The sequence below is a fragment of the Hydra vulgaris genome, chromosome 02 (assembly GCF_038396675.1).
Source record: "Hydra vulgaris chromosome 02, alternate assembly HydraT2T_AEP".
In the NCBI taxonomy this organism is placed as follows: domain Eukaryota; kingdom Metazoa; phylum Cnidaria; class Hydrozoa; order Anthoathecata; family Hydridae; genus Hydra; species Hydra vulgaris.
In genome coordinates, this window is record NC_088921.1 from 68,930,651 (window position 1) to 69,072,500 (window position 141,850).

Genomic DNA, 141,850 nt, shown 5'->3' on the forward strand with positions numbered 1-141,850 from the left:
ATGTTGTTGATGTTACCTTTTAAAAATATAATGATGTTGTTATGCAAAATTTAAGCTGATGGAATTAGCTTACTTTAAAGTAAGCTAATTCCATCAGATTATATTTTTAAAAGCATTAAAAACATAAATATGCTTTTAATGCTCTAAACTTGATTTACAGATATTTTACTATTATGCATTTTCTCAAAGTGAGATTCGATATTGTGTTGTATCAGCATCAGGCATCTATCGCTTGTTTGTATTTTTTGATATCAGATGAAAATTACAAAATTACCATTCCTTGTTCTCTAAAATTAAAGAGTTATCTTATATATCTATATCTTATATATTTAGCTACAGTTTTTTATTCTTTTTTATGAATAAAATTATCATTACAACTCATTAAGTTAAAAATAAAGAGAAACAAAAAAAATACATTAAAACTACAGAAAAAAAAGAGTCAAGCAATTAAGTATGTAATATATATATCAAAGATTTACAATGAATACACAAATAAAATATAGAGAAATCTACAATAGTGCCGTTCAACCGCATCGTAGTACTCATTACGGATACGTAAGACTACGGCGTTGAATGAGTTTTACTAAATATTTTTCTGTGTAAATGTCTCAGCCTAATAAAAATCATGCTTGATCGATAACTTGGTTATGCATTTTAGTTAAATAAATATAGTACTCCAAAAATATTTAGGCAAAAAAACAATTCTTACTGTTTAAGACGCTTTGAAAAGCAAGTGAAATTTCCAAGGTAAAAGAATATAATTTTTTTTTTTTTAATATTAAAAAAAAACTACTAACATAAAGTAAAAATTAATAGCTATTCGTAAATATAATTTTGGTTAATTTACTTGTCTAATTGCAAAAAAAAATTAAAAAAAATACAAATATAAAATTATAGTAAATTATAATGGAGATAAAATCGGAGATAAAAAAGAGATAAAATTGTAGGTAAAATGGATGTAAAATTGAAGATAAAATGGATATAAAATTAAAACGGAACAGTCTTATTTTAACTTAATTTTTCTGTTTCAAATCACCCTATAAATATTCATCACATCAAATCACCTCATTACTGTCAATTTTTTCAAACCACCCCATCACTGTCCATTAGATCAAACCACTCCATCATTGTCCATCACATCAAACCACCCAATCACTAAAATAGTGTCTCGTCGCAAGTATTTTTATTAAGTCTTTGCTTTGCATAGTTGTTTTAACAAAACTAACAAAAAACTATACAGATAAAAAATGTATACAATAAATAAACATTTAATGTTAATGAGCAATATAGTGGTCTTTATAGTTTAGAAAACATGTTTTTTTTTTTATATTTATATAACATAATGGTTTTATATTTAAAAATATTTTTGTTAAAAATATTTCTGAAACTCAAAAGCACAATAATTTGTAATAGTAAAGCTAATACAGTTAAGATTACTATTACAAACTATTATAAAAAATCTTCTTTAAAAAAATTAGCTGTTAATTAAAATTAACTATATTTTTACGGTGGTTCCTACATAATCCAAAGTCAAAATTTTTTCAAAAATTGATTTTTTGGCAAATTAAATATTCTAATGTAAAGTTTAACGCTTTTTCTCGTGGTATAATTTTTTTTTAAGTTTGTTTATACTTTTTACAATATTTAAAATTTTATACAGGTAGGTATACTTTTAGTGCTTAGCAACGGCCATAGCAAGAGTTTTATTTTTTTTGTTATTATCTTAAATGTACTTAAAAAACTTAGAGTAGTACATCTCTTTTGCTATTCTAATGTTGCCTTGTGCGTCCAAGTTGTTAAATATTTAATAATTATAAGTTACGCTGTTGCTAAGTGCAAACAGCAGGCAGGTTTTTTTAAATAGTTTTTTTACTGTTTTCTAATGTGTTTGTTAAAATTAATTAACATTTTAGTTAGGTTCTAGTTAAATAATAAAGATTTAATATGGCAAACCTTCGAAATAACAAAAGAAAGTCATCAAGAAAGGGTGTGTGTGGTCGTGGTTGTAGAAAATCTTTACATATTGTAAATAATAAATGCGATATCAATGGAAATAAAAAAAATGTAAACATTGAAAATATCACCCAAAAAAATTACCATTAAACCAGCTGAACATTCTGAAAGTAGTGATGATTAATTTTTTTTTATAAATTTTAAAATACTTATGGAAATGATAGCAGTTGGAAACAAGTGTCAAGAATGTTTGGAAGCCAATGTCACAATATCTAATAATTTAGATGATAAAAAAGGGATTTTCTCATAAAATTTTTTACTTTTGTATAAAATGTAAAAATAAAAGTAACAAGTATACTTCACCTTTTAGTGCTTCTGAAAAAATGTATTGTTGTAAGCCAAGTGAAATTAATGTTCAATTAAGTATGGCATTTCGAGAAATTGGTAAAGGGCGCGAATTGATTAAAACATTTGCACGGTGTATGAATATGCACTCGATATCTGATACTGCCTTTAGAAATATTAATAATAAGCTTTTTTCTGCATACGAAAATTCTGAAATAGAAAGAATGCAAAGTGCTGCAAATGAAGCAAAAATGGAAGAAATTGTCCCAGGTATACATTTTTGTTATGTATCGATTGATGGAACTTGGCAAGAAAGAGGACACTCCTCGTTGAACGGTGTAGTGAGCAGTAAGCAAAGGAAAGTGTTGGGATGTTTTTGTTTGGCAAAACATTAGAGACAGTGTATAATATGGGGTGGAAAAAAAGGGACAACAGAATACACAAATTGAAAAGTTGCACATAATTGTAAAATTAACTATCAAAAGTCATCAGGAGCAATCGAATCCTTAGGTGCTATTGATATATTTCAGCAATCTGTAAGTCGAAATTAACTAGTTTATAATGAGTATCTTGGAGATGAAGACACAGCATCTTACAAAAAAGTCGTTAACTCCAAACCCTACGAAGCGCAGTTTGGTATTACACTTGTTAAACTTTAATGTATTGAACATGTAAATAAACGAATAGGTTCTCGACTTATGGCACTAGTACAAGAATATAAAAATTCCTCTACAACATTTGGTGCAAAAGAAAAATTGATAAACAAATTCATCAACTCAATAACAAATTATTATGGTATTGTCATTTGAAGAAGTCTAAAATTAAATTGCATTAACGATGAAAAAATGTATACAATGAAAAATTGGATAGGTGTTATCTTTCATCATTGTACCAACTTTTCTAACTTAGATAAGCGCCGCATGTTTTGTCCACCAGGAGAAGAATCGTGGTGTAGTTATAAGAAAAATAAACTAATTTACCAGAGTGGATGTTTCCTATCTTGTTCAAAGATCTTTTAAATGATGACCTATCAAAACATCAGATAAGACAAAAGCAAAAAGAAAAACTCTAAAAGCCATCACGAAGGGTTTATTGGACAAAGACTTACATAAAGAGGGTAGAAAAACTTATTTAAAAGGAGGATTTTAGTTTTAAAAACAAATTTTTTTCTTGTTTTTTGATTTTCTACTATATCTTTTTTCTAGAAAATTGTCTCACAAAAAACATCATAACTTTGAATCGATAGTTGTTTTTTTTTGAATTATTAGTTATTTTTTTTTTTTTTTTTTTTTTTGTTCTTTTATCTTTACAATGTTGTGGTTCTATATAACTAATACAAGTTTGCAATGTTTATAAAATATATAATGGTAAAAGAAAAAAAAGAAAAATCTCACAATTTTATAGAATACAAAAAAATATAACTGCAGGGTATCAGGAAACTTGCGGAAGACCAGATGATCTTGCCATCAAGAAACCGCTTATACTAGTAACATTTTTTGTATTTTTGTTTTACATGTTTCTAGTTTCACAAAATATACTGGTAGTTCATTTTATATTGGATTCACATATAATAAAATTTAAGATAATAAATACTTGATAAATGCTAGATTTTGGTTTTTGTTTCAGTATTAGTTTAGTTTAAGTTCATATAATTGTTTATATTAAAACGAATTTTTTTAGTAAGATTTTCAAACAATTTAGGTTATCTAATTTTGTAATTATGGCATTTCTGGATATCAGTTTATTATATAGATAAGGACTAAGCTCAAAGGAATTTTGAATTCGATTTGAAAAAATTCGACTTAATTCGGAATTTGGGGTCAAATTTGAATTCAAATTTTTTCAAATTTAAGATCTGAATTTGAATTCGATTTTTAATTTCGAATTCTGATTAATTGATAAAAATTTGAAAACATTTGAAGTTCGAATTTGTGTTTCGAACTTGATCTAATTTGGAATTGAATTTATAATTATGTCAAAAGACACAGTTTTTTAAGCAGTTATAAAATAGTTCCAAGCACTGCAAAAAAATTAAGCTTTATAATTAATTTAAACTTCACGATTCTATTCTATTTTTGCGCGCTAAACTATGCTTTTATTTGTTGGTATTAAAAAATTGAACATTTTCAAACAAAAACAATAGAATATAACAATTAAAAACTCAAAACTTAATGAAAAAATTGCGTGAATTCAAAGCTCATTCAAAACAATTTCCTTTGCGCGTAAATAATGTCCAATGGAATTGTAACGTTGAAATCATCTCCAAAAACATCTCCAAAAAGAAAATCGTATATAAATGTCCATTGGGAATTGCATATGTAGCAATCATTACAATATAAATAAAAATGCTTATAATTTTACAACTTCATGAAAAAACTAGTTCATTTTTAAATTAAAATTAAGCTAAAATCAAGTCTATATGGTTAAAAAAACTTACCAATTGTGGTCTTATTTTGAAAAAATCCAACCTCTTAACGAAAAGGACAAAAGTAATTCCAAAGTAACTTGTCAAATTAAAGTGCCCGCAGGAACAGGACCAATATGTGGAAATATTCTGTCTACACCTAGCGCAAATACTTCCTCCCTGAGAACTCATATTAGACTTTTACATCCTGAACAGGCTTAAGGTAGCATGAAATACTAGATACTAAGATGCTTGATAAGGTGCAACCAAGTTAAGAAGAAAACTTCTAATAAAACGGACCAATCTGGTCTTTCAGATTTAACTCTCTCTGATTCCGGAACTGGTGTTGATGCTTCACAAGTAAGATAACATTTTATTTTGATTAAATTCGATTTTAAAGTAAAATAGCAATTTTTACCAAATTTTGTAATTTAAAATGAAATGATTTTGATTTTTCATTGTAATATAAATCGTTATCAAATTTAACCATTTAATATACCCATTTTTTATCATTAAATCATTTAATGTACGTCTAGTTCACCCTAATAATAGGCAAACCAGAAAGAAACTTTTTTCTGAAGTCTCCATTTCGTGGTAGGGCATCATTTGTCATATTTTCAGAGGGTTGTCAAACACAATGTGAGGTCACCAGCTAAGATTTGATTTGGCTGTGATGAAGTATTTAACAGGCAGTAATGACAACTTTTTGAAACTCGTAGGGCCCTAGGCCGCGGCCTAGTCATACTATAGGTAAATAGCGGCCTTTTGATTAACATAGAACGACAATTTAGGGAAAAAATTTGATATAAAAGAAAATTTATTTTCTTGTTTAGAAACTTTGATCCATTCCTTGGTGGGACACTTCACTATATCTCAAAAAACTGGACCCTAGAGAAGCTTCTGGTGTATTGTGGAAGTGCAGAGGGTAGACATACATCTCAAAACATTGCTGAACTTCTTTACAAGACAATTAGTGAGATTGATGACCTTCGATCAAATATCCACAAGACCTGCACAAGTGATAATGCAGCTAATATGCTTGCAGCCATCCTAAAACTAATAAAGGAAATTCAGGAAGGCCTTGGGTGTGTTGACCATATACTTAACCTTGTAGTGACTGAGTGTCTCAGCATCCCTGAAGTGAAGAATGCTCTAGATGCATTCAGGAAAATATCATCTAGAACTCACGAAAGCAGCATTGATGAACAGAGGAAAGAGTGTGTCAGGATAAACAATCAATGTAAGGACGATTCAAACACTGAAACTGGTAATAAATTTCTTTGAAATTGAAAATTGAAAACTTTTTTAATTTTCAATTGAAAAGGTTTTCAATTTTAAGTTTGGATTGTACATTCATTATATGTATATATTTTATATTATGTATATATTATGTATTTTATGTTTATATTTATATTTAGTTATTATATACAAATTTGGTTATTACATCCCAAAATGAGACGTTTGTTGTTGGCCCGGAGCCGTTTCTAAAAATGTCTATAAAAAAAGCTCCGCTAAAAAAAGAACTTCGAAAAAAGAAATTAAAAGAAAACAAAATAACGATAGTAAAGTAAACAAATAAGATAAAAATTAAAAGTAAAAAGTTAACAAAAGAAGAAAAAAAAGAATTAAGTAAACTAAGAAAAAAGAAAGAAAAATTAAGAAAAAGCAATAGTAGAACTACAAGATTGTAATGAAAGAAGAATATGGTTTGTTTATTTTAAAATTTTAATGTTAATTTAATGTAGTTATTCTTACTTTACTACTTCTTTATTTCGAGCTTTGTTTTATTTATTTTTCATCAATTTTTTCTTTTTTTATTTCGTGTTTATTATTATAAATACTTATTACTATTGTTATTATTATTAATATTATTGTTAATATTCCTATTCTTTTTATTATTATTTTTACTGCAATTACAAAAATATTTTTATTATAGCGTAAGCTCTCTAATTGGAATCTCCTTAATTCGAAAACCTTCATATTTCGAATAAACGCTAAAACACACTAAACTAAGACCATAAAAAGTCATAATTTACATTCCGAGCGAATCCGGTTAAAGAGTTTGACTTACTTGAAAGTAAAATATATAACTCAAATAATAAAAATCTTATTTACAGAAAAAGAGAACAAAATGTTGGAAATTTTTTTTTAAAAGCTATTCAAAAAAAACTTGTAAAACAGACAGAATGTGTTGCAGTATTAATCGAACCGGGGCAAATAGGTTTAGCGGAAGATTATAGGGCCAGTTAGAAGTTTGATTTTTAAAGCAGCTTACTCTTTATTTCCGACGGCTATTGAATCGTAAACAACTGCAATTACTGCAAATCTTTTTGAAAAAATCAAAAGGTCGATATTTTGCATCAAGAAAGAGAAACTCTTTTTTAATAAGCAAACATAACATAGCAAACATTATCATGCTTAAGCTTATTGTAAACAGTTTTTTATTTCTTATAAATTTTTTGTCATTTTTTTTTAAAGTTAGAAGGAAGTAAAAAAGCTAAAAGTTATTATTAACGAAATGAATTTTCTTATCTTTTATTTTTAAAATAGAATCCATTTTACAATCTATTGAAATTAGACCAATACTTTCCATTATTTAATTAAAGCAGTTTTTATATTTTGTATTTCAATTTATAATAAAAGTAATCTTATTTAAATGGTTAACAATATGTATTTCCCTGACATACATAGCTGTTTTTGATAGTCTTCTAGCAAAATAATTGTCTTTATTGTTATGATTGGTAGCTAGTTAGTAGCTAGCTATCTGCGTAGCCAAATCGCGGTCTTTATTGTTACGGGTTATCGCTAGCTTATATGCTTGCTAGTAGCTAACTTATCTGACAAGCGATCCTCGTAACAAAGTCGCTGTATTTATTATTACGAGTTGTCGTTAGCTATTCACTAGCTTTTATAGCTAGCTAGTTGCTATATAATCTGGCTAGCGATCCTCGAGACTAAATCGCTGTCTTTATTGTAACGAATGTCGCTAGCTAGTCGCTAACCAGTTTCCCACTGGGAAATGATGCAACTTTAAAAAAATTCTTTAGAAGCATTTTCAACATACTAGCCACTGTACTGATTCTATATATGTTGTTATAATACAATAAAAATATTATTTAAAAACACAAACTGTTTAAAATATAGTTTCTTTGGCATAGAAAAAGGTTTTTCGCAAGCAGCAAATAGAATAAGTTAATTTGGTAAATGCCCAAAATTTAATGCTAATAATCAACAACGTTACTAGTTAATTTTTGGAATTAACTCATTGGTAAACGCAGAAAAGACCAAAGAGAAAGAAGAAAATAGTGGAGTTATAATGAATATTTCAAAAAGTTGCAAGTGAGTGCTAATCTTCCAAATTTTATGAAACTGTCAGAGGCGGATCTTGGGTGTCGCCACTAATGCGCGTGCATCAGTCTTTTTGCACCGCTAAATATAAGTGTCTCCTTCACTTTTTTTTTCATAATAAAAATTTTAAAATTAAAAAAAAAAATTTTTTTGCGGCAAGCAAACGTGTTTTGTAATATCTTTAAGCTTATCAGTGGCAACCAGTGGTAACCAGTGGTAATCAGTGGTAACCTAAAAATAAGTTACGATGAAATAAATGAGCTACTTAATGTAATACATAAATCAAAACAAATTTGCGACTCTTTAAAAAAAGAAAACGAAAAGGTAAACACTAAACTTAAAGAAATTACCGAGAGAGTAAGAATCCTAAAAAAGAAAAAGAAAGATATCGAAGAAAGCTTAACAGTTACTCAAGACATCCAAGAAAAAAAAGCGAATTAGAAAAGAAAATTAAAAACAAAAGCAGTATAGGTGAAAAGGAAAAGAATAAATTACGACAGCTAGAAGATAGACTCAGAAGGAATAATCTTCGCATCGACGGGGTTCCGGAAAACGATCAAGAAACCTGGGATGAAACTGAAAAAATAATTTTAATTTTATTTGAAAACGAATTAAATATTAAGAACGTTGATATCGAGAGGGCTCACAGAGTTGGAAAAAAAGAAGAAAATAAAACTAGAACAATTGTTGTTAAAATTCTACATTATGAAGACAAAATAAAAGTACTACATTCATGTAATCGACTTAAAAGACCAGGAATATACATCAACGAAGACTTTTCTTTTGAAACATTGGTCATAAGGAAAAAAACTCGTAAAAGAAATGAAGATACATAGAAAAAATGGTAAACATTCTTCTGTAAAATATGATAAACTTATAGTTAGAGAATTTAGGAAAAAAAAAGCGAGTGCTTAATTGCATTATCATTTATATTTAAAATTTTTTTTTTTTTTGTCATTATTATTATTATTATTATTTTTCTTGTCATTATTATTACTATTTTTTTTTTTTCAGAAAAATAATAATTTAACAGTTTATAAAAAATACCCTACTTATGAATGAAGATAATGTTTCACTTAACTCAAATTTAATCCATTACAAAATAAAAATGAAATAAACAAAAGTGCGAGGTATGATAGTAGTAATGGAATTAAAAAATACTTAACAATCCCTCTTTTACATATTCTTAATCTATCTTTAAAACTAGGTATTTATCCGGAGAAACTTAAAATTGCGAAGGTCATACCTATTTTCAAATCAGGAGACATTTCTAATCCTGAAAATTACAGACCAATTTCAATTCTTCCTTGCTTTTAGAAAATTTTAGAGCGAATTAAATATAACCGAATTTTAACTTTTCTAACTATAAGTAATATTCTATATAATAAACAGTTTGGATTTTAGCCAGGGTATTCAACTGACCATGCCATTATTAATATTGTTCACGATATATTTAAAGCATTTGACGAAAGTAAGTTCACCCTTGGAGTTTTTATCGATCTTAGCAAAGCTTTTGATACAGTAGACCATAGCATTCTTATAAAAAAATTTGAAAGTTATTGAATTAAAAGCACATATTTAGAATGATAAAAAGTTATTTAAGCAATAAAAACAATACATAGCCCACAAAGAAGGAAAAACTGATTACTTCACTATAACTTGCGGTGTTCCCCAAGGCTCAATTCTGGGTCCACTTTTATTTCTTATTTATGTAAACGACTCCCATAAGTTTCCAAACATTTTAAATTCAGTTTTATTTGCAGATGACACGAATTTATTTTATTCTAAGGGAGATGTCAATATTTTATTTAAAATAGTAAACAAGGAATTTTTAAATCTAGCGGAAAGGTTTAAGGCAAACAAATTGTCCTTAAATTTAAATAAAACTAAGTATACTTTTTCAAAGAATTCACAATAAAGAAAATATTCCATTAAAACTTTCTGATCTTTATATTAGCAACTCTAAAATAATTAGAGTCATCATTAAAGTTTTTAGGAGTGATACTTGACGAAAACTTGACATGAGAGAACACATAAGAAAGTTAGAAGATAAAATTTAAAAAAATATTGGCATTCTATACAAAGCTAAGCAATTATTAAACCAAAACTGTTTAAAAATCTTATACTTATCCCTCATACATTGTTATATAACTATGCAAATTATGCATGGTGCAGCTCTAATGTAAGTAAAGTTATAAAATGTAAATAAAGTAAGTAATGTAAGTAAATTTAAGTAATGTAATTAAAGTAAACTCTAATGTAAGTAAAGTTATAAAAGTTGCTTAGTAGACAAAATCACGCTGTCAGAATTATTTCAGGTGCAGGTCGTTTCACACAATCTGAAGAACTATTTAAAAAACATCACATACTTAGTGCTTTTCAGTTAAACTTTTATCAAGTTCTTATACTTATGTACAAACTTCATAATAAAGTAACTCCTATAATATTTAATACGCTTTTCAATAAATTTAATCACGAGTATTCTACAAGATTTTCAAGTTACATTTATGACCAACCTAAAATGCACTATTTGGTTACTAAATTTTCTATTGCCATCAGAGATCCTAAATTATGGAACACTTTAGTAAATAACCAGCTGAAAAATTGTTTTTCACTTTCTCTATTCAAAGAAAAACTCAAATAAAAACTTGTTAACGATGCTAATGTAATAAATTCTTTTTAAGATTCTTTTTTTCGTCTTTTTTTTTTAACTTTTTTTTTAATTTTTAATTTTTTTTTTTAAACAACTATCTTATTAACTGGTCTTTAATTTAAATTTTCCTTAAATTTATTCTCTTATTTACTTACTTTACTCTCTTATTAACTTATTTTTAGTTTTTAAGTGTAATTATTATTAGGGGAACCTTTTGTACATTTGATCACGTTGTACCTTTGGTCACTCTTCCCTGTCGGCTTACTATTAGTTTTTAAAAAATAATAGTAAGCCGACAGGGTATCTTATTCTGATTTTATTGGGTCAGGGTAGAGTGACCAAAAAATATTAAGCCGACACGGTATCTTATTCTGATTTTAAAATTGTGGTAAATTGTTGTTTGATTCATCTACTGCATTATAACCATTACCCTACATCATTTTTTTTGTTATGGGAAAGTTTGGATGGTTATGTCTGACCGTGAATGGGGATTAAGAAGATAATTATTAAAGAAACCCGTCTCGGTACGTTTGACCAGACTAGGATGTTGTACCTTTGACCAACAAAAACTAAAGAAAATATGTGACTTTATCTAAATAGTTATAATGATTTTATTTAAAAAAATTAGTAATACTATTAGTAATACTGACTGAGTATTGTAACTTTGATAGACAAGTCCTTGCAAGATTGTAAGGATTGATTTTTCTAATTTTTTTCAGACAATCAGCATTGCTTACAAAATAGTTAGATTTGTTTTTTTATTGACATTAGGTATACCAGAAGATGCTATATAATACATAACAAGTTAAAATATTAAAGAGGTTCAAATATTGCATGATTTTTTAAAAATAACATTTTGGTTAAAGGAGCAACGCGCATCGGTCAAAGGTACAACGTACGTGTTGAACCTTTGACCAATTGACTTCTTTTTTTAAAACACGGGAAAATGATACTTCTTGGTCGAATGAAAAAAAAGTCCTAAGTATAATTTTTGAGCAAAATAAGAGAGAATATTATATAGTTAGAATGGTTTGAATTTACTCAATAGACTACGCAAAAAACGCAAAAAGTGGTCAAAGGTACAACAGGTTCCCCTATTTGTTACGATTTTTTTTTAATTACAGATTAGTTACTGATCTTAACATACTTGTAAAATTTGTATTTATTTTTTATATGGTACAAAGTAATTTTATGTTTACATTTTAATGATTGTATACGCTGGCTAATGAAAGCACGTCGAGGCGTAGTGATAAGGCAAATATTGCCTGCTTTTAGCCCCGGTCATGTAAGTTTTATTTCTATAAAACGGCATTGTATTCATTTTTTAATGAGGAAATAAATAATAAATAAATAATAAATAAATAAAAAGTTAAAGTAGAAATTAGGATCTTATATTCTCAAAAAATGTAATAATTGTTTTTAAGTGGTTCTTATGTAATCAAAAAAAGTTACTTTTTATTTGTTAAGCATTAATTTTTTCAAAAGCAGCCTCAGAATGTGTAAAAAAATATATATTTTTAAACTCCAAAAATATATTGATGATCATATAGAGGCCTATAATAGTCGAAATAGCCCCAAAATATAGAGTTTACTAGAAACAATTACTCATGAGTAAAAGCTCATTTTACTTTCAAACTTGGATTACTTGTGCGTGCTACCTGTATCTAGTGCTTGAGTTTTTTTTTTAATTAAAAGATCTTGTTTTTACTAAAAGTTATATTTCAAAACAACTGTACTTTCGAAAAATCTGCTACTAGGCTTCCGAACTTAGTTCCCTAACCACGACTTTCAAGTAATAAATTTATATGAAAAAAACTCAGGCACAAGCAGTACAGTGGATGAATAAGCCCTGAAAAACTCAAGTAGTTATCACTATTCAAGTAGTTATCACAAGCAAGTAAGCTTGAGGAACACAAAAAAAGTATTCTCAAAGAAAAGGAACTTTTAATAAAAGACCAGGAAAAGTCTTTTACCAATAATCAGTGCAAATCTCAAAATTATTACAGATAGATTAGACCTGCTAGAGAAAGACATTAATAACAACAAATGTAAAATATCAAATATAGAAAAAGACTTAAGTGACATTTAAGACTAATTTTCAAGAAAATAACATCTCGGAAAAAATATCACAAATAAAAAAATACTATGACAAAGAAATCAATTCATTATATAAAACATCGATAGATCTATAAAATCGATCGAGAAAAAACAACTTAAGAATAGATAGACAACAAAAAAAACTAAAAGCGAAAGTTGGGAAGACTGCAAAAAAGTTGTTAAAGAAATTTTCAAAACAAAACTGAAAATACAAAGCGAAGTGGTGGTTAAACGAGCTCATCGTATTGGATAATTCAAGGACATCAAACCAAGAAAATTAGTCTTAAAACTCTTAAACTTCCAAAACAAAAACAAAATTCTCAATGCTGTAAAGTATCTGAAAAGGAACTGGCTTATAAATAAATAAAGGCTTCGCTCAAGAAACAATATATCATTGAAGAATGCTTTGGGAAGAAGTTAAAAAACTAGGAAGCTAAGGTAAATACGCCATTTTAAAATACGATAAAATACTTACACGAGATTTTAAAAAATAGCGCTATCCACTTTTGTTTTACTAAGTAAACGCGTTTTCAATTTTACTATTTAAAATAATGGCAGAAAAAAATAAAACAATAGATTTTGAAATGATGCGCTTTAATGTCTTTAAAACTGCGAATTATATCAACTCCAATTTTAAAAATATTATAGTCTTTACCTGTTATAGACCACCTGAAGGTGATATTAAAAAATGTTCTAATTATCTAGAGGAAATTTTTCTCAAAATCAATATCTGTATCGGGGACTTAAACATAGATTGTTTAAAATACAAAGAGTATCCGATCACTAAAATATTTTTTATAACATATTTCAACATTGTATTTTACCAATTATTAATAAACCCACATGGGTAACCTCGAATTCTATTTCTGCTATAGCTAACATACTAACAAACTCATTTTTAGATACCTCCTTAAAAGCAGGAATAATTAAAATTCATATAACAGATCATTTTCCAATATACTTTACAATAAAACATGATGCAAAAATAAATTATAAATCAAAAAAAAATTTTCTGAAAGAAAAAAAAAATTCTATTCAATGGTTTAAATACACACTATCGGCAGTAGATTGGGATAAAGTGTATCAAGAATGTACTCTCGGAAACACAAACTCTGCATATAATACTTTCACAGATATTTTTCTAAAACACTATAATAATTATTTTCCAATCAAAAAAAAAGAAATCAAAGTAAATCATTTGAGCTTTCCATGGATGACCAGCGGAATCAAAATATCTTCCAAAACAAAACAAAAGCTATATGTTAAATATTTGAAAAACAGAAATGAAGATAGCCTATCTACTTATAAACAGTATAAAAATCTTTTCGAAAAAATCAGAAAACATTCTAAAAAAATTTATTAATCTAAATTACTTCAAAAAACAAATGGAGATACCAAAAAAAAATGTACTATCATGAAAGAAATAATTGGAAAAAAATATATAAAAACAAACAGCTTAACAGATAGAACTAATATAAATGAAACAAAACACAACGATAAGAACTCTATAGCCGAACAATTCAACAATTTCTACGCAAATATTGGCCTTAACATGTCGTCTAAAATATTAACCCCAAATAACTCCTTTGAAAATTAATTTACTGATCTAAATAGCGAACTAACTTTCAACGAATTAAGCTATAAAGATCTTGAAAATGCAAAAAACTCTCTCAAAATTAACAAACACCAGGAATTGATGAAATTTGTATCAATGTAGCAATAAGTATCAATGTAGTAATAAGTATCAATGTAGTAATAAGTATCTTTCCAATAATAAAGAAACCCCTCTTCGAAATATTTAATTCTTCAATTACAACAGGAATCGTTCCAGAGAGATTAAAAGAAAAATTGTACCAATTGATAAAACTGGAGAACTATACATATTGAACAATTATTGACCAATCAAAATTCTTCCTGCATTCTCAAAACTCCTCGAACGAATAATTTATTATAAATTATACAAATATGTAACAAACAACAACATCTTAAATACAAAACAGTTCGGCTTTTTAAAGCAACATGAAACCAAACATGCAATCGTAGATCTTGTAAATTGTACCAATTACTCATTTGTTAGTAAAGAATTCATTCTAGGAACCTTTATAGATCTATCGAAAGCACTCGATACTGATGATCATGCTATCTTGCTTAAAAAATTGGAAAAATATGGCGTAAAAAATGATGCATTACTCTGGTTTAAAACTTTTTTGCTAAACAGACAGCAATGCGTTAATACTGATAAAAATATCTGTTCAAAAATGTTTAAATGTGGCGCTCCCCAAGGTTTCATTCTAGCTCCCTTATTGTTCTTTCTATAAATTAATGATCTTCCAAAAGTCTTGAACAAACTTGATGTCATAATGTTTGCAGATGATACTAATTTTATTTATTCATCTCAGTCTAATAAAAACTCTTTGAAACAACGAATATTGAACTTGAAAAATCTAATATCCGGCCAAAATCTAATAAATTATTTTCAAACACAGAAAAAACCAAAAACATATTACTCCATTTCAACCAAAAATAAAAAAAGTACCAAATGTTTTACCATTGCTAAAAATAAAAACCAAAAATATTGAAAGAACCTCAACAAACTAAATTTCTAGGTTTACTAATTGACGAAAATATTTTATGGAAAGCACACATTGACTATTTAAATACTAAAATAACCAAAAACATTGGCGTACTATACAAAGCTAGACCAATGTTATCGCAAGAAAATCTAAAACATCTTTATTTCTCATTTAAACAGACCTATTATACATATGGTAATATATTATGGGTAAGTACCAATAAATCCAATTTGAAATCACTTTATCGACATCAAAAACATGCCGTTAGAATTGTTTATAAAAAAGATAAATTCACTCATGCTGAACCTTTGTTAAAACTCCTTAATGCACTAAACGTCTATAGAATAAACATTTATCAAAACTTATTATTTATGCTGAAATGCGGAGCAACGACTATCTTCCTGACTACCACATGTACGCGAGGTAAATTTATTTACCTAACAATACCTACAAAGAAGATTACCTACAATATTAACAAACACATACTGCACATACACCTCACATCCTGAATTAACACTTTACTTTTCTCTTTTTTTAATTTGTTTTGATTTTCTTCTACAATTATTTCCTATATTCTTATTATTATATATTCACTGTATACGACACAAATTCAGCCATGCTATACATACAGTCTGTTCAACTGACTAGAGGTTACCTGCTAACTATTTTAGAAAACGAATAATTCTACTACACTTCGGATACTTTTAGTTACATTACAGTCACGTGACATATGCACAGAGAGAGAGAGAGAGAGAGAGAGAGAGAGAGAGAGAGAGAGAGAGAGAGAGAGAGAGAGAGTATTTTTAATTTAGTAGCACAATAATTAATGACTCTGCTAAACTCTTTTTATCTTGTTATGCATCTTTAAGGCGCTCACTGTTAAGTGTAGTTTACTAGAATGCTTTGCATTCAACACAAAAGTGCTTATATTTACAATTATAGTACTTATAAAACGAATATATCTGTTCCTCTTTTTCTAAGTGTCTTGTGTGGTAGACACTAACAATAACAACCTTACAAACAGTTTTGATTTTTGCGTTATGCCATTTATTTGTTATGGATCCTCTAATGTTAACATCACAAATTCTTCTGCAGAATAAAAATCTGGCTCATCTAGACTTTATAAACTACCGCGAAATTATTACCGGCGTTTTTTGACTCGCTTGCCTCGTTTTCCTTGATTTAGCATAAAAGCCATTTCTAGAACTGCATGGTAATATATTTGAGCTCTGCAACAGAGCGGTAAGTTTAAAATTACTTAAATTTGTTTATATTCACGTGGTCTTGATATATAAACGTTATAATATTCTTATCAGTCTTTACATTCTCTACATACCATTGATTGTTTGCTATCTTATATTGTGTTCTATTGAAATTTTATAACAACAATAAAAGGTTTTCTGGAATCTATGTTTTCTGGTTATATGTTAATGGTTATATGTTTATTTATGTGTTCATGATTACATCTATGTGTTTATAACATATAATTCTTTTTATGTTCGAATTGCAGTTAAAAATTATAAATATGTTTTGACTTGAATACCAATTTATGGTGTATTTCTGTGCAACATAATATTTGTTATATGATATCTAGCTGAATGTTTACATTTTTGTTTGAACCTAAGAGAATAAGCACAATTATCTTTATTACTTGACTTTGTTTTATTCACAATTATATTTACAAACTATGTTTATGTATCAAAATATTTATCTATATTTATATATTTACATATTTTGCTTTTTTTACTAAGATACTTATTACTGTGTTCCTAACTGTGGTTAGATATTTTAAATATGAATCAATGTGACTAGCAACTCATGTTGTATGTATTATATTCTTAGTGCTCTAAGAATATAATACACTCATTCTGCGGAATAGCATTTAACCAACATTATCACACCCCCTTCTTTATGAATGATAGCAAATAAACTATATTTATTTGTTTATATAGATACTTACATTAAAATTTGTATTATAGTTTTTGATGAATTTTTTAAATAAGCTGAAAAAAATATTTTTGCCAACAATTTGTAAAAAGCTCAAATTAACATAATTACTTTCAATCAAAAATATTATTGAATAAAAACGCTATCAGTAATCAATACTTTTTTACAAATTTTATTGTTATTGCCACAACAATTACCAAAATTATATATATATATATTTTTTATTTCATTTCTTTCACAAGGATGTATTTTTTAAAGAACAATATACATTGCGTGTACAATCCATATTCTCATCGTATATACAATGACAATAACGGGTGATAACTAAAAAATGAGAATAATTAAATAACACTCTGAAATCAAACCGCAAAAGTCGAAGAAAGAAAAGTACTCTAATGTGAAACTATAATTTACCATAAGTACCATAAAACCGCAATCCGACAAACTTGCCTTAATGTCGCTCAATTGAAGAATTCTTTGGATATTTGAGTTCGTTAGTAAACAAAAACAACTGGAGAACTAAGAATTGCAAACAATTGATTACCCGAATCAAAAGATGCATTCGTCAAAATGATATAAATGCTATACAATGATCCTGTTCCAACATCATGACAAAACTACGTCAAACTGCTGATGATGGACCATATTCAAATGTTCATTAATTTTTTTCTTAAAGATAAGTGATGTACCTTCAAATAAAATAAATATAATTTTTATTTTCTAAACAGTTGTTTTTATTATAGCCCGATATGAAAATTCTCATTTTTTAGTTATCACCCGTTATACTTTGTATAAACAAAGACACAAAATGTTATACAACTTTTATTTTTATATTATGTTATGCAAGGACAATAGCATTGTCTGTATATTTTACGGCAATAAAAGTTATAATAAAGAAAGATAATAAGATATAGTAAAAATAGCAATTTCAAAGTTAATATTAACTAGTCAAATTCTAAGTGCTATATTTAAAATGTTTTGTCATTGCTATTATTTTTTATTTAAACTAAATTACAGTTGAACATCACAATTTATAAAATAAAATAAAGATTATTATTATTATTCTAAATTGCCGTTTAACCGCCAAGTCCTCTTGACGGTTCTTTGCTTTTTTAACCGTTGGTTCTTCTTTCACTGCTTCAGTAGTATATGCCGATGTCATACAAAATAGACATATTAGGAGTTAGCTTTATTAAAAATGTTGGCTCTGATAATATCGAAGCCTTTGCTTCCATGACGGTTCTTTGCTTTTTTAATTATAAAGTTTGAGTCTTCACTTACAAAATAAGCATGACCATTTTTGTTCAATAAACGACTCTTCTCTTTTCTAATGTATCAAGTTTAGTTCGTTTAAAAGGGGAGCAGAATGGGTGTTCCTAGGCTTGTGACAGACAATTCGAACACGCTGCCTTTGTATCGCCGTTTTATAAATCTCTCAGATAACTATAGCTGTCATAGAGATGAGATATATATATATATATATATATAAACTGAACTTCTAATAGTTGCGCATCAACAAAAATTGATGTCTCTTTCGCCTATTTTACGGACAAAAAATTTTAATAAGTCTAACATTTAAATAGTTAATAGATTTCAGTATATATAACGTACGAATAACTCAAATTTTGAAGTTATGATCTTTTTTATCAAATTATGATCTTTAAATGATAAGGTTGATTATAATCTTAAAAAAAAAAGGTTATTCTATTTTTAAAAATCTGACTAATTTTTTTGATTTATTGGTTTCACGTTTAAAACCAATCCAGGAAAAAAACTTTTATAGAATTTTTATTAACTTTTGGAACATATGATCTATAGAAATTCTATAGATTTCTATAAAATTCCTATAGAATCTCTGTTAATTTTTATAGAAATTCCAAAAGAACATTTTTTTCTACGTTTTATTTCATAGAAAATAAAAAATAGAAAAAAATTTTTATAGAATTCTATAGAATTTCTATAGACCATATGTTCCAAAAGTGTATAGAAATTCTATAGAACTTTTTTTCTTGGGAAACATTTTATGCATAAGAATAAGTTGTCTTTTTTTTTTTAGTATATAAGGATTTATTTTACAATAATAAAAGTTTAGTTAGCCTTTATACACGTAAAAGCTAACTTGATTGAATGTTATATTCTTTATTATATTTTCAATAAATCGTATTTATATTTTTTTTTTGTATTTTGTAGCGGACATGCTTAAGTATGCGGAGAATAAATCAGAGAAATGCGTTTGAAATTTCCTGGTGACTGTCTAAAACTAAATCACAATGACGGTTTTTATAATATTTTTTAGATCTGTTATTTGAAATCAGAGTTCTTAACAAGACAATAATTAGGAAGGCCAAGGCCGCACGTTTTTTTTTACTGAATGTTTCTTGAACTTTCTAAATATGTTCAGAAAGTCTTTTAAATGTTTAAAAGACGACTTTTCTACAAGTCTTTTTACAACCTATTTAGAACTTCCTAAAAAGACTTATTTAAGCGTCTAATCTAGAATCAGTTAAGAACGCGTCCGAGAAGTTCAGTGTGAACGTTCATTTACGTTTTTAGTACGTTCCCATGCCTGCTACGTATAAACTATACGTTTTTCGCGCTTGCAAACGCGTAAAAGTATTGATATTAAAACTTTTATGCATTTATTTTATGCATAACAATTTGATAAACAGTTACTATAACTGTTATTAATATCATATATATATATTTTGTATTTGTTTTAAGTTCTTAAATATTATTTTGTATCAACTTAAGATGGTATATATGTTTTATGCGGTTAACATGGATAAAAATTTTAAATCTGTTTTTATATAATAAATCATGACTTACTGAGATGATTACTGATTATTATCTATATGTAATATGTAATGTATTGTATTTACAAATACATAATATTACGCATAATGTGATTTTAATGTTATAGAAATATTTACTTTACGAAAATATTTTTTAATTTATATTTATTCAAATTGAAAATGGGGATGGTATGGGGTGGGTGGGTAAAAAGAAGACATCAGCTATAAAAGCAAGTAAAAGAAAAGAGTTAACACCGAAGCCTGATCTAAACTTTAAGATGTAATAAGAAGTTATATTTATTTAGTCTGTATGTACTAAAGGTATTATATGTTTACGTAAAAGGATTTATATATTTATGTAAAACCTGATTATTTTTACTTTAACTATTAATAAAACGGTTTTTTTGATTAAAATGTGTTTTAATAACATACCTTGACATTACCAGCCCCGAATAAGCATTTTTCGTTGTTTGAGATAACTTACAGACATGGAATACTCCAAACATTTATAAGCTTATGCTTATGTCAAACAAGTAACTTTTGCAATAAATTAAAAGGACTGGAGCCTAGGAATAAATAAAGCTCTAAACCTTTCTCCTCCCTTCCTCTCCGGCACTTCCTTTAACTTGAGAGAAACGAGTTAAATTTTTTTTTTACTTTTAATAAATAAATTTATATTCGTCGACAAATTTCAAACAATAATCGTTAAGTCTTCCTTTATTATGACGTTGCAAAGTTTATTCCTCCTCAAATTGAGAGGGGCTCAAACTTTTTATGATCATAATTTTCGAACACTAAGAATTTATTTTATGAAATTTAAATTTTGTTGGTGAATATATATAAAACAAAAAAATAGCTTACTACAGGCCTAATTACAAACTTCAAATATTCAGCAAACATCTCCAATTCACATGCTATCGTAAGACCATTAATGAAATTGAATAGACCTTCAAAATTATATCACAAATCAAAAAAAAACTATTGTGAAAAATATAAATGCTCTTTTAAAGTCTTTGCAAGCTAATATGTAAGTTCCTATTCTATATTTGTCATACATTATCTGTAAACTTATTAAATTTTTTTTAATTTTTCATATATATAATCATACTAATCATATGAACATAGTTAAGACCTTACTATCTTAACTATATCCATACGATTTGATTAGTTTTTCAGTGTCACAAAAACCACCCATAAGGAATACAAAAATTGCTATTTCTCAATTAAAGCGTTGAAATCCTACAAGAATTAAATATGTAAATATATAAACGATTTTGTTTGAAAATACATTACGAATTTCAACGATGTTTCCCGTAACCTTTTTTAAATTAATTTTAAAAATTTTAATAAAAAGTGCTCCACCCATAAACAAAAAATGTGACAAAATGGAGGACATTAAAAATATATCAAAAGCAGAAGTTTCATCATTAGTTGTATCACAGGATATATAAGGAGAGTTTAACGAATTTGATTCTTCTTTATCAGATAAAGATGCAGAAAAGAATATAGTAAGAAATAATACTCTCCACCTTGCATATCAAAAAACTAAAACAAGAAATGGTGATTAAATCATGCATTAACATGGGTTTTCATTATTTTAAGAAGTCAATTACTAAAGGTTAGTGGTAATTCAAGTTATGACACTGTGAAACCGATGCTTGTTAAATATGTGTTTACTTTTTGCATTTTGCTTTAGTATGAAATTTTGTTGCTAATATTTACACTTTTTTTCCTTCTGCTAATATTTCAAGCTTTTTTGACAAAAACCTTATATAAAATTGACATAATTGCAGTTTTTAATCAAATTGAAAGTTACAAAAATTTTAAAGTCAACTGTGAAATCATTTAATCTGTTACACAAATTCAACTTTAACATTTAAGATATTATAACTCATTTCTTAGACACTTAACGCTTTATCAGATAATAAAATTCAGTTGGCCGTTTGCAACATTCTTAAACGAGCTCGTGATTAAAAAAATGCTGGCGGTAAAAAATATTCTTCCGCATCGCTTTCGTTTAATAATTTTTTTTTTTTTTAAATTTAAATTTTCACAACTATATATTAGTTACAATTTTTTTACATCGTAATATAAGCAAATTATACTGCCCTAACAAAATATTATATTTAACCAAATACTGCTAAAATACATTTAACAGAAAAAAACACTCAGTTAAAAAAGAAGAAACAATTGAAAAAAAATAAATTTAGGAAGCATCCCAGTGGGCACGTTTTTAAAACGTTCTTTGGACGTTTTTATTGGGTTTAAACCTTATGAAAACGTCTAAAAAACGTTTTAAAACGTTTTAAAAACGTACCGTGCCCACTGGGATTAGTTGAATATATTATGAAGGACTTTTTAAGATTGAAGACTGAATAAGTCTTCTCATCGAGAACTATTGGTATTACGCAAGACACACATAAACATTGTGATTCTTATGCGCAAATGTTTTAAATACTATTTTGATAAAAATTTGTTTTGTTTTTTTAGTTGCAATATGATTTGTGTGTGTATTTTATTCTATTTTTTTGTTTGTTTTTTTATTTTGTTCTTTTATTGTTTTTTAGATATATATATAAATCCGACTTTTCTCACGTTTCAGATGGTTTCAGTTCAAATTTTTTTCAAATTTTTATTTATCATGTAAACTAGAGCAATTCTATGTAATTATCTATATTAAGAACAAGATTTTTAAGTTTTGACTTGAAGGAAAATATAATGTCAGGAAGAGTAATAACTCTTTTAATTAAAATGTATTTCGGAATTAATTTGTTAATCCTGAAAGCTGATACTTTCCTTCATATGGTTAACATCTTTTTCAATCATTACAATCTTTGCTTTGTTTTTATTTAATTCGTTTTCCAGTTTGTCAATCGATCTGTTATTATTTTTAAATTCGCGTCCATTATATCATTAAATATTTTTTCTTGATTTTTAAAAAGTGTTACAGCTTCATTTAGAATACTTTTTTTTTTTGTTCGTCTAGCTTGGTCGTTATGAGTTTTTCTATATTTTATATCGTAAGTTCCATATTTGTTTAGAAAATTATAAGTAGCGTGATAAACACGTCTTGCTCGTTTAATGCCGCAAACCAAAAAAAAAGTGAAAGGTGATGATAGTGTTAATGACAAACCGAATTTGTAAATTATTTTTAGTAATTAAATACAATTTATTAAGTTTTGTGTTCTTTAACAAATATTCCCAATTTATTCAAAACTATTATTTTTGAATAACTAAATTTATTTCATTTAATAAATTTAATTATTCTTTATTTTAAAGTTAATATTTAGAAAATAAAACTTCTTTTTTGCCTCCCGTCCTAAACATTTTTTCTGTTATTCAAAACTAAACCAATATTGTGTATTTCCAAACTAAACCAATATATATCCTCATCCAATTTAGGACGTCTTTAAGACGTCCTAAAGTTGTCCGAGTGTCCACTGGGTTACTTTACAAAGTAAAATAAAAATACATCATAAAAACAAATTTGTTTTACGTGTAAAAGTAACTAATTAGTAAAAACAGCTTACTTAAAAGTAATTTGAAAAAAATTTTTGTTTACAATTACAAATAAAAGTAGATTTTTTCTTTGAAATTTTATAAGTACTTTGTAAGTAAGTAAAATGTAAGTTATATTGTTTACTTCCTCAAAGAACATTCACTTCATGCTGATTTAACATAACTTTTGAGATAGGTAGCATATTCAAATCCATTGCCTGTTTGAGGGTACTTCCGGATAATACTTCAGGTAATACTCTGATATACGTGGGCAGTGTTTGTGGGTATCGGGAAGGGATTTTTTTAACGTATATTACTAAGGGTATTTTTATTATAATTAGGGGCAAATATAGTCAACATGCGGGTATACCATTAGTGTAGAGTCGGGAAACCTGCAGCATGAATGCTAATAGGGGTTGCTAAATAATCGTTGATTTTATATTTCATTTTTTTGTTGAGCAGAAATAGGTTAGCAGCCATTACGAAACTTTGGCGGAGGGGGAGGGGACATAAATTCAAAGGTATGGGAAATTCATGGGTGTGTAAACCTTGACTAAGCCAATGTTCCTTAGAGCGAGTTTTTTTTCCAGTTTTTTTTCTTTGTGTTTGCCTTTTCAATCAAGTAATTTGTTATTGTAATATGACCCAATATAACATTTTTGCTATCCACAAGGACATCGACTGCTAAAACAGTTTTCAAAAAGCTATAAGTCATTTAAACTATCCGATATAATTCATATTTTTTGATATAAATTATATCGGATATAGTTTTCTCTAATTTTTTGCCTTTTTAAAACTTTTTTTCAAAAATTATTTCTAAATAAAGCGATCTAACCACTACACATATAAAGGCTGTCCCATGCACCCAATAAGGGGAGAGGTCCTAAACCAAATTTGAGGAGCTAATAACCTAATACCTAATAATCAAATATTTTTTAAAATTATGGTGTTCTAATGACAGGTTTTGGGAAAAATGCATTTTTTATATATCCAGTTGTACCTATGAAAAATAGGTGAGCTTTAAGAAAGTCACACAGTATAACCCCTGATTACACGCTAGGTCCCAAATATAATTTCATTGTTATCAGAGGTTCTATAAAAAATTCTAATATTTGAATAATATTCTTAGAGGTTCTATAAAAAGCATCATAGGTACTTGTTTACATTGTAACAAAAGTAAAACAAATAAAAAAAAACAAGTCTGCACAATAAAACTTTTTTATTTATTATTTTAACAATAATTTTCTCAATTCACTGATCAATATTTTATGCCATTTAATGTTTTTAAAAAGATTTGTGGCTATGAAAATAGCCGTTTATTTGTTTTCAGCAGTACATGGAGACATAAGAGAGTTTTTTTTATTAAATCACTTGAAAAGTCAACTTTTTTTATCAACAGATTTTTTAGAGTAAGTCAATTTTCTGTGTGGTATACTTGTCATACTCTCCTCCTTTGATATTTTTTTTGATTCATTAAGATTCAGACAGTTACTTGCAATTGGGTGAAATATATGTTGTTTTTGAATAGTATTACCATTAAATCCAAATCTATCTATTTCTTATGACTATGCTTTAATTAAGTTGATCACTCGTCTGAAAATCGATTTCCGTTCCTCATTCAAAAGTTTGGAGCGAAAGTTAATTTAACTCTTTTTCGTGAATTAGTAATAAAGGACGCGGACTTCATTGTTAAAATTTGTTGAAGAATAAAGAAGAAAATTAAGTTTTTATAAGTGACTTTAGTCTAAAAAATTATTTGTATTTTCCAAATAATAATATTAAACTAATTTTTTTTTTTTTTTTTCAAATTGTATTTGGTCATTGATTATTGCTTTTTTATAACATAAAGGCATTCTTTAATGTAGCGGCTTAAGTTTGATTTTTATAATTTTTAATTTTTTCAAGTCTGCCATTACAATTAATTAATTTTCTTTTGTAAAATACACAATTGGCGGGTCAAGAAGAACTTTTTTCAGATAGTTCCTCAAAATCTTCAACGCGGAACAATTGACGGCTGAACTAATGAATAGCCCACGAGTAAGAAATGAATGAACAGATTTTATGCAACCTGATCCGGGTTTCTGGCATCAGAATAAACGCAAGAACGGCTAGAATGGCACGAGAATTCCAGCGTGCATTGCTGATGTTTTGGATCTGTTTGAAATTTACAAAGGGTATCTCATTCCTTTCAGTTAAGTGACGATTCCTTTCAGTTAAGTGACCATTCCTTTCAGTTAAGTGACACGAGTGAAGTGGTTGAGAAATTTCACATCATCTCTCCAGTTTTAAAATTCCTTATTCTCAGTTTTACCGTTGTTGAAGGCTGCTTTCAATTTATTGTAATTGGTTATCAAATTCTGCGCAAAGAAATAATCGATGTTTGGTGATTTAGTCGGCCCATGGAGGTCATCGCCCATTACAACGTGATCTAGCACATGGTGCTCGTAACTGATGAACTTGGGTTTGGGATGACTTTTCTCTTCGAACATTTGCTGCAGCCGAACAACAACGGTATTTTTATTCTTTCTTTCTTCTTGCCGGTATTCACGTTTGTTGTGTCGGCAACAATCATCACAACTTATCCCCACAGGTTGAACTCCTCTAAAACATCCTGGAGTCTTTCTGCAATTGTTTGAGCTTTCCCATCTTTCAATTTTAGCGCAGTAAACTTAATTTCTTTTAATTCATTCTTAAGGACCACGGCCTGATATTTAATGATTACAATCAGGTAGCGCTTAGCTCTTTCTCTTAGATGGGTGGATGGTATTGGTACTAGCAGGCTTGCCAGTCGAATAACCAACGTGACCTTTGGTCTCAATTTTCAGTTTTTAGAGGTTTTCATCCTTTTTTCACAACCATTCACCTTTCATCTTGGTCATGTCAGTTCATTCAATAAATCAAAGTTTTGTTTTTTTCTGCAACGCTCGTAGTCTTTTAAAAGTTTTGCAAGTTTTACAATAATGGCTTGATCAGATACATGCGAGAAGTTCAACGTTTTGCTCCATAGGTCTTTAAGCTCTTCAGCAATTAAACTGATTTTTTCTCTCCGTTCGTTAGCAGTGGATTCAAGAAATTTGACGCGTCCAATGACGTGGTTTTTCAGGGGCATGCGATTACGTTTGCTCAAGGGGGCTTCATAAATTGCCACGTTGCCTCTTCTTGATGGGCCTTGAAACTGGACAAGATTCTTTGTCCAGGTTTTTTTTTTTTTCTCCGTGTTAGACGAACTCTTTTTGAACGACATGTTGTCTTCTTCGCAGCAACTGAAATAGGAAAGACCTTAACGTCAATAATAATTACGTAACAAATTAAAGATACTGTTTTTAAGTTTTCAATTGAACTGTTATTGTTAATATAAATTATTTCAATAGAAGGAAATAACGATTATAGAAAATGAAAAAGGCAGACACTAATAAAGTATTATATGATAAATTATAATTTGCGAAAGAGTTGAATGTAACTTACCAAATAATACAATGATCTCTTTATACTTAAACTATAGAGAGCGCGCAATGAATAAAATAAGGCAATAATAATGTTGACACCAAATTAAGATAACTAAAAATCAACTACTCGCTTTGAATAACTTGATTATATACAAGTTTATAGCAGACTGCAAAACAGCTGAAGAAATTCTACAGAAGCTTCCCGAACAATTACGTCACCGTGACATCACTATCCTGGCTGACGGCAAACAGCGTTATACGTAGACGATGTTTCGTCTGACTTTTTTTTTCCCGTTAACTTTGGGAAGTCAGACGAGAGAAAACTTTGGTTTTTGCGCTAATGCAATTTATCATCTACCGGAACAAATATGTTCCTGCGGCTTTGCTTTGATCTTTATGAAACATCGTTATGTTTCGGGGGGTTTTATTTTAAAAATGCGCTAAAATTTATTTTATTAACTTATCAGTGCTATTCAGAAGCTGTATGACGAGCGAAAAGGATAATTCTGAGTATGCTTTTAAATAGTTTGTGAGTTATTTTGTATTAAATCTTTGAAGGATTACCAAAAATAATCTTTAATAGTTCTCAGCAATTGCGAAGATTGTTTTGTTTGCCAACCAAGAGGCAGTGAAAAATCAATTGTCTTTCAATGACTACCTTTTTTACCTTGACTTTAAACTTGTTAAGAGAATTACAAGCACCTGATAGTATTCGATATGAATATGTATTAAGATGTGCAATAATAAAGTTTTAGTTGTTTCTCCGCTTTTGAGTTGAATGAAAGATCAAGAAAACATTCTTAGTAAAAAGGGAATCAACGTAGCTTCTATAAAGCATAATCAACAAAGAAAAAATATTGAAGATGATCAAACAGAGGTAATAATTATCACTGTTATACATTATTTTAGTTACCAAATAAAAATTTTCATTTCTCTAGAGAAGGTTTAGTTTTTGTTTTACCCTGAGAAATTATACATTTTTTTCTGAATTATTGTTCATAAATTTTCGAATTTTGATTTCATATTTCTGTAGAAAACATGTAAAATATTTTTTAGTGAATGCAAAATAGTTAATCATTTATTGAGAAATTTTTAATGCTAAATGCATTTATATTGAAACTGCATTGAAGATTAGAAATGCATTATTATATTTCATTAATTCTAAATGTGTTAAGCATTTATTATAAAATACTATTCTGATTATTATAAAATATTATTCTGATATTGAATTTAGACATGCTTCAAGTAAATTTTTTTTTGAAATATGGAGTGTTGTTTATTGTTTAAAAGTATACTGTTTGTTTTAGATAAATTACAATTACAACTTTGGTTATTTAAAAAAATTAATAATGGCGAAAAATATTTTCGCTTAGCAGGTTTAAGGACGGGGGTAATAAATTTTTTAAAAACCGATTATCAACCATTTTCAACAAATTATCAACAATTTTACCAAATTTAAGATACGTCAAATATATCTTGTTAACCCGTATTTTTAACTTTCAAACTAAAAAAAGACACATTAAAGTTTTTTTTGATTGCAGATTTATAAAAATAATAATAAATTCATTTCTTTTTTCTTACTCATGAGCAGTGGCCAAATAAAGTCAGATTAACTTCAAACTTAATTTATTAAATTCAAAAATTTTTTTTTGCTTTTTATATACTCATAAGTTTTGGTGAACTCTTTTATTGCAACATGGTATCCAATTTTTAATAAATGGATGATAAGTTGTTTGATTTTAAATGCAATGATCACGATGTTTTATTGCTTAAAAAAAAACAAAAAATATTATACCATTAACAAAAAAAGGTCACAACCTTCTGAGGTTTTCTAACCTCCTTCATTAAACGTGTGGATTTTATATATTCATGATATCACACAAGTATTCATCCTATGATGATGATTCTATGAAAATTAATCTATGGGATAATAAGGGAAAAATAACAGAGGCTGACCTAAAGATAGAAAAAATCATAAATGAAAAGCTAACTTATTCAAATAACTATCATTGTGTTTGTAAAACATGCTATACAAATGTAAAAAAAATATTAGCCAAATACAAAAATATATAAATGCCATATCAAAAGGTCGTGAAATTCTTAAAGAAAACTCACAAAGAATATTGATTCACTACAACAATTACTACACCAAAAGCAGAAGAAACGGATTGTAGAATATTTTCGAACAACTTAATGAAGCTTGATCAAAAAATATTTTTTAACAAATAAATGGAAGCTTGATCTTTGTATTATTATATTTTTCATCATTAAAATCATCATCTGTTTTGGAATGAAATTGACCATATGGTCCATCAGCTTTTATATTTTTCTCCTAGTTCTTTGTAAAAATACCAATAAGTTGTGAGATCAACTTATTGGTATTTTCACAAAGAACTAGGAGAAAAATATAAAGTCATAGTTGTAGGAAATTAGTCATAGTTGTAGAAAAGATTTTAGCTGAATAAGTATTTAAAAGAATATGTTGAACAACTGGGTAGAAAAATTTCTCTGGATCTCTAGAGTCAATATGTATTAGGCTGTATTAAATATTTCTTCTTTCTGGTGTAGATGATATAATAACCAAATTATGCATACAAAGATTATCAATAATAAAGTCAGCAGTACTTTTAGCTGCAGTTGCTGTCGATGCCAATACTGGAATTCTTTTAGGGACAAGTGATAGCAATTCGAGAGTCTATTATAATGAGACCAAAATGCACCTGATTGTGTACTTGAACATCCCCTATAACAATCACAGACAAATAAGGTATAAATAAATTCATGTAAATTACAAGATTTTACTTATATAATGCTATAAGTAATGCATTTATCTTTTCTTTCAATGAGTAAAGTTTTTTTAATTTTTATTTAATTCAATGTATTACAACAAGGTCTGACATTAAAGTTGTAAATATCAATATTTACTTTACGTAGAAAATTTATCTATATAACAAAATCACTTACCACTTTTTTGCACAATGTCTTTCATCAATTGCAACTGCAAAAAGTTTTTGATTAAAGGCAGAGTCATTGACAATTGACCTATAAGTTGTTAGAATGGCTTCAGGTGAACAAAATATTACATTTGCCTCATTGCAATTTATCTAAAACAAACAGTATACTTTTAAACAATAAACAACACTCCATATTTCAAAAAAAAATTTACTTGAAGCATGTCTAAATTCAATATCAGAATAATATAGTATTTTATAATAAATGCTTAACACATTTAGAATTAATGAAATATAATAATGCATTTCTAATCTTCAATGCAGTTTCAATATAAATGCATTTAGCATTAAAAATTTCTCAATAAATGATTAACTATTTTGCATTCACTAAAAAATATTTTACATGTTTTCTACAGAAAAATGAAATCAAAGTTCGAAAATTTATGAACAATAATTCAGAAAAAAATGTATAATTTCTAGGGTAAAACAAAAACTAAACCTTCTCTAGAGAAATGAAAATTTTTATTTGGTAACTAAAATAATGTATAACAGTGGTAATTATTACCTCTGTTTGATCATCTTCAATATTTTTTCTTTGTTGATTATGCTTTATAGAAGCTACGTTGATTCCCTTTTTACTAAGAATGTTTTCTTGATCTTTCATTCAACTCAAAAGCGGAGAAACAACTAAAACTTTATTATTGCACATCTTAATACATATTCATATCGAATACTATCAGGTGCTTGTAATTCTCTTAACAAGTTTAAAGTCAAGGTAAAAAAGGTAGTCATTGAAAGACAATTGATTTTTCACTGCCTCTTGGTTGGCAAACAAAACAATCTTCGCAATTGCTGAGAACTATTAAAGATTATTTTTGGTAATCCTTCAAAGATTTAATACAAAATAACTCACAAACTATTTAAAAGCATACTCAGAATTATCCTTTTCGCTCGTCATACAGCTTCTGAATAGCACTGATAAGTTAATAAAATAAATTTTAGCGCATTTTTAAAATAAAACCCCCCGAAACATAACGATGTTTCATAAAGATCAAAGCAAAGCCGCAGGAACATATTTGTTCCGGTAGATGATAAATTGCATTAGCGCAAAAACCAAAGTTTTCTCTCGTCTGACTTCTCAAAGTTCACGGGAAAAAAAAAGTCAGACGAAACATCGTCTAGAAAATTCTATACGTTTCTCTGCTATTTTATGATTTATGTTATATACAGTATATATATATATATATATATATATATATATATATATATATATATATATATATATATATATATATATATATATATATGTATATATATATATATATATATATATATATATATATATATATATATATATATATATATATATATATATATATATATACATATATATATATATATATTGTTAATACAATTAAAAATTTTACAATTAAAGTGGTTTGTGCGTGACATTTTTCAATATTTTAATTGAATAAACATCATTTTAGTCATTAATAGGCAAAAGTTATTCATGAAATAATGTTCGAGAAAAAAAATCAAAAAGTCATCACCCTAATATGGATGCAGAGTGATAAGCTTCACACATTTATTTTTTGGCTATTTTGACAGGTTATTCTTTGGAAGGCTGCCTTCACTATATCTATCTATATCAATTGATTTTATGTCAGAGGGACATTGAGAAAGAACTTTCTTAAAATTGTCGTATGTTACACTCACTGTATGTTTGTTAAACGCCAAAGAGCGAGGCAAACTAGTAGCTTCAGGCTTTCTTAATGACAATTTGTTTTGGTATCGCTTCCTAAATAATTGCAGCTAATAATCTCTAGCCATTTTGTTTATATTCCAGCCCTTAGGGTACTTTTTTCCATTCGCTTTTGCAAAATGGTAAGCAAGTACTTTCACGTCTTTTAAAGTCAATCCAAATTGCAAGTGTGCTGCATCTTTAATAAAGTCAACCTGACTTTGCTCTGCGGCGCGATCAAAAACTTGATTAACTGCAAGGTTTCCGTCTAACTTGCTTACATCCTTACCTATTTCCAAACGGTGCTTTAAATGACAACGCAACGTTGTTCTTTGTAAACGGTGCTTTAAATAACAACGCAAAGTTGTTCTTGGTAATTCAAAATGTTTGGAAAAAAAGGGTTTTTTCTGCTTAATCATTTTAATGTCGTCAAATCGTTTACGTTAATAAGTGTCCTTTTCTTCTTTTCTTTATTTCTAGGTATGATTTCTAAAATAATAAAGATAATTGATTACGAATATATTATACTAGCCATATAAAATATCGAAAGCAACGACATTAAAACACCAACATAAAAACAACAACAAATTAAGTTTTCTAAAATAAAAGTTTACTGTACTTTTTACTTAATATCATTTTGTATTTATAAATGTTTATTTATTGTAATTTATAATAAATATTTTTGATGCAAAAAAATTACACTAAATACGCTAAAGAAGAAACGTACAGGAAAAAAAACATGCCACAAAGAATAACTCTATAAAGAATAAATTATCGTGCATTTAACAATTGTCTATTTGAAGGTTCTGTAACCCAGCAACATAACAGACAGTTGACTACAAAATAATAATATTATTATAGACATATACTTAAAAAAACTTAAGGCAGTATGTTGATAAAAAGGACAGCTTATGAAACTTACTATAATATATTATTTACTTTATTTTAGTAAGTATGTACTAACCTGATTGTATTTTACATTATGTGATTAGAAATTTTTCAAACAGAGATTTAGTCTATATTAAACAACACTCTAAAATGTAGCAAATCACAACAAAGTAACAAAATGCAAAGTAAAAAATAAAACATTCTCTTAAAAAATATAAAATCATATAGTGTAAAATACACACAGGTAATAAATGACCGAAGTTAGAGTATTTCAAAATTTCACTAATTTTGATAAAAAAAGTAGTTAATTGCCATAAATTAATTTTTTTTTTTGTAAATATAATTGATTTTGTGATTCTTAATAATGCTAAGATTAAATTTGATCATTTATTTTAATAATTTGCTTATTTTAGATTTTAATAGAATACATTTTTTCAAATTATTGTTTTGCTAAAGAATTATTTCAACAGGTTGCATATAAACATTATAATTTTTTTTACAGATTCATATTTACGAACTAATTAAAAATATTATTTGAGAAAAAAAATTTTTTTTTAAATTTGAGTTTTGCATGTTTTTTTAATATTTTTTTCTTAAATGACCGAAGTTATATGGTAACCGAACTTATGCGATTTTACGGTAAACTAAAACTAAACATAAATCACATGGTTAAAGAAAATCTTAGAAATAATCTATTAATGTTATAATAATAAAAATAATAACTTACGATCTAATTTATTTCAAACAACTTTTTATGAAACCATTAGATATTATAGTTAGATTTCAATGTTATTTCGAGATAACATATAAAAAGGTGTTTGTTGGGACCAAAAATATAAATATAAAATATAAGCCACGATCTAGCTAATATTGTTCTATGGCTCCGTTGAAAAAACGTTTGCTAAAAAAACAGAAATTATTGTATTTAAACCTTTTCAAACAAAAATTAATAGGCAATTAAATTTCAGATAATGCTGGCAGTGGAAAATCCAGTTAACTCTATTAAATATTTTGAAATTAAAATAAACGCTTATTTATCTATTGCATTACATTTTCAAGATTGAGCATTGAAGTTAAGCAGATCGAACGGCAGGTTAGCTAAAATCCTTCATTATATTAATAATGAAACTTTATTTAACATATATTATGCTATTTTTCACTCTCATCTCAGATATGCTTGTCAAGTTTGGGTATAATCTAAGCATCTTGCAAGTCTCCAAAATAAAGCTCTAATAATAATTTAATAAAATACAAGAAAATAAATTTAATTTTTTTCCAACATACTAATTCAAACCGCAGCATACTTTTTATCTACTTTTTATCTAAAGTCCTTAAGTTGTGTTATCTTATTCAGCTATCAAATTGCCTCTTTGTTTGAAACTAAAATCACATTAACCTACCTGTTACATTTATCAACTTTTTTAATTATAGAGAAATTTGTGACTATACTCTACAATCTGCTTGCAACTTTAAGTTATATGTATCTAAATATCGAACTGTTTATTACGGCTATGAATCCATACAACATAAAACCATACAAACATGGAACCATTTTCCTTCCCAACTAAAATCTCTCATGGCCGACGACACGGGTTTCGAAGTTGAGGGGCATAATGGTCTATTCCTAAATAAATTTGTTTATATCTAAAATTTTCTCTAAAAAAAAAATAAAAAAAATAGGTCCCTTAGAAAAAAAGTATAGGGGGGCACATGCCTCCGACATCGTTGGCCCTGCGCATTGCATTAAATGAGCAATGGCGTTTTGAGCTTACTTTAGAAGTTCTTTTACAAATCTTATAAAATTTATAAAGAAATTCGGCACTAGAATAATTTGGTGCTTGAACTTTTGGTTATGAGCCTTTTTAACGAATTTGAGTTTCAAAATCTTTCTTGACTTTCGGTTGTAAAATTCACGTGAAATGTTTTCGACGCTTTGATTTTTTCGATTCTAATTTTTTTCATGAACATTTTCAGTTTTGTTATAAATTTCTTATATTCTGATCTAAAATGAAATTCAGGATTCGGTCGAATTTTTTGACTTCGCTTTATATGTCAATAAACTTAACTATTTCCCGAGTGATACTCTTTATGTTTAAAGTGAAACGTGGATTCTATTATTACTTAAACGAAACTTCTCATAACTATGGCAACTATAATATGCTACCAATTTTTTCAAAGAATAACTTTGTCATTTCCTTAAATTATCTTAAGATTGTACCAAATTCATTATCTTGGACCTCTGGTTGGAAAGAAGTTTCTTTATTTTTTAATGAAAAACAGGACTTTGTCTTAAACTGCAATTCGGAAAGTTTTAAGGTTTATTCTAAACAGCATTTAATAAATATAGAATTTGATATACTGCATTTTATATATACTTTTTGAAAATAATTTAAACGATTTAAATTCTTTTTTAAAAAATAAGTTATTGATACTGTTATTACTTTAATTTTTATTGCTTATTTTTTTGTTCAGTTGTTTTTGTTTTTGTTGTTAAAAATCTGTTCAACACTTATTTATATTTCATTATTTATAATAACACATCGTGCAAATTTGGTGGATTAACTTTCATGGTTATCTCTTTTTTGTTTTTTCCTATTTCTAAAACTGTTCAATTAAAATATTGTGTATAAAGTTTCTTTTATTTCAAAAGTCTTAAATTCCAATTCGGGATGCTCTGTGATAAGTCCATTAGGACGTCTCAGGGCACTTTAATAACTAGATTTAAAGAAAATTCTAATTTAAATAAATATATAGATTTATCTAAAACAAACAACTTAACAACAAACAACTTAACAACAAACAACTTAACAACAAACAACTTAACAACAAACAACTTAAGATTATTTTAAAAAACACTTGTAATCATTACATTAAAATTTTAAAATTTCTGGTTATAACAACATAATAAAATAATAATATACAATAATGGCTGCTTAACCATAGAGTCGAGCTAATTTGAAAAAAAAATTACAAATATATATATATATTAACTCCTTTAAACACTTGACGCGTGTACTATCTTTTTTTTCTTTTTTTTGTTTTCTTTATTTAAGTTTTTTTAAATCACTTATCTTACATATAAAATTCTTTGAAATCATAGTTCTTAATTGAAGTTCCTCTCAAATTACTTTTTCCTCATATTACATCTTTACGAATCAAGTTTCTTTAGAATCTCATTTAAACATTTTAAAAAATTGTAAAAAAACGAGTACGAACCCAAGTAAACACAAGCACGAACCAAAGTAGGTTAAGGAAGCCCTCTCTAATATTTTTTTTCCTAAAATTAAAATATTGAACCACGCAAATTTGATAACATTTTTCTACATTTTTAAAATATTGATGCTAAATATTGGTTGTCAACTGGATTAGATATTGTTCCATTTGGTAAAGTAACAGCCAATGAAAATGAAGAACCATAACCATTACCATAAACTGCTGTTGGAATAGCAATCAACATTTCCAGAAATTTTGCTTTGTTTTTTTCTATATATATTCCCGGACTTTTAATAGATCTAAATTATACAGTTTCATAAAGTTTTATATTTTTTACATAAATAAGATATATTTTATAATACGACATATTTATTATAAAACTAGTTTTTTGATGTTTTTATTTAATTATTAAGAGGGGAAAAAAATTTACTCACGGAGCGCTAAGATACATCCGCCTGTCTTGCTTCCCAACCGTCGAGATGTATAACACGCAGTAGTAAGTGCAAGATATAGTAAAATAATAGGTTCCAGTTTCCGGTGGTACAAAGTAAGCAAACACTTGACCACCCAGATTGTTACTTATTGAACTTCCATCGTAAAATGTTAACAAACACGAAGCGCTTGAAAACCCTGATTTCTGTTTAAAATTTGCTTCTTGGATAAAGGCTTGAACTGGGACTCCATAGTTATACTGTCTAGAATATCTTAGCAACACAACTTTAAGTTCTAAACAACAAAAAACTTAGAAGATTCAAAACGAAAATCATTGAATCTCCCTCTGTAACACTAAAATTAATTTGTTTTGAAAATTTTAAAAAATAAATTTTTTAATACATTTTTTTAATAGTCAATAACAGTTTAATGATAGATTTTTATTAAAAATTAAAATAGCCCATAACTCAACCTTATTTTTAACTCTCAGAAATTGTGAAGTTTTGATATTTAACCAACTAATTTTAGATTTTTATGTTTACATCGAATTGTAACATGAATTTCTAATTTTTTAATATACTGAGATTTCAATCTACAGGAAATTAAAACAACTTTATACCCGACCGACTGATTTTTTAATCCGCTTAAGTAATATAATGCCTAATAATAATATTCATTAAATATTCAGGCACTTCATATCAAGGGCTAAAAATATGGAATCCCTTCAAAAAGGATTCAAAATTATTAAGTTAGTTCAAGTTTACAACAAAATAAGAAATTTTTAAAACTTGAGAAACACTTTTTGGTTAAAGTTACTCTGAATAATTGTCGATCTGTTCTTGTTTTATATTTACTTTTTTTTTGTTGCATAGTAATCTTATTAGCGCACAACGACATTTTGTAACGTTATTTTATTACGACATTTTAAAACGTTATTTTATTAAATTTTTATTACGTATATTAATAACATATTACGATATTCTTTTGAAATTTTGTTAAAGGGGCTCTATGATAAGATTGCAATGATGTATGGCCAGCATAATTTTCTTTGAGCCCCTGTCTGTTTTACTGATATTTTTTTAATTTTATATTATGTTGTTGTAAAAGTTTATTTTATGTTGACACGGAAAAAAATGTAGCAATGTCAAACTCAAAATGTGTTTTGTATACAATTTTAATACAAAAGTCGGAAATTTAAAACTTAAGAACGAGTTTTCTTTTTTCTTAAAAAAGTCCCTCCTCAAATCAAAATTTTAGTCGATATAAATAAACACTAAACTGTGCCTATGGCTGCCGATAAATGTACACTCCGCTGTATCAAAATCTGGATATTTGGTCGAAAACTAAATGATTTGACGTCGGTAAAGTATAACATCTCAAAAATCGATTAAAAAAAATGATCAAAAAAAATTGACTATAATCAACTGATAAAAGTTTAGATCTCAGTGAGACATCTGAAAATCACTTCCACTGGTTTGCAGATGTTATTATTTGTCAATCAAATTATTAGCTTCAGGTATTTGAATATATAACTGTGTGACACAAAAATTATGGCCATTTCAATTTGTTCGAATTTTAATATATACGCCTTATATGCATGTTTTTGTTTTTAAATATGGTTACTCTTTCAAGAAACATATTTTGTTGTTATATCCTGTAATTACTAAAGATGCATAAAGAAAAACGTCTTTAAAACCTTCCATAAAAATTGTTGAAACGTTTAGTATGAAGGAAACATTGATTGTTAGTTTTTATTACAACTTAGGGTGTCATGTTCTATCTTTATAATCATGTTCTATCTTTATAATCATGCTCTATCTTTACATTATGTTCTATCTTTATAATATGGTTGGCTACTATATTATTAAGTTAATTTTATTTAAAACTTAGAACATAACTGCAGCATTTTAAAATTTTAACATGAAATGTTTATCACTATTACCAAAAATATGTTAAGGTATGAGTAATAATTTTTTTACGGTTTTAGTTTTTCAAACATGTTTTTGTGACATTTAAATTTTTTTTGGTTTTAAAAAAGTGAAGTATTTTTCATAAAGTTTTTGTTTTTTTCTTAGATGATTTAATAAGACCTTTTGAAACCCATGAACTTTATAAACTTTTGAGATTGATTTCGGTTTACTTCATAGGATACAATGAAGTAAATTAAAATCAAACTCAAGCGATTTATTTGCAACTTTACAATCTTCGTGTTGTTTTCAGTTTACTTTAAGTAAATAATTTCTTGGTGGTACTTGCCCATAAAATATTAAAATTTTCAAGTTTTTTTTTTCTTAAAATTTAAAATTAGGATTCAAAAATGTTGATTTCAAAAATGTATATTTTCGCTATGTTTAAGTGTAATATATACATTTGTGTATATATTACTCTTAAACATAAAATGATATAAAATGTTAATTTATAATTACAATCTCAAAAAGAAACCCTTAGCTACTGCATAGCAACTAGAAACAATGCTTTCTTTTGGGCTATTTTTTAATAAATTTTATGTAACACTTACTTATTATAACTATTTATTTATACTCTCTTTATTTATTATATCTTTTAAAATGTATTAGGTCGTGAGGAAGTAGAGAATTTTATCAGTGTTATTTTGACTATTTTATTGAATTGTTTAAATAACTTTTTATATCTTTTTTTTTTTTTGTTATTCACCTCCTCAAGGCCAAGAAGGCCACTACAGATGAGGAGGCTACTTAATAGTAGTTATAACCCTCTCTCAACTCTATAACTCCGAAACACGAACCTTGACGAACAAGGCCGCTGCGCGGAGAAACAAGTTGAGCGCGGTACTACCAGGGACGTGGTGGGGATCGAACTCGGAGCCTCTTTCTTATAAAGCAAGCGCTTTACCACTACACCACTACCGCATATATGCAATATTCTTAGATTATTAAAATAGATATAGATAAATTAAAATAATTACAAGAGATTAAAAAGAAAGTATTTTCATGGAAACCATAACTACAAAATTATTTAAAAACTCCAATTTTTCCATTTTTTAAAAATTCCATTAAATCAACAAACAAATTAGCAACAAGGATATTATTTAAATTTATATTTTAAGTAAAGTATTCTGTTGTTGGCTTATGCAATTGTTCAATGAGACCAGATGGTAGACTTTTTTTTTTCATATACATCTTCTTTCTAAAGGTGCAAATTAAAGAATCAGGTGCACATAAAAGAAGGTGAAAAAGATCTAAGTTGCTTGTTTTTTCCGATCGCATCTTTTTGTAAAATTTTTACGATAGATCTTAAAAACCTTATTGATAGCCTCTTGAGCCACTTCAGAAAACATACCTAATGTAAAAGTAAATAATTAAATGACTTCATAGCCATGAATAAAAATCTTATAAAGTGTTTGGGTCATAGGATACCAAGGGTACAGGTCTACATATAGCGAAGCAGTTTCTAAACAGAATGTTTTAAGTTTTGATGAGTTAATTTCATAATCACATGACATTGTGGCCAGAATAAAATGAAGCTTTTTCATAAGGTTTGCATCTATATTAATTATACTTGCTGAGACATCGTATTACTGAAAAAATCTCCTAGCTGTGTTACCATTGTTTGATATACCTGTCCCACCTTCTCTTCTATAGTCTATGAAAAGACCCATCCTTTCCGAAATTCAGCTTGAATTTGAAACTTTTTCAGTTTAACAATACTTTTTTCTTCTTCAGTCCTAGCCTGCTACTTCATAATTGGAATCTTGTATTATGGAGCACACATTCTAAAAACATTATCCAAGAATGCAAAGTGAAAACACCATGTCTGATATTGTCTTCTGATGTTTTTTTTGAGCTATTAAAAATAGGTTGTTCATTTTGGTTGGAGATCACGCACTGAACAGCATTAGTAAGAGTTGTTAGCTGCGGAAAAAATAGTTTGAATTTTTCCATCTATTGACGATGGTTTCGGATTTCTCTTAACAACCTGTTTTTTCCTATCTTTGAAACAATATAGATCTAGAGAAACAAAGCAAGTTATAAAAAGCAATTAGTCAGTATTAAGTTCACTCGTATCATCGAACTGTTGTTTATAAACAGATTGCACTGTTGCACCATCAAAGCCAGCTTTGTATATTCGAATTAGTCTAGTACAATCTTTAAACACAGGCGAATTTAACACTACTATAAGCTGAACATAATCTTAATGCAGTATAAAAAAGAAGATCTTGTAATGAAACCTCTGCAGAGTAGTCACTGACCTTAATGTTTTCAAGTTAGCATTTAATTTTAGCCTTTTGACTAAATGATATGATAGGTATAGAGAGTTAAATTGAAGAGCATTATTTCTTAAACGTTGATAAGTTTCTTTGGATAAATTAGCATCTAAGGCTAACGCTAAGGCGTGTTCTGACGTAAGCGATCCTGTCGATAATTCTTTGTTGCATATTTTTTTAAACAGCTTTCGCTTCTACAAATTTTTTATCTTTTTCCAAACTTTTACTCGCTGCATATAAAAGTTTGTTCAAATTGTATTTATCCAAAAGGTTCGAAACTATGCGATCTTTTGTTCGGACAGACGCTCTTCAAACAAAACTGAAGGGCGTCCACCATAAATTATAACAATAATTTAACTATCATAATAGCAATAGAAATAAGTTGTATAAACAATGATAAATTATTATATAATAACTTCTTGTCTTTTTTTTTTTTTTTTTTTCCGTTTTATAATATATACAGTTTCGAAGCATTTAAATAAAAATAAATATTGGCGGGGCAAGAAGAAGACTTATTTAGCCTTATCAGCGAGCCTTATTCTCACGTATTTGCAAAAACCGTTATATTTAAATATCTATACACAGCAAAATCCAAGATTTTAAGAACTTTATTCTTATTTAAGGATATTTCAATAAAAAACATTATTCCTAATTTTATAATATCATAATGGTATTATAAAATTAGGAATAATAATAAGTCCTGCGCAATGGGGGTGGGAGGGAGGAAGGGTGTGACACCCCTCTATCAATGATTTATTCGTTCATTAGTTATTAGTCGGCGAATTTAACCATTTTTGACAAGTCAGTCGGCAAATGCAGACCTTTCAGACAAGTTAGTTGGTATATTTTGACAGTCAGTCGGCAAGTGTCGATAAGGCAATCGGCAAATTCTAAAAAATGAGGACATTATTATTATTATTTTTTTCAGTCAGCAAAAGCTGTAATAGACCCCCCCCCCCCACACACACACACACACACGTGACACCTACTATATACCTATATATATATATATATATATATATATATATATATATATATATATATATATATATATACCTATATATATATATATATATATATATATATATATATATATATATATATATATATATATATATATATTCATTCTAAATTCATTCAAAATTTAATGATTGAAATTTAATGAATCAAAATTTAATGATTGAAATTAATATATATATATATATATATATATATATATATATATATATATATATATATATATATATATATATATATATATATATATATATATATATATATATATATATATATATATATATATATTCATTCTAAATTCATTCAAAATTTAATGATTGAAATTAATATATATATATATATATATATATATATATATATATATATATATATATATATATATATATATATATATATTTATATATATACATATATATATACATATATATATACATATATATATACATATATATATGCATATATATATATATATATATATATATATATATATATATATATATATATATATTAGAATGAATATATATATATATATATATATATATATATATATTCATTCTAAATTCATTCAAAATTTAATGATTATTTTAAGTATGCCTGTAAAAAAGGAAGGGCCTTTGATATATATGTATATATATATATATATATATATATATATATATATATATATATATATATATATATATATATATACATATATATATATATATATATATATATATATATATATATACATATATATATAAATATATATATATATATATATATATATATATATATATTATATATATATATATATGTATTTATATATATATAAAATATAGCTCATTCAAAATTTAATGATTTTTTTAAGTATGCCTGTAAAAAAGGAAGGGCCTTTGATATATATATATATATATATATATATATATATATATATATATATATATATATATATATATATATATATATATATATATATATATATATATATATATATATATATATATATATATATATGTATATATATATATATATATATATATATATATATATATATAATATATAGCTCATTCAAAATTTAATGATTTTTTTAAGTATGCCTGTAAAAAAGGAAGGGCGTTTGATATATATGTATATATATATATATATATATATATATATATATATATATATATATATATATATATATATATATATATATACATATATATATATATATATATATATATATATATATATATATATATATATATATATATATATATATATGTATATATATATATATTATATATATATATATGTATATATATATATATATATATATATATATATATATATATATATATATATATATATATATATATATATATATATATATATATATATATCAAAGGCCCTTCTTATTTTACAGGCATACTTAAAAAAATCATTAAATTTTGAATGAGACCCCTAAATTCAGTGAAATTAAAGTCACTAAAATTCTCCTCCTGTTCCCCCTCCTCCACTATTTGATAGACTCTGCGTTCATGATTTTATGTAGTCAAATAGTCTAATTCATTTGATCGCCATTAAGACTAAAATACCAAACAGAAGGGAGTCATATAATACAAGAATTCTATAGAATTTGCGTTCAATAAGTGCGATTTTTATATCTGTGAATCTGCATAAATCTAATCTAGTATAAATGTGAATCTTTTTTAAGGGCGAAGTAGTTGCAAAATAATATAAGTAATATAAGCAAAAATGAATATACTGCCAAGCGACGTATCAAGGAATTTTTGTAGGACAGTGCGTGGCTAAAAGGTCTGCCCCCTCTCCCAAACTATTAGGGCCCAAAAATCTCCAAAACTTTTAATTAGGCACGGTTGATGCGTTATTGTGCGCATATGCCAGAAGTTATTAGAAATATCAGAGATTTTAAAATGGCTGCGTTTCTGAGCTACATAATCTTTTTTTATATGGCAACTCTTTTTTTAGTTTATTTTTGTGAAAATTTATGTTGCAACCATATTATTGATCTGACTCAATAAGTAAATGTCTTTTTTTTATTAGTAAATAAATAAAATTGAGGTATAAGAGAGTGAACATTCCAAAATGTGGACTGTACATATGTTTTTTTTAATTTAAAAACATGGCATGTTATACATAACCATGTTTTAGAAGAGCATTATACAAGATTTTTTACATAAGCGTGTTACATGCTTATGTAAAACATCTATATTTCTGGTAAAACATCTATATTTCTTGTTTTTGGATGTATGTAAAACATCTATATTTCTTGCTTTTGGTCCAAAAGCAATATTACAACAACAACATCCAAAATTTGGATGTTGTTGTTGTAATATTGAGTGATTTTTTTTATTTTTTTGAAATTAACTTTGAGAATTTTTAACTGCACAAATTAAATTTTTTTTTTTTTCATTATTACTATTTTTTTATACTTGACTATTTTTTAGTTGTTGCTTTAATTTAATTTTGCTGTAAAGATGTATTTTAAAATTGGGTGTATATAAATGTAATAAAGATCAAAAGAGCTTTCTGTTTATATGGTTAGGTTTTGATGGCTAATGTTATTTTTTTGATTTAGGAATACTTTTTAAGCCCTTTTTATGCAGAAAGAATCGAAATATGGTAAATAATTTATTAAACTCATTATGAATGGATTTGCCTCCTTGCTTGTAGTATGCCTTGTTGTTTGTACCTTGTTTGTATTTATATATATATATATATATATATATATATATATATATATATATATATATATATATATATATATATATATATATATATATATATATATATAATTTCAGTGAAATACCCTATAAACTACTTATCAACCAGTTATTTTTTAAGAATATCTTATCTAAAAACAAGATATTTAAAATAATATACCTTCAAGAATATCGTAAAGAATTATAATATCCTTTACTTTCTATTCAAAATTATCAAAATATTAAATTGTCTATTTGTCTGGAGTCATACGCAAGTTACCATACCTCTCTCAATATGTAATTTTTTTTACTTCTATAAAAAGTTCTCGTTATTATCTTCCATCTTTTAGTAACCTTAAATTATATATCCTTAATCGTTGTTTAGTTAGTGTGACCATAAATCACAAACTAATGCATAAAATCATGGAATAATTTACCATATTTTATTCATGGAACAATTTTTTATATATTAAATTTAAATCACTAAACTATATTAAAACTTGTCTTTATGCGTTTTTTTGGAGAGACTGTTTGTAAAATGTTGGGCTCATTGTGGGTTATTATTATTATTGCTTTTGATATGATTATATGTAATATAAATATTATTATAACATTCTTTTACTATTACTCATATCATTATTGCTTATTGTTATTGTTTATAATATTATTACTATTTTAATACTGTTAATGCTAAATTTTTTTAGATTAGTACTAGGATTATTTCTAAATATTGATGTTTTCTTTTTAGCAATTGCAAGTTTCCAAAAATAAGCTATGTAAAGTAAGTAAAGAAAACATTACTTTTCAATTAGCAAATTTAATATTAATAACTAATTTTGTTTGTTTTTTACATTTTATAATATGATCTAATTAAATGCTCCAAAACAAAGTTATTAGAAATTGGATGCTAAATTTACTCAAAAAAGGACCTGGGTAAATAAATGTTCAGTTGACAGAGTTGATAGAAATTGCAAATTCTTTCTAAAGTGAGTAGTTATTTTTTCAAAATTGCAATGTCCTAATGGGTTATTCTATAAGTATCCTCTGCTTTTTAAAATTGTTTGTATGCTTTTTTTATTATTGTTTAATTCAGATTGTTGGCAAGATAGCTTGTGTATTAAAGTCTTCTGTCACAGTTGACTCAGTGAGAGTAAGCTTGGCTTGAGAAATTGACACACTTATATTCTGGAATACTCAAGTTGGTAGTTAATTAAGAAATTAAGAAATTTTCAGAATTCAGAAAACTAAAATGGGCAATAAATTGTCAACCTTAAACTGTTGCAGATCGACATCAGATTACAATTGGCAAACATAAAACCATTTTCACAAAGGTTTCACCACAAAAAATGAAAACGAGGTCAGGGTTATTCCCAAATGAAATTCTGAGAAAAAAAAGACTAAAACTGGACATATTTTTTAGAAAGTGCTGTAAGTATATACATATAAATATATATATATATATATATATATATATATATATATATATATATATATATATATATATACTGTGCTGTGCAAAAGTCATTATAGCAGCGTCGAAAACAAGCTTACAGTGCATTTAAAACGCCATAGGGTCCTGCCATCTGGCAAATACTTCATAACTATTTATTTAAATGGTTGCTTCAGCAGCTGACTTTGTTTTTAAACACATTTTGTGTTATTTTATTAATATTTATCCATTTTTATCGGGTTTTCTCGTGGCGATCGGTGAATTTTCAATTTTTGGCGATTTAGCAGGTATGTTAAAATTTATTTCTTAACTATTGTTTATTTTAGTAATTGTAATTTAATGACATTTTATGCAGTTTTATAGTATTTTACTTATGGATTTATGTGGAAAGCATGAGATTTTGTTTTTTTTAGCCCATAAAATTGTTTTTTAATATCATGTAACAAAATTGGAATTTTTGGTCAATAAAATTTAAAAATTGTCATATTCTGTAGAAATAACAATTGTAATAACATGATTTATTATGTATTTTATATTTATACTATTGCACTTTTAATATTTATTACTTCTTTTTATTATTTTATATTATTTAAAAATTTTGTTTACATTTTTCAGACATGACTCCGTATAGAAAGTTGACGATGGAACAGAGATGTGAGGTGTTGGCGAAGGTTAAGGAGGGATATTCGTATCGGAAGGTGGCACAAATAATGAAAATCCACTACCTGACTGTATTTAGAATTGTGAGGAAGCATGCCGCAACCAACTCCGTACGCGATCTTCCCAGGAACGGCCGGCCAAAGAAGACCACGGTCAGAGAGGATCGGATGTTAGTTCGTATGAGTATGAAAAATCGTCGAATGACATCATCGGACATCAGGAAACAGTCGGCAGTGGACATATCTACAAGCACAGTCAGAAGACTCCTGAAGGCCGGTCTACAAGGTTGTGTAGCGGCCAAGAAACCTCTTTTGACTGTTGCCCACAAGAAAGCTCGATTGGATTTTGCGCGACGACATAAGGACTGGGGTGTTGAGGAGTGGAAAAGGGTGTTGTGGAGCGATGAAAACTCATTCCAGATGTTTTGTGGGGCTAAAAGGGCTTATGTAAGAAGGAAAGCCGGGGAAAAGTTCATCCCACAGTGCATTGTTCCAACAGTTAGGCACGGGGGAGGTTCCATAATGGTTTGGGGTTGCATGTCCTGGGCAGGGGTTGGCCAGTTGTACAGGTGTGAGGATACCATGAATCAACTGGTGTTGATTGATGTCAGGGTCCTCGAGAACTGTATGATGTCATCAGCCAATTTGCTTTTTGGCAATGGAGAAGAGTTCCTGTTCCAACAGGACAATGCTCCTTGTCATAAAGCAAGGCTTGTGACTGCATATCTGGAGGATCATGATATACGGGTACTGAACTGGCCAGCCCAGAGTCCTGACCTCAACCCCATAGAGCACCTGTGGGAAATAATGTTTAAACACTTGCAAGGAGCAAACCCTAGCAATAAGGATGCACTTTGGGCCCATTTACAGAACATATGGAATGATATTTCACCAGCTACTGTTCAGAACTTGATTAGCTCTATGCCCCGTTGGATCAAGTCTGTCATCAAATCAAGGGGTGGGCAGACAAAGTATTAATAAACTGTGTAATTTTAAGTTGTATGAACAGTTGCAATAAAAAAAATAATCCAAATCAATTGTTTTCAGTCGTTTTTATTCGTAACGCTACAAGAAAATAGAAAAAAACCTTAAAAATATTACTGTTATAATGACTTTTGCACAGCACTGTATATATATATGTGTGTGTGTGTGTGTGTGTGTGTGTGTGTGTGTGTGTGTGTGTGTGTGTGTGTGTGTGTGTGTGTGTGTGTGTGTGTGTGTGTATACATATATGCATATATATGTATATGTATATATTTATAAATATTTATATATATATACACATGTGTGTATATATATATATATATATATATATATATATATATATATATCAAAGTAAGGATTTCTAAAATTTTAACATGAAAAGATTTTAATGATAAATTTTAGATTTGAGTTTGTTAAATTTATTTTTAGATAAAATAAATCCTTATCATAACAGACGATGGAGACGAGGCAATCGTTATGGATGGTGAAAAAATTATTTTACGAAGTATTTCATTTTTCGACGCCGTGATTGGACTTATTGGAATACACTATGTAATGGACATGGATTATGACGTCCATCTCATGACGGCATACACAATTTACATTATATTTTACACTTAAATTATATTTTATTTAAAGATAAAAGCTCAACAGAAACTCATTTGAGTCAGATGAGTAGCCTATGGGAGGAGTATTGCCGCCACAAGCATTACCAATAACTAGACATTCCAAAGAACAACAAGTTTTATTTCAACGATGAGATTAATTTAAATGTATAATACTTTTTGAATATTCTTATTTTATATCATCCTAATTTCAAAATGTTTCATTTTTTCCATAGAAAAAATACTCTTGTAATATTGTTTAACCGTTCAAGAAAAATATTATTTAAACAAGATAATAGAATCTTATTTTAAGCAAAAATGTCCTTGAAATAAGAAAAAAAATTCTTATTGATAAAAATAAATCTTAAAACAAGAAAAAAACATCTTTATTTGAGAAAAAATATTCTTGAAACAAGAAAAAAAATTCTTATTTTAAGAATAAAAATTCTTGAAACAAAAAAAAAATTCTTGTTTTAAGAATAAAAATTCTTAAAACAAGAAAAAAAAAATCTTAAAACAAGAAAAAAAAATCTTATTTTAAGAATAAACATTCTTAAAACAAGAAAAAAAATCCTTATGTGGCGGACAAGTCTTTTTTTTCTCGTTTTAAGACTTTTTTTGCTTAAGACAAGAATCATCGATATTGCTGTGTAGTTAACAAACTATTTATCAAAAAAAAAAAAAAAGTAAAATAGATAACAATTCGTTGTCTTAAAAAGAAAAATTTAGATAATCAAACTTTAAGGAAAGAGTAAGATAAAGTGGATAAGAAAAAATAAAAAAATTTGAACTAAGAATTAAAAATAAAAAGGAAATAAATTAATATACACCATAGAAATAACATAAATAGATTAGTATACTTTATAGAAACAACGTAAATAAATTAGCAAACGCCATAAAGGTAATACCATAGTTAAGGTAATAAAAAAGTGTTGATGCACTCAGTGACATAATTTTTGTATTATTTTTTTGTAACGGGTGACAACTAAAAAACGAGACTGGATTTAAAGACACATATCTCTTTAATGGAATAAGATTTTAAAAATAGGTAAACTGTTTTAGAAGGTATTTTTATTCTAGTTTTCAAATATTTTATGTGTTTTTATTTTTTATAGAAAAATGAATAAAAAAATAAATTCAAAACAAGAAGAGATTAGAAAACGTGTGTATAAATTTTATTTAAATTACAAAAATGCAGGTAAAAAGTTTACTTATGACCACTTTAAAGTTGAGAATATACCTAAAAGTACTATCTACAAGATAATTAAACGTGCTGAAAGTGAATCTGGGTACCAAAGAGTCTGGGTACCAAGGAGTTTAAGGAAGTGGAGTAAAAGCTAAAAAAATGACCAAGACAAACATTGAAAGGCTCAAACATGAGTTTGAGCCTTTCAATGTTTTTTTTTTCAAATTTTTGGAGTATTTTGAAAGGCCTTTACACGATATTTTTAAAACTATATACACAAGAACAATTAGCATGTAGAAAATCTTAAAAATTACGTTCTAGAATCAAGTATTGCCTTAATAAAATTGATATTAAGCTCATACGGAGCCTAGTTCAGTCTATACCAGGCCTAGTTGATAAAGTCAGAAGAAATGGTTTAATTGAGAAAAATTATATAATTAAAAACTAGAATAAAAATACTTTCTAGAACATTTTTCTTTTTTGTTTTATCTTACTTCTTTAAAGAGATATGTGTCTTTAAATCCAGTCTCGTTTTTTAGTTGTCACCCGTTATTTGAGTTTTAATTTAAAAAAACATTTGATATATTAAAAAAAATTGGATATATAAAAATCCATAATAGAGAATGCCTGTTTTGATTCATTTTTAAACTGCTCTATACTAGTTTGATGTGTATTTACAATTTTGGAAACATTTTCCACAAGTAAGGTCTGGGTTAGGGTTACGATAAAGAACTGAATATGAAGTTGGTTTTGAATTATATTTTGGGTCAACAAAGTTGTTATTTGAAAATTTTGTTGGATATTTATGAGCTATTTTGTCAAAATAGGATTGAAATATTTTAAGAGATAATCCTATATTTGTTTTATACATGAACATTAAAACTTGGTGTATGTTGATTTTATATATATTTAATGCTCTAAGTATACGCAGAAAAAGCTCACAAGTTATGTTAATATATAATAATTTTGTATAACCAAATTTTGTTTCTTTTTTCAAATACTGCACTCGTTCTATTTGATTTTTCCACTTTTTTTTTGGCTCGATAAATGAATTTCGAAATAATTGACAAATTATTATTAGATTCTTCAAAATTGCTTTTAGAAACAAAATTTAAAATTTTCGCAAGTATATCATCCTTTTGCAACAAATTATTTCCCATTATATAATTCATAAAACAACTTTTATACATTTTCAAATGAACTTCTATCAATTTTATAATTTTTAGTTATTTTTTTACATAGTAAATTAAAATATTTTGTAATAAGCTAGCTAATGCTTTTTATGGTTTCTTTATCAGTCGTAACTAAGTAATTCACTGCCTTTCCTTTATTTCTTTTTGATCGTTGTCGCGTTTTTTATCGAATACGTATATATTTATTGTTTTCGGAAATTTTAATATAAATAATAAATAAATAATATTGGTAATGTCTCAAACTTGTAAAAGGTACAAGTTCTTAATTTCGTATTTAATTTTGTTTTTATTACTTTAAAATGATACAGGTACCGAAAAAAGTTTAGGACCACTTAACAATTTTGCGTAATTTCATTATTTTTTAATGTATGAAACTAATATTGAACTTTGATGATAAATTATATATATATGACATGCTTTAATAAATAACCTAAAGAAATTTACACCGCATTCAATTGCATACACTTTTGAGGAATTAGGATCACGTCGGACATATTGTTGTCGGCAATCTTGTTGCAAAAAGGTTGACTCGTCTGAAAACATGACTTTCATTCAATCTTTGACTGTCCAATGAGTATGCTCTGTGCAAAAGCTAATTCTATCCTTTCGCATCTTTGTTGTTAACAACGGCTTTTTAATTGGTTACCTTGCTGGCGTTTTAAATTTATTTCGTAACCGACTTTGAATGGTTCCTTCACTAACTTGATCAAATGTTGGAGTCAACCTTTCCTTAATCTCTCTTGCGCTTTTAAAAGGGGACTTTAATACTTTAATACCTCTAGTCGTATTCTTAAGTTTGTTCTCGAGGAAGTAACCTTCGGCCTACCGCTTCGAGATCTTGAATAAATTCCCCTGTTTCTTTATAAAGTCTAATAATCTTGGTCACAGAGCTATGGGAAACTCCAATAACTGTCGCTAATTTGCCTATGCGATTTGGAAGTATGGTTATATAAAGCAATAATTTGGGAACGAACTTCAATTGGTATTTCTTTACTTTTACACATTGGAAAATACTAGAATATTGAAATAAAATTGTAATTCGATATAATAAAATGACAAACCTGCGTACGGTATATATATTTATTTGTTTATGTGATGGTATTGTTAAATATCTTTTGAAAAAAAATTGCTCAATTTGTGTGTGTTTGTTTATTGATCGCTTAATGTGTATGCAACTGAATGCGTAAATTCCTTTAGGTTTTAATTAAAGCATGTCATATATATATATATATATATATATATATATATATATATATATATATATATATATATATATATATATATATATATATATATATATATATATATATATATATATATATATATATATATAATTTATCATCAAAGTTCAATATTAGTTTCATACATTGAAAAAATAATGAAATTACGCAAAATTGTTAAATGCTTCTAAACTTTTTTTGGTACTTGTAGCATAAAAAAAAGACAAATATAAGTTTGAATGTGATCTAAATATTTATTGAGCGAATGCTATGCAGTTAATAGAAATCGAATTAAATAAAAAATATCTTTTATTAAACTTAAGTCTATAAAAAAATTATTATGAAGTCAAACTTCAGTTTTTTTGTTTTAATTCCATAAATTTATTATTATCGATAAAAAACGCAATAACGAGAAACGTGGACGTAGTTATTTAAATTTAAAGGTATATTCGTTTAGGCAGCTATAAGCAGACAGTTTATGAACTACGAGATCAATGCCATAGGGGTGTTTAATTATATATAACTTTAAGAGGTTGATACAGGTTCATCCGTTGTTTTAGATGATATGCTTGAAAGTTTTTTTTTATTTTTTTACTCAAAAAGAACAATATTTTCTTTGTTAAAAATATTTATATAAAGTGCAAACAAAATAACTTTTTATCTTATTTAAATATTAACGTAATAATATATAAGCTATTTATATGGTTAAAAAATAAACTTAAAGTTCTTTAAAATAAGAAATCAAAGTTTTAAAAAATGTAAATAAAGAAAAACTTCGCACAATTTTTTTTAGGCGGTATTTAAATAACATAATAAACTTCGCACAATGTTAAGTTTTTTAGGCGGTATTTAAATAACAAATATGATATTTTATTGCAAAAATATTTCTAATAAAATATAATTTCTGGCTTAGTAATATGTTGAACAATTCTTGCCATTTTATAAATTTCAAAATTTTTTTGTTTGGTTTGCCACACTTTGACCCACTGTTGTTGTTTTTTTTATTTTAGCTTGATATAAGTTTTCTTGGGAGTAAATTTGTTTAATACAAAACTTTCAATATACGAAACTCAGGCATTAAATTTCAGCAAAGATGCAAATGCAATTAACGTAAGCAATTTAAAGAAATTTAGAAAAATAATTTACCTCGTTCACAAAAACTTCCATCAAAATTTGAAGAAAGACATTTGCAAGTGCTGCTATCGTCATTATAGTTTGGTACACATGTTGAATTGTTCAAACATAAATTTTTCTCGCACCCTGCGTTCTATAAAAAAGTATTATGTTTATACAATTTAAGATTAAAACTAGTAGGCAGTACAAAAAATGAATTTTGTTTATTCCGCAACAAACAGGGTTTAATAAGATCAACCTTATATTTGTATTTAAATCTATATGTGTATATTTATGTGTATATATAAATATATATATATATATATATATATATATATATATATATATATATATATATATATATATATATATATATATATATATATATATATATATATATATATATATACTTCCTGATGAGCCTACTGATGGTAAAACAACTTGCAAAAGACCACTAAAAATTAGAGAAGTGTTTTTACTCATTTATTATTGTTCTGCTCTTTAAGAACATTGAGCACTTTCTTTGTAGAATACACTAACCTAATTATAAACATTTTACTAATTTATATATATATGTATATATATATATATATATATATATATATATATATATATATATATATATATAAATTAGTAAAACGTTTTTACTAATTTATATATATATATATATATATATATATATATATATATATAAATTAGTAAAACGTTTTTACTAATTTATATATATATATATATAAATATATATATATATATAAATATATAAATATATATATATGTATATAAATATATATATATATATATATAAATTAGTAAAAACATTTATCTAGATTTTTCTTCAACAATTTGTTTCTCTATCAGTAGGTTCATTATGAAGCTTCATGATGAACCTACTGATGGAGAAACAAATTATTAAAGAAAAATCTAGATAAGTGTTCTTACTTATTTAATATTGCTCTGTTTTTTTAAGAACATTGAGCAGGCTATTTGCAGAATACACTAACATAACTTTTATATATATATATATATGTATATATATGTATGTATATATATATATATATATATATATATATATATATATATATATATGTATATACATATATATATATATATATTTATATATATATTTATATATATATATATATATATATATATATATATATATATATATATATATATATATATATATTTAAACAACTTTAAAAAGTATTCTACACAATAGAGTGCTCAATGTTCTTAAAAGAACAGAGCAATTATATATTAGTAGAAAATCACTTAACAAAAATTTTTTCCATTTAACATCAACAAAGATTCATCAGAAATCTTTCTGATGAATCTTTGTTGATGAAACACAGTGTTAAATGGAAAAAATTTTTGTTAAGTGATTTTCTACTAATATATATATATATATATATATATATATATATATATATATATATATATATATATATATATATATATATATATATATATATATATATATATATATATATATATATATATATATATATATATATATATATAGTATTTCTTAGTTTGTGGATGCAATCCAACAAAAAAATGATCTTAATGCTGTTGAAACTTCTAGTCCAAGAATACAATCTCCTTATTAAAATAAGTAATAAACAATCTGAAAAAAAATTAATCAAGAACGAAAATAGAAAGTTCAAATAAGGTTTCGTGATGAAGTTGCACTGGTAATTGATGATGCTAATAAATGAGTAAATGGTGACACTTAGTCATCAAATATTGGAAACGCTGTTAGAAGTTTTTTTTTAGAACGCAGAAAAGTCTGCTCAAATTCTTGAGCTTAATGTCAGGATAATAAAGATGTTGCATGGTATTGTGTGTACTTTTTTACCTAACTTTCTAATTGGCTCTTCATTATTTAGAGAATACTGCTACATAACAGCTGAGAAGTATGTAACTCTATATCCCTGTTATCATATTCCACAGAGTCTGCATTTTATTCTTATTTATGGTTGACAAGTTGTAGATTGAATGGCTTTGCCTTTTGACATGCTTAGTAAAGTGACACAAGAAGCTCAAAATAAAAACTTTATAAAGTTTTGTGAATCATTTCCCAAAAAGCGTTTCAAAACAAATAAAGATATATTAAGACGGGTAATATGTTTTTCTGACCCTTTGATAAGTAGTTTGAGACAACCCCATCAATCTAAAAAATACGCACTTCCAAATCGTGTTATTGATCAACTTAAAGAGGTTCCAATTTTTGACTAATTGTAAGTTACAATTGTACAGTTTTGTATTTTGGTTGATATTCAAGATAATGTTTACACTATTAGTATTTTTTATTTATATAATAAAAAATACTAATAATGTAATGTTTTTATTTGGTTGCTTAACACAATTGAACTTCACAGATATAGTTAATAAAAACTTAATTACCAATAACCCTTAGAGTTAAGTTTGTTTTCAAAGTTTTTATTTCATTTTTAATGAAATTTTGAACTAAAAAATAGTTTCAAAAAAAATTTATTAACTAATTTCTAAGAGCCCAAAACTGCATAGCAACACCAAAAATTAGTAATATTTTGTTTTTGTTTATATTCAAATACATAAAATAGGATTAAAGCATTATTATAAGTTTATAAATTTGACGTATAAAGAAAGTCTCTTAATTTAGTTAACTATACAAAATACACTTTCAACACACATTTTATTTGGTTGCAATGGAATATAGGTATCCATAGCAACCAAATAAAATGGTAAACGAATTTAATTTTACCGTTCAATTCGTAATATGAAATATACTGAACCTGTTAGTTATGGGAAAAATCTGATAAATATTTGATTTACTTTTGTCCAGCAAATAATTATTTTGGCCCATTGTACAATTTAAAGAGTTTTAGAAGGCGTGTAAATGGTGTATATAAATAGTGTATATGAATGGTGTATATAAATGGTGTATATAAATGGTGCATATAAATGGTGTATATAAATGGTGTATATAAATGAGGTATATAAAGATATGGTAAACAAAGTTTACACACCAATTAAGCTAAAATGGGTGACAAACAATTGTTCATAAACCTAGTGAGGTACAGAAAAAACACAACTGCAGCCTTAAATATTAGGAAAGTGTACAGAAGAGCTCAAAAGAAAGGTGGTTAAGCTTTGTGAATTCTCTGCTGCTGATACCATTGAAGCAATTCAAACGATTTGAAGTTAATCTGTTACCTAAAGTAAATTTAAGTTTTTACAGGATCAAATATCAACTAGACAGATTTACTTGAAAGCTGGAATTGCTTTGTAGTATTACAAAGTAAATATAGAAAAATAGTAAATAATTAATAACTATAAATTCAAAAAAACCAAGAGCAAAAAGAAAAAGATTAAAAGAAAGAGCATTAAAAATTTATAGAAAGCAAAAAAACTTCATTAAAAAAACAAAAATATGTAATGTAACAAAAATAGAATAACAAGGCTTTCTTCCAACTCCCACCATTGTACTAAACAAGGAAATCTATATTGGAATTTTTAAATCTTCTAAGAAAAAACTTTAGGATCAGTTTGATACTGGTAACAGTTAATCTATTAAGTCTTGTACATTTATTCGGATGCCCTGTAGAACTTGCTTTTCGTTACAATTTTGGGTTAATTTTTACAGGCAAAAAACATTGCGGTTCAAACAAGTGATACTGGTGGGTTTTTTTTGTTCTTTGCGTACATTTTTCATTAACGTACTCAGACTCAAGGTACTTCTTTTATAGCACTTTGGCCACCTAGAACTGAAATCCAAAAAGTCTTAACTTTTCATTTTTAGTACAGTAAACTTTTAAAAAATTTTTTGAAGTATTCTTTTTTTTTTTAAAGTCCATCAATTACTTTATCAAGAGTGCAATACCTCTTTAAATCTCGAACATTTGTCTTTTTTATGTCAACTCTATAACGAAACAAATGAGTTTTTTTAATTTTGTTTAGAACAATTATCTCTAAAAATTTGGAGATTTTCAATATCCTTTTTGATTATGTTATCAATACACCATTACTCATTGTGTAAACACTATTTCACCTTTTCCCACAATTTCCATCATGGTAGAAAAAAGTAGAGGTGTCATGTATAAATTATACGGCCGGAGATCCGGGTCAGATTTGTAAATTATCCGCTATCCGGCCAGATGTTAAATTAATCCGGTTGGCAACGCCGGATAATTTTGCAGTCTTAAAGATACACAGTTTAGACTTGATCACTTGGAAATTAACAGAGTAAGAGAAGCTAAAACACAAATTCAAAAAAAATTTTTAAAATAATCTAATGTTCAAATAAAATAAAACAAGCTGTGCACAAGAAAGTTTATCTATGAATATTTATATTTTTATGTATAAACAATAGCATTTCTCCGCGTTGAAATAACAGCCTTAATCGATTTTATTTTACTCATAATTATTTCCATATTCAGAAAACAATCTCTCTGAAAATGCAGAATAGAGTGGAGCGATTTTCATAACAAAAAAAAACAATTTTAATCAATGTTTCTGAGACACGAATCGATGTCTATTAAATATAAGATAAAAGTAAAAAAATATTTTTTGATTTTGGTGATATTTTGCGGTTCCTCTTTGGATTCTAAATTCTTGACGAGTCCTAATGTTTTCGATTTTTTTTTTTTTCTAAACCATATCAACCTTGGACTCAAAAAAAGCAAAAAAAATGCTCATTTTATAAGTAATAATTTATTAAAAAATATTTTTTAGTGAAAAAAAATATTTGCAAAACTATACCTTAAAATCCCCGATTTGTTAAAGACATTTTTATTTGAAAAAAACGACACATTTGAAGAAAAAAATTTCAACAATATTAGGACCCGTCAAAAATTTAGAATCCAAAGAGGATCCTCAAGAATTCATCTAAATTTAAAAAAAAAAAAATTAAGGCTCAGAAAAACCAAAAGACATCGATTCGCAGCTCAGGCAAATCAAATTTCAAAAAAAATTTTCAATCGCTCCACCCTAATGCAGAAGTTGCTGGTAGTGTTAATAATGTAAAGGCTAGTTCTTTTTAACAGTATGATAACCAACAATTACTAATACTAGTTGATTGGTTATCTAAAGCAATCATCTTAGCTATTTATTTATTAGCTTTGAATTTTTATCATTAATATGCTATATCATTTTGATGAATACTTTAATTGAAATTAACTTTAAATAAGAAATGAAAAAGCAAATGTCTAACTTTGACAGACATTTGCTTTTTCATTTTACACATTTTCTTTACAGTTAACATGCTAACTTAAGAACAATTTTGTGGAGTTGAAGAAGTCAAAGATTATATTTTATTTTTTCTTTCTTTTTCATATCATTTTGATTATAATTTTTCGACTTGATTGTGCAGTCGAGTTGTAAAAAATTTCTACAAAGAATTCAAGCTGTTGTCAATTTAGAAGGATTTTATTTTAAAATTTATTTTAAAAAGTTTTCAAACAAAACTTTTCATTTTAGAATGTTTACTGTGACGAATTTTTAAAATATTTAACATCAAAATACGCAATTGAAAAAGCTGTCATTTTGTGAGTGCCGATACAACGTATTCCAAAATCAATGATGTTTGCTGTCGAAAGTAGTAAATATCTTGTACTGGAATGCATAGTAAAGAAGCATTCTAAAAGTCATAAAGTCAATAGATATGCAGACAGTTTTAATGATCATCCGCACAAATTTATTTAACACATTTTACCAACTCATAAAATATTATTTCTTTTTTTTTTATGTACGATAAGTTCAGCTACGGTAACCCCTAATTTTTTTTGTGATTTTTTTATAGTATATGAAAAATGCCAAAAAAGTTTAATTTTTTTTGTAACTCTTTGCATGTAACACAAGCGTCAACAACTGGTCTTTCAAATCCTAGATTTGAAAGTTTAATTAGATATTGACAGCTTTATCGTTATTGGCTCCAACTCTATCAAAGACTAAAAGTATTTATTGGAGGTGGTTAAAAACCTCAAGCGTTTTATAACACTTACAATGCATTATTGTGATCCTATGCGCATGCGCATTAAAATTTTTTCAGTAGTTTGATGTTAGGCAAATTGGATTACGTTAGGTAAGATTGAACTAGATTAAGTTAGAACAAAAAAAGCAATGCCTCATGCCAAATACTATTGCTCGCTAAAACTGATAAGTAATCTTCTTTATAAGTAATCTTGTAGACCTACTCTACAAAAATGTATAGTCTATTAGGCTATTGATTAAAACACTTCACTTTGTTCCAAAAAAAATTTTATCTTCTCTTTAAAAAAACATGCTGTTTTATGCAAGTTTTATAGTAGTATAGTATTAGCAAACCCGCTGAAAAACATAATGGACCAATGTATTAAACTCCTCAAACTTTTTCAAAATTCTGATGACAAAACAAAAATAACCTCCTAAGGTGTTTCATACATTCTCAGGTAAATCCACATGTAGGAATGTAGTTCTTAAAAATCCTGGGAAAGTAACATACAGTGCAGAAAACACCAAAATTATTTAAGAAAAATTACTATAAACTGAACTTGAAGCGCGTTCCAACTTTAATGATAATGACAATTATCTGTTTCCCAAACCTAGACTTGCATTTCAAAACTAGTTTCTTGAGACTAGTAAAAATACAAAAAAAAAAGCATTCCGTGAACAAAACATTCATAAACCCGGAAATGACACTTGTCGAAAGGCTAATCAATTTTCAATTTAGATAAGAAAGAAACAAAACAATTAGCAACTTCTAAAAAGTGATTCAAACTCACACTTTTGATGGTGTATGAGGCGCAACGAAACAACTCAACTTTAGTGAACAAAAAATATATTAAAACTAAAATAAATTGCATTAATTGACAAACCATTCAAAAAAATACTAAAATAATATCCGTAAAAGCTATTTACACAAACATTAACTTTCAAATAAAAAAACATGAGCTCAAACAAATTGTAGGCAATTAAAAATCTTAGATTTTTTTTATAAGAGAAATTCAATTTAAAAAGAAAAAACTTGAAATCAATGATCTAGAGCTTGATATTTAAAATTAGTTATTGTACACAAAACACAGTTACAACTCATGTTCTAAAGATTTGATAAACCTATTAGTATTTCCATTTGAATCACTTTGTTATAATTGTTAATTATAAAAAAAACTTTTAAGTTAATATTAGGTTTATAACAAAAACCACCGAATAGTAACGATGAAAACACCGAATAGTAATGATGAAAACACCGAATAGTAACAATGAAAACACCGAATAGTAACAATGGAATCACCGAACAGTAACGATGAAAACACCGAATAGTAACAATGAAAACACCGAATAGTAACGATGAAAATACCGAATAGTAACGATGAAAACACCGAATAGTAACGATGAAACCACCGAATAGTAACGATGAAACCACCGAATAGTAACAATGACAACACTGAATAGTAACAATAAAAACACCATAAATTTGCACATCGCCAAATTTTCTGAAAAATATCAAAACACTCTTATTTGGAGGTTTTAACAAACTAGATATTAGCTGGATCAGGCTAATTTAAAACAATCTATTCCAAATGCCTCTAAATCAATAGAGTTTTCGAAACTCTTTGAGATCTTTTTTAACTCAACATATTTCAGAAGCAACAAAACATTAGGCAAAATTAAAATCCTTCTACAGTTGACGTCTTATAAACATCTGATGAAAACATGATTTCCTTTTTAACACATCCCAGCTAACATAAAAAAGTTCAAGTACGTTCGACGAACGTTGCGAAGTTTGAGCACGTTTTATGAACGTTCATAGAACGTTCGCAACGTTTTATGTTAGCTGGGATCATCATCTACTATAATTTACTCTATCAATTAAATCTGTTGAAAATTTACAAATAATTCACACACAAAAGAGAAATACGATAAAATTAATGAAGATCTTGCAACTATTAAACTCTGTTCAGCATCCAACTTAGACCAACTATTTAGTATCTTTTTCTATAAACTTAAAACTATTACCAACAAAAACATACCAAAACTTAACTTTAAAAACATAAAACACCCCAAATGGATGGACTCTCAAATGAGGAATAAACCAAAACTTAATCAGACAAAACATCGCGAATATATACTGAACAGAGATGATGAAGTTCATTATGAGTATCGCATTTAAATAAACAAAATCAAAGCAGTATATTGAAAAGTAATTACTGAACTCGAAAAAAAACTTGCCAAAAACATTGGCTAAATTCCAAGAGGATTTTACTCATATGTCAAATCAAAAAGAGAAAATAAAGAAACATTGCAAGTTATCCCCAACAATAATATTTTTTCAATTTCTAATCTAGATAAACCTCAACTATTCTACAGTTATTTTGTAAATACTTTAACAAGCAAAAAAAAACATGGATAGCACCACTCGATCTAACATATAAAAACGAACACCTATTTCCAAACAATATTAGAAAATACCAAAACATACATTAAATCCGTTAGCTTGTAATAAATATATATATATATATATATATATATATATATATATATATATATATATATATATATATATATATATATATATATATACAACCAATTTAATATTGAACAATATGAAGAAAAAAGAAGCCAAGCAAAACTAGCTAGAAATCCTTTCCAGTTTTGATTGAAACTCAATGCATTGAAACATTTAGTTTTGACTTAATTTAAAGATGTCATTTTTGTGTACTATGAGTAAGCTCAAATTACGAAGTGTTTTTCATTGAAATTGCCATGTTTAAAGTCCTAAAATCCAAGTGGTTTGAATTGATTTTTAAAAAACAAAAGATACTAAAAAGTTTTAATATTTTAACAGTATTAAATATTTTTCAGTTAATTCAGTTAATTCAGTTATTTAAATTCAAAAAATTTGAATTTATATTGTTCAAAGGTTTGAATAAATAAAATTGAAAAAAGAACGAACTAATTAATTTTTGTTTTTTGTTTTGCAGTAAACAAAGTAGTATTGTTTCAATAAAAAGTGGCTTAAAACTTGATATTTTAATGATAAGCTTTGTTAATAAGGAATCATTATATTTCAAAAATTAATTTTAATTGGTTGGTTTTTTTTTTACTTTATAAATGTTATTTTTTTGAGCTAATTTAATGTGCTCATATTACCAAGTGGTCTGGATAATATGAGCACTTTTGCTACTTTTTTAAAACCTCTATGTTTTTTAGAAAAAATTTAAGGTGCCAAAATATTTAAGCGGACCATGAGTAGTGATCCCTAAAAATTGTTTGTTCCCAAAATTTTGGATTCAGCATAATTATATATGAAGATTTTCCAATTTTCGCTTAAGGTGCTCTTTTTACTATATATATATATATATATATATATATATATATATATATATATATATATATATATATATATATATATATATATATATATATATATATATATATATATATATGTATATATATATATATATTTTTTTTTTTTTTTTTAGTTGCCACGCTAACGGGTAATGTCAAATATAGCATAAATGCTACAATATGTTATTTTTATTAATTTGAGCACACCCAAAATACTATCCACATCTTTAATCTCCGTTTTGAAAGTTTTTTTAAACAAATTTATTTGATTTAGAAAAGCATCGGATATATCCATCGGATATTTATTTTGCAAATTTGTGGCATGTTTAAATATTTTTTCAGAATCAGATAATACTATAGTTTTGGGATTTAAAAATGATAAATAGCTGTTTACTCTTTTCAGGGACGTAAAACGAAAATCTATCTAATTTATAACTATAAATATAACTGTGTTAAAATACATCAATTTTAAATTAATGTTCAGCTGTTTCAAAACAAAAATCTACACAACTACCATCAAACAGTTTTTTTTGTTCGTTTCATTCGTGTTTGTTTAAAAGTTGGAACTATATTCCACTTTATATCAAGAGCTTTTACAAGAATATTATTAAAATTATTACGCAGAGTTTTTATTTCTTTTATTCCAGTTTCTAATAATGACCTAACTTCTTTCTTAAACCGGTCGCTTATGCTATTTCTAAAGCTTTTTTCCATTTGAATATTTTTAAGTAACATAGTATCTATTGTTTTTGCTCGTTCCATTGTTTCAAAATAAAACAAGTATTAATGTGAACCTCAGAAATTTCATGTTTCTTTACTATTTTTGAAAGCCCCTGCCAGTCAATAAAACCTCCTATCCAACCACTGTTTTTTTTTCCGCTCGAAAATAACCAGCAATTTTCTTAAGTATTTAAAAAAAAATCAGTAAAACATAAAAGTAACTATATAGGGGAGAGTTGGGTAATGGCGAACGCAGGGTAACTCCAAACATGATCAAAACGGCATGATAGAAAAAGATAGTTGACTACTTCTTTTTGCTTGCTGAGAGGGGGTCTAATACTTAGTTCCAGACATGCAGTAGTGTAGTGAAGCTAAGCTCGTTGTTCCCAATAAATTGATCCTAACTTTCTCTGATAATCTCATTTAATTTTTTGCTCGAGAAACCTTCCTGTTGTTACTATGGATATAAAACAACTCCTTTTGTTGTTGTTATTGCATAATACCATAATCAAAGAGTTTTTTAACACGTATTATATTTTGGCTGCATCAATACAACCCCAATAGATTAATCTTATTTCATTTATTTGTGTCCGCGGGAAATAAAGAATGATCTTTGTGGGGTAATTTCGAACGTCTAAAGTAACATTGATAACACAGGGACGTCAGTCGGCCAGAACTTTAATGTTTCTTATTTTTGCCATATTTAATTTTAATAGATAAATTGTTAGATACGTTATTTCATTTAAGAGAGTGAAAACCAGTGTTTAAGAAAGAAACATTCCACTATTATTACTAGTTTGCCAATAAGGAATAGTTTAGAGCAAAAGAAATGACAGAAGAATTAAAAAATACTACTGGTAAAATTAAAAAGAGAAAGAAGAACTTTTATGTATTGGAGGATCAAGTACAAATAAAAATGAGAGCCAGAGGGGAGAACTTTTTTGTTTAATTTGCACAGAAAAGTATAAGGCTCCACCCATAGAAGACTCGATAGTGTGTCATAAATGCCAGCCCTGTTTGCACAAAAGTGCACAATTGGTGAAAGCTCATTCTGGGGTTTAGTTTGTGATTTTTGTTTGTATTAATTTTTTTAAATTTTAATAATTAAAAAATTAAATATTAATTTTAAAAGAGTGTTGTATTAAGTTAAAAAGTTTCATGATCTGCCCATGGAAGACTGGATTATCTATTACAATTGTAAGGACCTGGTGGAGATAGGTATACCCTGAGGTTTTGTCTGTGATTTCTGTATTTAGTTATTATATTTAGAATTTTATTCTTTATTACACAGCAGTTTTTTTGATAACCCAAAGGTGTGTTCGGAATTATCCTACGTACATAGGGTAACTCCTAACACGAATTGTTTAATTTTTGCCCTTAAATTTTATTGATAATAAGATACATAAAATTCCTTTTTTCGGCTTTGTGATTGAGTAGTTAGACTAAATAATAAGCAATAAATATGATCAACATTGTATAACTGGTATCAATTCGCATTCCCGCTTAGGTGCTCGCCATTACCCCACTCTCCCCTCACCTATTAAACTTTATTTTAAAAACTTCGCAAAAATGCAAAAAGTTATTACTACTCTTAATTGATAAATAAACATAAGAATAATTCTAAACAAATTTGAAAAATAATGAAAAAATTACAGGAAAACTTAAAACAAATACAAATTCTCTGCCTTAAGAAACAATAATTGAAAACAAAATTATAAACGTCTCAAACTATATTGCAGCTGAATTTAACAAATTTTTTACAACAACTAGAACAAAACTATTCAATAGTATTCTGTATACCAACGATAAGTCAGCTCAATTCAAAATATAAACTTCCTCAAATTTTAACTTTACTGAGCTAATTTGCGATGAATTTGAAATCGCCTTTAGTTCCTTAAAAAGAAATAAAGCAACTGGATATGATGATATTATTGGGAAAATTATAATAGACTTTTGTGATGTTATAAAACCCATTCTTTTCAAAATCTTTTGAGCATCCAGTAGTCCAGTAATCCAGGAATATTTCCAGATAGTCTAAAAAGCTAAAGTAATTCCTATCTACAAACAGGAGATAACAGACATAAATGATTATCGCCCTTTATATACCGCCCCAGTTCTTTCAGTTTTTTCAAACATTTTAGAAAACATGTTTAATCGAATTTACGCCTATCTAATTAATAATAAAATCTTATACGAAAACCAATTTGGTTTTAAAAAAAACAATTCGACAGAATATGCTATTCTCCAACTTACGCGCAACATCTCAGAATCTTTTAAAAAATCTCATTTCACATTAGGAGTATTTATTGACTTATATAAAGCTTTTGATACCGTAAGCCATCAAATACTAATAGAAAAATCATCATCATATGGAATAAAATATAACACTCTGAGTTGGTTAAAAACCTATCTTACAAACCGTAAGCAATATGTTTATAATAAAGTCTCAAGTATTAATGAGTATTACGATTAGTATTAATGAATATAACTTAAGTATTAATGAATATTTAAACAATCTCCACAAAACTTCAACCCTAACCAAAATAACCTTTGCAGACAACACAAATTTATTTCTATCTCACGGAAATAATAATATTCTTTTTATTAATACGACAAATGAGTTAAAAAAAATTTCAGATTGGTTCAAAATAAAACGGTTCTCTTAACACTGCTAAAAACTAGTTAGACACTTTTTTATCCAATTTATAAAAAGCATAGAATACCACAATTGTTACCTGAACTCTACATTGACAATGTAATCATAAAAAGAGACGAAATAAAAAAATTTCTAGGAATCTATATTGATGAAAATTTAATTTGGAAACATCACATTAAAAATATATCTTCTAGAGATGGATTCAAAATCCATCAGTATTATATATAAAGCTAGAAGCATATTAAATAAACGGCAGTTGACACAATTATACTAATCATTTGTTCACTGTCATATAAACTATGCAAATACTATATAGGGAAGCACTTAAAAGACAAAACTTATAACTCTTTTTAATCATCAGAAACACGCTGCTCGCGTTGAAAACTTTAGAATCGTCTTACACACTCTCCGCCACTTCTCAAAGATATGAAAGCTTTGAATGTTTATCAACATAATATTTTTAATATTTTATTCTTTATGTTCAAGTGTGAAAAAAATATAACCCCACTGGTATTTCAATATCTTTATTCTAGCACCTTTAAAACCGAAAAGCAAATATAACTTACGAATTAACAACAATCTCAACGCTCTTTTAAGTATAAAGAGTTTTGTATGTCCTATCGCGGACCTTAGTTATCTTTTACTGAAAGTTTTGTTTACTTAGATTAATTAATAAAAAAGTTATCCAAAAATGAAGCCGACTACATTAATTGAACAAATGTAAAACTACTGTAATTTGCATCCTAATGCTAAAACGAGGAGCATCGTAGAGTATTTTGTTGCCTCTAATCACCCCAAAGGAACCATCAAACGTTATATAGTAAAGTGGAATAACAATGAGCTAAAGTCTTGTAAGCTTGGATCAGGCAGAAAACCAAAAGTTATGACTGCTAGGAACATCAATCGCCTGAAAGGTCTTTTGAACAACCGGTCTGGAACTTCAACAAAAAAAATTGCAAAAAAATTCAATTGCAATTATTCCTACATAGTAAAAACATTAAAAAACAAAGCAAAAATTTGTTATTTTTTAGAAAAAACAAATCTCTGATTGCACTGATAAACAGTTAAAGCAGTTGCAACTAGAGTGTGATAGAGTTTGACGCAAAGTCAGAAACCGTGACTTTTTATATTTAAACTTACAAATAAAAACTCTAATGCTGGATTTTACTCAGATGTAGCAAAAAATGCACCAAAAAATGTAAAATATAAGCGCAAAAGCAAATTTGATAAAAAAAATTCTTGTGTGGATTACCATCCCAGCTTACACAAAACGTTTAAGTGCGTTCGACAAACGTTGAGAGCGGTTGAGCACGTTCTATGAACATTCATAGAACGTTCTTGAACGTTCACAACATTTGTTGAACGTTTTGTGTTAGCTGGGATATCCCCTTGTGGAATCGCAAAACTATTTATTGTTCCTGCGAGACTGGCAATTAACCAAACAGTGTACAAGTATGATTGCATCATCAAACGATTGATTCTTTTTTATCAAAAAACATTACAGTAATGGTTATTATGTATTCTGGCCTGACTTGGCCTCTTCACATTATGCTAGAAGTGTGACGAATTACCTCGATAAGAAAAATATCCGTTATGTAACAAAAGTTGATAATCTGGCATGTGTCCCAGAATTACGACCAATAGATCAATCCTTAAGTGCTACGTGTATGAAAACAATTGGGAAACTGAAAATGAAGATCAGCTGCGAAAAAAAATCCAATCTTGTTTAAAAGTTGATAAACATTTTGTAAGGCATGTGCGAACATGTATACAAAAAGGTTGACGCAGTACGTCATTATGGCAAGAAAGCATTATTTCAGTTCCGAAAGTAAAAAACTAATATATTGCTTGATATTTTCTACTAAACTTTTGTTCATTAAACATTTTGTTGTACTATTACTGCTTGCGTTTGTTTAGTGACAAAAACTATAGTATTTATACTATATTATACTCGATACTAAAAAGCATTGTAAAGGGCCTCATGATAAAAATCTTCAAGATCTTCTAGAAGTCCTGCTACAAAATTTGTAATTTTTTAAAACTTGTGTTATTAATTGTATATATAGAACTAATATGATATAATAGTGTATATACAATTTGTTAGCAAAAAAAAAAACAATTGTTTTATTAAATGAAATTTTCAAGAAGTTGTCTTATGAAGTAAATTGGTTGAATTTTAGTTAAGAAATTTAAAAAAAACATTTGCTTTTCGAATGTTTAGAATGCAGAAATGATTTGATATTAAAAATGTTTGCACCCTATTAAAGGATAATTAAAAAAGACCAATTTAAGTTAGAGTTAAAATAACAAACCATAATGTTGGACAGTATTTAATAAATAAAAGCAAAACCTTTTAAAACCAGATATAAAAAAGTATAAAAAAAGATATAAAAAAAAGATATAAAAAAAAGATATAAAAAAAAGATATAAAAAAGTATAAAAAAATTTAAAAACAACTTCTAAAAACATTTATTATGTGACGCCAATAAATTCAATATTTGATTTTAAGAACTACCAATGTGATTTTATTATCAATTAATGAACAAATGAAACAAAGAAATGTCACAATGTATTTAAATTGTCACTGATGACTTTATTAAAAGAAATAACTTCCCTTTTGAGTTTTTGACTAGCTTAACTGCTTTATGTATGCCTCCTCCTTGTTTTAAATTGAAAATTGGTTATGTAACTATGTCTATGAAATATCACTAGAGTGAAAGTTTTTGTAGGTGTTTCTAGTGGTTTCTCAAATTCAGTTAGCTCCATTAGATTCTAATTTAAATTTTTTAAAACGTTATCAGTTATTTGTATTATATTCAAAGTTGCACTAAAAAGTACCCTGAACGAAATTAGGCATCGAAATGATATCGCAGTAAGCTGTTTAAAGAAGCAAGTTGAGCATCTAAGTAGAACGGCAAGCGTTACGACGGACCAACTACAACAGCAACACCAACAACTAGATCAAAACAATAGCAACAACCACAACCGATTAGCTAGACCAGCAACAACAATAACAACCAGAAACATTTGAGAACATATGCTTCTACACGAAAAAGTCAAAAATATGATAGAAATTTTAAATCAAGCTGTTGCAGAATTAAAGACTAAAAAAGAGAGAAAATCAAATTTAGCAATTTTGGGGCTTCAAGAGTCAAAAACAAAAAAGGATAAGGAACTAGTTTTATTAAAACCATGTTGCCCAAAATGATATTGTACATGTGTGCCGATATCAAAAGAAAGATAATCAAATAATAAAAAATGAATTTATAAAACAAAAACCAATCGGAATAATTCAGGTAGTTTTCAATTGAGTTGATGCTCAACAAATTGTGTAAATGAAAAGCAACTTTTATGCACAAGAAGCGTATTCAGGAGTTTACACTCGTGAAGATTGAACTCAAGCAATACAAGATAAATTTAACAAATTAGCTGCTAAAAAGAAGAGAAGAAATAAGGATCTATAGAAAAAATTATTAGAAACGCCCTTTCGGTGGATCATCCATCAACAAGCTGGAACTGTTAGATGTATCGGTACTGTTAAATCTAGTAACAAGAAGAAATATATCTGGATCTCATAAGAACCTTCTAAAGTCAATACAGCCAAATAAAACAACTGCAATACCCATGCGCCACCTGAATTCACCGCTTTTGAAACATAAACATTCTAATCACCAGTCAATTTTAACACACTTAAAGTCAAACATATGCAACAAAAAAACTAAAATTTTGGGCAAACACCCCATGCTCCCTTTACGGCGCGAAGAGAGACTAGCTAATAGCTAGAATTAAAGATAAATCAATAGAAAATGCCTTTTTTTGCTGAGACGTGGTTAATTAAGACATCTTACACCAAACTACCAGGCTATCAACTTTAATAAAAGATAGAGATGGACGAGCAGGTGGCGTGGTAATATACATAATGGAAACTATGGAAACAACTATTCAACAACTTAACTTAGCAAGTATGGAAAAAATATGGCGTATCTTAAATCTAGGATATGTATCTATCATTGTAGGATGCATTTATTGACCAGACGACAATAATAATATTTTTTCCAAACAAATAACCTACTCAATAAAAGTAGCCAAAGACAATTTAATTTTTTAGGCTGTTCAGTAATGTTATTCTACTCAGATTTTAAATTTAGCTATATTTTAGTCATTTTTAGATTTTAGTCATCTCACTCAAGTGTTGACCTTCTTAACATATCGTAACTCCGTGATGTGTTTTTTCTTTTATTTTATGTCATAACTGCATTACATTTTTATTTTAAATTAGCCATATATGTAATAGTAGACTGGAATAGAAATTTTAAATTCCGGCTGTATCCGGATTTGCCGAAAGTGTTTTTAAAATTCCCGCCAGATTTGCCAATAAGAACTATATTTATGTTATTTTTTACCGCCGGATTTGCCATAAGAATTATATTTATGCTATTTTTTACCTTTAAGATTAAATTGAGAGCCTGAACCTCAGCATCGTGGCTATATGATATTTATTTATAACCAATAATCTGGGTCGTGCAGAGGGTGAGTTCTCCGAGCAAGTTGCTCGGGGCCCCAGCCTCTAAGGGGCCTCAAACAGTGGTTGACCAAAGAAATTTTATACAATAAACTTCCGGGCTTTTTTTTCTTCCATCCTTTTATCATTACGTCTCAAAGCTCAAAGCAAACATGTTACTTGGCAAAACAAACTTTAAAAATGGCCTCTTTTGAAGAGGTTCTTTTACTGACGATTTGCTTGATTGTACAGTTTAATTTAATTTACAAATTATTAATAATAATTTTTATTTATCAATTTAATTTTTATATTTAACTTTTATTTAGGCATATATATATATACAGTTTAAAATTTATTTAGGCATATATATATACAGTGGTGGATAAAATAATAAATACACTAAACATTTAGAAAAATACTTTTTATTGACAGCAATTGATGTTAACTGATATTAATTTTTATGTTTTTATAAACTTTATTGTTAAAAATTATATTTTTTCAAAAATTACGAAGCTTTTTAATTCAATTTTACGAACAATTTTGTTTAAAGTAGGAGAAAATTTACTGAAAAAATAATAAATATAGAAATGGTTAATTTGATCGTATCTTTGAAAAAATCAAGAAAGTTCAATGTTTATAAAACAAATATTTAACAAAAATAATTAAAAACAATTAAGAACAAAAACAAACTTTTCTTTGTTTCTGAAAAAGGTTTATCAATCACGTAATATAACATTTACAAAATACGCCTAATATTTTTTTGTATGTAATTTTTATTATTTTATTATTGCTTGTTATTTTTTTTTAACTTCGATTAGACTTTAAGGCATGCTGTTGACCAATTTATAGCATGTTGATAGTGGAATAGTGTACCATGATGTTTTTACAGCCTCCCACAGATCCCTTTTGTTCCGAGGCTTTTGTTTAGCTACCTCGTACTTTACAATTTTCCATAAATTTTCTATTGCATTTAAATCTTGCGATTGTGCTGGCCAGTCCAATTGTTTTATACCATTATTTTGAAACCATCTCTTTGTAATAGAAGCTGTATTTTTAGATAGTTATCTTTTTGAAATGTCCAGAGCAGTGGCATGTTATCCTCAGCATAAGGAAGCATAATTTCTTCAAGTATATTAGTATAAACATCAGCTGTCATAGTGTCTGTTATTAAATAGATCGGACGAATACCAGATAACGAGAAACATCCCCACACCGTAATGCTTCCACCACCAAGTTTAAGAGTTTTTTTAGTGTAATGTGGGTCAAACTCTTTATTTGGTGGTCTGCGGACCAACTGCTTAACACCTGATCCAAAGATATTAAATTTAGATTCATTTTACCACAAAACTGTGCCCCATTTCTTATTTGTCCATGGATAATATAATGACAAAACTCTTTACTGGCTTTTATTTGTCGTTTTTTCAATAAAGGCTTCTACTTCTAGGCGATCTTGAAAACAAATTAGCTTCAACTAAATTTCCTCTAATTGCCCGTGCTGTTACATTTAACTCTATGTTTTTTTAATAGTGTTGCTGGAGATAAATGGATTTTTTTTAGCTTCACGAATAATTAATTTATCTTCTCTGTAATTTGTTTTTCTTTTGCGATCTCTAGTTTCCACACATATTTTCATTTTAAAAGCAATTTGAACCATTCCAACAGAACGCTTAGTTAATTTTGAAATCTCTCTATAAGACTTTTCACTGCTTTTAAGCCGTTGCATTACTAAGAGCTCAGCTGAGGTGCAATATGACTTTCTACCCATGATATCTTAGTTAAAACTGTTGTATGAAATAATTTACTTATATACATACTTATATCATATTTTTAAATATTGAAAATACTTACTGAATAAAAGTAAGAGGCAATACCTTCAACTTCAGCAATGTTTTTTACTCTAATTGTAATTAATTAACTGAAATGGTATTGGTATAATATATTAGTAAACTGTAAATAATTAACTGAACATACATAAAAAACTTACATCAAAATTTAAAGTAAAATATTATTCAGTAGCGTAGGAAGATCGTATCAGTTTAAGGGGGAATGACTAAAACAAGCAAGGTTGGAGATTTGAAGGGGAAGGGTGAGGGAAGTGACCCTCCTCTTAAATAAATATAGGGGAAGAGGCTATTACCCCCTCCAAAGCCTCTTCTTACGAGGTATTAAGAATAAACGGAGCCAAACACATATTTGAAAAGTAATAACAGTTGAACACTAAAAAAATCAAAAAGATCAATCATTACCGTTTTATTATTTTTTTAAGTAAATTTCCGGCTACTTTAAACAAAATTGTTAGAAACATGAGAAAAATTGAAAAAGTTCCCAATTTTTAAAAAAATATAGTTTTTAACAATAAGGTTTATAAAAATATAAAAGTTAATATCAATTAACATCAATTTCTGTGAATAAAACGCATTTTTATAAATGTTTAGTAAATTTATTATTTTTTCCACCATTGTGTATAAATATATTTGTATAATATATATATATATATATATATATATATATATATATATATATATATATATATAAATATATATATATATATATATATATATATATATATATATATATATATATATATATATATATATGGCATTGTTTGCTGATGGTACTGCCATTTATTATTGTCGTGATAAGAAACCAACACTCTCTGATTGCTTGGAGGGGATATTTGAGCTTGAAAAGGATCTCACTTCTGCTACAGCATGGGGCTCACAGTGGCTGGTGAACTTCAATACAGATAAAACTCTATTTTTTCAGCCAATCATTTTCGCAATAATTTAGATCTTCCTATATTTATGAACGGTGATGTACTCAATGAGTCATCTACTCTTCATCTTCTAGGATTAACTCTTACTTCCAATTTTTCTTGGAAACCATATATCAAATCAGTTACAAAATTAGCATCTTCTAAGGTTGCATCTCTTTATCGAGCTCGTCACTTCGGATTCTATTCTCTATCTCTATAAATCTCAAATCCGGCCTTGTATAGAATACTGTTGCCATATTTGTGGCGGATCTTCTAACGATGCCCTTTCTCTTTTAGACAAGGTGCAAAAACGCATTGTAAACATAGTTGGACCTGCTCTTGCAGCCAACCTCCAACCATTATCACATCGTCGTAATATTGCTTCTCTTTCTCTTTTCTACAAATACTTTAATGAGCACTGCTCTAAAAAGCTAGCATCTCTTGTGCCATCTACTGAAATTCATTCTCGTGTCACTTGTCATTCAATTAAGTCTCATCCTTTTTCTGTGACTGTTCCTAAGTGCTCCTAAAACGCTTATTCGTCTAGTTTTTTTCCTCGAACATCAGCTCTTTGGAATTCACTTCCTTTATCTTGTTTTCCTAATTCATATAATTTGCAATCCTTTAAAGTCGTCCGTCAATCGTTATCTTGTTCTACAATCTTCATCTTTTCTCTTTCCGTAACTTCCAACTTTAATTAGTGGCTGCCTGCAGCCTTGTTGGAAGTGAAGATGTTTAAAAAATATATATATATAAATACAAAAAAAATCCATCCATTATAAGCATGAAAGTTAATAATCAGCAAAACAAAAGAAGCGGCTCTACAAAAAGAGATGCAAATATATTTTGATGAGAAAATTACAGCAGGCATCAAATGCCTTTTCCTCTAGCTCAACGAAACAAAAAGATAGCAATAGCATGCCAACTTCTGTTACTGGTAATTGTGCTGACAATGGCAGTACTTTGGAAAACAGTCGAATTGGTGATAGTGATAATACTTTAGTAAGTTAATTTATTTATTTTCTCAACATAAAAAGAATTTAATACCGTGTTATATGAAGAACATAACCGGGTCTAAAAGCAGGTTTGTCTGATCACTACGCCTTATACACTACTTCTACAAGGACCACTAGCACTGACATAGGTGATTTCAAAACTGAAAATTTTTCCTCAACTCAGCTGGAAAGGTTTGTTGGTCACATACTCTTGCCACTGGATATGTCAAAAAATAATGGAAATTACATATTTCCAATGTCTTTTTCAAAATGCAGAAAGCCAAATGGAAAATCTCTCTCGTAAGATTGAACTGTATTTAGCCCAGCAAAGACAGCAGTATTTTGTTTTCCCATGTTGATTATTGTTTTCACCTTAAAATAAAGTTCTACACTTGACTTCATCCCTTACAATTATTGGATGATGAGGATATGGAAAGAAAATGAAGAATCTAATCAATTGAATTCCTGAGCATGAACACTCAAAAGTCCATAAACACGGCTACATTTAATGGCGTGAATTGAAACTTCAAATGAAAACCAATAAGTCAATTGAAGATTTTGTAAACTGCCAAATCCTCAATAAAGCAGCCACCTGGAGAAAAATCCTAGAATGATTCTTGGATATAATTCTGTTTTTTGTTGAACGTGGATTAGCTTTTCGTGGAAAACCTTACCTAATTAGAGATTCTCAAAATGAAATTTCTTAAGCTGGAACTGATATTGCATTATGACCAAATTCTCAAGGAACATGTGATAAAAGTTAATCACAGGACATGGGTCAATGGCTTCAAGCGCATTACCTGTCAAAGTGTTCTCAAAAGATTTTTTTTATGAAACATGAAATGATATAAACCTTATATCATTTCATGTTTCATAAAAAAAACCTCTTTTTATTCGCTCTTGCTAACGCTGCGTAAAATATATAACAAAATGAATACAATGCCGACCTATTTTATTAAAAAAAAGCTTCAAATGCAAGAATAAAAATAAGAAAAAGAAACATCTCCTCGCGAAGGTACCGATAAAACAGACCTTTCTACCTTGATTAAAAAATATGATTTACTTTCTTCGCTCATCAATGCCAATCAAACTACAGCTGAAAATCAAATTGAAGGTGAAATGCGGGTTCCAGCAAGAATAAAATAAAATGTTACTCGTTAAAACTATGCTCGACGGAGATTTGGCAACATGCGCCATTACAAATCAAGAAAAATGGAAAACCTATTTTGACATGGGAGGAGAGGCATACGCTTTTAGTTGAAATTATCGGTCCAAATCGCCTTCAAGTTGATAAAAGAAACATCAACAAAACTTCTATTAAAAAAGGAGATACAATAAATTTTTTTAATCCTACTCCTCCTTCAACAATGCAAGCAAGTTTAAATCTTCAAGGTCTTAGTGCAGCTGAGGTTCGCAGGTAAATTATAGAAGAATGCAATTCTGAGAAGTATTTATCAATTACGTTTGATGCCACTCCTAATGTGAATCATACTTAACAAACTAAGTTTGTTATTCGATATGTACATGAAGATGAACATGGACTATTTTTATTTGAAAAGCAATTTTTGATGTTTGCAGAGTATGCTAAAAAGACAAGATCTGATATTGCAGGATTAATTCTGGAAACTTTCAAAAGTTTAAAAGTTTGCTTGGCCAAGGCTATGACTATGGAGCCAACATGTCATGAAAATACGATAATGTTTAAGCAATCCTCCAAAGGTGGCACCTATTGTCTATATTCTTACTCTGTTGTTAATTTCCTGAATTTGTGTGAACAAAATGCTGCCTCAAGTTGTACAGTTGCGGAGGCTTTCTTTGGAACCGTTCAAACTGAGTTACAATCTTCTCTGCTAGTCCACAACTCTGGGAAATATTGCAAAAGAGGCTGGTGTGTCTTTGCATGGAAATTCTAAAACACAATGGACTGAGAGACTTGACAGCATTTGCCCTTTCTCTAATCAACCAATTCATTAAATCTTTGAAAGACGTTTAGAGCTTGAAATCTTACGCTTAAAAAAAACTGAGACTAGAGGTTAAAATTTATCAGCCCCTTCAAATGTGTTCTCATGACTGAAATTTAGATAAAAATCCTCACCTTGATTGATAGCAGGGCAACTATTAATATTGAGGTGAAAATGTTAAAAGTGAGGTGAAAAATATTAAAGCATTGATTAGTTAAATCGAATCTGTACGAGAAAAATTGTCCTAAAGTTTTGCGTGAAGCGCAAAGATTTTGCTGAGGAGGAAATTAAAGGCAATGAACAGCTCACCTAATCAACAGAAACATAATCAGGAGAGGAGGCAATATTTTCGAAAATATTTTTTTATTACATTCCTGATTTTTGATTGGTGGACTCACTGCTTTTTTCACAGCAATTTAAAAAGTCTTTGTTATATTCTTTTTTTTGTGGGAATATCAAAAACTAGAGGAGAGAATGGGCCCCTCAAATTGAAGGATGCTTAGGGCCCACAAATTCTGTGCACGGCCCTGCGTATAATATATATATGTATATATATTATATACATATATATATTATAGGCTATTTCATAAGTTTCATTCTTTTTCATTTCAATGTAATTTTTTTTTTTATTTGTTTTTATAACTTTATGTATTGAAAGCTTAAACCTATTTTACCATTTACTAAAACTTATTGAAATGATTGGTTTGGAATAGATCTACCAAGACTCGTATTTTGGTTCACTGCTTTTTTAAATTACATATTTTGAACTAATAATCGAATCACGTATTTTTAAGATAAAAGTGTACAAAATTTATAATTGTTGTATTTTCTTAATTTGTAAAATGTGTAAAAATGTTTGTTGTTTTTTTTAAATACATTTACTTATACAAGTAAATTTCAAAAAATTTGAAAAATGTCACGGCAGGAGTTTTAAACCAATACCGCTAGTTTTTTATTATTTTCAAAATCGCATCTGCAACTATTGTTTGTAAGGAAAATGCGTATCAGATATTAATATAACTCGCATAAGTCGAAAACTTTTTTTCTATTGCGGTGGCAAGAAAAATGTTCAAACCTACAAGAAAAGGTAAAAAAAACGTCCTTAAGTTCATTGAGCAGTACAATTGCTAATAGTAAATGTTGCAACTTGTTATTTTTTTGAATTAACCCATCGGTAAACGAAAAAAAGAGCAAAGAGAAAGAAAATAATTTTATTCGGATGATAAAATTGAAACTAATGTCTTAGATTTAGAAGTAACCGAAAGTAACTTGCGAATATGTAAGGTAGAACATCATCCACCTCTAGCATCAATTAAAAACGATCATCACATTTTTACATATATTTAAAATTACAATTTATCTGTAGCAATTGCTGTGGATTTTACTAAAAAAAAATTACATCTATGATAAAGGAAACTACGATCAAATTTAAAAGAACTTTGACCAGTATTGTCAAAGTTCTTTTTAATGTATTGGAGGTTAAAGGTATTTTAAAGTTTTAACGCTAAAATGTTAGCGTTTTAACGCAACATATTAACATAAAAAGTTTTAACGCAACATGTTAACATAAAAAGTTTTAACGCAACATATTAACATTAAAAGTTTTAACGCAACATATTAACATAAAAAGTTTTAACGCAACATATTAGCATAAAAAGTGGTCCAAACATTATAAAGTTGCTTGTAATAATATCGTTACCTAAATCAAATAAAAGAAAAAAAGCACCATGGTTTAAAAAAAGTCAATCGAGAATATTTAAGGCAAAAAAAGTTTTATGGATAAAGAGTAGAAATGTAAAATTCAAGGATCAAAAACTTGAGATTAAACACAAAAATATTGAAAACACGACGAAAAAGGCTACTAAAAACGCAATTGTTAAATATGAGACCAAAATAGCAAAAAGTGCCAAAAAGAATCTAAAAATAGCTTATCAAATATGAATAATAAAACTCAAATTAAAGATTATATTCGAGTTCTCCAGAACAAAATAGGAATAGTTACTATCAACTTATCTGAGATAACAAACTAAACAATTTTCTCAGCAGAGTTTTTACAATTAAAGATCAAAACTTTCCAGAGTTTCCTTAACGATGCGATGTTTTATGCTTTTAACCGACAATTGATATTGAAAAAATTAATTGGAAGCTTCGCAATTCTGAGTGTTTTTAAATTAACCAATGGATACAATCAAGGTGGATACAATCAACCAGTTGATACAATCAACGAGTGGATACACATTAGAGTTAGGGCTGCCATTGTCCTGATCTTTTCGCTGGAGAACGCGATAAAAGTTTTAATTTTAATTAGTTTAGCGCTGGGCTCTCCTCCGTAAAAATCTATGGTAGCCCTACTTAGAGTACTAAAAGAATGTTGCAGAAGTTTGTTTAAAACCAAATATTTCTGCTCGCTCATTCTTATACGATCAAAAAAATTTTTTTTTTGTGGCATCGCTCCAGGTTTATTGTCATGTGCAAATACCCCATTTGTACCATTTGTATCACAAAGAGTATTTCTTGCAATCATCTCTGAATTGAAAATAATAACAAGTGGAATATCACAAAGATCAGTTGTTGTATCTCTTTTAATCATCATCTATATAAATGATTTAACAGGGAGATCTTTACAGAAAATCATGGAAAACTATACGCAGACGACACAAATTATTACATTCATTAATACAGTCAAAGATAATTAAATGCTATAGCAAGACTTAAATAAGCTGGTTGCATAGAGAAAAAAATAGCTACTCAACTTCGATAAAAAAAATTGTAAATTTATGCATATCGGCAAAACAAATTTAAACTGTAATTATTTTATTTGTCGTACATTCGATATAATAATATCGAATGTAAGGCAAAGGGATAAAAAACATCAAGACAATAGCATCAAGAGCTTATAGAAAACTGGTTTAGATAAAAATTTTAAAAGTTAACATCTTTGATAAGTTTTTATGTAATTCAATTAAATTAAAACATCTGTTATAGTATGTAAACTTATCCTTATAAAATTTTTTATATTAAAATACAATACTTCTAGGGGTTATATATACCCTCGTTATCCAAGTAATATAAAAAACCGTTAAAAAACAAATAAATAACAAAACTTCAATGTAACGTGTTCTTGCGTCTTAAATAAGAAAAATAAGGTTTCCAAAACGACAATATGACGTAATCACCTTCGTCTTCATTTAAACCACCCTCATTTGGAGATCACTGGTGATACTGTATTTCTAAAGACTCTCTCGCTTTTTTCTTAAAATACTCAAAATATTTTATTTAAATTACGTGACAAATTACATCCGATATTATTTACGAAAACTAGCATTCAATTTACAACAAGTTCACTCATATTTAAAAAAGGAGATAGAAAAGCAATTAACTAGACCTATTAGTATAACATGTACCTAATAGTATTACATAAACCTCAATTTAATTCAAACCTCAATAGTATTACATAAACCTCAATAAAATTTTTAAAAAATTGTTCAAAAACATATTATGACACACCTAATTACCAACAACTTTTTAAGTATTCACCAACATGGAATTTGCCCAGGTGATTCCTGCTTAACTAAACTTCTAACTGTAGTTAACTAATTGACACTTTCACCTAATAATAACATTCCGATTGCCAACATTTACTTCAATTTTTAAAAAGCCTTTGACAAAGTTCCACACGATTTTCTTATTTCTAAGCTTGTTGTTTATGATATGACTGGATCAATACAATAAAAAAGTCATTGTTAAAATATATATACAACTAGGTTGACAGCCAATTTTTGCTTATACAATTTGTTGTAAACCTTAATGATAAATATTATAGGTCTATTTGTCCATTTGATCAAATAAAATAATAATCATGTTAGAAGTATTTAACGTGCTTAACTACATGATTTAAAAGAATTACAAAATTGGACAAAATGGGGAAAAACTCCATTTTCCCCCATCAAAACTACCCTATTTTACCCCATTCTAGTGTAGCATATTAAAATCCGTTATAATGGAAACTAGGTTGACTTTATTTACAAACTAAAGACCCTATTTGTTAACGAAAAGATATCATTCAGATGCAGTTGAAGCTTTAGTTTAAAGCTTTAATTATTTCGTACCAGTTCCTTAAGTCTAAGGTTAAAAAAATTAGATGAAAGAGATACAAAAACTTGTATTTATCTTGTTACAATAATAATACTATCATAATCAATATTGAACTATAGGTTAAGATAACATAGTTTCATATTGCGTTACTTGAAATTCAATCATTTTCGATATTTTTATATTTTTTACCCAAAGGAAAGCAGCAATTTACTTTATTGTCGAGTCCCATTCAAAACTTTACAAAACTTACCCTTACTAACAGTAGTTGCGATCGTCGTTAATAATTAATTTAAATATCATGCGCTTATATAGCACAACGTCTATTTACACCAACCAAATATTCATCATTTTTTGCTTGTGGTTATCTTATTTTCATTTTGGTTATTTGGTAGTTATATTTAAAACATTTATGTTGATAGCTACAAAGCTATGGTTTGATATACTATACCAAACAGATACAAACTTGTAGTTATGTTATAGTTTGCTACAATAATGTAATGATAATAATAATAGCGTAATAATCAAGATGTTCTACCTATAGACTAATATTTTTTAGCAAACTGAAAAGGTGTGATATGCAGTTGTGTACCAACATATTGTTTTAAAAACGCTGACTAAAATCTCCCCATATGTATACAGTTGCGGATCCATGTCATTGTCCTAGGATTGGGGGGGGGGGTAATTTGACTAACAAAATAAATCCGCCTTTTTTTTTTTCAGATAAACCACTTTTTTATTTCATTATTTAGAATATTTTTAGAAAAGTTTGCTAATAAATATATTGAATGTATCTGTATATAATTATCTTGAAAAAACCAAACGTTGAAAATAAATATTTAGTCTCTTATAAGCGACGGATTGATATCCTTGAATTTTATGACTGCTCCGTTGTTTCACCTAACATAAGGCTGCATCCATCAGTACCTGTACCAACACAATCCTTTAAATTGAAGCCAAATTTTGTCAATATGTTTGCAACTGTGTTTGCTAGCAAGTCTCAATTTAATACAGGTACATAAGTAAAATCAGAATAATTTTCAGTATGGTAGTTTACAAAACCAATAAAATCTTCACGGATTTCACAGGTATTAACATCAATATATCTTAATACGACTGTCACTTGAGAACTATGACTGGTATCCGTTGTTTCATCAAATATAACGCAATAAAATTTTCCTTTAAAAATTCTTGTTTTAATTAAGTCCTGAATTTGTTGAGTGCATAGTTCAATTATTTCATTTTGAATACTTTTACTTATGTATGTTGCCTTAGAATTACAGTTATTTAAATGGTTTTTTAAAATATTGTCCCCAGCGCTCACTCGAAAGCGAATCAATTCCTGAAGATTGAGATCATTAATAACTAAAGAGTTTTGATTTATTTCAAAGATCTGCCTATCATCGCGATGACCTCGCAGAGCAATATTCTGTCGACCTAGAAATATTATAGATTCAATTATAGGCTTTAATCGTTCTCGATTTTTTTTAGCCTGTTTAAGTCTTTCTTCGTTAAATAAATTACGTACATCTGTAGACGGACATTTATATGTTCTGATGAAATCTGATGCTGCCAACATAGCAACTTTATGATACACATTGCAATCATGTAATTGTAAGTCTCCATCCTTGCTTAAAAGCTTTGAATAACTTTTAAGGGGTAAAGTAACTAGCTTGAGTAATTGCACTTGACCGTGTATTCCCCCAACTTTTGCAGAAAGTAAGCAATACTTGCGAAAAAAGGTTTTGGAGAAAAAAGACAAAGTTTCATTGTAATTTGATTATTTTCAGCCCCGCCAATAAATGTACAATTAAACCGTTCGGACAATGATAAGCTTGATGACCGAAGATAAAGGCAAAACGATAGGACCAGCATGGTCCTGTATTGGTAGAATTTGAATTTTTTTGACAAAATAGTCATCTAAATAAGAAACTAATTTATAAGAAATTTATTTATTTACTATTTAAAAAAACTCTTCGTGTCTCACTTAAATACAACTTGAAGTGTATATAAGTGTAATATAAATTGAAGTGTTGCAACTTGTAGAAAAATAAATACTTTTTTATTGAAATTTTAACAACCAAAAACGGCATCGCGTATATAAATTATTCTAAAAATTAAAATTAAATTAATAAAAAAAATTTTTACCATTAAAACCAATTCTATATTTTTTTTTGTTAGCTTATAAAAACAGTTTTAGAAATTTTTCAAAATAGAGCGATATAGATGTTTTTTATTGTTATCTAATTATATAATAGTATGAATTAATGATGATAACATTAAAATGTTTCGAAACTTTCATCGTTTTCCTTCGATTTCGTAAAAATGTTAAAAATGCAACTATAGATTTTTTTGTAATGTTATGAAATAGTTTTAGTTTTGCTTTGGTTTTAGTTTTTGTTTTAGTTTTAAAAAAGTAAATAGTTAGTTGCAGAATAATTTTTTGTATTTTGTTTTTTCTTTTACAAATTTTAATAATATTTTGAAGTTTTAATAATATTTTGAAGTTTGACATTTCTTAACCCCTTTACCATTTCTCACCCCCCCCCCTCCTCCTCCTTTGTATCCGCTACTGTATGTATATATATTGCTAAATCGATAGGCGGCTATAGTTACATTGCAGCCGTAGAATCGTCGTATCGTAACAACAGCTAAAAAGCTACAGTATGTACCCATCGGCTAGCTGAGTCGATGCTACAGTATGTAGAATCGATTAGATTTCTCATTACGTTTTAATGCGAGAAAAAAAATACCACTCTATAATTCGCTATAAAACTATCTATTCCCTAGTTAGTCATTAAATCATTTTCTTCTGGGAATATAGTTGACAAGTAACTCATGTTTCAATGTAATCAAGTAACTTATATGTTAATAATCCCAAAGGTAAATTAACATAAATGACAAGTAACTCATATTTCAAATTAAAAAAAAGGAGTGAAATGCAAGATTAAATGTATACATGAAAACATAGTGCGTAACTCCTTTTGCATCTCTAATTTAATTTTTTCACCTTTTAAGTTTATTTTAAACTTTTAAAAAATAATTAAATTTATGTTGATATTAATTAAATTTAAAAAAATTGATTAAATTTATGTTAATATATTCAGCCTAAATTTTTTTATGAAACAATAATAATGTTTCATGAAAAGCTCCAATGATTGTCAATTACAAATAAACGTTAAAAATCAAATTTAAAATCAATTAATGCTTGCAAAAATGAAAACAAATTTTCATCAATGATTACGAATATCTTGAATTTATCACTGTCTTTTTACGTCGTATTATTTTTTTAATTAAGTATAAATAATACTTCAGTCTGTCTGTCTGCGGACATTTTCGTATTCCGAGGTAAACTCGAAAACTATGTTATATAATTAAAAAGGAAAAAATGAACTTTGTTAATAATCAATCTGAAAGTGATCTTAGCAAAAAAAACAAATTTCTTAAAATAATTCATTAAAGTTCTATCGTCTTTTTAGTGAAAAAAGTTGATTCTTCCCGTGATTGCGCGGGCTTTTTTGCTACTATAATAAATAATGATGATAAAAACACAATCGTTTCAGCCATTTTATATGCGTCACTTTGAATGTTGAATTATTAACGCTTAAAGACTTAGTACTTAGTCAGCATTTTTGCATAAGCCATTTTGAATTTTTCAATTTCGATATCGAATTCAGATTTAGCAACCCAAAAATATTTTATTCCTAAATAATTTTTCATAGTTTTTAAGCTTTTTTGACGTAAGGTCAGATTTTTAAATCAGCATATTTTGGGACGGTAGTTTTGTGGCAGCGTTGTTTTGAATAGTCAGGAGATGTAATGATGCAAATTAAAATTGTATCCAGAAGTAGTAACTATGTAAATTTAATCTTTATTCAGAAGGTGTAATGATATAATTTAAATTGTATTCAGGAAATGTAATGATGTAAATTTAAATTGTATTTCGGAGGTGTACTGGTTTAAATTTAAATTGTATTCAGAAGGTGTAATAATATAAATTTAAATACTTACTAAATAACTAGATGTCCTTAAAAACATTTTATGTAACTTAACTTAAAGACCGAACTGTTTTGTCAATATCTTAAATAAAAAATCTACAATTACGGTTTTAACTTGTTGACGTTTTTACCGAGCTATTTATGCATTTTTTTGTGATTGACTTTGCGTGAAAAAAGACTTTTTTCAACTTTCAAAAAACTGTTAAAAGTTTTTTGAAAATTCAAAAATAGCTTTAATTAAAACTGATATATAAACTCACCAGTGCTGTATAGTGAGTGGAATTTGCTTGATAAACAAGTTTATTTTTATTCGAATATGATTGTTCTCCAAGAAGTTGGCATTCTACTTCCATGTTTGCAGAGATGTTGCTTAATACATTAACAGAAAAACAGGTTGATAAGGCATAGCATTTCTGAAGGCAATGCTGATCATTTTTTGCTGTTGTTATTTGAATAGTTGAACTGTTTAAAAGCGTAAACGGCATTCGATTTGTACTTAAATAACTGCTCACTGTTGTGATCGATGATGTCAACAATGTCGGTCGACATAGTTTATTAGTCGGACATACAACTGATAAAACCAAAGGTAACAATGCAAAGCTGAGGCATCCTCTATATATATACATATATATATATATATATATATATATATATATATATATATATATATATATATATATATATATATATATATATATATATATATATATATTTATATACATATATATATATATATATATATATATATATATATATATATATATATATATATATATATATATACCCAGTCGGCATTTGGTCCTAAAAACACGTTCTAAACGTCTTTTGAACGTTCAAAAGACGTCTTTTTTGGACCAAATGCCGGCTGGATATGTATATATATATATATATATATATATATATATATATATATATATATATATATATATATATATATATATATATATATACATATATATATATATATATATACATATATATATATATATATATATATATACACACATGCATACATACATATATATACACATATATATATACATATATATGTATATATATATAAATATATATATATATATATATGTATATATATATATATATGTATATATATATATATGTATATATATATATATATATATATATATATATATATATATATATATATATATATATATATATATATATATATATATATATATATATATATATATATATATATATATATATATATATATATATACATATATATGTGTATATTATTATTATTATGTATTTCGCCGATAAGAAAAGTTTACAAATTTATGCAATACAAATATATAAATACATGGCTGAGGCAAGAAGAAGACAAGTTCTGTCTTATCACCAAGCCCCTTTAAATAAAAATGTCAATAATAAAAATACAAAACAAAGTAACTCGTAAAATAAACGTTAAACAAAACGCTGCGTTAAAATAAAACAACGATAAATAAAAACTAAAAAACATTGCACGCTATATTACAGTGTAATATATCCAAAAGTATACGAAGATTTTTTAATTATTTTAATTAAATTATTTTTTTCCTAACTGGTTTTAGATTTATAAACCTTTTAAATTTAAATCAAAAAATAACAGATAATACACGAACAACAAACAAACAAACAAACAAAAAACATTTTTTAAAAACATTTTTAGTATCATAATGTGTCTTTTATATATGTAAAGTTTATTATATCAGATAAAAAACAACGTCATAATGTACAAATTGAACTGTATATAGAATATATATTTAAACCATATTTATAAAGAAATAGACAAACGTGATTACTCCTAATCAAAGGCTTCAGAAAAATTTTAATTCGTTGTCATTTATTAAAAGCTTTTGCTTAAGTTTGTTTTTAAATTGTTTAATAGAAGAAATAGTTTTTAACTCATTATTTAATAGCATGTTCCATAGTTTAGGATCTCTGTTAGCAATTGAGAACTTAGTAACAGAGTAATAGGTTTTAGGTTGAACATAATTGTTTTCTGAAAATCGTGTTGGGTATAGATGATTTATTTTTTCCAAAAAAGAGTTAAATAAAATAGGTGCTATTTTTTTATTAACTTTGAACATAAAAATAGGAATTTGATAAAGATTTAGTTGAAACACGTTGAGAATACTAAATTTAATGAATAGGGGTTAGTGTGTGAGAAACGATCTACATTTCCAATAATTCTTAAAGCATGCTTTTGTTTAATTAATAGTTTATTTATTTTAGTTACGTTAGTGCTACACCAGGCAACGTTTGCATAACTTAGGTAGTTATGAATAAATGAAAAATAAATGTATTTCAAACAGGTTTGATTTAATAACTGCTTAGCTTTGTAAAGTAGACCAATATTTTTCGAAATTTTATTTTTAATTATATTTATGTGCTCCTTCCAACTCACATTTTCATCAATAGCAACACCAAGAAATAACAATGAACGCTCTCTTAATATACAAGAGTTATTTACAACTAAAATTGGAAGATTTAATGGGATGAGTCTCTTTTCATGAAGACGATGGAAGAAAGTATATTTTGTTTTTTTTATGTTTATGGATAATTTATTTGCTATAAACCATTCACTTAGTTTTACAAGCTCTTTGTTTACTGTTTCAAATAAAGAATTAATATCCTTATCAGAATAAAATAAGTTGGTGTCGTCTGCAAATAGGATTGAATTTAAAATACTTGAAAATTTATTTAAGTCATTTATATAAATGAGGAATAAAAGGGGCCCTAAAATTGATCCTTGTGGGACGCCGCAGGAAAATGTCGCTAAATCCGTTTTACTATCATTAAACGAGATGTACTGTTTCCTGTTTACTAGATAACTTTTAAACCATGCTAAGTTAAAACTTATGATACCATAATTTTTAAGCTTGTGCAGGAGAATATTATGATCCACCGTATCAAAAGCCTTACTTAGATCAATAAAGACGCCTAAAGTAAATTTGTTTTCATCAAAAGCTTTAGATATTTCGTGTACTAGATGAATGGTTGCATGATCGGTTGAATGGCCAGATTTGAACCCAAATTGTTTATCGTAAAGAATTTTATTATTAGTTAAAAAAGAAAACAGTCTGTTATACATAACACGTTCTAAATTCTTGGAAAAGCAGGTAAGAATTGAGATTGGTATATGTTTGTATACATGTGTATATTAGAATTGAGATTATATATAGAATTGAGATTGATATATGTATGTATACATGTGTATATATATATATATATATATAAATATATATATATACATATATGTATGTGTGTGTTTGTATATAATATACATATGTATATATATATATAAATATATATATATATATATATATATAATGTATATATATATATATAATGTGTATATATATATATTTATATATATATGTATATATATATATATATATATATATATATATACATATCTATATATATATATATATATATAGTATATATGTTTATATATATAATATATATGTATATATATATATATATATATATATATATATATATATATATATATATATATATATATATATTTAAAATACAAAAGCTTTGTTGTTGCAAATATTAAGCACTTTTACTTGAAACCATGTTTGTGAACTTTTTTTAAAGCAAGCGTGGCGGTCAAAAAAGTAAAGTTCAATTGCTCGCAAAGTTCTTGTTCAATAGTCAGCTACCTCGAATCAGATAAACGTTCTTGACTCATGATCGAACGCAAATATGTTTTAATTTGCTTTAATTTTTAAAATCTGTTTTCTGCAGTAGCGACGGGTACTGGAGTTGTTAGTATTATTCTAAGAGCTAAAGATACATTTGAATATAACTCAGTTAAATTATTTCGCGCAATGAATGTTAACACGTCATATTAAAATCTGACGTCTTTTTATAGGACAAAACAGATGTTTCGTATCTTACTAAATAATTCTGTTGTATGCTGAAAATCGTATAGGAAACTTATTTAGACATTAAATTCTAGACAGAATTCTTTTTTGTATATTGTTATCTAAATTTATTTTTATTTACACTATTGCGAATAAAAAAAAAATTTGCCATCGTAAAAAATAATTACATGACCGGGGCAAGAAAAAGACAATCTTAGTCTTATCACCAAGCCCCAAAAAATGCGTCTTTACTAGATAATTGATCATTGATAATTAATAAAAGATAATTGATAAAATTGATAATTGATAAAAGATAATTGATAAAAGATCATTGATAAAAGATCATTGGTAAACCAACCGAGATCGTGAACGGACGTATTTTTTTATGGAAGGAAAAAAAATTAAAATAATGGCGAAATTTTCACCAAACAATATAAAGGATTTACTGGAGATACATGAAAACACATTAATAAAACTTTTTAATGATAAATTCCATAAAATGGAAATTAAATTTATTAATATACAAGAAGAAAGTAAAAATCTTAAAAATGAAATGAAGGAATCAAGAAAGGCAGTCGGCTTTGTAAGTGAGAAGTATGAAACAACTCTAGCCGAATTGAAAGAACTGAAAAAAAAACGCAATTCCAAATGTCGAACTAACAGATAACATAAAGTTTAATGAAAAAAACAATGATGTGAAAGACAAGCTTGCCGAAATTGAAGATCGAAGTCGTTGGAATAATTTTAGGTATAATGTAGTCGGTGAAAGCGAGAACGAATCATGCGAAGACAGCGAGAGAAAAATTCAAGAAGTCCTAAAATCCAAGTTTGGTTTTACTAATGATTTAGAGATTGAAAGGGCGCATCGAACAGGAAGAAATGAAAAAGGAGTTAAAAAGAACAGAACAATAATAGTAAAACTTCTTAATTACAAAGAAAGAAACGCAGTTTTTGAAAAATTTATCAAACTAAAACTTTGGAATGAAAAACTATATGTTAATGAAGATTTTAACCAAAGAACCACGGAAATTAGGAAAAAGTTGTTTAAAGAAGCAAAGGAATTAAGAGCCAAAGGTAAACTTGCTAAAGTTATTTACAACAAACTTATTACGCGCGATTTTTAAATGAATTCTCTTATTTCTAGTTATTTAAATTTTAAAAATGGATTCTAATTATCAAAACAATTTTGAATCGCTACCACTTAACTTTTTTCAATGTAACGACTTCGTGCTTGACACTAATTCAGATCCGGATCTAAACTATTTTAGTGATGTAGGAGCTTTGCGAAACAATTGTTCCTACTTCTACAACAAAGAAATAAAAGAGTTTCTTACTCCGAATCATTTAAATGTTATTCATTTTAACATTAGAAGTCTTAAAAAAAACTTTGAAAATTTGTGATCTTTAATAGAGGAAACTTCAAATACATTTTGCATAATTTGCTTAACTGAAACGTGGTGTGAATTTGATGACGCTAAATCTAATTTAAATCTCCATATTCGAGGTTTTAATGTAATCTCACTAGCGTAAAGCAAATAAACGCGGAGGTGGTGTACTTATTTATATAACGAAAAATTTGAGGTTTTTTATTAGTCCAGAGATGAGTATTTCTGATGACATTAAAGAAATTTTAACAATTGAACTTTTAACCAATAGTTCTAAAAACATACTTATAAGCGGCTGTTATCGTCCACCATCTGGCCATATTGAAAGTTTTAATGCATTTTTGTGTAATGCTATTTTAAAAAATAGTTTTAAGGAAAAGAAACTAAATTGTATAATTGGCGACGTATATTTAAATTGTTTTGAATACCAGGTTGATAATAACATTAAAAAGTTTTACGATGACTTATTCGAACATGTAGCAATTCCAATAATTAACAAACCTACTAGAGTAACCTCAACTTCAGCTACCTTAAATTGACAACATTATAACAGCCAAAATCTTTAATGAAACTCTTAAAAAAGGTATAATAAAAAGTGACGTTTCCGACCACTTCCCTATTTTTTTCTCTAAAAAATTTTGATTTTTCTCATGAATGGAATTATAATATGTTCAAAAGAAAACTAAAAAAAAGTAATTTTCTCAATTGGAAATATATTTATATACTTTTAATTATACACAGTTTTGTCATCACTCATTTATATGTGAGTGATGACAAAACTTATATATTATTATGTGAGAAACTATATTTAAACACCATTATTTGAATTTTGTTAAAAGTTGCACTGACATCATTTGTACAGCGGTCATTTATTATTGTTTACTTTAATTTTTATTTCAATTCGTAATATTTGTAAATAATTTGTATTACGAACGGTACATTTAATATTGAATTTAACTTGAATGTAATAAAAAAAATATAAAAAAAAAAAAATTAATTAAAAAAAAAAAATTGATGTATGAGAATGGATGTATTTGCAAAAATTGTATGTATGATACTTTTGGAAGTTAACCATCCTTTGACAGTGTTTAGCATTTTTGTCGGTGAAAAGTGTTTAGCATTTTTGTCGGTAAACGTAAACGCACAACATTTGACAAATTCTTTTACACAACCTTTTGGACAACCTTAAGTGCATTTGTATGTACCTAGTGCAATCATATTCTTATTATTTTTGTTTATTTATTAATTAATTAACATATTATTAATACATAATTAATCAACGTATGTACATATATTTTATTATTTTAAATAATAATCTTTTTGAGAAATTTTTTTTTTTTTTGCGTTGTTTATTAATCCTTTACTTTTACATTTTGACTGTTTATTTGCTTTTACTAAATTCTCAATAAAAAATAATAAATAAAAAAGTTTAGTTTAGTTTATATACATTTGAGATATTGATTTCATTGAATAGTGTGTGAGAAACGATCTACGTTTGAAACTATCCTTATAGCCTGTTTTTGTTTGCTAAGCAACTTTTTTATTTTCGTCGTGTTAGTGCTGCACCAAGCAACGTTCGCATAACTTAAGTAGCAGTGAATAAGAGAATAGTAAATGTTTTTTGAACAAGATTGATTTAATAACTGCTTAGCTTTGTACATTATACTTAAATTTTTCGATACTTGATCTTTAACTACACATATATGCTCCCTCCACGTTCATTTCCGTCGGGAAACACGCCTAAAAATTTCATTGGTTGCTCTCTCTTTGTTAATTTATTATCAATAAAAAGGTCCGGTAGATTTAAGAGAATAACTGATTTTTTATGTAGACGATGGAACAAAGTGTATTTTGTTTGAGCAACTTTTAAAGAAAATTTGTTTGATTTAAACCATAGGGTTAATTTGTTAGTTCTTGGTTTACTATTTGAAAGAATACATTAATATCTTTATTGGAATAAATTAGGCTGGTATCATCTGCAAACAAAATTGTATTTAAAATGTTACAAAATTTATTTAAATCGCTTATATAAACAAGAAATAGAAGTGGTCCTAAAATTGATCCTTAAGGAATACCACATTTAATTGTCTCATAATTAGTTTTTCATATGCTATATACTGCTTCCTATTAGTCAAACAGCTCTCGAACCAGGACAAGTTAGTATTTTTATACCATAACTATTGAGTTTCGAAAAAAGGTTTTGATGATAAGGGCAAATTTTATTTTTTTTGACGGATTTTTCGAATGTGTTCGACGATAATTAAATCATAATTCGCTTACAACTCAACATGTCCGAGAAAGTTTCCATTACCCGCTTTTACATGATTTTTTATATTACGGTAAAATGACAGATTTCATTTTCAACCAATGACCTTGTTCTTTCTCATTGATCAATGTAATATCAAAATCCAAACTGGTGCGCAAAAAAATTTTTTTTTGCATGTGATCTAGGTGATTTTGGCTCTCTTTATGGTCTTTCGAACTTCGTTAAAGGTGCTGCCATGCAAAAAACCCATTAATCGGCAGGTTAGAAGTTGAAACTCCAAATAGTTTGCAGCAAATATAAAATACTAATATGTTTGAATAATTACGCCAGCTTTGCTCAACTTTTTTGCCATTTCTGAGGACACGAAGGTAATAATCTTCTGTGAAGCAGCGTCGTTCATTGTTTAGAGGTCAAGTCCAGTTACCTTGCTGGGTACAAGCTTTACACGCTTCACTCAATGTTTATCAGCAATATTAATTGGCCAGCTGGCTGGATTTATATGATAGATAGTTACATCTTGTACGTTGAAATCGTGTTTTACTTCACCTTAAACTCTATGCTCATGGTCAGACATTTCTTCAGCCAATATAAGCATTATCTCTATTCTGAGAATATAAGCCTTCCGCTTAATCATGTTACAAAACAACAGACAGCATCATGTTACAAAACAACTCCTGGTTGTAACCGGTTCAATACACAAAAATGTGGCTTTTTGTGCTTCTTTGCATTAACATCTGCGGCTTCTGCCTTTTGTTTATTCAACTTTCTTCTTTTAGTTCCGGATATGCACGAGAACTCTTTATAGAAGAAAATAAAATTTGTTTATTTTTTTCGCTTTTAAAATTGCTTGTCAATGCTTAAACAATTTATTCACCGCACGGACGACAACGTACTGTTTTTTAGACGCAGACTTTTAAGTTTTAAAGTTGCTTCGAGAAAAAACTGTTCTTGATTTGATAACTTTCATTTATGTTAATAAAAAGAATCTCTTAGTAAGAGAGCGACAAGTTATTAAAAATTAGTTTTATTAATTTTTTTGAATGTTCTTGAATACTCTGAATGTACTTTGAATGTTCTTTCTTGACGTAACTCTATAAAATCAAACTCTAAAAAATAGCTATACAAAAATCCTCGATAATATTTCCTCGGTTACGTAAGTTAAATATAGGGAAGACCGGGGCCTTACCTCAAGATCAGGTAAGTTAGCAAAAAAAATTTATTTTTGAGAAAGGGCCCAAAAAAAATTTTTTTATAATGAATACAAGTTAAAACTGTTAACTAAAGTCATACTCTTAAAGACTGCGCTTTGATATTTACAAAAATTTTACAATGATTTTGCCATAAGGGCTACACAGCTCAAAGAGTAAATACAGAAGCATCTAACCCAATTTATTCTTTGGTATCAGGAAAAATGTTTATATTCCTTGGCCGGTCACCTATAATCAAATTTTTTATTTTGTAATAAGTATTGAATTCTCAACATCTTGTGAAGTTTTCCGCATTTTTTATTACTAGTTCGCAAAAATGCTACCTTAAAGTTGGAACAATTTTTTATCTTGATTCCGCGTAACGTAAATTAAATGTCATTTTTGGTGATAAACTTGCCCTCTTTTGTCCACTACAACTATGAAAGTATAACTTTCAGAGTATGGACAAAACTATAAGCAAACTTTTATAGTCTGAGGAACAAAATTATCTTTATAGATTATTTTATTCTTCAGAGTTGCCTAATTGACCCGTTTTTTTACTAAATGATCTTTTTTTCACGTAAATTTTTCGAAACTGTCTAATATTTCAAAAAAAAACCTCTTAAAATTTTCAACGTTATTCTATATGTTTTTCTGCAAATTTTTCTAGGTTGATGAAAAGTAACCGTACCTTTACTTAAGTTCAACTTTTTCTATTATAATTTTTTGATATAAGAAAACGGAAAAAAAAACAAAAAATCTAAAAATAAGATATGACAACTAAAGTAACGAAACTTTAGACTAGCAAAATTTCTAAAATTTGCAAGTGGATGGGGCAAAGCAAGTGGATGGGGCAAAGCAAGTGGATGGGGCAAAGCAAGTGGATGGGGCAAAGCAAGTGGATGGGGCAAAGCAAGTGGATGGGGCAAAGCAGGACAGTTAAAAAGCAGCATTTATTCGTTAATTGTATAGCTTTAAAAGTAATAAAAAATGTAGGCATTTTATAATTTAAACATTAAAATCTTAAAAAAGTAACTTACCCCGCGAGTTTTTCTAATTTTGGTATAGTTTAAAATCTGAATGTTTATTATTAATTACTTACGTTTCGAGTGTTTTTTATTATCGAGAGTTCTCAAAATGTACCGATAAAACATTACCCGAAATAGAAGAAAAAGAGAAAGTCATTAAAGATTATAATAATGTTAACAAAACCTTGTCATACGAAGTAGACCAAACAAATTTAAAAGAATATGATTTTAAAGAAGGAGAAAAGAGATATGATATTGACGAACTCTTGCGCGGAAATCAAGAATTATCACCACATAAAATATACAATATGTTTACGAATAAATTAAAACAGAAGATACGTTTTCAATTAAAAAAAAAAATTAAAACATGGTCGCAAACGCGCTTGTAAAGAAGAATATTTACAAAATGGATTTGTCTACAGCAAAATTGAAGATGCAGTCTACTGCATATACTGCACTTTATTTTTAAAGCAGTATAAACAAAAACCTTTTGGAACTTTTGTTATCCGTGGATATAAGCAATGGCACAATGTTTTAGAGAAACGAAAACTATATATTCGCAATAGATATCATAAAGAAGCTATCGAACAAGCTAATGGCATTTGTTGTCGTTTTGAAGATCCAAGACAAATCATTCCATTACAAAGCGATAGCACTTTAAAAAACCGACAACAAATGTACCCGTGCATTGTTGAAACATTAGGTAGAATAGTGCATTTGATGGGGAAACAAGGACTTGCATTTCGTAGAACTTATGAAAATTGTATGGAAAATTCAGACCAAAAAGGTAATCCTGGAAACTTTCTTGCAATTGTGCAAGATATAGCTCCCCATAACGCTGAACTTAATGCACATATACAAACACCATTATGCAAAGATGTCAGCTACCTTGGCCCGAAGAGTCAAAATGAATTAATTGATATAATTGGAAAGAAATGTATACAAAAGCGGCTAATTAATGAAATCAAAGCTGCAAGTTATCATTCAATTTCAGCAGACGAGGTAACAACTGCAAACCAACAAATTCTATTAGTATGTATGAGATACGTAAACGGAGCAAAAGAAATTAGAGAAGTATTTCTTGACTTTTTGAATCTTGACAGGATAACAGGCAAACATATTGGGGAAAGCTTGATGAAACTTTATAGCGAAAGTGGAATTGATCTTAGTTCTTGTAGAGGCCAGTGTTACGATGACGCACCAAACATGCAATCTGTAAAAAAAGGAGCTGCCAGCTATATTTTAAAAGGATCACCAAAAGCAACTGTAGCTCACATAACTTGAAAATCGATAACATTTTGGAGATATACATAAATATATCCATTTATTTCAATAACTCTCCAAAAAGAGAGCGTTGGCTGGAGCATGTTGCAGAGATCTGTTGTAAATCAGCTGAAAGAAAAAAGATTTTGATAGAGATGTGCAAAACAAGATGGTCACAAAGAGATGCTGCATATGAACACATTTATAGCAGAGGCATTAGAGATTATTTTAGGAATACAGTTTTATTTTTTATTTTAGGAATATAGTTCCCATGAATATTATAAAAGGGCCTTCATTTTCTCGACACCATCATTTCAGAAATCAAAATACGATTCCAAAAGACAAATTGCATTGCTGCTAAGGTTTTATGCTTGGTTTCCTCGATATTTGTTTGGTGTTTTAAAACTGCCTTTTTTTTCAAAAACAACCCCCACCCCCCTCCCTTCATAAAAAATTTCACGGTACGGCCCTGCCCATACACCCATTCACCACCAATAAAAACAAAAAAACGACTAAAACAAAAAAAAAAAATTCTGTATTATTATAAAATACTCTTAAACAAACTTAAGAAATTGTTCTAAAATTTAAGTAGGGCAAAACTAGTATATATTATTAAATTGGCAACTACTACTAAATTTAAAATTAAATAAAAAGTATTATTGATCACATTAATCACACAAAAAATATCCTGAAAATATTTGGTAACATTTTTGATGAGTTGTCTTATTAGAAATATGTAGACCAAATTTAAATATGCTACATTTATAAGCAGCGAATTCTAATTTCCTTTTTATTCACAGCTAAAACTGCATTTTATCCCATTTTGGATGAATGATATTTCTTATATAATTTCTTATCATCGTTGTTAACATTAGGCGCTATTAATAATCGAAGTTAAGTTATAAAAATAATTACTAATATTACTTTTCTAAATAATGGAAATAGTATTTTAGATTAAAAATAAAATCATCAAAATGTAAACAAAATGATAGTAATATAGTCAATTATATAAATAACTTGTTGTTCCAACATGCCTCACAAAAGTGATTTTACTGAAATTAAAACTATTCAAAAAGTTCAATCCCAGATATTTTTTTAAAACCAGATTCTAAAAGAGGATAAAAAATACTGTCTTATCAGATCAGACAAAAGATTTATCTTGAACTGTTACTAATTTTATTTATTTATAAAAAGTTTATATTTTTCATGAAAAATATAAACTTTTTATAAATAAAGCAAATTAACAATAGTTAAAGATGAATTTTTTGTCGTTGAATCGCTAAAGAAAATACGCAAATTATGTTTTTCGCAAATTTTATTTTTGTTCAAATTGTATTTTTGCGCTTTAAAATTATAAAAAAAAATTAATTTTTTTTTATAATTATAAAGCGCAAAAATTTTAAATGTTGTATCAAAAAATTTTTTGAAAAAAAACAACTTTTTTTAGCTGAGATATAAGGCTTCAGGCATAACTGTCCCGTAATGTCCCACAGTCCCAATACGGCCCGCTCAAGCATGATGTAATTTTTTATAATTTATATATATACATATATATATATATATATATATATATATATATATATATATATATATATATATATATATATATATATATATATATATATATATATATATATATATATATATATATATATATATATATATATATATATATATATATATATATATATATATATATATATATACACACATATAGTTACTTAACGTACCTTAAATAGAATTCAACCAAACTCATTTTTTTAACTAAAAGTTAAAAATGTTTTCTAAACCGAAGAACTTTTATTTCAATAAACAGAAAACTTTATTGATTAAAATAAATTAGACAACTGATAAAACGATTTATAAATCATCATTTTTAATAAACAATTAATTATAAAACCACTCCTGTGATTTTTCTACTGATGTTGCATATCGTCGTATATTTATGAATTGCTGTTTTGTTATAATTTATTTACAAGTTTTTATTTATTTATGTAGAAGTTTCGCGTTGCAATGTGGGAACCGTAGGAAGTTGCAATCCTTTTGGATTGAGTTGTATTTTCGTGTTGGGCACTGTAGAAAATTTGCTTTAAAATAAAAAGTGCGACATCTTCAGTAGTTACGATTCTAACACTTGGTGATCAGAAGGTTACAGTCGTATTTCATATGACTAAGGCTAGTAGTAACTTGATTATTATATGAATAGAAAAAAGAAAAAGTTTCAAAAAAATGTTTCAAAATTTGTTTCAAAAAAATAAAAACTTTTAGTGACTACTGTTTTATATCGTAATTCAAATTTATTCTCCTGTTATCTATTAAAAATCTAATGATGTTGTTCTCCAAAATATAAGCTGTTTTGAGTAGCTTACTTTATGCCTTCTTAAACTTTTATTAATTTGATTTTAAAATATTATATTATTGTGCAGCTTCTCAAAGTAAAAAAAGGATTTGAGAAAAAATTCGAGAAAAGATTCGATATTGTTTTGTATGAGCATCAGGCCAAAAATTTTGTATGACATCGGCCAAAAATACTAAACATATTTGCGCAGTGATTAAAGCAAAAAAAAAAAAAAAAAATATTCAGATAATAAATGAATCGAAGCGATAAATAAACATTTACTGATAATGAACATCAAAGTGGTATTCAAAATTCAGAATATTGTTAGATTTTTTTATATTTACAAATATTTTTGTGAACAATATTTTTGAAACTCAAATGCACAATCATTTAAAATAGTAAACTTAACTATGTTTAGTTAACTATTTCAAACTTTTACAAAAAATGACGAAATTGTTTAAATAAAGCTGTTGTTATTATGTTTTGCTACAAGAGTTATGAATATTTTTAGTCGTTCTAAGACGGAATTTATGAGTGAAAATATTGAAATCATTTTTGTTTATTTTCTTTAAAAAAATCTGTTAATTAAAATTATCTGTTTTTTAATATTTAAAAAATATTTAGTAAAAGTAAACTTTAAATATGTAAAAATGTAAAAATGTTTTAAAAATTTTATTGTACAAATAAAAAATTTAATTCTAATCTAGTTTGTTTTTATTATAATGTTTGTACAAAAAAAAAACTGATTATTTTGCACAAGCAGATTTACTACAAAACCTTTCTATGTATAAAAAACGATGTATATTTATACATAGTATAAATATAAACCATATGTATGTATATTATGTATCAACCTCAATGGTGAAATAACTTTCTATGTACCCACAATATTAACGTAAACAATTTTTATAGAAAATTAACTTTCTCAAGACTTATTCCGACCGTATTACTTTTTTGAGATATTATCCAATTATTTTTTCTAGTTTCTTTTCTCCGACTTGATGTAAACGATGATTGATGGTGTTTTCCAAATCTTGTATAATAGGGTTTGATTTAATACACAGCATATTGCTTACACACTCTGTAGAATTCATTATTTGATAGTCAGTAACAATTTTTTCCGGACACCGATTCTCTGTTATTTCTTGTTTTAACCCGTCGTTTTTAATATAAAAATTGTTATGCGCATCTTCATTTGAACTTATACATTTTCGATAATGTTTGTTTAGCTTTTTTGATTTTTTTGGTGGAGTAGAAGTAACAAAATCCTTACCGGGCGTATGTGTATGCATATGCTTCTTACGATCACTTGAGTTGGTAAATCGTCGCAAACAACTAGAATATTCACATATAAAAGGACGCTCGCCTGAGTGAACGCGTTTGTGAATTTTCAGATTTTCTGAGCGTGCAAATCGTTTTCCGCACGATGGAAAATGACACAAAAAAGGTCTTTCCCCGGTATGAACACGAATGTGGTTAACAAGTTTGTAACGCGCTCTAAAAGGTTTCATACTGCGTAGGCAGTCTTTCCAAAAACAGTAATAGTATTGTTCATTTGAATTCCCAATAGAATTATTTAAGTTGTTTAAATGCATATCACTTATGTGATAAACTATTTCCGATATTGTTTCAAATTGTCTATTGCAAACAACCTCAATTTCAGGTCTTGAACACGTGGAACAATTTATAATCCACAAGCAAGGTGGTGGACGACGTCTAAAGTAATCAATTTGGTTTAGTTCAGAAATATAAGAAGTTGAACCACCACCTAATGAAATAGTCGGCGGTAGTGGAACAATTTGTGATGAAAAAATTGGAGAAGGAAAAGGAACAAATGGGTACAAATGGGAAGTAGAATAAAAAGGAGAAGCCCGTAATAAGTGTGGACTAACTATCGAGTGAGAGTTTAAAAAGCTAACATCATTAGGTAGATTCCAAGTTATGGGTGGAAGTCCAGGAATCTCATTGTTCTTTGCCACTTTTTCTCGATTTTTATCTGAAGAATATTTTATCGTATTTAAGCGTTCATCAAAAATATTTTCACCATTAAAAGGCTGAAATTCTTGTGAAAAATATGTTTTTGTTGCCTCGTTTTGTTTTAAAATACATTCATGTGTTTTTTCAAGAAAATAATCAATTGAATATCCGTGCACAACTTCCTGTTCTTTTAAATTGACAGTTTCTTTCAATTCCATAGCACTCATTTCATTGCTGCTCAGTTCAAATGTGTTTAACATTTTATTGTCTTCTATTTTCTTTTCTTCTAAATTTTCTTTTGCGGTAAAGGTTTCTAATTCTACTATTGTACTGTGGATACCGGCTTCCGTTGTTAACAACTGCTGATCCTGTTCTTTTTTACATATTGAGTTTTGAAGAATTTGTTCTTGCAAATGATTTGATACATTGCTTACCATTTCATTTTTGTTACTATTGTTTAACCTTTCTATTTTGAGTGTTTCATTAAATGATGAAAGAAAATTATTGCAGTTTCTTGGCAAAGAAGAGTTGCAAAATTCAATTCCATTTCTTTCATTAATATTATTTGTCTGATACAATACGGTTTGCTTTATATCATTGATTTTGGCATACCCTAAAAACAGTAAAAAATATATATAATTATGGATAATGCAGAAAACTGTAGATTAGGGTTATTTTTTGCAAAACCTCCTGTGGTCGCAAATGATGAAAATGTGTAACCTATTTAATTAAAAATTAGAATTGGTTCTTAAAAAAAATTCCTGCACCAAGACCCCCAATAGCATGGTGGGTGTCTTATCTTAAGAAAAATATTTTTCCTTAAAGTAAGGGAAAACGGGGCAAGGTGGCGAACGTTTTGAAAGCCCTGAGTTATTGCAAAACTATCAGTCATAAAACACTAATACTTTGCCTGTATGTTTATGTTATCATAATAATTCATTGCTTGCATAAGTTTTTGGTTTGCCAGTAGGAAATTTTGAAATAAAGATTTCTTTTTTTTAATTTGTCATTCGAAATGAGTTATTACGCAATTTCTGTTTCTAGTTTTTGAAAAATTTTAAAAACTAACAACTTCTGTAACTAAAGTAATACAAAATAAACACGTGTAGCAAAAAAATATTCCTAGAAAAGTTACATCCCAAGAACACCATCCATTTTGAATAACCGAAACCAAGACATTTTTTTTAAGCGCAAAAAATAAATTTATGCGTATAAAATTGTGTAAATAATATTTTAAAAAATCAATTGGCGTTTTAAAATACAAGATGTGAATACAATTTCGTTTTCACTCTTTTTTTGGTTTTTTTATTGAGTTGTTATATGAAAAGTTATCTTGACCAATTCGCCATCTTGCTCTGTTTTCCCCTATATCAATGTGGGCCTCAAAAAAAGTGAAATTTTGTTTTTTTTAACTTTCGATGAAACATCGCATTTTTTGAGATCCAACTAGAAATAATTTTAGAGAGAAATATTTTTGGTAATATTAGGCACCCCATATATTGTCGGGTGTTTGGTGCAGAAATTTTTTTTTGAAATGAACGAAATAATTGTGATTTATTTATTTATTTTTTTTAATAAATCTTTTTAATTAATGAACATTTAAATACTGAATAAGAAAATTGATAATTCTCTAAATCAGTATTTAAATGTTTATTGATTTCAACTACATACCAAAAAATTATTTTATTGTCATAACCCTACTTTAGATACATGTTACTGTAGATACATGTTACTGTAGATACATGTTACTGTAGACACTGTAGATAATGTTACTGTAGATACTGTAGATAATGTTACTGTAGATACATGTGCAGATAAGATAAGTTAAATAAGAACTCAATGAATCAAAAAGCAATAAAAAGATACAATAAAAAAATTACATTTTAATAAGTTTTATAAATTTAAAAACTGAACTTTATTACGACAAAAGCCACAAAAATAATTAAAAAATAGAAAAGTATATTTCTATATATACTTTTCTATTTTTTTATCAACACAGTTCACCTTCATTTCGTTTTTCTTCAGAATCTGTTTCTCCGCGTTCGTTTGTCTTAAATCGAACTTCGTCTACGTTTCCCGATGGATTTTCAGAATGAGAGCAACTCATAAGTATGCAAGTATTGTTTTATTGCGAAAAATCCCAGTGCATAAAAATTTATTCTTTTGTTTAAAAGTTTTTCTCTTGTAGTACACACGCAGTTTCGGCTATGTCTTACTGTGCGAATATTCTCGCTTCTCGTATTTCACAATTTTGTTTAAAGCCTTAAATTGACAGCGATAAACCAATTACGATTAAGAAAAGCAGTGAAAACACAATGTTGAGTAAATAATAAATTGACCACAAAATAAACAAACAAAATACAGTTCTGTAAATATAAAATTTTGACCTCGGGTGACAATTTTGAGTATGAAAAGGTTGTATATATATATATATATATATATATATATATATATATATATATATATATATATATATATATATATATATATATATATATATATATATATATAAATATATATATATATATATATATTCTAATAAAATTACCGTCAAACATTAGAAACCGATAGTTTCTATTATTAAAATGAATTGAGGTAATGAAATATTCAATCGAATTATGGATAAAAAACAGTTTGAAACATAAAACTATGTTTAAATACAGAAAGTATTTTTTTATTTCTTATTCTCTTTGAACTTGTTTAAATTTATTTCAACTAAAACATTTAATTTATTTAGAAGTTACTATTTTATGTCTTTTCTATTAATACATTCATGAAATCTTTAGTAAACTTATTTTTAGTAAACACAATTAATTTTATTTATTATTCCTGAGTATTATGCAAACTTGAACTTTATTAGTTTTTGTGTTTTTCATGTTTTTATACGATCTAAACACACATATGAAACTTAATGTTTTTTATATACTTCTCATATAAATTCAAGTGAAAAACTATTTTATTTTATAAAAGTAACTTTGGATTACTATCGAATCTCGGTTTTAGATTTTTTAAATTATATTCTGAAAATTTGTGAAATAAAGATAATGTTATACGAAAATAAAGATAAGTTTAAACAAGTTTTAAAACTATGTAAAATAAAGATAATTTTAAACAAGTTGTAAAACTATGGTGTACATATTTTAGCAGTATTTTGGTTTGCTTGATAAAATAGATTTATTGGAAAAAAAAAAAAAAAAAAAATTTGCTCGAAAAAAGGTTTTAATTTAATTTCTAATGAATTTGTTTAAGCTAAAGGGTTGGTGGTCTTCTATAAAGTACGTAGGCAGGTATGTGGAGAAAAGGAGCTACCCAAAAACGTAAGAATGCGTACAACTTGTACGCATTCTCGATGTCTTCAACAACCCTTCTTCCTTGTACTACAAGGAGGAAGGGGTGTTAAAGACAGTGAGTACGTACGCGGTTTGACTATCGATTGTCCTCTCCTAAACGCGTTGAACTTAACAAGTTTAAAAAATCTATATTATGTTATGTAACAGCGAAATATCGAATTAGCTTAAATTTTTTTTTTTAATGTTCTAAAAAATGTATAGTTTGGGAAAGGGGGATTTAGTAAGAAATAGAGCATACGTATGCAGAGGGAAGGGGTCAGTGAAAACATAACGGTTCGTACAAAGCGGAGGGGGATTATAAATCAGTAGGCTTTCTTCATACGTGCTTTATAAATGCCCACTTGATAAAAATAACGACCCTGGCAATAAGCTTGTTTTTTAAGAATTGTAACAATGTTGCAAAATAGTTGCATAACTCTATTTTATTATGGAAGCATTCTTTACAATGTTCTTGATCGATGTTAAATTAAGGAAACATCCTTTACGGTGATCTTAACCGATGTTAAGCTATGGAAACATTCTTTTCGATTATTTTAACCAATTTTGTGTTTTGAAAAATTATTTACCTAAGTTGCACAACTTAAGATGGTACGTATCCATTAATTTTAAAATTATTTTAGAAAAAATCATTTTTTTAAATATCGATGTTTTTATAAGGTAGAACACGTTTATGACTTTTTTTTTTTAATAAAATGAAAACTATGTAAAAATGTGAGTTTTTTTTTTGCCATAATAGGTTTTAGAAGTCCTTAGCAATGTCATAGCAACGTATTTTTAAACAATAATAACTTTAACTTGTTCAGGCTTCTATTTATTAGTACTACATCTTTTTGTTTATTTTTACGTTTGGTGGAAGATTGTAATTTGCTGATGGTTTTTTTTATTTTTGTTGTATGACTTGGTAATGAACCAGAATTACAAATAAATATGGTGTTAAAGTGTGTTTAATATCTTTTTCTTGCCTTTATTGTTAAAACATTTCTTAAATCTATTATTTAAATCTACTTTTTAACGTTCTGTGCATCTTCAATCCATAATTCTTGTTTATAACCGCTTCATAACTTTTAAAAATTGTGAAATTTTCGGAATTAAATGATTTATAGGAATGGAACTTCTTAGTTCATAGTTCTTGTTTTAAATTATACCAAATTTAGCGTAATTTCTATGGAATAAGTGACGGAAAAGTTGGATATCAAGATTTTTTATTTAGAAAAATATTAGCATACTTGTACCAACTTGTCTCATGATTTTTTTAATTTTTTTTTTGGATTACTTTGAAGAAAAACTTTTGAATGGAGGTTAACATCGGTTGTACAAATTTTTTTTGTTGTAAAGCAATCGTTGCGGAAATAACAACAAATCAGTTTTTGCAACTGATGTTCAAGTTGCATTCTGAAACTATTGGAAACTATGTTATATAAAATTGAAAAATATATCAACACCTGAATGTAAAAACTACATTAAAAAGCTTTTTAACTTTTCAATCTGATATTATAATACCAGGGTTGAAAGGTACACCTTTCAAGCTTTAAGCTTTTTAAACGAATTTAGTTTAAATTAATAAACATAAAGAATGTAAAGTTATGCTAAACACAAGAATGCAAATTTCAACTTAATATATCTATGTATGTATATTTTTAAAATTGTTTGATTAAATGTTATTTTTTCAAGGAAAAGCACTAAAACAACATATTTAAAGAATAATATTTCTATAAACTTGGTATCGATTTTTTATTTAAATTCGCAGCGAAGGGTACATTCAACGACTTTTTATGATGACGCAGAGTATGCATTCTCTGCGTCCATACGAAATAATTCTTTGTTTTATAAATAGTTTTAAAAAAAAAAATTAATAAAATTATTTTAATGCTATCCTCTAAAAGTGTTATCTAAAATGATACTGGATTTAAATGATACCGGATTTTAAAAATTAGTTTGCAGAGTCGACGACACCAGGTAGGGGGGGGGGTGTGGCCCTGCGGGAGCACGTGCTTTTCACTTTTCAGCACTTTTTTCTAAGGGACCTTTTTTTTTTTTTTTTTTATAAATCTAGATATGGAAGACTTTTTTTACAAGTTGACGGGTCTGCCAATACTACGAAACCCTTGTCGTCGGCCCTGGCTGGTAAAATTTATTTATATGTGTTAAAATTCCTTTGGTGTTAGAATGCTACTTCTTTTGAGTCTCAATAGAATAAAAAATTAAAAAATGATAATCGTTTAATACAAAATACCAAAAATTATAAAAACACTCGATAGAGATAAAAAAAAAATGTTACAAAATAATATTTTTACGCAATAAAAACTTAGTTTTTATTATTAATTGAAGGGCTTATTGTAAAACAATGACAAGCCACACTTTTTCAAAAATGAGTTATTATCATTTTTATAATCATAAATAGTATACGAAATAGCCAAAAAGATATTAAGGCATAATTCTAAAAATTGGAACTATAATTATAAAATCATCTAACTGTAAGCACTGATTTTATAGATTTAAATAAAACTTAAAAATCATTTTTCTCAAGTTTGTTTGTGTGGCTTGTCATTATTTCACAATAAGCCCTTCAATTGAAGTTATTTTAGCGCAATTTTATACACTATTATTTAACGGTAGATACACATTTTTTTTTAAACGTAAAATTTTACTTAGTTACAAAATGATTCACTTAAATTTTACATTTATTTTAAAAAAATCAAATATTTTATTAAAATTACTTTAATATTTACAAATATCTTAGATGAAGACCGCAGAAAACGAGGGATCACGAAGATTCCGCATCAAAATATTATTGAGTATAATCAATAGATTATAGAGTGTCGATTAATAACAAGTTAAATCGATTAAAACAACATTAAATACTTTATGATCCAACGGCTAAAGCTAAAAGCTCTTTATTCATTTCTCTAGCACTTGGAATATCAACAAACTCCCAGAATTCTTCAGCACTGAATATAAGATCTCTGCATATGGGGCAAGAGTGCGAACCGTTATTCCTTTAAAGAATTTAAAAATATTAGGAACATCAGAGAGAAAAAAGCTTTTATGCTAAATATATCATAATTATAATAAATATATTATAATTTTTTACAAATTTATAAATTTAATTGAATAACTACACCATAACGTTTTGTAACGTTTGATAGAGTGCAAAAAAATTATTTTATAACTTAAATTAAGCTAGAGCTGCATAAACTGAATCTGTAACATTATATATAATAAGCCAATAGCATGTGTCAACTATTAAAAATATCACCTTCTTACACACATGGTTTTAACAAAAAATACGAAAGAATTTTTTTATATTTTTTATTAGAACTTATATAAAACTTTAATGAATTTAATGTTTGTTTTTTAATTTAGTTTACCATTAATAACTTTGTTATACAAAATGATCTATTGCCGGTTATCTTCCGGATTAGAAGGCCACTAAGATCTAGTCAATCTTTCAAGGAATGGCATGATTAAGTTCAAAAGTCATATTTTTTGAATTATGGGTTTTAGTTTTAGTCTATCCAAGATTTCTAGCTTTTATCGCTAAAAGATCAAAATATGCAAGTAATAAAAAAAAAATTGTTTTAAAATCAAAATAAAACATTAGGTAATTGAACTTCTTTTAAACTGTTCATAGTTGCTAAGCATTTTTTATCACATTCAGAATGTTTCTAAATTCTTTGCTTTTTTTATAGCTAAGTCATGTTAGTTTAAACTTGGCATGTAATGGTTGACCAAACTAGATTATGCTCTAACCATAAAACCTTATGGTTTTATGGTTTTAACCAAAAAACCTTATAGCTAACCATAAAAAGTTATGTTCTTACCATAAAAAGTTACGTTTTAACTGTAAAAAATTACGTTCTAACTTTAAAATGTCATGTTTTAACCTTAAAATGTTATGTTCTAACCATAAAAAGTTACGTTCTAACCGTAAATAGTGACGTTTTAACTGTTTAGATTTACGATTACGTTACGATTTTAGATTACGTTTTAACTGTTTCGAACTGCTTCAAATGTTTAGTTCTTACCATAAAAAGTTACCCTAAAATATTCTAACCATAAAAACTTACCTTCTAATCATAAAAAAGTTGTAAGTTTACTTCTTAAGTAATCTACCAAATCACGATTATTTTAAAACAATGTGTTTATATTACGGTAATAACAATATTAACAAAAAAAAACTATGATATTATTATAACTTATTATAAAAAAAAAAAAAAATTACTATAGTAAGGTATTAAAAGATAATCGGTAAAAAATTAAAAAAATGTTGAGCAAAAATGTGTTTTTTTTTCACATGATTTAATAAAGCAAGTTTTTATTAATGAAAATTCAGTAACTTGGATTTTTAGGACAATTCATTGATTAAGAGAAGAAAAGAACTTTTAAATGCTACTAAATTATCAGCAGAAGTGTGCGAGAAAACTGTCATAGATTAACATTGAGTTGATTGTAGAACTGTGCTTGTTTGAAATGTGTACAAACTAACCGATGTTGATTCTGTTTGAAAAGCAAAACACTGCTAACAATCTTAATATTCATTACAAATTGTTAAACATTGAGACAAGTTTAGCTGTTCATCATTTGAAACAAATTGTCTTTAAATAATACTTAGGCGGTTCATTCCATTCCCAGCAATTTAAATCATATGAGGGCGCTCCTAAACTAAACCATCAAAAAATTCGTCTACGCTAACAACTATTTAATTACTGGTCCATAAACCTATTAGGCAACCTATCCCAAAGAAAAAAGCCCAAAAACAATCCCAGCAAAAACTGGACAAGATGGGCAGCAATAACTTATTAAAATTTCTTGTATGTTACAATTCTAAAACATTCAACTTCAAATTATTCTCTTACCATTTGCTAATACACTTAGCACAAAAGCTATGCGCACATTTCAAAGAAATTTCAATTTTGTTATCCATGCAGATCATACATTCATCAACATTTTCACTGATTTCTGTTAGCCTTTAAAAAAATAATTATCTTTTTTCATTTAATAAAATTTTTTATTAAAAACTTCATTTAAAAAAACAACTACTTCCATGAAAAAATAATTTTATTTTTGAAAAAAAAATTCTCAAAATTTTTATATAGCAATCGATGTTTTGGAAAGAAAAAAGGAAAATGATGCATTTCATCAAAATAATATAAATAATATAAATAAAATAAATTTTCAAAGGACTAATAAAATCTTAAAAATTACCTTTTTAAAACAGTTGAAAAAGTAAATCTTTCAGGAAAATCAACCTAATTTTAAAATTATAAACATTTTATGAAATTTGACCACTCTAAATAGTTATAAACGGAAAATGTGAATATGGTTTGCATGTTATTAAAAAGATTACTAATAAAAGTATTTATTAACAAAGTATCTTTGTTAATAAATACTTTTTTTACAAAAAACAAAACGATTATAAAAGTGAAAAAAAGACTATTAAAAAAAAATTAAAAAATACATTTTTTACTGTATTTATTATTTACATGCATACATTTTGTATATACATAATTAAATAAATGATTTTTTATGCTAAATATTTTAAAAATTACAAATTTACTTAATTAAAAAAAAAAAGATATTCAAAACATTAAAAAAAAAAATTGTTTTAAATGTTTCAACTTTAATTTATTAAAAACAAAATTTATATAAAAAAAAAGTTTTATAGATGCTTTTGCCCAAGACAATGTGAATAACAAAATATACTAATAACTTCGTAATATACTAATATGGTTAGTATATTACAAAATGTTTTCTCATGAACTGCTCATGAACTGGTTTTCTTAAAGCTTGTTTCTTTAAAGCTAGTTTTTTGTAACATTTTTAAAAATTAATATTTTATAAATTGGTTTCATAAAAAAGTGTACCGCTTACTTCATGTTGTGAACTTATAGCCATTGTTGACCGAGGATGTTCCTCCCCAGAATCAATATCAGAATGATTAACAATTTCAAACCCATCACTTATTAAATTATACTTAAATTTTACTTCACAGAGCAATGAAGCACGAAGTTTCCAGAACTGGTGTAAATTTAAAACACGTGCAACTTTGATTGTATTTTCTTCGACATCAATCTGTATGAAAACTTTTAATGTAAAGAATCAAATTAAAAAAGAGTTAAGAAACCAATAGAAAAATCATGAAATTAAAGTTTAACTAATTAATAATTAAATGATTAAAAACAAAAAAGTGAAAACAAAAAAGTGGCTGAAAATTATTTAAAAATCTAAATTAAATAACAGTGGTGATAAAGTATTCACAGGTATGAAGTTTGAAACCCTGCTACACATTAAGTTCCAAATTGCAACACCCCTATTCTTCAAAGTTTGTGCTTGATGGTTATTGTATTGAGAAGACTGTAAAAACATTGCCAAAGATAAAAAAGCCTCATTGACTGTAGTACCTCTCTGACCTTGTGAAGAAAATATGAAGAAAAAAAAAAAGACAAAAGACTATGATAAAAGATTAACTAAAAATATAAAATATACCTTGAAACAGATAATTTTTATAAAAGCTTTCCAGAAAAAACTTTCTTCAACATTTCTTAATCCAAAAACCACTTTCTCTTTATCATTGACACAATAATTTTCTAATCTAAAAAAAAGTTTTTTCATGATTTTATTATTTATCATTATTATAATTACTAGCTGACCGTACCCCTAAAAATAGTTTTCTGTAAGTCTATACCAGATCAAGCTTTTCTATACTTTTTATTTTTATATGTATCCTAGCTTTCTGGACCCAAAAAATACAGGTTCGGAAATTTTTTTTCTTTACCAAACCGACCATTTCTATACCTATCTATTCCTATACCTATCTATTTCTATAACCGACCATTTCTATACCTATCTATTCAACATCTATCATTTCTGTACTTATTCTTTATTTACTTTAATATTTTTTAATAAAACAATTCATTGTAAATTGCTATAAGAGCAAATAAAATTAACACGCACACCTTTTCTGCACATGTAGAGCTTACAAGAGATTTATAAAATGGTTTTTCTCCTAAATACATATCTTTGATAGCTCATTGGTTGAGGTGCACTCAGTGTTGTTTAAGTCTTACACTTAGTGTAATAAATTTTGAATTTTTTAAAATCTTGCTGTATATTTATAGCAAAAAAATAAATTTAGCAATAGTATAACAAAATTCTAAAGTACTTTATTTAAGTGAATTTTTAAACTTGCAAATAACACATTTGCTTATATATATTGTTTATATACAGGAGTCGAAATACGGATTGTTTGAGACCTGTTTGAGGGAAGCAACCAACCATTATTCATATTTACTGAAAAAATGAACAATCATTTGTTGCCCTCTTGAGACTTCTTGGTCTCAAGAATGTTTCAAGAAGCTGCAATGTTCGGCACCTATTTTGACTCCTATTTATAAACAAGTGCAACTATATCGCTATGCAATAAGGCTGAGCTTATTTAGAGAACCTGCTTGAAAAGTAATGACTAATTACAATCGGTATAAGATAATTATAAAAGGTTTGTTTTTATATTACACGCAAAACGGATTTGAACCCTCGGTTTGGGAAGGTTCAAATCCGCTCCTTAACACAACATATTGTCAATTTTTTTCAATCTGGCGTAAATCTATTTGTAGTATAAAAACAAAAATAACGAAAATGATTTTTAATTGTTAAAATACAATTTTTAAGTTTTTGTGTGCTACAGGATTTTTTTTTTTTTATTTTCCTCCACAGCAGCATCTTCTAGAGTAGCAGGACAAACATATCAAATTTTTTCTTTATTAATTTTCAGACCATAATTTTTTTTCAGACCATGTGCAGCTTTTTAAGACTAATTACCTGAGCACATTAACAACATAAGCATCTCTATCATGACATATGCACATCAAATTTCTCCGGGTGTTTTAATGTTTTTAAAAATTTAAGGCTTTTTTGAATATTCTCTCCCTTTTTTTTGCTATAGTGTATAATACGCATAAATTTGCTTAGCTAAATCAAAAAATATACTTTTTTTTTTTTTTTTTTTTTAGATTATTCACCTCCCCAAGGCCCGAGGGGGACCACTACAGTCGAGGAGGCTACTATTTTTTTTTTTTTTTTTACATACATGTTTTGGTCAGATAAATTCATTTGTTGCATTCAGACATTCTGTATTTATAACAAAACTGAGTACATATATTTGTTTAAAAATGTCTTTTTCCAATGTTCAACAGAAAAGTATACAAAGATATTTATCTTAAGCTACTTAAATAGAGGACAAGTGGGAAGTGGTGGATAGATCTCACAATTTTGGTAGGTGGCAGTTTGCAAACAATTTTTTTTTTTTTAAAATTCTGATTCACTCCTAACAAGGCTGCAAGCAACCACTATTAAGTTGGGAGTTACTAGAAAAATATAATAGAGTTATAGAGCAAGGAAACGACTGAAAGATGGAATAGAGTTCCTAAGGGCTGAAGTGCGAAGAAAAAAACTAAAAAAAGTTTTTAGAGCATGCAGGGACAGATACAGTAAAAGAATGAGACTTTGCTGAATGACGAGTCAAACAAGAATGAGTTTTAGTTGACGGAACTTGAGCATTTTGCTTCTTTAATAGCAGGTTCTCACTAAAGTTCATCTGTAAAGCAGTGGGAATTATAAATACAAAAACCAACATTGGAAATGATAATTTAATGTTCAATTACTTACCTGGATCACAATCTCTATAAACATTTTCCAATCAAAGTCCACATTTTCAATCAAAAATGAAAATGAAGACTTGGAATTCATTTCACAAAGCAGTGTCTCAAAAAAGCAGGCAAACTAGTGAAAAATTGTTGCATGAAATCAGCTAAGGGCAATGTTATAACTTCCTTAAACTCACCACTCCACTATTAAAAAGTTACTTCATCTACACCTTCCACCAGTTCCAACCAGCATTTAGAAAACTTCAGGATGTATGGGTTAACCAAGTATAGTGACAAGTGAGTTGATTATAAACTGAAAATTTGCATGTATAGCAAACATACATACATTTTCTGGAATTTCTCTTAGGAGCCAAACATAATATGGTCTGATGGAAGCGAATTTTAAAAATTTTAGACACACCAGCATTGTCATTATCGAATATTCCAAATGCTTCCTTCAGTGTGAATAGCAAATGACGAGTTTGCCTTTTCTAGTACCTTCTGCCTATTTCTTACTTTTTTTTTGCTTCTCTGTCCCTTAACATCATTTAAAACTCATGTTATTTAATATTAAATTATAAGTTAAAGCTATAATCATAAATATTCATGTTAATTATAACTATAGTAATACTTTTTTTATAGCATATAGTAATACTTTTTTTTTACATCTTTACCCTTCTGACGTGGAATTGCCCAATACAATTCTTTACTATAAATACTTTTAAAATTACAATTACTATACAATTTTATACTTTTTCTTCAAGATTAGAATCAAGATCACATCGACGATCAATTAGTGTTTTCTTGAGTGCATACTTACATCATTTCTGACTAGAGACATCATATAATCTCCCAAATAAGCAGTATTCCATCCTCATTACTACTTTCCATTTTTGCAAAGTTTTTTGACATGATCATAGCCTTCTTTCTTCTGTACTGAGTTTGCGAAAGGCAAAGTTGGTAATTTTGTCCCTCATGGAAAACACTGCTTTAAGACTCAATTTTGAACTATCTATGAACAGTCAAGATTGTGGAGGATCATGCTTGTGTCTAAGAGAAGTAAACAAACCAGTCACATCTTTACAATAGCATAAATCACTACACAAGCCATAGTAAGTTTCTAATTGTTTTTTTGTTTTCCATTACACACATGTCTTTGCCTAGTAGATTCCATACTATCAGTCTTAGCGAAAGAAGTTCAGCTGCTGACTTAGCAACTTAACTCTGATTAAATTATCTAGCTCACTATGGTTCGGAAAGAGCGAGTTGTTATTGATACAAAAGCTTTTGTATCTTTGCTACTGTTACTTGCTGACTCTTGAGATGAAATATTAATTGCATATTCTTTCATAAAAGAATTAAAAAAAAAACATATAGCAACTAATAATGATAGCGCTAAAAACTTCATTAAAAAATGCACAAATAATTCATATTTAATTAAATTAAATGTAAAACTTCTTAAGAGTATGATGAAAAGTATATTTACATTTTGTTGAATAAAAAAGTATACTAACATTTGTAGTTGCAATAATGACAATACGCTGTCATCAAATGGGACAAGTGCTGTAGATGATGGTATGATTGGACGTTGAAGCGCTTGCCTTTTAGCTTCTGTATTTCATAATATAAATCATACGAAAGTAACAAATCATACAAAAGTAACAATCATTGTGAAGGTTCTTCAGCTCTCTCTATACTCTGAAAATCTGTCAAAAGAGATTGCCTTTCTTCTACCTTGTATCCTGCTAGACTAGTTCAACAGGTTCCACATATCATGTAAGGGGCCCATGGTTAGTTATAATCACCTATGGACCTATGGTGCCTTTCACATTTTTTATAGAACCTGCTTTTTGCTAATATAATATCCACATATATAGCAAAACATATAAGGAGAATTTAAACTACCTCTTGAAGCCATTATGAGAGGCACAAATATTATGTATATGCATATTAGAAACCTATTTAGAAAAGCTCAAGATGTGTTTAAAACAAACTTTTTTGGTCTTAAGCGCAAACTTTAAATGCGTATTTGATAGCAGGCATGTAAAACTGTTTTTATCAATTTTATGAAAGATTTAATGATGCAGAAATCAAAAAACCTTGTATTTAAAGTACCTATTAATGATGTAATTCACTGTCTACAATATAGGTATTATTATCCAAGCCTGGATAATAATACATATATACACTAACAACCTTCCATAAAATGTTTTGTGAGCAATGACAATGTTTGGGCAGTTCCTACTAAAAATGTTACAACTCTAAAAAGGTTCATACATAAAAAATTTTTACATTTTTGAAATTGGCAAAGAAAGTAATTAATAAACAATAAGAAATTAACATTGTGTTACTAAACTAGGGTTGGTAATCCTGTGCTATATTTTTAATCCCAGGATTTTGGGATTACATTTACTGTTCTTCTAAGATTTTACCATGCTATTTAAGTAAATTAAGTAAAACACATCCAAAATATGTTTAGAAAATTTTTTTGATTATTTTTAAAATATGTTTTGAGGAGCAGAGCACATCTAAAATTTTATCGCCCAGACGACTTCTTATTTTGTTCTAAAAAGACCGGCTGCAGAAAAAATAAGTTTAGATTCTACACTGGTAAGCTTATTAGTTATTAAAAATCTCACATCGAATTGCTATGCTGGAAGTAAGTGTTTTTTTTTATAGCTTTATTAAGTTTGTCTCCTATTCTTTTGGTCTTTTTAAGAGCAAAAGAAATAGATTCAGATGGAGAACAATTCCAAGTATTCTCATTTGAAACAGAAAGTATGCCTCATTTGAAACAGAAAATTCAACTTCAAATTCAGACTGATAAGTTTTTAATGATGTAGCTAGACTTGAAGTGGATTTTAAAAATGTAATTGGAAATTACATTTTTAAAACAACAAGTTTTAAAAATGTAATTGGAATCCAATTTTAATTATAATAATAAATCCAATTCAATTATTCAAAAACTAATTGCAAGAATTACTAATTTGTAAAGTTCGAATTTATATGCAATCGAAAAGAAAAAAATAATTTTCATTATGATAATAATCAAATCTCAACCAAAGAAATTTTAATTAAAAATGTTCATCCGAAAACGATTTTAAAAAATCCTGTGATTAAGCATTTAATCCCAGGATTTTAGGGTTTAAAAAAATTGCAAAATCCCAAAATTTTGGGATCCCGGGATTCCCAACCCTATACTTAACAGGTGAACACATTACTTAAAAAAAAATCTATGATTAACTTAATTCTTTTTATTAATTCTGTTTCCACAATAAAAACTAAATTATATACATAATAAAAGCACCTACAAGCTATGTTTTTGACTTGATAACCTTACCCCTAGGAAGTTGGATTTGGACAGTGACATTTAGCTTAACTACTGATGGTGCCAAAATGAAATTCAGATGAGAGGTTAGTCTTATTCACATAGACTTTTGTTGTCTTCCATGTAAGATATTGTTGTGTCTGTCATATGCTTTATAAACCATGAAAGATGAACAATGATTTTATTGATGAAACTTATGAAGAAGGAAATGAATGAAATGAAAAAAAGGAAAAGAAAGAAATAATGACATAAAAAGAGAAGAGAAATATGATGAGCCATACTGCAAATCAAAACTGGTTTTTTAAGTTGGTGGAAATGTTGCTAAAGTTTATAAAATTTCAAATGTCTTCAGAGTGTTGCCTGACTATTGCTACTACATTACTACTTCATTACTACTACATTACTGCAATGTTACTACTTGGCTAAAAATTATTTATGTTAAAAATAAATTTTTAATTAATATTTTATATTAATTATGTATTTTTTTTATAGCTACAATATAATGAAAGTCATGTATTAAGTTTTTTTTTATTAATAATCTTTTTCAGTCTACTTAACCAAATCTTTACAATGCAATTTTTGAAGAAATCAGTATTCTGTGGACATCTAGCAGTAATAACTTTTATCCTCATAACCAAGACTGCAATGTACTGATAATCAGGTTAAATTTAATGAGTTATTTTTATAAATCAAAATATTTATTATAAGTAACCTTGTTTTACTTATTTACTATTTTTTTGCTCTTTACCTGTCTTCATTAGTTGGAAGTGAACTTGCATCGGAAAAAATAGATATAATTTTAGCCCACTTGGTTACTAAATTTATCCTTTACAGTTTATCATTTATTTATCAAAAATATGAGAGATACACCTTAATCCTATATTAAATACTTTGTAGCTTCTAAATTACAAGAAAGCTGCAAAGAAAGTTACTACAAGAAAGTTTTTAAATTGAACCAAACTAAAAGCTATGTTAAAGCAAATTGTAGGCAAATAACTATTGAGTTGGCTAAAAAGTAATGAGCAAATAATAAATTATAATTACTCATAAATACTTGCTCATAACTAAAAAGTAACGATCAATAAAATTTTTGAATTGCAATTTCTGTAAATCGCATAAATTGGAAAAAAATTAAAAACCATGTATGGCAATGTCTGCTTATTAACATTCAGTTTAGCAACTGAAACCACAGGAAATATATGCAATTGATTAAGCCAGGGTTCTGTTCTGAAGCAACAAAGCAATAGATTCAATCCTATTGTAACAACAACTTAATATTGCAAGATCAATCCAGGTCTGGAAAACTAATGAAATCAGAAAAGCAGCTAATCAAAAGCAATTCAAGAATAAACATGCCCTGCTTAACAAGTAAACTTGGATATTTTATGGCATTATAGAATACCACTCTAAAACCAACTCTGAAAGTTAACCTTCACCCCAAAAAAGTGATGCTTTCGATTTGATGGAATGTGCTTTGTGTACTAGAAACTGCTTTGTTGAACATCACAATGATAGTGGCAACTTACTGTACTCAACTAGATGAGTTTCAAGTTATTGGAGCTTGGCTGAGAAGTATTGCAACATTTGCCCTACCTACCAAACTTACACCAAAAGATTATCTGTTTCTATCACTAAGTAACAGCTTGCACACGAAAAGATTTGATGAAGAGAAGGCATTCTGACAGCATCTCAATCACTTCTTTGGCTCAAAGCCTATAGAGTGCTACAAATACAGCATTCATTCATTGTCTCCTCATTGGAAAGAGGTCATAGACATTATTATGGTGCATATATTGTTGAAGATTAATAATAGAATTAAATAAAAACTTTAAAAAAAAAAAAACACTCTTTACTTTATAACCAACAATATCTAAAAAAAACTTTTTTGTTTATATTTCTAGCAATGAGAGAAAAAAAGAGAATGTTTCAAACAAAAAGAAACCAAATATTTTTTACTTACATAGAATTCAAGTTAGCAACAATTTCTGAAAAAAAAAAAGAAAATGAAAATGAAATCTAAACTAGAAGTTACATGACAAATAATTTAAAAAAATATTATATATATATATTTTTTTATAATTATAATTATATATATATATATATATATATATATATATATATATATATATATATATATAATATATAATATATAGTATATAATTTTTATAATTATATATATATATATATATATATATATATATATATATATATATATATATATACATATACATACATATATATATATATATATATATATATATATATATATGTATGTATATATATATATATATATATATATATATATATATATATATATATGTATGTGTATATATATATATATATATATATATATATATATATATATATATTTATATATATATATATATAATTTTTATGAAGTTAAAAAAAAATAATATAATTTACAAGTTTATGTAAAAAATGAAACTAAAGAGAAAAAAAAAATTGTGCATAAATTCAAAGAACTTTTCTTTTCCTTAAAAAATTTTTTCCATTTTATTTAAACATATGCAATTGAAAAGGATATCATACTGCATTTTTTTTCAATAGTAAATTTATAGTTTCAACAGAACATGAATGCAAGAGTTTTGTACACCAATTCCTCTCTGATTTTTAAAAAATTTACCCAATTCCGCTGATGGTTCCTTAACCATTTTGTAGGCATCTTAATTCCTAGGCTATTCTCTGAATTCTCTGATAGGGTAGAAAGACTAATTCAATGCCACTAACCTAACTTTTCTTGTTTTGTTCCTTAATCAAGCATTTGATATTGTTGGTTATTTATTTCAAAAAAAAAATGTGTACCATTAAAATGCAACAAAGTTTTTTTTAAAGTTGCTGGTGCTGCTTAGGAAATGGTGTTGTAAAAACTTTCTTGAGAAAACTGCTGACAAATAGTTGCTGCTTTACAGAGCACCGCGGAAGTGCATTTAACCAGGGAGTTCACGCCTCCTTCCTTACCGTGACGCAAAATAATGTCCAAAGTTCATTTCAAACCTGGATTTCTTGCTTATAAAGCAAGCGCTCTAACCACTGCACCACGGCCACACAAAAATTAAATCATTATGTTTAAAATTTATGTTGCTAAACTTGCAAAACTTAGTTTTCTACTTAAGCTACTTCTCCAAAATGCTCAGTCATGAGCAACTTCTTTCCTTAGCTTCTTTTATGCCATTTGCAAGGTTATCTCACCAAGTTTCACTCTTATTATTCCTTTTTTAATTTATTTACATTATTCTTCTTAATCTTCTCTTTATATCTGATACCCAATCATCAGCATCATTATCCATCCAGTCGGAATCACTTGACTATATCACGAAATCAAAAGTAACCATATTGAATTGAGGGAAAACAAACAATTCTTTCCTATAAGCAAAGTTAAAAAAACATTATTTGACAATAACTTTATGTCCTACAATTACTTTAAAAGTTAACCAAAAGAAACAGTGAATAGATGTCTGCAAAATATAAATCTTTTAGGTGATTTTACTTTATTTTTACATATTTTTTAGATCTCTGTTTAAATAAAATGACACCTTACATTGCTGTCTAAATATTATTTTGGTTATTTTAGGATATAAAAAGTACTGTTATATATTTTGATATTTATTTACCAGTACTAAATTAAGATGCAAATTAAAAGTAACCCAACAGTAATAAAGTGTGCTGAACGTATAAACATTACAAGATTTTAGGAAACCATTGCTTGCTACATGAACTATTATCTACAGCACGGTTTATCGTATTCAACCACTTTCTTTTATGTACTTCATCTTGAGAAAGACTTAACTTTTGATTATTTTATTTTATTTTGTAAGTGCGACCAACTGCACAATAACTTTTTAAGATTTAAAAAAAAAAAACTCAACAAACTGCGACTGATTTTCTAGTTTGTTTTCCCCAATTTAAGATGCTTAACTTTAAACAATACTTTTAATATGGAGTGACATAATGCCAACTGGATGGATACTCGACATGCTCAAACCATCCTGATACAGCCAACTAGATACACTTATAAGACATCATTTATTCTTTTATATTATAGGGTCACACCACAAATATACATGATCATCATTTTTTCTACTTTTTCAAAGCACTGGACATCATCAACCTTCATTATTGGTGTTTCACTGCAATACATCATAACACTCTGGACACATGTGGTGTATAATCAAATAACAAATCAGAAAAATATAATTTAACTATGAAATACAAACATAATTTTGTAAAACAACCAAAATCTTATACAAAATGTATATATTCTTATACAAACAAAAAAAAAAGAAAAAAAAAAAAATTTAAAAATAAAAATTAAAGATTAACAGATAAAAATGTGATGTTATAACCAATGATAAAGCATATAAAACACATTAAATAGATTTTTCAGCTAAGTATTTAGAAAAAAAAACACAGCAGCAATACTCCATTATTTGAAAAAAAAACAACAACAATATAAACAGTCCATATAAAAAAACTTTATAATATAAATAAATCAATAGGTGTTTAGTACATTCAAGAATAATAAAGGAATGCATATAAAATTTATGTAAACCTGATTAATTATGACAATTAATTAAATATTAGACTTGATATTTAATTAATCATTTGAAAGTACTATTTTAACAAGCTTAAGGTTAAGCTTATGTTTACAAATTAAACACCGCTGTATTTGAAAGGTGACAAACTTGAATCAGCTAAAGAAAGACTGATTTCTTAAACAACATTTGTGTAAAATGACAGTGAGAAGAATTAAGGGGAAAAAATATATAAAAACAAATAACTCCCTAAATAACTCCAATAATTAGTAAAAGCTGAATTACATATATATTTAAAAAATATATATGTATTTACGTACCTCTAATTTGAGGAAAACTAATTAATGCAACATCTTTAATAGCTGCAGCTTCCTTTGAAATTTGCGACAAATCACGTTTTATCTCAAAATGAGCAAGATGCAGTTCATCTTTGATACGCTGGGGTATTTTAGAAAAAAACTCTTTTGAAATGTCATGCCCCATAAAAGAAAAAAAAAAAAAAAAAAAAAACTATTTTTATTTAATATTTTTTTGAATTGGTAAATTCTAAACTACAAATCTTATATTCACATCATGTTCCGCTTTTTACTCCGACGAAATCGAAACCAAAACAATGCAAGCAGACAGATTCACAGTGAATCGTTTCATAGAATCTAGCTGACAAAAATATTTTGTTCACGAATTCCATTGTTCTAGTCATGAAAGGATGAAATAAATAATGTTTTGTTGTTTTATTGAATAATTAACTTGGTTTTAATAACTTTTTTTAAGAAGTTTTTTTTGCGGAAGTTGGGGGAAAACCCCTTGCATACAACCCCCCCCCCCCTCATTTTCCCTCATTGCAACATCCACTGTTATAATAAAAAAATGAAGTAAAAAAGAAAAAATATATTTATAAAACAAGCATACATAATATTATACAATAAATTTTATATTTAGTTATCAGAAAACTTGTTTTTTTTTTACATAATATTATACAATATATTGATATATAAAATGATACATACAATAGAATTTATATTTTGTTATCAGAAAACTCAAAAAATCTTCAGATGACTCATCATTTGATTCATTGGATGAGTTACGATTTCCTATTCTTGGAGCCGAAGCAATCAAACTCAAAACCACTACTGGCAATTTTTTGCTTCTTTTTGCAGGCATTTCCCTAAGTGAATTGATAAAAGGGTCAGATGTTATTAAGAGCATATTCAGCAAATCCATATTTATAGAAATACGTGACTTTTTCCTAGTATAGTTTTTTCGAAATCTCCTACAATCTATATTTCGTGCTTCTTGAGATTCTTCTGAGAGTTGGCCAATCGGAAGAATACACGACTTTATAACTTCCAAGATATGCATTAAAATTTTATGCACTGTAACAGGCTTGTAATACCATGAATATAAATGAAAATATAAATTCCTTGTTTCGGAACATAATTTTTCAAATATGACGCAATAAATGTCATGGCCAGAAGATAGTGTTCTTAATAAAACTAAAATTTTTTAATTAATTCGACGTCTAATCCTGTAAACTCTCCACTCCTTTCTGGATTTAAAAAAAACCTGCGAGCTGTGTTGCCATCATTTGTTTTGCCACAATGAGGTCTATCCACAATAAGTCTCATTTTTTTTCTAAACTTTTGCCTAATCTCTTCCGAACGTTTTTTGATACGATATTTATCCTCATTGCCTCTGACTTGCCACTTTTTAATGTCTAAAAGGTAGCTAATGTGCAGCAAGTATTCAAAAGTACGAATCCAAGCATGCAAGGTAGACAGACCAAAGTTGTAATTTTCTTTTTTATCAATCATACCTTTTAATTCACCATTCATCATTTTTGGAGTAGCACCACAAATATAACACTTTTGTGTGGAGCGCGTATCGGTTAAAACATTGCATACTTTTCCGTCTGTCATTGTAATTAACAGATTGTGTTTCACAACAAATTTAAATTCATCAACAGTACACTGTGTTGGAAGAAGCTCAGATATTTCTTTTAAAACTTTGTCAGTTTCTTTGGAAAATATGAATTTAATTGGTCGGCAATAAAGTGTTGACAATGATCGAGGATTTTGCCAAATAATAGTATAGAGTCATCACTCAATCTCAACGGGACAAACGCAAACACAAACAGAAACTCATCATTAGCATCGGAGTTCTCTAATCTTTGTTTATAGTATCTGTGGATAAAACTTCCTTCAGATGTTGGGGAAGCACAGGTCCGATGAAATTTATTTTAAATTATTGCCCTCTAATCAACCTTTTTTGTTGTTTTAAAAAATGATCCACATTTCTAGTAACAGCTTTAACTTTATTTTTGCGTAAAAATGCATTCCACTTTTACGCAAATTTAGCGGATATGCTTGCCATTTTTAACTGTATTTTTTTTTTTTTTTCAAATCACAAGTAACATCTTCTGAAGTATAGTCTTTTAAAATAGAGTCACGAAAAAGAGAATTTTGTTCTTCCTTTGTATGCTTTTGCCATTCTTCAAATAACTCCAACTTTGTAATAAAATATACTCGATCTAAAAAAAGTTAAATAAAAATGAAACGGGCAGACGCAAATTTTTATATTTAGACGCCTTATTGTTGTCGTTATAATATATAAAAAAAATCAGCCTGGATATGTTTGGATAAAATTAGTTACACGCTTTAAAAATTAAAAACGAAAAAGAAATAGCAATTTTTTAAATCTATAGAATATCATTTATGTAAATTATTTTAAATAAGTTTTCGAAAAAATACACACCCTCTAATGTAAAATTTATCACAGCGGAGTTAATTATTATTCACATTAAATTAGTTATATGTTATTGTTACACAGCAAAATTGCAGCTATTTTTCTTACAAAATTATGTTTATCTTTAAGTGACATGTGAGCGCTAATGATTTAACACTTAAAAACGCGTGCACTAATTAATACTTTGAATTTTTTTTCTAGGGAGTATTCCGTAATATCATGGGAATATCTAGCTATGGTAATATGTATTATGGTAGTATATATAACTACTTATGGTAATATATATATTATACTTATCAGTAATATCATGGGAATATCTAATAATTGATTCCTTGAATATTTTGTCTAGCTAGATTGTAGGAATCGATTCACTGTCCATTGAGGGAGTTTTACACTATTTAAGCATTATTTTTAAAGTAGGGATTGTTGATAATGTTTCAGCTTGAGCTTCTGCTTGAAGCTAAAACTAATCGGGTCATATTATTCAGCTTGAGAGCTGATAGTATGTGTAATGTTTCGTCGTCTTATTTATTATAAGAAAGATAATTGTTTTAAAATTTGTTTGATATTTATTTCTATATCTATATATTAAATTGTCACAACTAATTGCTGTGTCTTCTCGTGTTATTACTTCAACCAACTAGGGCTTCCAGTTACAACTTTTTTTAAAAGTTCGAACCTGAACATGTTCAAACTAATACAGAAAAATTTCGAACTTTAATTTAGTATTGTTAAAATAGACAGAAGTAATACAAAGTATGCGTAAAAGTATTTATTTGTTTATCATCATTAATTAGGACAAAAGTAAATAACATAATGAGTACTCTTCATAGTTTGCTTTAAAATGTTAGTGCATATAATGTTTCGTCATTTAAAGAACTTCTTATTTTAGTGGCAAAAAGTCCAAGACTAGAAAAAACAATTTCTATCAAATTCTACGGATGTAGAGGAAATGGTTTAAAGAGCTTTGAAAAGTAAATCTAAATAATTGAGCCAAGCTTTGCTAGCTTCAAAAACAGCCATTTCCTTTTGAACAAGGTTAGTTCAAATTTCCTGATGGTTAAGTTTTATTTCAGTGTCTGATTGTTCAATAAATTATTTGAGTTGTTGAGCTAAATTCAATTCATTTTTGATACTTTTTAAGTTAGCAGTTAAACTATCAGTATTTACTTCCTTGTCATCATCAGAGCTATCGTCAGATGGCTGAAATTATTGCAGAATGAGATTAGTAGTAAGATTAGTAACTGTTTTTTTTTAAATTCTAATGCCAAATTGGTCATCTTTATTTAAGACATTCGGATTTGATAAGTTCTCCATGAGGTGAATTAAATGAATGTTTCTTCTTTCAATTATTCTATATTTAAATATCTGTTTATCAAGTTGACTTATTGATGTACTAGCTTCATTAAGTTTTTTTCTTGTAAATTCAATCACAATTTCAGAATAATAAAGATCAGCATCTCTTTTTTAAAGAGTATTAATGGTCAATTTTAGTAGTTTTAAAGCAACACAAAGTTCATTTATAACATCAAGCTCATTTTTAGTAATTAAAAAATCATTGTTCATACCAATCAGAGCTACTTTTACTTCTTTTTGCTCCTCTAAAAAAATATTCAAGCATATCAATAGTGCAGTTCCATCTTGTCCTTGAAATACAAATCAAAGCTTTTCTTTTCCAAAATTTTTAATTATATTTGATTGAAGTTCATCATCATTGCTCACTGGTGATCTACGAAATTTATTAAACAATTTTCTCATTTTTGTCACAGTTTCTTGTTATTCAAGTTTAAATAATGGAATAGAATCTGTACTAACTTCATGAACAGTTTGAATATCATGACCAACTTTGGTCCCATCTTCATCATCACTGTAACCTTTTTCATAATCTAGAGCTTCCAAGTCACCATCAACAGAGTTATTATCAAAACCATGTGCATCAACTATGTTTTTTGTAAAGAGTACTTCAATCACACAGATGAATAGCGTGGTTGAAACACATTTGATGTTCAGGTTTAGTGTCATGACCAATTTTTTTCATTAAGCTAGCTCTATCAGTAACAGAAGCTACAACGTCTTTGTCTAAATTTAAATCAAATGAGTTGAGCTAACCGCTGATCAATTTAATAGCTTTTGTCGCTGGCATTGTACCTTGGATTTTTAACCATCCCTCATTATGAGATAGATTTAAGTTTATATATCTTCTGTTTTTTACTGAAGTATACTCATCGAATGTAAGACTAAATTTACGTTTATCTTCAAGTTTCATTTACACTTTGAAGATAAAGATAACTAAAAAACTTTCAAAGAAATTATAACTTGTTTCTTAACTAACGTGAAGTAATTAATGATAAGATCGTGAACGGTTTTAGGACTTTGAGGGATTTGGTATCCCTGGGCACGAAATGCTGATCGCAAAGTCTCACTTTAAACAATGGTGTGAAAGCTGAATCCCTCAATAGCTAATAATTGACTTAAAATTTTAGGTAGAGTTTTATGGACATCTTTGAAAAAACTTTTAATTCGCGGTATTATTGCAGCTTCGGACGCAGAGTTATTGCATTTAAGAATTTCAATTTTGTGTTTTGTTTTTAAATGCCTTGATGAACCAGGTATTTTGAGAATAATTTTACAGAGTTTACACTTTGAACTCTGTAATTCTTTAGTTTCTTACCCATTCCGTTTATTTGTTGATAATGTGGGCTACAAGTTAAATGTTTAAACTCCCACTCTTTACTAAATTTTTGGAATTCTGAAGATGTGAATTTTGTACCGTTGTCACTCCGTAGTATCTGCGGTATGCCAAGTCTGGAAAAGATTATTTTAATTTCTTTATTTGCGATTGGATGTTATGCAATCTTTCGATTTTCCACTAACGACTATATTTGCCGACTATATTAACGACTATATTAACGACTATATTAGCCGACTATTATGAAATTCTGATTATTTCAGTGAAATAAATCAGTTCCTTCGATTTGAAATGGATGATTTGGTATTTCACTTGATATCCTTAGTTTCTTTGTTTGTTTTTTGAGTATTCTACTTTTAACTCTTTTCCTTGTTTTCCTTCAATCCGCTTTGTTTAAAGTAGACATTTCTTTTTGCTGTCAGCAATTAGGTTTGTTTGTGTCTACATTTTTTACTTCATTTAACAGTATAATAACTTGTAAGTCTTGGGAAGTTTGTAAGCTAAGAACGAGTTTGCTTGTTGTTTCTACTACATAAAAGTTAACCATTTTTTCACAACTTTTGTAGTAACACATCATCTTTGATGTTTCAAGAATTGGGATATAATTTCCTCCATAACCTCGTAGTTTAACATCTGTATAAGTGAAATTATCACGTGATGTTAGTTAACCGTAGACTCTTTTTTGCATAACATCAATTTAAGCTCCAGTGAAAATTTTTCCACGTACCAGTATATTATTAGATTTAAAAATTATCAAAGTTTTTTTTTTTACAAAATACTTCACGCCTTGTTGCACAGAGTGTTAGCCACGACCATTTAGCATACCAAGACTTTTGAAATATTCTAAACTCTTTTTTGTTTCCAGTATGTTTTGTTCTCATTTGGAAAATACATTCATCATCTGGTTGATAGACCTGGACCATATTTGAATTGCAACATAGGGCATTACATTATAATGTAGAGGTAACTGAATCTGACTTTGAGGCTTGTGCGCCAGTCAACGTCTCTTTAGCTCTATTTGATTTAGCTCTATTTTTTTTTATTTAATTGAAATAGAGAGTTAACTCAGAACCATTTTTTTATTCAACCATAACTCTTGGTTATGTTTGAATAAAAAAATAAGTTTCGTGTAATACTCTAATTAGAATTTGGTTTAAATTTACTAATCAAATGATTGAGAATTATTTATTAGCTGTTTGTGCATTAATCGTTTCATTATTTTATTATTTTGTTATTATTTGGTTATGGTTGAATAAAAAAGTAAGTTTCGTGTAATCCTCTAATGAGAATTTGGTTTAAGTTTACTAATCAAATGATTGAGAATTATTTTTTAGCTGTTTATGCATTAATCGTTTCATTATTTTATTATTTTGTTTTTAAATAGAATTCCTTTTTTAAAGCTATTATTAAGTTTAGTGATATTTTTGTTTATAAACAATCAAAAAACAGTTTTATATGTAACAATCATAAAGTTTAGTACAGTGTACAATGTACATTGTAACTATTTACAATTTTTGTACTTCGTATACATAGTAAATTTTAATTAACTTCTATTTTCGTTTTAAAACTTAAATTTCTTTGCTATTTAATATGTTCTGAAAACATATTTAATTGTTTTCAAGTTATTGAAGTCAAGTAGAGTTATTATATTACTACTTACATATCACTCACCATGAATTGAAATATCTTTTTTAAAACATTTCATTTTTGTCTTTTGATTATGACAGCTATTTTAACAATTTAACTTATTAATTTCTTAAATTTCAGTTGAAATTGTATAAAGTATTTTTTTTTTATCTTACAATGTTAGTTGTTTTATCAGATATCAAATATATATTTTAAAAATATCTCCTAATAATGATAGTAATAATAATAATAATAATAATAATAATAAATACTAGAAAGTAAACACTAACAATAAGAATAAAATAATTAATAACCCATATTTATATTATATTATATATATATATATATATATATATATATATATATATATATATATATATATATATATATATATATATATATATATATATATATATGTAAATTATGTTAGTGTATTTTACAAATAGAGTGCTCAATGTTTTTAAAGAACAGAGCAATAATAAATTAGTAAAAAACACTTCTAACTTTTTTCTTCTACTTGAAGTTTCACCAAGTTGGATCATCAGGAAAAGTTTTTTCTACTTGAAGTTTCACCATTGCTGGATCATCAGGAAGATAATTTTTATAAAAAGTGGCCTTCAAAAATTTCGAGCAAAAATTTGAAAAGAAAATTGCAAAAAAACGTAATAGCAATAGAAACATAATTTGGTTCAACCCCCCGTACAGCAAAAATGTTTCTACAAATATAGGTAAAAATTTTCTAAAATTAGTAGACAAACATTTTCCTCCCTCTAATAAATTACATATGATTTTTAACAGAAATAACATTAATGTAAGTTATAGTTGAACAAAAAATTTAGAAAGAAATATAAAAGGCCACAACTACGCGTTAATTAATAAAAATGAACATATAAAAGAAAAAACACTGATTATTGTAATTGTAAACAAAAAATAGATTGCCCTCTAAATGGAAAATGCCCTTCGAAAAATGTAATTTACAAGTGCATTGTTTCCTCACAAAATAACCCTGATAAACAATATATTGGCTTAACCGAGGGGAATGGAAAAAACGTTATGCCATTCACAAACAATCGTTTAAACATATTCAAAAGAGACTATGCTGTCAAAATATATTTGGGATTTAAAAGAAAAAAATAAAAATTTTAATTTACAATGATCTATTCTAAAATCTGTCTCTGCCTATAATAACATTTCCAAAAAATGTTTGCAATGTTTGCAAGAAAAATTTGAAATAATTACTCATTTAAATCAGGAAAATTTATTAAATAAAAAATCTGAACTAATTTCTAAATGTAGGCACGAAAACAAATACCTCTTAAAAAATTATAAAAACAAATGACCAAATTAAACTATCCCCATTCCAAAGAAATTTATTTAACAATTACTCTGTGCAACTTCCCGTTAACCAAAAAAAAATAGTAATTAAAATTTTCTCATAATAATTTATAACTTCCTGTAAAATATTTTTTTCTATAAATTGAATTTTTTTTTGAGATTTTAGAAAGAGTAACTCTACCTTATGATTCAGCAATAGTGAAACTTCAAGTAGAAGAAAAAAGTTAGATAAGTGTTTTTTACTAATTTTATATATATATATATATGTATATATATATATATATATATATATATATATATATATATATATATATATATATATATATATATATATATATATATATATATATATATATATATTATTTTAGTGAAATAAAAAAACACTTTTTAGTTTAAAATACATGTTTCGAACTTACAAAGTTCATCATCAGTTTAAAATGACCAATATAAAATTTTTCAATAATATAGGTTACAAAGTAATTAAAAATCCTTTAAAAGTTGCTATTCAAAAATAAAAACTTTTTATAATACATGATTAAAATAAAAAATTTAATACAAAGGAAATAATAAAAATACACTCAAATTTACAGTTAACATTTATTACACAAAAGATATTGTACAATAAAGGACAGGATGTTAATATAAATTAAATTAGAACAATTCAATAACTCTGCGCCTAACTTGTTTTGTTAACTCAGGGTTCTGCCATTTTATATAAAGACTTTCTTTAATTTCTAATTCAGTTTCCCTATTGGCAGAATCCAGAATGGTAAAATATTCTGCAGTTGCTTTATGAAAACAATCAATGTTGGATTTAATATGTTAAAATATATGTGATTTTTTTTCTTCCTTAAAATGTTGTGGCGCAAACTATAAAAATGATTATTAATGTACTATTAAGTGCAAAATTAATAGAAATTTTTTTACTAATAATTTTGGCAACAATTTTATCCCAAAATTTAATACTACTTTTAGCTGGTACCAAATATTAGTACGTATAACACCCAAACAGTAGCCCACTTTTTATCTGTGAAAAAAAACCTAAAAAAAACTTTTTTTTTAATTTTTTTGTAAGAATAAATTATTACAATATTGTTAAAAAAATTAAAAAAAAAAATAATTTCGTAAAAATATATATTTTTTTTCCATAGTGAAAATTTTGCCAACTTACCGAAAGCCTTTTTTTCAATAAACAGTCTATAGATCCTGAAAAACGGCAACTTTGAAAAAAAGTTTGACTGAATATAGTAAACCAATTGTGTCTGGAACTTTTACAATAAATTTTTTTTCATACGACTAACTATTTTCTTTGTAAAGTAAAAAGGAAGCGATGTTCCAAAAGTTACGTTTTTGTCCAAAAAACGCATAAATCTCAATATCTCCCATGCGCATGCGCGAACCCTGACAATACTATGGTGATTGATGAAATGGTCAATTAGGAAGGTTCTATGTCATTTTTGTCACTTTCTGATGAAAGGCTCTGAAGATAAACGCAGTTCGTCAACTTACCCCTGCGGCCAACTAGCCCCGGTCTCCCCTACCATGTGCTATCTGTTGTTTATTATTTTTTATCATTGTCACTATTTTGTGTATATATGTATATGTGTATATTTATATGTATGTATGTATGTATGTATGTATGTATGTATGTATGTATGTATGTATGTATGTATGTATGTATGTATGTATGTATGTATGTATGTATGTATGTATGTATGTATGTATGTATGTATGTATGTATGTATGTATGTATGTATGTATGTATGTATGCATGTATGTATGTATGTATGTATGTATGTATGTTTGTATGTATGTATGTATGTATGTATGTATGTATGTATGTATGTATGTATGTATGTATGTATGTATGTATGTATGTATGTATGTATGTATGTATGTATGTATGTATGTATGTATGTATGTTTGTATGTATGTATGTATGTATGTATGTATGTATGTATGTATGTATGTATGTATGTATGTATGTATGTATGTTTGTATGTATGTATGTATGTATGTATGTATGTATGTATGTATGTATGTATGTATGTATGTATGTATGTATGTATGTATGTATGTATGTATGTATGTATGTATGTATGTATGTACATATGTGTGTATGTATGTATGTATGTATAACTTTCACTAATTGTTAGCCAAACGCACTAAGTGTTAGTCAAACGCACTAAGTGTTAGTCAAACGCGAGTACTCACGTTTGACTAACATTTAGTGCTGTAAGTTTCGGTTGGTAAAAATTCTCGATTCGTGTACGCCTTGAAATCAATGTTAACTTGATTGATAATATAATATGAATTCTGTAATTTTAAAATTCTATTAATTATATTTGAATTAAATAACTTTTCAAATTATCAGCTAAAATAATGTAGTTATAAAATAATTAAAAAAAAGTAAAAAGAAACATTAAAAAACTAGATAAAAATGTTATCAATAAAACATCTTTATTATTATTATTATTATTATTTTCAAACATTACGTTGTCTATTGAATTTTAAAATTGTATTACGTTTAATCGTATTTCTAATGTTCTATTGTATTGATTTAAATGTATAGAAAATCAAGATAAAGAAATTTTATGCAAGCTTGTAATTTTTTTTTTTTTAAGGTACTCAGTGGGTACAAGACAAAAAAAGAAGTCTTTCGAACATTCAAAAGACGTCTGAAACGCTCAAAAGATGTTTGAAAGACGTCTTTATTACGCCCCGTGCCCACTGTGTATCAGAGGCGTGGCTACCGTGGAGCAGTTGGAGCAAATGCTTCGAGCGCACAAATTATTCGGGCGCAAGTTTTTTTTTGTACTTTTTTTCAATTACTTTGGATAAACCTACAAGGATTTTTTAATTTCTTGAGCAAACACAGTCAGAAAGTTTGCTAGCAATCCCAATCTAATTTATTTAATAACTTAAATTGCATAAGTACGGTGTAAAACAACCAGCGGGATTTGAACCACTGTTTAGGAGAACGTATTTTTCAATAAAACCGCATAAATCTTAACTTAAAGTTATCCAATTACATTCCACTTTTTAAAAAACTATCTACTGGTAAAGGGACCTCAGAATGCAGTGGGACCTCAGAAAGTCAGGTTTTAAATTAAGCAACATAATTCCCAAGTTTTTCTATTAAATAGTGAAAGCTATGAATAAACTGAATAAAGATATAATGTTAAGTAATAAAGAAAAAAAATTATATATTATCCTTAGAAAACATTCTAAATTAAAAAGACGTAGAAGAAAGTCTACTAGCCATTAAAAAACCTTTTTTAAACAATTTTCGATTTTTCGAACTCTCCTGAAAATAAGTTTGCAGAACTTTTTCAGAAACGTTTCTTTAAGACTCCAATAACAGAGCCAAAAATTATGCGTTTGCAGAATAAATCCAAATTTCTTAAAATCGCATTTTAAATTACTAAGCACTTTGTGGTGCTTAACCTAGCGTTTTTAGGTACCAATTCGAAAAACTATATAATAAACTTCATTAACTTTTTTTAAGAATCGGAAATAAGATGTAACATAAAAAACTTGAAAAAAATATATAATGAACAAAAAGTTTAGAAATAAAATTTATAAAAACTACAATTTAAAATCAGTGAAAACAGAATGATGCGTTGTATTTTGGAAATGAATTAGAGATGGGAAAGAAGTCTTCAACGTGATCTTTATCAAATTCAAACAGAAGGTTTTTTTCACAAAATGGTTTGATCGTAATTGATTTTAAATCTGTTTTACCTTGGCATGTTGTTTTACTGCATGAATTTTGTGTAGTGATTAAGTAATAAACATCTCCTCAGAGCCGCGTCTATTATTATCGGCGTTCCGATGAGGATCAGCACTTATAACTAGTTTATCCCGTCAGACAAACGTCATCGCCACTTATGCTTTACCCCGCAACTTACGCCTAATCCATACTGCAGTAAAAAAGGACTCACTACTAATAGACAAAACCCAACCATCCCCAAATTTATAAAACACTAACATTTTTGATGATATGATGTAAAAATTGTAGATCTACTGTACAATATGAATAAAAATAACTAAATAAATCACATAACATAACAACGGTAGAATACACTAAGCACAATTAGTGTTCGGCAAAATCAAATATACATCAAACCTTTAAAGATTTGAATTTGAACTGTTCTTTGAGGGGATAGATTTGAATTTAATTTGACAAATATCTGGAGGATTTGGATTTGATTTTCAAATATTCACTTTGTTCTCAATTTTTGCGTTTGAAAAAAAAACGCCAAATTTTACAGGCCCGCAAACATATATATCACTTTATTCCGGGGTCTTTGCAGTGGTTTCCGGAATGGCGGTCGCCTTTCAATAACGGAAGAAAAAAAAAAAAAAAGAGTTTTTAATTAAAGTTTGTTAATATTAAAGAGAAAGTAAAGAGCATAGAGAAAGAAAAAAAGAAAAGAAATGTAAACAAAGTACAAGATTAAAAGAAAAAACGTAGAAAAAAATATATGTAAAAATCAAAAGAAAAAATTGCAAATACAATTTAACCACAATAAAAATGGAAAAAGTAAAACAATAACGAATCGAAAAACATTCATTGAAAGAAACAATCATTCGAAAAAAGAAAATAATAAAAAAATATAATAATGGCTTGCTTGAAAGCAAAGAATTTTTTTTTTAATTTTATTAATTTTCTGTGCGTTTTTGTATATTGTCTTGTATGTTTGTCTATTGTTTGTATTTTCCGTCGTGTATTCAAATTCAAATTTATTTTAATATTCGTTATTCTTATTTTCATTAATTATTTTTCCTTGTTTTTCATTATAATAGTTGCTATATGTCATTGTTTACTTTTACGTTTTATCAGTTTTAACTGTTTGTAACTGTCTAACTTTGTTTATGTAGCTATTGTATTTATAAAGACAAGTGACTTATATATAATTATTATTATTGTTATCATTATTATTAATATTATTTTTATTATTTAAACCATTATTATTTTAATCATTTTCATTAGGTGTTTACTTAATATTAGTATATTTACTATTTGTAAACAACCTTGAAATGTATCTATTTCAGAAATATATATTACATTCCTAATTATGTCGGATAATCCAGAACTCGAATCTTTTTCTGTTACAAAAACCACCAAACGTTCACAATCAATTGTATGGGATCATTTCACAGTTGATGAGCATGACAAAACCAAGGCCATATGCCAGCATTGTCCAAAGCACAAGAACAAGTATGCTTACAATAAAGGTGGGACAACAAATCTAATGAACCATTTAAATTCTCAACACAAAAGCAAATTACTTGGGGACAGAGAACCAAAGCAACGACGTTTAGATGACATGATAATGACACCAATCATTTATTCTCCAGATCTATTCAATGAATACTTAGTTAGCTGGATTGTCAAGAATGATCAATCATTTAATGAGGTAGAGTCCAGCCACTTTCGTAAACTACTCACTCTACTGAAACCAAATTTGTCAATCATGAGTGCGCTCCAATTAAAACGCCAGATAATGGACACTTACAACACCAAAAAACAATTGCTAAAGACCCTTTTTTTGAATCTTGACTCAAAGGTTTCATTCACCACTGACTGCTGGACATCACCCAACAACATTGCTTTTATGGGCATAACGGCTCATTACATTGACAAAGACTGGAACCTACATGCCAAAACTCTTGATCCTTGCCTGATTCCCATTCAGGTTCAAATTTATCTAATGCATTCTTGTCAGTTTTGATTGAATTCGGTCTTACAAGCAAAGGAATGGGCATTACCTTAGATAATGCTTCCAATAATAATTCATTTATGGATATTTTAAATTCCAAGTACGAAATTAAAACCACCTTTGAGCATATCCGGTGTTTTGCTCATGTGCTGAATTTGGGCGCGCAAGCAGGTTTGGATGTTTTGAAAGATGATCTTGTAAAACTTAGAACAGGAATTAAAAAAATCCGATCCAGTCCTCAATCATATTCTAGGTTCAAAGGTTTCCAGGTATACAAAGGTAAAGGTATACAAAGATTATGGACACAGTCAATTGTGAATATCAAATCAATTATGCCCCAAGCAATGGTACAACTGCTACAAGCATTCAAAACGTTTCAAAATATACCCCGTTCAAATCGCGTGTTTCATCAAACCCATGTAATGAGTTTGAAAACTATTGTAATGATACAAGTAAGATAGATGGCGGCAATAATAGCAACATATTACTTTGGTGGAAATCTCGATCTGACAAATATCCAAACCTATCCAGAATGGCCAGAGATTACCTGGCCATTCCTGCTACATCTGTATCATCAGAAAGGCTCTTCTCATTAGGAAAAAATCTTATTACTGACAAAAGAAATCTTCTCTCTGCAGATACCATTCAAGCTTGCCAGTGCTTGAAGTCTTGGTTGGATTAAAAAGAATAAAAGAAGCTGTAATGTGTGAGAAATAGTAACAAATGCTGCAATATGAATAAAATTTATAGATTCAGATAACTAAAATTAATAAATGAAATAAGTTAAATAACGTTCAAATATACATCAAATCTTGGAAAGATTTGAATTTGATCTAAATTCAAAATAGGAAGATTTGAATTTGGCCATTTCAAACATTTGACGCATATTTGATCAAACTATTTGAATTTGTGCCGAACACTAAGCACAATAAATTAAAATTCTAATAAAAACACCAGAACAATACTAAGCAATTAAAGTATGCAAACAGAAAAAACTAATAAATTTCCCCCTACGACCAAAAAAAAAACTTTGTCAATCAATCTAAAGTGTTAGAAAATGAACAACTCGCGCAACTTAAAATCATTACTAAAAATCAAGTAATATATGATAGTAGAAAAAATATATATATATTGCCTGCAAAAATGTAAAGATTTAAACATGTAGTGAAGGATATAAGAAATTCTCTGAATAATAATAAAAGACGAAAATTAAAAAAATTAAAAATTAAAACTTGAGTAATGAATGTAAGATAATATAGCATAAAAATTCCTTGATAATAGTAATAATATAAAAATCAGCGGATAAATAATATATTAATAAATATTGTAATAAGATTAACTAAATACTGTAACAAGACCAGATGGTTTTTGCGGTAATGCATTTTATAATCTACCGGAACAAATATGTTCGTGCGGCTTTACTTTGTTGTTATAAACAAAAACAAAGGAATATTGCGTAGTGTTAGGGGGTTTTTATTGTTTATTTTTTAGCTTTTTAAAAAGATTTAAATTTTTTTTAAATAAGGTTTTTACAGTTGCGTTATAATAAAAAAAATATGTTTTAAAGTAGGAGATAAATTAAATTTCTTTTTGTTCGTATATTTTCATTAAACTTTTTACAAAAGCAGTTTAGTACCCCTTACTCATCAAAAAAGTTTATTTAATATTTTTCTGCATGATTTTTTAACCAAAGTTTTCTCGTCGGACTTCCCAAAGATTACGGGAATAAACAGTCAGACGAAGTATTGTTCATACTGCATGTAGATTTTAAAACGTTATTGCATCAATTATTCTGTAAATTACGGCACAAACATTCTTGCCACATATACATTTTTCTTTGCATTTATAAAATGCCTCTATTTGTAGCTGTTATTTGAATTTCCTTTCTTTATTAGCTTTTTCAGTTTTATCTTTGTCTTCCTTAATTGATGAAATCGTTTCTAATACCCCCTTTCCCTTTCCCCCCTTCATTGAGCCTAAGTAACTCTGACATTTTTCTTGTTCAATTTAAGAATTACTCTGGTACAGACAACAAATTAGGTATTTCTTCAATTGATACTGATTAATCAGATATTGTAAGCTTCCATGGCACTTTTGTGTTCATGTTTCCAATAGCTTCTATAGCCATAACGAACATTTTTGGAGATAAATTTGCTAGTGCTGTTGACGAATAATAATTTTTAGTATTTTCATAAATACACAGTTTGGCTAATAAAAACTTATCTTCCTGCGCCTATTCAAAACTCCACTTTTTTATTTTATATATATATATATATATATATATATATATATATATATATATATATATATATATATATATATATATATATATATATATATATATTAGTAGTAGAAAATCACTTAACAAAAATTTTTTCCATTTAACACTGTGTTTCATCAACAAAGATTCATTTCTGATGAATCTTTGTTGATGAAACACAGTGTTAAATGGAAAAAATTTTTGTTAAGTGATTTTCTACTACTAATATATATACTTTTTTTAGGTGCCCCAAGAAGTCCTTTGGTCTTATCACAGAGCACCGCGGAAGTGGATTTGAAAGGAAGTTCATGCCTCTTTCCTTACCGGTGTTATAAAACTAGCTCAGAGGTGGCGTTGAACTACGGATCTCCTACGGATCTCTTCGGAGCTTCTGAGGCAATTAGCTAGTTACTGCGCTAGAGCTGCACTTGACATTTTTACCTGCGTTTAACTTCTTCTCTTGGAGCCATGTGGGCACTAATCACCGTTCCTTTGAATACGATGGGACACCTAGTTATATCTTCGCCAAAGGAAACAAAAGGATGTATAGTTACGTGTTCCCTATTTTCTCTTATGATCTTTGACAACTTTCCCTTCTCTCAATATCAAATACATAGTTTACATCATGATTGTAAAATATAGGGTAAAGTCGGGTAATCCCAGACGGCGTGTAACTCCAAACGCTTGAGGTACAGCTTAAACTAAAGAAGCTATGTTATTTTGAATACTATAAAAACATTATTTGAGTGAAAATATGGCATATGCAAAATATCTATCATAATATGCCAAAGCAATTGACTGGGGATGGAAGAGATTATTTCTCACCACCAGAAAAGTGATGTAGAGGAGAGTGACCTAAAACGAGCCACTTTTTAAAAAAAAATTGAGTCAACTAGCTGTAACCAACCGAAAATTACAAAGTTTTTTTTAGGAAATTCAATCTATGTTCTACAATTTCTCGGTTTTACACCTGCATGTACAAAAAATTCAATCAACCTTATATTTATATTAAACACTCAAAGAACTTTTCATGAATTTGGCTAAAAATTTTTTTTAATTATTGCGTAATAGTTGGAGTCGGAGTCGGAGTCGGAGTCGGAGTTGGAGTCGGAGTCGTACTCTGAAAATTTTAACGATTGGAGTCTGAGTCGAAATCGGTACTTTTTTTACGACTCCACACTCCTGGGTGTAACTATGCCTAACGTTAAGAAACAACCATTGAATAAAGAAATGCCCAGACCCCATTTTACAGTGGAATTAGCTTAAAATGATCTCCTTATTTTAATTTCTTAATAAAACGTGATTATTAATCAAAAATTGGCAAAACTAATTTGTAGATGATACATAGTCTTCTGTCCAATATTCACATAAAAATTGACACTCTGAGTATAGAAAAATTGGCAATAACTTCAGTTATTGTCAAACTAAAAAATATTTAGCTCAATAAAATTTCAAAAGTAGTACTTTCAAATATTCTTTTTGCTATAAAATAACAATGAAAAAACTATTCTTCGGTTGATTTTCTTAAATGTTTATGTTCAGCTGCACAATATTCTAAATTTGTAATAATTATTGTCGAAACAAGAGATTTGATAGGGGTCCATCTTACCTTAGGGGCCTTTTTAGACCACTTTTCCCTATCATCATATTTGATTCACATATTAATATACCTAATTTTTGTGTAAACTAATAACTTTTTATTGATTAAAAATACATTTTTATTTACAAAAGTTATTAAAAAAAATTCAATGCTTTAGTTCACTTATTTTAAAACTAGTTTTGTGGATGAGGTATGAATGAGGTATAAGGTGATATCGGACACATAAAAAATTAGCAACTTTTTTATTTTGATTAAATAAAATTAAAATAATATACAAACCTATAATAGTAATTCAATTAATTCCAATAAAAAGACCTTAGATTTGAAAAAAATGTTTTTAAAGTGTTTATTTTCGTTAATAAAAAGCTAATATTTATATGGTTGAAACTAAATTCCAGTGGACAAATCCAGGTTTCGCGTTTTTTATAAAATCTTGATCCGAATATAATAAGCTTGAATATCGAATTCATTTTGAATAGTGATAAGTTATAACAAATTTATAATATATTAAAAATATTTATTTAGCATAATAAACATATTAAATTATTTATCTATTTATTTATATACCTACCTATATATGAATATTATCATTATTTATCTATCACAAATTATTATAAGAAAATGAGTATAAACAGTTTAAATAATTCGGGTGTTGATTTTACAAAAAGCACGATACCCAAGTATCGTGCTTTTTGTAAAATTTGTATTAAAAAACAGTAAAAGTATCGACCTGTTTATATTTCTAAATGATGACATTTTCATTCCCAATCCTTATATATCAGTGGCAATTTTTAAAGGCGATTTTTTTTTAAATGTGTTGAGATTATATTTCTGTCACATTGGTAAAAAAAGGAGGTAAAATCATGGTTAAATTATGTGTCTGGGGCTGCCCTCCAATTTTAAAACATGCCTTTTTTCTAACATTTTTTCTTTTATGTTTTGTATATTATTAAGGTGATCAATAATTTTTTTTTAGTTTCTAATTCGATAGATAAATGTTATACTTTTAAAAAAGTCTTTTGATGCTTTGTTTTCTTTTAGTAAATGTGTACAATCTATTTTTTCATTAAGTGTCTGGGGCTACCCGACTTTCCCTGTTTCTAATCGGTTTGCATCAATGAAAAAATTCCTTTTTATATGTTCTTTAGCTAACTAGTTAAGATGGTTACATGCCGTTTCTTTTGTGCAGTTAAAATTTATAGATACAGTTTCTTTCTTTTTTTGTGATGTACACTTTCTTACTTCCGAAATATTTAAGATAGTCTTTGTCAACTCTGACTTGTTTAAACCTTATAGGCATCTAAACAAGTTATTGAAATTATCATACCAAAAAATAAACACTACAAGTTTAGTTTTCTTAATGAAATAATCATAAAACTCCAAGATTTTAATCATTTTAACTTAAACAGTTTGTAAGGAAATAGTTTGATTTCTCAACCATGCGTATAATTCTTGTTTTTTAAATAAAAGACTAGCGCTTCATCTTTAGTAAAAATTAAAACTTCTTTACCTTTCCGATTTCAAAGACGTCATCAAGTCGTTTGTTAATTATTCCTAGATATTTAACTAGTAAAATTTTTCCTGAAATGATCGCGGCCCAACCACTTTTACTACTGATTCGACACCAATCAACTGCTTCCTTTAATTTATTATTTTAACTTATTTTTCATCTCTATAACATCTCTTAGTATATTGGATCTTGATTTGTTAGTAAATTTAACTCTAAAATTAAAAGACTTTCTCATTTCTTATTTATTTAAAACTCCAAACGAATATCAAAACACACTTCGGTAATCACACTTTACGTTAAACACACTTTAATTTTCAAAGCAAACAAAGAAAACAGACCATGACCGACGACACGGGTTTTAAAGTCGAGGGGCACAACCGTCAATTTCTAATGAAAGTCTTCTATATCAAAATTTTTTAATTTATTTTGTAGTGAAATATAAAAAGGAAAATGGGTAAGTGAACCAAACATTTAAAAATATACTCAGCAGGGAAAGTAATGCTTTTATGCAGAAATTTATGGTTTTATAACCAAAATTGGAAGCAGAAAAATCTATTATTTAACCTGACATTATGAGATTTCCATTTAAAAAGTATATCCTAAATATTTATCGAAAGGCATATAACAAATTTAACCTTTTTGGCATTCTAAGGGGAATACCTTGTTAACACTTAAAAATAAAAACTAAGTGGTTGCTCGAATATTTTGTTGGAACCAGAATCTTAAAAATAGTCAAGCAGATAATCTGTTTATAATCCTCAAAAATACTTAAGCAATTAAATGGCATTCTAGAAATTATAAATAAGCTCCTGGTCAAACCAACGTTTTTTAAGAACGTTGTAAATCTATAGCTAAAGGATGAAGGAGAGGGGTGGGTTAGTTAAAAAAAAATTCAATTACTAGGGATTGCATACAACTTTAATATTTTTATCAATATCATTTTTTAGGGTGTCTAAATATTTTATATCTATACCTAATATCGAGGTAACCAAGAAACGGTTACTTTACCTTAATCATAATTTTTGTTGTGATTACTTCTTGGGAAATAAAGCAATTGTTAAAAATTAATGCAACCAACTTTTAAGAAAGTAATATATTAAATTACAGCTTCTAAAAGCTAAAATTAAAGCTTTCAAATCTCGTTTTAAAACTTCCTTCAAAGCAATTCAAATAGCAACTGAAGTTTTTTCACAAATCTGGTCGATTGATGTAAAAATTGCCGATAAGGAAAACTTTATTCATATTAATTGTAAAACTTGTTCCATGTTAACCAAAGGGGCATTTCCCTAAAGATTCAGTTAGCCACAATAAAATCAGGGGTTTGAATAATAAATATTATTTGTTGTTAAAACCCCTGAACAATAAACAGTATTTATTGAACATCTGATTGAATCGCATTTAACAAGAAGTATTAAAAATCACGACGAGTCAAGCCAACATGGAATTTCCTGTGAGATTTACTTTCTATGAAAAACTGGTTCAGAAATAGAGGTTGTGTGTCAGCAAGAACTCATTTATGCTGTAAATTATTGGTGCAAAGTAATACGGTGTATAGTAGATGTAGCCATAACGCTTGCTAAAAAATTTACACTTACAAGCCTATAGGATTACGGACAATAAAAAGCCTCAAGATGTAGGAACTTTTCAAGATTTATCAAAAATTGATCAGATAATTACCGTATTCCGTTATTTTTTCGAGATGAAAATAAAAAACCAATACAGTTTTATAAATAAAGGAAACTTTTTGTTGATTTAATAAGGTACCTGATCAAACATCACAAGGATTGGAAAAACTTAAAAGTTATAGAAGTTTCACTGATCTATCAAAAGTACGCTGTCAAGGTTATGACGGGGCTGCAAATATGAATGGTAGCTACTAAGGGTTAAAAGTAAGAATTAGACAACCTTACTGACAGATTTGTGCACTGCTGTTCTTACAATCCGAGTTTGATGATCAACAACAGTTAACAAATCTACAGGAAATCAGGCAACTTTATAAACAGTTGCAAAAAATTTACGTTTTTTTTTTCAGTTCTGTTAGGCAATTGGCAAAGTTAATGGAAACGAGTCAAACCAACATAGCAAAAACTTTGAAAAGAGTTCGTCCGACACGATGGTAGTTTTGTACTCATGATATTGATCCCCTACGTTCTAGTTATTTTGATGTGATCAAAATATAAAAATTTAAATGGAAAAAATTATGAAGAGCAATATGAAGCTAAAAATTTCAATAATTATTTTAAACAACCTTCAGCAATTATTTTGATAATAGTAGAAAGTTACTTGAAATTAAAATTACTAGAAACCATAAATATAGTCTCGAAAATGAAACCCTCGTAGAAAAAAATCCATTGAGATACTTTCATTACTCCTAACTCATTTCTAAACTTTGAGGAATTATTGCAAGTTTGTTTTAACAATGCAATCTCAGCTGTGTGGAATATTGAATCATCTTTTCCCAAAAAAGATTCCGTCGTTCAAAAAATTTCTTTGATGAATTACAAGTAGATGAGCGCATTGGAAAAAGCAAACAACGTTTCAAAGTTGATGCGTATTATAAAGAATTGGACATAATTAATCAATTAATCATTAGGTTTTAATCTAACCGACAATTATGTACACTTTTTAAGTGCCTATCACCTACCTTTCTTGTGGCGTCATCTAATAAAGATATTCTCGGAGAATCAGAAGTTTTCAATCGAAATACCCCTCCGTCATTTCACCTATTTTTCGGCCTCAACTGCTTTAATTTAAAGTTTGTTTCTATAATCAATTCAAAGAATTTGCTTCGATAAGCTAAATTGTTAAACTACTTTCAATTCACACCACAGTCTCAAAAAGTTTCTCCAAAATTATTGCTGCATGCCTCATTAGTTTAACTTTACCAATGGCGACAACAACAGCAGAACGAAGTTTTTCAAAACTGAAGTTAATAAAAAGATATTTAAGAAGCAGCATGTCACAATACCTTTTTAACTCCGTGGCAACTATATCGATGGAGAAAGCAATAGCTTGCCAACTTGATTTGTATAAAATTATTATTCAATTTAAAAAAAGGAAAAGGCAACAAAAGAAACTACTTTAAACTATGTGCTAGAAATTAGAAATGTTATAAATTTTGAATAAATTTGATTTTAAGTAAATTCTTTTAAGTTAGATTAAAATCATGGAATTTATATACAAATGGACAAGTAAAATAACAGTTATTTTGTCCAGATTAGAAGAATATAAACATATACGGAAACTCTAATAAGATGTCTAAACGCATGGTTTTTTCCAAAGAAAGACGTGAAGCGTTCAATTATATTTTGAATCAGAACTGTTAACCTAACCCTTTAATTTATTTTCCAACTGGATTATTAGCATCAGGATTGCCAACTAAACAGAAGACGAGAATTTTGAATGTCATGTAAAAGAGAAAAGTTTGATAAGTGTGGCAAAAAAGAAAGACATGTTAACACAACAGTTTCCGAAAAACCTGTCAAAGAGTGCAAAAATATCTACAATAGCCAATAGGTTGAATTTTTCAGTTGTTC

At 27.4% G+C, this 141,850-nt stretch overlaps 3 protein-coding genes and 2 long non-coding RNA genes across 7 annotated transcripts; 2 read left to right on the top strand and 3 right to left on the bottom strand.

Annotated features, from left to right (window-relative positions):
• The first annotated feature begins 3,571 nt into the window (after nucleotides 1-3,571).
• LOC136077131 (uncharacterized) lies at nucleotides 3,572-7,186 on the top strand. Its single transcript, XR_010636852.1, has 3 exons — nucleotides 3,572-5,969; nucleotides 6,121-6,408; nucleotides 6,639-7,186. It is a non-coding gene; the product is annotated as an uncharacterized LOC136077131 (long non-coding RNA).
• Nucleotides 7,187-35,373: 28,187 nt separating this feature from the next.
• Nucleotides 35,374-96,541, bottom strand: LOC136077133 (uncharacterized). The gene is made up of 5 exons (XM_065791800.1): nucleotides 96,369-96,541; nucleotides 83,889-84,240; nucleotides 52,675-52,795; nucleotides 36,284-36,575; nucleotides 35,374-36,148 (listed from the first exon to the last, which is right to left on the bottom strand). Exons 1-5 carry the CDS (start codon nucleotides 96,392-96,394, stop codon nucleotides 35,965-35,967), a joined length of 975 nt encoding a protein of 324 aa, XP_065647872.1. The 5' UTR covers nucleotides 96,395-96,541; the 3' UTR covers nucleotides 35,374-35,964.
• LOC136077132 (uncharacterized) lies at nucleotides 43,883-48,146 on the top strand. 2 transcript variants are annotated; one of them, XR_010636854.1, is made up of 5 exons: nucleotides 43,887-44,151; nucleotides 44,980-45,012; nucleotides 45,122-45,217; nucleotides 45,325-45,659; nucleotides 47,754-48,146. It is a non-coding gene; the product is annotated as an uncharacterized LOC136077132 (long non-coding RNA). The 2 variants fall into 2 exon arrangements; XR_010636853.1 differs by having other exon boundaries at nucleotides 43,883-44,151; nucleotides 44,980-45,217.
• A 978-nt stretch (nucleotides 96,542-97,519) lies between the features above and the next one.
• On the bottom strand, nucleotides 97,520-101,189 carry LOC100202986 (zinc finger protein GFI1 homolog pag-3). The gene is made up of 2 exons (XM_065791799.1): nucleotides 100,958-101,189; nucleotides 97,520-99,566 (listed from the first exon to the last, which is right to left on the bottom strand). The coding sequence occupies exons 1-2, from the start codon at nucleotides 101,058-101,060 to the stop codon at nucleotides 97,939-97,941; spliced, it is 1,731 nt and encodes a 576-aa protein (XP_065647871.1). The 5' UTR covers nucleotides 101,061-101,189; the 3' UTR covers nucleotides 97,520-97,938.
• Nucleotides 101,190-104,971: 3,782 nt separating this feature from the next.
• On the bottom strand, nucleotides 104,972-119,446 carry LOC100198167 (RING finger protein 141). Of its 2 annotated transcripts, XM_065791801.1 has the most exons (7): nucleotides 119,147-119,428; nucleotides 116,234-116,258; nucleotides 108,790-108,895; nucleotides 108,175-108,375; nucleotides 107,509-107,552; nucleotides 107,160-107,270; nucleotides 104,972-105,299 (listed from the first exon to the last, which is right to left on the bottom strand). In XM_065791801.1, exons 1-7 carry the CDS (start codon nucleotides 119,307-119,309, stop codon nucleotides 105,167-105,169), a joined length of 783 nt encoding a protein of 260 aa, XP_065647873.1. In that variant the 5' UTR covers nucleotides 119,310-119,428; the 3' UTR covers nucleotides 104,972-105,166. The 2 variants fall into 2 exon arrangements, with proteins under 2 accessions (XP_065647873.1, XP_065647874.1); XM_065791802.1 differs by lacking the exon at nucleotides 107,160-107,270 and having other exon boundaries at nucleotides 119,147-119,446.
• Nucleotides 119,447-141,850: the final 22,404 nt, after the last annotated feature.

What these genes read in the sequence shown, in the direction of transcription:
- LOC100198167 (XM_065791801.1), bottom strand. Translation starts at nt 119,309, where the DNA reads ATGGGGCATGACATTTCAAAAGAGTTTTTTTCTAAAATACCCCAGCGT. An exon ending in GTTGCTAACTTGAATTCTAT is followed by an intron (nt 108,896 to 116,233) that starts GTAAGTAAAAAA and finishes ACTTTTTTTTAG; the next exon opens with ATTAGAAAATTATTGTGTCA. An exon ending in GCTAAGTGTATTAGCAAATG is followed by an intron (nt 105,300 to 107,159) that starts GTAAGAGAATAA and finishes AATTCTTTAAAG; the next exon opens with GAATAACGGTTCGCACTCTT.
- LOC136077133 (XM_065791800.1), bottom strand. Translation starts at nt 96,394, where the DNA reads ATGAGTTTGGTTGAATTCTATTTAAG. An exon ending in TTGGTTGAATTCTATTTAAG is followed by an intron (nt 84,241 to 96,368) that starts GTACGTTAAGTA and finishes GTATATATATAG; the next exon opens with AGGATGCCTCAGCTTTGCAT. An exon ending in CCACTCACTATACAGCACTG is followed by an intron (nt 52,796 to 83,888) that starts GTGAGTTTATAT and finishes ACTTTTTTATAG; the next exon opens with AACGCAGGGTGCGAGAAAAA.
- LOC100202986 (XM_065791799.1), bottom strand. Translation starts at nt 101,060, where the DNA reads ATGAGTTGCTCTCATTCTGAAAATCCATCGGGAAACGTAGACGAAGTT. An exon ending in TGAAGAAAAACGAAATGAAG is followed by an intron (nt 99,567 to 100,957) that starts GTGAACTGTGTT and finishes TACTGTTTTTAG; the next exon opens with GGTATGCCAAAATCAATGAT.